This window comes from Gambusia affinis, linkage group LG19 (assembly GCF_019740435.1).
Source record: "Gambusia affinis linkage group LG19, SWU_Gaff_1.0, whole genome shotgun sequence".
Lineage (NCBI taxonomy): Eukaryota > Metazoa > Chordata > Actinopteri > Cyprinodontiformes > Poeciliidae > Gambusia > Gambusia affinis.
In genome coordinates, this window is record NC_057886.1 from 9,466,199 (window position 1) to 9,589,854 (window position 123,656).

The window sequence follows — 123,656 nt, forward strand, 5'->3', positions numbered from 1 at the left end:
TTTATGTACTAATGGGCTGAAAGGAGCAGGCTGAGCCAGCAGCTTCTTTCTGCTGCACCTCTGCCTCACAAACATGCTCCTGAACAGCTGGTAGCATTGGAGCTGCGGCTCACTTTGACTGATTAAAGCCTCACTATCAATTTAGCAGGACAGTCTTGAACCATGGTGACCTTTTTCATGGGTCTGCTGGGATATTGCCTTGTATTTAAAAGAATAACTTAATAACCAATAGGGTTGACCACATACATTTGCTGCAGAAAAAGATGCTTAATATCAGTCGATATCAATATTTCTGTGCATGCAGGGGTTTGTTTACCTTTGCATGCTGAGAAGTTCTTGGCTACAATATAAACCAGATGTTTGTGTAAGATATATGCTGAACTCAAAATGAAAGTGAAAATATTCAGGGAGGTGTGGGCTGTCAGACAAAGCAGGGGTGTGTAAAGGGCAATTTCAGATCCATTTGCGGAGCGGTTCTGTGCCGCCACAGACTGCAGTTCAAGAATAGCACAAATTTGGCCTGCTGGCACAGTAGAGACCTAAATGCACAAAACTGAAAGTTTTCTAAAAAAAAAATTAAAAAAAATGTGACTACAATTCCATACTTAATATTCAAATATTCAAAATATTGAATTTTGTATCAGTAAAAAAAAACTGAATTTATTTGGCCCTAAAGTCCTTAAGAATTGATTTTATTTGGCTCATGTGTTAAAATGTTTGAACACCACTGTTCGAAGAATAGAATAAGGTCTGTTATGACATAATAGATAAATGACTTTTATGGCAATGCCTTTTTTAATCAGTGATTTACAAAAATGTCTTTTTTTTATTTAAAAATAAAAAAAGCTTTTTTTTTTTTTTTTTTTTTTTTTTTTTAGATTTTAAAACATGGTTGTCCAGAAGATGGCGATGTTGGTCTCAGCCTGTAGACCACAGCCTCTGTTAGATGAGCATGAAATGAATATTGGCACAATTTTAAACAAAAGATGCTTTAAATACGTTCAATGCTTACATACATTCAGTCATTCAGCTTAATTTGCTGATTGGTTATTTGATACGTAAGTATGTCATCAATTTTTTCGAGTATTAGATTGGCAAATTATTTAATAACTTATCTTTGAAGCTAATACATTCTTCTGATGAATAAAAGAATGGTTTTCCTTCCTTTGTGTTAAACATTTTACTTCAGAATATCAAAAAGTAAAGTCTGCAAAAGGCTAAGACCACATTCTCATGCTTCGAGCAGGAACTGGTCACATGAAAGAGCTCTGAAACTGATTGCACATTTCTTTCCCATCTGATAAGAGGGGCTACTGACTGTCATGTGCAGCCCCTCTTTCACTTTTCATTCTTAAAAACTGTTGTGAAATCACATGATAGCTTGGGGAATTTCAAAATAGTACAAAGTTCTGTTAGACATTTTATTTTTAATGCTAAAGGTCTGGTAATTTATCATGAAGAAACAAAGGCCTCAATTCTGTTTGTAAGTGTAGACTGTTGTATCCAGTCTACACTTACAAATAGGGTAGAAAAAATTTAAGTCTTACAAAAGCATTCTCGTAGCACAAATTCTTTGTAAGCTAAATAAGCTTCAGAATCACTCAATCAGCAATCAAAGCCTTTAAAATAAGATAATGAGATAAATCCCTGAAGTTTTTTCTGTTCCAATGTGAAGCTAAACTTGTGACCAAGAATAAAAAAATGTCTGCATTTAACATTTGGTGCTCTTCTGTGCAAAAGTATTCCTGTTTGCCTGAGCTTTTAATACCACATATGGTTTTAATGGTGGTTTGTCACCTTTGTAGTCATCTTAAACTGTAATCTTATTGCTTTGACAGAAGATGTGCCAGAATTTAGAAGGGTAGTCATTTACTGACTTATGAAGTTTTATACAAATCTATCTAGTAGGCATGTTGTTGTGTCTTTCCAATTATAAACATATTTATTCTCCAGGTAAATGGTGCTTGGCTAGTCATTCAAATTACATGGAGACTGATCAAATTGTAAAACACATATACATTTTTGAAAAGGCTTCATTTTGTAGGAATTAATCAAGGTACCAATAGGAGTGAAGTGGAACTGGGGATTGAGTTAAAAGAAGAACAATTACACATGTTTAATTTGCCAATAGATATGAAGAACTAAACTAACAAGCGAGAGATGTATGACTTTTAATATGTTTTTACCTTTATTTCTTTTCGTATTGCTTTTTTCACCATCTCAGGATCTAATGCAATTTTCACAAAACATTGTAAATTAAACCTGCTAACTTTAAGACATGACCTTACTCGAAGAAAAGACTTCCTTGAAAGGAACATTAAAAGACACAAGAATACTGTAAAAATGAAATATTCAAAGTTTTGTCAAATGAGAGCATTAGATGACGAAGTGATACACCCGCTGACATCAGAAATACCCATCTTCATTGGAGTGTCACCTTGACGCAAACACGTCTGGGCTCTGTTTCTGGTCCCCGAGACTGAGAAAACCCCTTATTACAGGATATAGCAGTTGGTTTTCCATGTTAAATTATAGAGAGCGGTCGCCGTTTGTTGTTGGTTTTTAGTGAACATTTGGTACTAATAATTAATACGCCAGCTTGTAGTGACGACTGGTTTCAGCTGCAGTCAGTGCACTTGCAGCAGAACATACCACTAAACAGAAAGAACACAAATTAATTCAATTAATGATATCAACAACAGTGGTTATATGAGATTTACTTCAAAAATAATACAAAATTAGAATATTTTACATACGTTTGACCATTAAATATAAATCAACCAGTGAGTATTTCACATTTGTTTGTCGGACACACCCGCCTCAGCTCAGTTGGATCCCTCCGCCATGGCTGGTCATGTGACTTTTTCCGTTTCGCCATTTTCCTCTCCTCCAGTAGAGCCATCGCTGGTCGTCCTCGCTGTTTCGCGGTGTTTTAAGCTGCCCAGAGGTGACGGTGGGACAGGGGAACCCCCCCGCCAAAGAAAGAGAGGATATTGTGCCGTCTAGCTTTGTCGTCCAAAGGGAAGGGTGACAATGTCTTCTGAGGAGAACCCCGAGTACTCATCTTTCTTCGCCGTGATGGGAGCCTCTGCGGCCATGGTCTTCAGCGGTAACTAAACCAGCCTCCTCTTCTTCTTCTTCTTCTTCTCAAATTGACACCTTTTTGTTTCAAGCCAGCTGAAAGGCTGATATTAGAAACGACCGCTGTCTTCACACAAACCGCGTCGCTGGTTTTTGGTGGCGGTCGGGGCTCGCACACCTGTCGGGGATGATGCGAGGTAGAGGCGGGGTAAGGCTGCTGCTGCAGCGGACAGTCGGAACAAGCTGCCTGCTTCCGCTCTGCTGGAGCCACTGACATTAAATTCAGGCTGTAATCGTGTCTGCTGCTGACTGGTGACGCACACAGTCAGTGAGGTGGCAGGTTCTCTTTCTCAGCACATGACATGTAACGAACCATGATTGAATGAATTAAAACAAAAACGGATGTAAGGTTAATGGTTAACCTCGTCGATCCTTTTCTTGGGTTTTGTTGTTGAAGGTGAGTCAGGAAAGGAACATGGAGGCCTAAACATCACAGCGACAATTTAAAGGGATAATCCATTCATTCATTCATTCATTCATCTTGCACAGCCTTCTGTGCATGCGCAGTGAACTATTTCGACTTGAACACGAAGCTGATTGAGTTGAGAAAATGTGAAGGAATATAATCTAATTCAGTGGGTTTGATTCCACCTAATGTAAACACTTATTTCTTTCATCAATTATTAATGAAGACGTGAGGGATTAACAGTTACATTTAATACAAATCTATGAACACACGATAGAGTTTCAACTAGGTATAAATCTCTTTAACAACAGTTTAAAAGATAAAACTGTCAGTACTAATCCGAAGATCATTAGCAGGTCCCATAAGTTTGTTTTACACACAAAGAAGGAATTAACCTGATAATGTCTTTTCCAACTTTTTTTTTTTTTACTAATATTACAGATTTTCTTTTGCAGCCAAAAAAATCTGATTTTTTTTTTTTTTTTTTTTTACTTGCCCAAATCTTATTATTGTTCTCAACACATAAAATTCAATAAAGGACCTATACATTAGAGCCCAGCTGCAATTGACTGGATTACACTATATTTACTCTTCAGACTGGTATAGGAGCAGAGAGGATACTGTAGGCTGTTTTAATTAGCTTTATGCTGTTTGAACTTCAGAGCGCTTCCTGCCTGCGTAATGTTGTTCTTGTAAAGGTTTGCAGTATCGACGCTACAGAGGAACAAACCATCAAGTTATTGTTTTGGCACACACTCCATTACAGCGCTGCCAGTCTAATAAGTCAGACTGGTTGGTTTCCTCATCAGACAGACATAGCGGATCACGGAGAACGAAAACGTCCGTTTTCCTGCTCACCATTAGCAGTCAGGCAGCTGGAGGGAGAGGGTGTCGTTTTTCTCTGCACTAGTGAGGACAAAATGTCTTCAAAAAGCCTTTCTTGTACATTTGTAAATTTCAAAACACAATTACATTCAACCCCTGGTGCTCTTTGTTGGTTTAAATAGTCCTGCTTTTTATGTCTGAGACAATGCTTTTGGAGGAGGATCAAAAAAACACTATAGTGCTACTGTGGTGTTTATGGATTTAGTTTGTTTAGTAGACTGGGCAAGAAGTGTTTTTCTTAAGTTGCAATAAGACACATTTCAGTGGGATACATCCAAAATCTTCCATTTGAGCTTTCAATCATTAGCTAAAGCTTCAAAAACTTGCAGTCAAATTACCAGATCAGGGAAATTTACTGAACATTTATTCCATTTGGACATAACTCGGACATTTAAATGTGTCGTCTAGGCTGAGTTCACATGTCGAACCAGTTCTGCTTCATTTTCTTTTGGTGTGTCTCTGTGGCTTAAAACATTATCTAACAGACTAATTGGTTTGTTTAAAAAATGGTCTCATCTTCAAGCAAATCAGACACAGTTATGCTAAACCAAAAACATTAACTGCTGATTATGTTTCCAATGAATGAATGAGATGGATCACCAACCATGTAATGGATATTTTTTTAAAACTTTTTTGGAAATACTTGAAAGTGAAACCCAAACTAGCAGCTGAAACTGCTTTAGTAGGGACGACACAGCCAGCGTGGTTCACCCTTTACATGACTGATGCACAAACAACAAGAAAACATCTATTGTCATGCATGCAGGCTAAAGTCCTCCCACTTTGAGCGTTAAATAACTTATTTAAACATTAAACTATGTTGAATACAATTTATGTGTTTGGGGAAAATCTATCAGTTATAAATATAACATTCTGCTCCACGTTTGTCCAAATGCCAGAACGAGCAACAGCACAGCTTTTATTCAGCCTTTATTGTGTTGCTGCAAGATTTGTGACACATGTGGATAACAAACCTGACGACGTTTAAAGCATGGTCACAATAAGGTCCTTAGAAAATAAAAATAAAAAACTGTCATCCTCTACTTTAGTATGAAGACTGCCTAAAGGTTTGGACCAGGCAGCATCATCATTTCTGACATGACTGAAGTCCAAACTAAGGTTTTCACATGAACAGTTTTGTAGATGCATCACCTTGATACTTTTTTTTTTATTTATTTTTTTTGCTGCACTTACAATAAATTAATAAGATGTTCTATTTGATATTGCATCCCTCATAGGGGCTGTGCTAAGATTTTAGTTTTTCTCTGTGAGAACCATTTATTTTTCTATAAATCACAATAAACCCAGGTGCCAGAAAGTGCAGTGAATAGTGGGCATCACAAGTAACGTTCGGCTGAAACTAAACGTAAAAAAAATTCCAGATGTTGTCACACATCCTGCTTTTATTTAAACGACATTGTTTCGGTTCACTTTATGAGAACCATTCAGCCAAATGCAGTTCTGTTTGAGATCCAAACTTTTCTTGAGTATTTATTTGGTTTGCAAATCATAATTGCAAACGGAACGTCCTGAATTATTCTGTAATGACAAAAGTTGCATGCAATGATGAGTAGTTTTCTTGACCTGATCTGTGGGATTAGATGAATCTGTGATGTGAGCGGCACAGCGACAGATGTGCAGATGTGAGGAGCAGCGCTTTGATCTGCGATGCTTCATGGCTGAAAATACACGTTTCTGTTCTGATTAAAGGGCCAGGCCTCGGAGGACACACCTTGTACATATGAATTGTTTTAGCTTTCATACGTACTCCGTTAAACGTCAGCATATTGCAGCAGCGTGATGAGACTTTATTAAAACACGGCGTGACAGCGGCTCAGAGGAAAACTGCTGGAAGAGCTCACATGCATGACATCAGTTTAAGCTAAGAGAGGATCTCTTTAAATATTTAATAATTCCTTGGAGAATTGACATTTAACCGGCCTGCATCGCTGCACTGTGGGATTTAGCCGCAAATGAAGCGTCGACTCGTCTGCATGAAGGGAGTTTGGAGTCAAAAGGTGAGTTAATGGGGACTTGCTTGGTGTGTCTCGTTCCAGCTTTAGGAGCAGCATACGGGACCGCGAAGAGCGGCACAGGCATCGCTGCCATGTCTGTGATGCGGCCGGAGCTCATCATGAAGTCCATCATCCCCGTTGTCATGGCGGGTATCATCGCCATCTACGGGCTGGTGGTCGCCGTGCTGATAGCCAACAACATCTCGGAGAAAGTCAGTCTCTACAAGTAAGGAAGACATCTGCTGGCCTCATGGTTCTGGCTTATAAATGATCAGCTCATTTACCAGCGTTAATGCCTTCCTGCCTCAATCCCGAAGCAGGGATCTATCCAGCTCCTGCTAACGTTACCATGTTATCTCCTCTTTGCTTTCTGAAACTTTTGGGGCAGATTGTCCTTCTCTATGTTCTGTCCTTCCATGTCTGTTCTTTTTTTGGCTTTTCTTCTATATCTCTTTTTACCCTTCCATTCTTGTCCTTCCTCCATTTCTGTCCTTCTTTTCTATCTCCTACCTTTCTCCATCCTCCTGTTGTTGTTCTTCATTCTTTTCCTCCACTGTTTCCCTCATATCTTCAGTCCTTTCTTCTTTTTCCTCCACTTGCATTTGTCCCATCCATTCACCCGTCTTTTCTCCCTTCCCTCTGTGTTTTTCTCCTCTTACGTCTTCCCTAACCTCATTCCATCCTGCCCCCTCCTGTCTTCTTTTCCGTTCCTTGTGTCCTGGTGTCTCCCTTTAGACCTGTCTAAGGGTTTAATTATTCCAGCTTTAATAATTAAAGCTGGTAAAAGATGCTGTTCATACGCCTTTCATCAGTTAATGTTGTGTCAAACAAATGTGAAGAGCTGAACCCAAACAAATTGAGTCTGGAAAAGCATAGATTGAAAAAGAGTAACGTTTGAGGATGTTTAAAATTATTTTTGTCAGTTGCCAGAAGGTATGGCTCTGTAGCAGAACAAAGATCTCTATCTCCTATCACCAGAATGGCTGAAACAGCAAAAATTCAAGGAATAATCAGTCCTACTGGCAATCGTTGGATTGGTGTGTTCTCAGCTTGTAGAACTGAGAACTGGTGAATGTAACAGACAAACAAATACAGACCCGCTGCATGTTATTGTTTATACAAGGAAATGTTGCGCATGCGGACAACGCTAGAGGGCAAAAAGACAATTTTTCTACATCCATAGAATAATGGCAGAATAATTCCGTTAACTCAATCAAACTTCGACATCTAGGTATTATTAATTTTGTGCTGTGCTTCACAGCAAAGGAAAAAATCGCTAAAGTAAAACTCAAAACCACTTCTTTCTCGTGGGGTGGAGGGCGGGGGGTGGAGACGGCGACACCACGACACGTTTATAATGATTGTAGCACAAATAATCAGTGGAAGTTGCAGTTTTTAATCAAAATGAAGAAATTGCAGGATTATCCACATTAATGCACATCCCCAACCCTTATCTTGTTTATTATTATTATTATTAGAGAAAGTACATCAAAGTGCATGTTATTGGTTGTTGCATTTATAGACTGAAAATGAAGTAAATCAGACTTTCTAGTACTCAAACAGCCAATGACTGATTAGCTTAGATGAAGGCAAAAATAGTTTACCAGCTCTGGCCAGTTTAGATATAAACTTAATTCACAGGTGTATAAACTAAGACTTTTTTCTTTTCTATATCCTCTGTTTAGGAGTTTCCTGCATCTCGGCGCCGGACTGAGCGTGGGCCTGAGCGGCCTGGCGGCCGGCTTCGCCATCGGCATCGTGGGCGACGCCGGCGTGAGGGGCACCGCTCAGCAGCCCCGGCTTTTTGTGGGGATGATCCTGATCCTGATTTTCGCCGAGGTGCTGGGGCTCTACGGCCTGATCGTGGCCCTCATCCTATCCACAAAATAAGTGTCTCTCTCCATCAAAACCACCATCTCATTCATTCCACATTGAAGCAGCGTGAACAAATAGGAGAGTTTCACCTTCTTCCATGACACCCCGCGGATCTGACAGGATGGGATGGCGGCAGAAACATGCTGGCTGTCGCTTTCGACAGCCTCGTCCTCTTTAGATGTGATCTACTCCATTTTGTTTTAAGCCATCCTGTTGTGTCAGGTCTTGTGCGTACAGAACGGGCATGAACATGTACTGTTTGTTGTGAGATGATGTGTGGACAGTCTGCCTGATTATATCGTCTAATCTTAAACTGTACAGTGATCCAGAGTCCTCCCATCCTCAGTAAATGTAGTAACCAGTCTGTGCTGTGAGTGAGTATCAACGTTTACCCCCCCCCCCCTCCACCCATTCCTCTTTTAATTTTTGTCTTTTGTTGGTGGGTTTTAATCATTATCTGTTTTGTTTGGGGTTTTTTGAGACTGCTGAAAAGTTGTGCACACTAGTATTTTATTGTTTCATGTTCTTTTTCAGGGACCATCTTTGAATCTCAGATTATTTATTTTTTTTGTCACTATTTATGGAAAGCTATGAAGATTTTGAAGCCGTCTAAATGGAATACTGTTCATTGAAATACCCTATATACATAAAATATATAAATTATTTGTGTATAGTTAGATTTATTGCACTGTGGGTAATTGTTCTAAGTGCTTGGAATTCCTCTGGATATAGTGTGATTATTATTGAAGGACGTCCACATGTTCACATGAAGATGACTGTGTGTGTGTGTCTGTGTGAGAGATCTGAGTGCATAATGTGTGGTTTTATGTTTGATATGACATTTTCAGACACTAGTATTGTTTACCTGTAGTGCTGCTGTCTTGATTTTGTTTTTTTTGGGGGGGGGGTTTTGTTCAAAGTGAGAGCTCACTGTTCAGCCATGCCTGTCAGATTTCCAAATAAAACTCAACCTCCTCCATTCATTGTCAAAACGGTTTTTGTTGTGTTCATGAAAACTTTAATGTGAACCTTGTCAATATGTGGACAATACTTTTGAAATCTGAACAAAAAGTGTATATTTACTCTTTACTCATGTCTGTAGCTGAATAACTAATATTGATTAATCTCTAATTTACATCTCTTGTTTTACAGCTGTGCAGTGTAAAAAATATTGTAGTGTTTGATTAAAATGCAAAACTCGGTACAAAATCATAACTGTTGAAGATTTTGACCTCTGTTGCTTGATTTGCTTACTTAACCTCTACAGGGCTTCGGTCAGAAAGCACGCTGGTCATCAGATGTTTTAGAGGGCTTTACTAAAGAACTGTACAGCAATGTAGATATAGTGAAGCAGTTTCTGAAAATACAGAAATGATAAAAGTTCCAAATTACTATTGTAAAAATGTAAATATAACAAAAAAGACCTAAATATCAGCGTTTATTCCCTCTGTCATAAGTGCTGTTTAAATTTAAACAATGTAGAACTTAGACTCGGACTAACTGGTCAAAGCTAACGGCTAAATGCTAGGTAGTTTTAATACAAAATCAACCACATTAAGAGTAAAAAATACATTAAAAACACTATAGAAATATACTAACAACTAACACCTCTCAGTGGTGATGACATCCACTTATTCACTTTTCAGTCACATGACTAATATCACTACTCACATCATCAATGACCGCGACACCAATCTCAATAGTAAACAGAAATAGATCTGCTGACGAATATCAAGTAGAAGAAAATAAACACCAAGCTCCTTCAAAATAAATACATTGACATTGAACAATTCACTGCTGAAATGTTAATTTGAAGGAGCTGCAGTTACCCCATGATTGCCGATAAATAAATAAATAAAAATCAATTTGAAATACATGGAAAAAGTTAGCTCCAGTTCACTGAAGTATATCGTCGGAACAATGTTTTAAAAAGCTAAAAAAAAAACCAAAAAAAAAACATCTAGAACTACGTCAAATGAGGCAGGAGGATAATTCAAAGTTATCTTGCTTCCACATGGCCAGGAGGATGGTGAGAGGAGAAGAGAAGTCGCTATTAAAAGCAATGAAATAAAAATAAACCGTGGCAATATATCGTGGGAACGACTTGGGCACAACTTCATAACTCGTGGAATCAGTGAACAGGAGACTTTAGAAACTGTGTTTTAGCATTGTAGGATGTTTTAGCAATGGCAGTCCGTGTCTGCAATACTTCCAAACTTTAAATTAACATAAACAGCCAACTCGTTCAGCTCGCAATTAGGTAAAATTTTAGACTTTACAGAAAATAAAACAGAACGTATATTTACTGAGATTACTTGATTTATTAGTGAGAAGAGCAGAGAAAACTTCACTTAGATGATGGTGAGACCACACTTTCGTAGTTTATTTACAAACTTGAAATTACCGACAGGTTCAGATGTTTTTTAACCACAGCAAAAAGTTGCCAAAAGTAAATAGTGGAGTAAATACAGTTAAAAATAAACAACTCAGGAAAGTGTTAGGGTTTACATTCCACACTGCTATGGTTTGAGACCTAAACCTGACCAAAGAGGAGAAAACAAGGAAACGATAATAAAAAAAAACAACATCTTTGCATAAACGGAACTGTACAAAAGACTTAATGTTAAATACATCGGCATAGAAAGTCACATTTTTAAAAAGGTTCCGAAACATAAATAATGTGCATAAATGTGTTCGACGTAGAGGATAAAGGAGCTAAAAACTACAGATGGATTTATAAATGCTGCCACGATGCAAGGAGGTTAAGCCTTTAGCGGTGCTAATTACGTGTTTGTTTCAAGAAAGACAAAAGCATAGTTTTGTTAGTAGAGGATAAAAAGAGGCCGAGTGCACCCATATTTCCACTTCTAGAATTAAAAATGATCTAGTTTTACTGAATAATATTCACTGCTTTTCACTTTGACAACAGAATAAAATTATCAGAATCAAAGTGAGTAGATTGCTTCTGTAATGCACCGGGAACATTTAGATTAAGAACACCCCACAAAAAAAAAAAAGAAACATTGTTTTTTTGGTTTTTTTCCAAATAACCAAGATGACCACCAAAATTTGGCCTTACTTGATGTCAGTGTTGCACTGTACATTGCGCATTCCAGCAGTTCACTAATTCCCATACAAGAATGGCAACAACGGTGCTAGATTATACAGTATGGTCATATATTTCTACAGATGACTGAAAATGTTGGGATGCTGACACAAATAGCATGAGGAAAAAGTCACAGTAAAGATGCACGGCTCCCTCCGCTCTGCTCTGTCAGTCCCGGAGGTTTTCCTCCCTGCCATGATTTGCCGCTGCCAGCGCTTTTGGAAGCGGAGCTAGGATCTGAGCTTTCCAGTCACGTCCAGCGGCATCTCTTCCTCTGGCAGGCCTCGGGGTCGGACGCGCAGCCCTCCGAGTCACTCTCGGAGAACGACGGTTCGGCCGGCAGGGTTGCGGGTAAGCGCGGGGTCCGCTCGGGCCCTTCTGTGGTCTCCTCCGGGGCCCCGCTGTTCAGACTGAGCACCCAGCCCAGCTTGTTGTGGAGGACCTGGCGCAGGCCCGGCGGCAGAGGCAGCACATCCAGCGTGTCCAGGCAGTCCGGGAGCAGGCGGCGGAGGCGGGCGCAGCAGAGGTACAGCAGAGAGGTTGGCGTGGAGCAAGACCTGATGACTTTCATGCTGCTCTTGGCCGCGGTGGAGCACGCCATCGGATAAAACCTCTTGTTGTGCAGCTCTGTGGCAGCAACACCTGAAGTAAAAACAAAACAGGAAATGACTGGATTTTATTTTGGGGTATGCAAGTAAAGAGTAAGGTGGGCGACAGGTGCAAATGCATAGCAAACAGTGAAATGTGCTCCAAATTCATGGACGATGCAAACTCCAAAACACACAAATGCAACAGAAGAACACTGTAAAAACTGCAGCAACAAAACAAGCAAAATGCTGCAATCATAAGAAATAGAATGAAAAGAGAAAATGCCACAAATAGCCAAAACAACTGCAAACAGAAGTGCTCCAGGCCACTAGGGGGAGTCTGGAGTAGGTAATGTTACCTAAATGATTTTTCTGTTTCTGATGTTGTAAAAGTCAGCGTGTTTGAAAAAGACATGACGTATAACTCAAATTTTTCTTCCTTCCTTTCACCGTCTGTCTTCTAGACATCTGGTTTTTACCAAATAGATCTAAATATTTCTATGGTTTACCGAGTCTGGTCCCTTATGACTTGTTGGCTGACACCCCCTAGTGTTGTGGAGAACCTCCATTTTGTTGAGCGAGTTTGCAGTATTTCATACTTGCTGTTGCTACTAATTGCAGCATGTTCCCCATTACTCTATTTCCTGTGGTTGCAACATTTTTTTATTTGCCGCATTTTTTGTTGTGCGTTTTCACCTCTCACTATAGGAGAGGTTGAGGAAAAGTTGTTTTTTTTTTTTTTTTTAAAACCCTGTGACAGATCTTCTTCAGCGTTGGAATTAAGCATTACTTTGTGTTGGTCTATTTTATAACATTCTAATAAAATACATTTAGGTTTGTTGTAATGTGGTAAAACGTGGACTAGTTCTATTAACATGAACTTTATTGACCTATGCACTTCCGATTCTTGAAGAAAGTGAGAGTGCCGTGCCACGTGTCCAGATGAACTCCAATGATGGATCCTTGTCCAAAACGGGAGGAGAACTTCAATTTGTCTCCTTTGTGGTGCAGCAATCCTGGAAAACATGATCCAAACATTTATTTTCTCTAAATGTTACAAGCAGACATATTTTCCCTGATAACACTGTTGAGCTTACCGGTGTAGGAGAGCCCCCAGCTGTCTCCATCTTTCCCCAACAAACTGCAGAACGTGTGCCTGTACTTGTCCAAATTGACATCAGATGTTCCAATGCCAACCATCTGTCCAGAAATAACAATTTCAGCAACAAATCAGCTTTTATTTAGCATAATTATTTTTTTTCTCTCTCGTGGCTATCGACAAATCCTGGAGGCTTACCATGTCTGTTCCGTACACCGGAGATGTCATCTTGATTTCCCAGAAGTGCTGCCCGTCCGCCAGCTCCCTGGAGCCGCGGACGGCCGCCGTGCCGCAGCTGTAGTCGGAGTGGAAGCTCACTTTGCGATTGTCGCAGGTCAGCAACGTTGCAGTCGAACGGCTGCTTGCATCCCAAACCCAGTCGAAATCTGCGACATCAGAGGTCACGTTGACAGCAAATCAAATACTGTTGACTGGACTTTTGCTAAATGTCAAATTTGCAAACATACATGTCTTTCCGACTCAAATTTCTAGATTTCTGCAGTTTCTAGAATGTTCTATACATTTAGCAAAGACTACTGTTGCTCTCCTTTTGATAACACAGTTTGACTGAGACGTTAGAGGTTGTTGTTAAAACTGTGCAGCTGCTTTGTACCTTGGTCATCCTCTCCACAGCGGCAGTCTTTGACTTGGTGAAATCCTCGTAGGCGAGGATTGTAGCTGGTTTCTGCCTGGGTGTCGCAGGCGCAGTAAGACTCTCCTGTAACAGGGACAGCACTGGGGACCGGAGGAACCATCACGGCTGAGTAGTCCGCCTCCGAGTCAGAATCACTGTACTTTACGGCGAGATTTTAAAGAACAACTCTTAACGTTCAATACATCAGGGGAATCAAAACACAAATCTGCAGTTTTTAATGAACAGACATTGTCCCTTTTCCGCATCACATGAAGCAGAATGATTTCCGCTTTTGGATGGTTTTACCTCCAGCCGGTCGTAGCGCCACTGTTCAGCTTCAGAGGCCAACACCAGGGCCCGGGCGTCGGCGTCCCTTCGTATCCCACCCCAAACGTAACGCCAAGCCCGGCTGTTCCTGCTTCGTCTCGACATGGTAGCGGAGTTGAACAAGTAGAAGAGCTTTGCCACTCGATCACGGTTTAGTCCAGATGTTTAAGGAGCAGCATTAGTCCAGCGGCTGAAGGAAAACAAACCGACATGCGTCTTCCGTAATTACGTGTCAAACTTGCAACACTGTAATAAATAAACATGTAATAAAATATGTTTGCAAACGTGATAATGAACACAAAATTTTAAATAAATGGATTTTTATGGGAATAAAAATTATTATTAAAAGCTTTTAAATGTGCTACTGATAACACATTAACTACTATTTAAATAAAAATTCTTCCAGTAAAAATTTGCAGCCATTATATTTGAAAGCAATATATAATTACTTCAGTATTTAATTAGTAGGTTCCTGTGTTGTAGTGCAGTGAAATATGATTTAGTTCTTACTACTACTTGTCAACAGACCCTAACATTTGTTTGGTTAACCTGCAAAGTGTGTCAGTTTCAGACTAATTACGTTGATGTTGTTGTTTTTTTTTTTTACTAACTTTAGATTTTGTATATTTATTAAATAAAATATGTATTTAAACTAATTAATTATATATTAAGGTAATAATTTATTTATAGTAAGATTTTTTTTAGAAATTCAATCAAGGCACTTTTGGGCCTTCATATTCAAGCAGGCAACTATAAAACGTAAATAAACGCATTTAATTAAAAATAAATCCAACTAGTTTCTACAAACACAAAAACTCTATTTTGTTAAACACGATAAAACACACATCATATTCTTAGACAATACGGCCACAAAAAAACTAAACAAACCCAGAGTAATTAAGAAGAAATATTTATGTTTTTATTGTTTTTCTCAATGAAATTCATTTTATTTCGCATTGCGTTGTGCATCATATTCGTTGCATTTCCAGCCAAATATCTAAATTATTGTTTCTCTTTCTTACATTGAAATCGGGTGTTTTGTCATACAAAATAGCCTGGACATTACCAAAATATCGAATCTGCGTAAAGCAACAGAAATAAGCCTCGTCACATTCAGACAGCAAAAGCAGACATTATTTAACACAAATAAAAAAAGAACACCCACTATAACATTTACTGTTTTCTTTGCCAGCTTCATGAGCTTCTTAGCCTTGAGCTAACAGAGCAGCTAATGCAAGCCAACTCCTCGGATTGAGCTTCGTCTTCAAAATGTAACAAAAATAAAGTCGCGACTTCGAATGATTTTTTTCGCTACCATTTATGTGTGTGTAAATCACTAAATTGTTGTTTGTCGCGACTTATTGCACAGCCAGAACGAAGAACATTGCTACTGATGTATAAAAAGAGCTAGCCCTGCGCGGCTAGCAGCTGTTAGCACACATCCACCCAGGATGGATAAAAAGTAGAGTCGTTACCTGTTAAACTGGCCTCTAGTGACACATAAACCCGACTAATCCACGGGGGTGGTGTTCCTTTTTATTCCGGGTATTACTAGACAGTTAAGACACAAGAAGCGAAGAGGTGACTCGCCTCGTTTCGTTTTTCCATGACCTACTTTCTGCCAGTGTGACCGTGTAAACAAATACAGGAGGAGCTAATTCACAGGGAGGTTTGAACCTGCGTACCAGCTAACGTGTAATTACAGTCACTTGTAGCTTTGTCTGATAGAACATCCGAATTCAAAGTAAATTGAATTAATAGCAAACATCTAACAAAACAGCATTGCTTATTAATTTAATTGCTCCAATGTTTGCATTTTATGAAGCATTTGTACTGCTAAAAATATTTGCTAACTAATTTGGCCGCTTGGTAAAATGTAAATAGAATCTGTCTGGCAACAAGAAGGCAACTTAAAGATAAAAAAAGAAAATTAATTTAGAAAACACGACGAAAAGAAATTGACCTTAGTCTGAAATTGTTTGCAAAAACAGTCTTAAGGCTTTGAGCCTGCAGTGAACCAAATTAAAAGCCATTTTCTAAATATGGAAAATAGGAAACCAAACCTTATCAGGAGCAGTCAAATCAGAGAGTTTCAAATAAATTGCAAATATATCAGCATTCAAATATGGCAGTGGGTATTCTTCAGGAATTAACAAAAACAAAAAAAAAGTTTCCGATCTTAAGACAAGGTGGCTTTATTTAGCACCATTCATACACAAGGCAGTCCAACACGTCGAAAGAAAGAAGAAATTACATATCCAGCCTAAGCAAAAGGCACTGTTTGATCAAAAGCAGCAGTAAACAAATATATTTTCAGTCCTGAGGGCCCAGACCTCGCGTACGCTATTTTAAGCCCAGAGCGCCACCAGCTCTTTTTCAACTTTTTTTTTCTTTTTTACTTCCCCCGCACCCCCCAATTTCATTTCTCTTGTCTGATGGCCACCATATCACCTCTTCGACATTCGCCTGCAGTTCCATTGGAAAACAAAAATTGTAGTGTTTATAGGGTAGACAATTATCAACCCCTTTTCAATTTTATTTGTGACGTTTAAAATCTGTCAAATAAACTGAAAATGAATGCCTTCCTGCAGAAATTGATGTCGGCATGTAACATTTTACCAGGTTGTTCTAACAATGAGAACGTTTCTTAAATTGAAAAGGGTTTTAGCCAACACCGTTATTTTTGATTGAAGGGATTCAGCAAATGTTCTGTTTCTTTTTTCCACGATCTATACTGGAAATGCATAAAATATATTTTTCTAATTATAGTTTAAGATAATAAAGTCCAGTTAACTTAGCTTACTCTTTTGGCTAAAAGAAGAAGAAAAAAAAACACTCATTGGGATTCTGGAACCAGAATTTCTCTGCTGCGGAACCAAATTGCAATCGCAGTCCTTTCAGGGACTATTTATGAACGGACCATGGGTGCGGAAAATGTGTGCTTCGCTCACTGAGGTCAACTAGGAGTTGATTTCTTTGGTCATTTTCAGGCATTGAAACTAATATATTTTATCATTAGGAGATAATCTGCATTTTCACACCAGGTGGTTACCGTTTACTTACTCTTATAAGCCATTTTAATGTGTTTGTAGCACCAAGATCTGCTACGCTGACACAATTTCCGCCCCAACCAGGTTGATGTAACAATCATTTTCGTCCTCAGGGTATACTGTGACCGGGTGTTTGTCCACTTGCAATCATGGCGAAAAAGAAGCGGCTCCGTCTCATCGCAGAAATGGCTCGGAAGATCCGGGCGTACCGGGAGCTGAAGTCTCGGCCGAAGGAGTCGCAGAAGTACGCCCTGGACTACGAGAATATGAGGCGGCCTCTCACTGGGAAGATGCTGCCCGTGTTGGCCTGGCAGGACGTCCGCAGGGAGAGCCGCCTCTTCTCCCTGCTGGCGGGGATGAGGCTGTTCGGAGTCGGCCGCATGTTCACCCGTAAGTCCTGGTTGGAGGATCACCCAGAGCCCAGCTACTGGCAGATTTCCAAGGTCAAGGTGGACTACACAGCTGAGGTGAGCTGGAGGGCAGCACTGTACACACTCCACCAGTGAAGCTGTCTTGCTTTTATTTGTTTATGCATGATTAATTTCGGTTGATCAGGCTTTCCTCTCCTACCACCACAAACGTAAATGCTGAGTATTCTAATCTGTTTTGGGAATTTAACAGAAACCTCATGCTTTTTATTAGTTGAAGCTAAAATTTAGCTTTTCCGTAACAAACGCATACAATCTATCTACTTTAAAAGAAATGGTTAATATGCAATAGGCATTCTATATACATGTGAAGACTCAAAGCAGGAAATATGCATATGAATAAAATACTTGTGCAGCTTTTAATCTTTGATTCAGAACAAACAGTACATATACTGTTGTGAGGCATTACAGAGCACTTTTTATTGTCCAAAAGCCTCAGCCCAATTGATTTCAATAGTGAAGAGATTCTTCTTCACTAATAAAAATTGTATGTGCTAGTGCTGGGTGTATAGCAGATTAATTAATTGCTCACCATTATGGATCAATGCTAAAAACACTTCCATAAAAGTGATCAAATGTGTCTCAGCTAAGACCGGCCTCTGCTGAATATTCCAATCCTTCGCATCAATGCTGTTGAGTGTTGAGTTTGCAGATATCAACAAATGAAACATAAACATGTTTGTTTTGGGAGAAAACACAAACTTATAAAGCATCTGTTCTCTTTACTTTTATAGAACATGGATCACGGCAAAGCATGGGGAATCCTCACATATAAAGGTAATCTTAGGCTCTGTTGAGTTTTTTTTCTTGTGTACAAGGAACCTGGATGCCATTTGAATATTTACAGCTACACATAAAAAGGTGGCTTTTTAGTATTTAACACTGAAAAATGTTTACATTTGGCTTTAAAAATGACTGCTTCAGTTACTGTGTCTTGCGAAGGTTTTCATACCTCTTGTTACATTAGAACCACAAACTGTATTTGATACAAAATCTTTATTTTATTTCCTACTGTTCTTTAACAAACATCTGAAACACATTCTCCACACTAAAAATAAACCACATGCCAGTCAGACACTGTCAGGTTTTCAGAAAAGTCATTGCACTGGGTTGTATTTAGAGGCATCATAATAGGATGCACAAATTTTCTTTTAGAAAATATCTGTTAAGATGTCTTTGTAAAACATCTTAAAAACCTAGGATATAGTGTTGTAGCGCCATGAGGAAAAAAAAAGCAGTTTGTGGCTGTAAAGTGACAAAATTAATAAAAATAATTATAATGAGTAGAAATTATTCAAATGTCTTTTTGTTGTGATAAAGATGCACCAAGTACCTATTAAAAATCATAACTACTCTATAAAAAAATGTACTTGCTAGGCAAACAGGAAAAAGAGGTGAAGGAGGTGGAGAAGGTGATGTACCACGACTGGCGCCTGATTCCCAAAGACATGGAGCAGCAGTTCAAGGACTTCCAGCCCCTCCCGGAGCCTCCGGTGCGCTACGTCCGCTACCCTCCCCTGCTCCGTGCCATGTTGCTGGCACAGCGTGGGAGAGCTGCAGGCAGGGTGGTGACAGAGGAGCCGGCCTTGCCCTTAGAGAGGAATGTGGTGTTCAACAAAGACTATTTCCGCAGACAGGAAGAAGAGAATCGGAGGAAAGAAGGGACAGCGGTGTGAACCAGAACGGTCTTTTCAAGGATTCCTTTGAGCCGCTGCTGAGTACTGGACTCGAATAAGGTTTCTTTATAATCTCACGGAGAACCGTGTATGTTTGTATGTGCTAAATATTAAAAGCGACTCATTCAGTGTTTTGTTTCCTTCATTAAATTCATTTGCTGTTGTTTGTACTGTTGCCCTGCAGCAAGAAGGTTCCAGGTTTGAATCCTGTGCAAAACATATGAAGACTGTCGCTGTCAGTTGCAGTACATTGCACAAAAATAAACTTTTTAAAAGAACTGTCCAGCTATGTGCAGTTCAGATAAAAGCAGTTCTGATACAGTACAGTTTGACCAGAACATTATTTAAATCTAATCACTACACCATTAATTTCTGCTTTTAATAAAGCAAATGTACATGATCCAATAAATAAGTTTCAAACTTTAAGCATAAATAAAAACTACAGCCATCTTACTTGATCAATAATGAATTCTCAATTATGCTGATAAATATTAAAAATCTTTTTTTTACATGTCCTTTTGACTCATGTTTTGAGAAACATTTGAGCGACAACAACAAAAAATATTTTCTGTTAAGTGCTGTGGATAGATGGCGCCAATGCGCCTTGGGTTCTGTAAAAATGCAACAAAAAAGTAGAAATGCAGTGGCATCTGAAGTGCTTTTCCATAGGGATTTATGTACAGTCTATGAACTAAAAATACACAGATACACTGGTTAAAAAAAACAAAACATAATGATGGAGTTACACTTCACTTATTCTAATCTAATGCTAGATCTGTTCTGTACACACACCTTCACATCTTTTAACAGCTTTTAACTCAGAAGCGTCTGCATTCAGCCAATAGTGAAGGCAGCAGAGGGAAGTTTTAAGTGCAAGTAATTAGATTTATATTGAAGATGTTTAATACTTATAAATGATTATCATGACTGTTGCATGTTTTGATTGAAAGGCACGATTGAATTTTTTAATCAACTAATAAATTAGGAGCCCCTGTTATTATAGTTTGGCAAGCTAGGGATCTAAAGAAAACTAGAAATGGTTTTAATTTGTAGAAGAAAGCTCAAAATGACGGATTTTTGCATTGTAGAGCCTAGTGTACCTATTAAATATTTATGGGTTTACCATACAGGCTCGCGCTTTGGAGCGTTCCTTGACAACGTGACGTAGCTCTCCACCCTCCTTCATTCTCCGAGACCGTAGTGTGCTCCGTCCTGCATCGACAATGATCTGCCTGTTTCTGTCTGTTTTTGCCCACGTCTTCCAGTCAGGTTGGTGTTGCATGTATTTAAGTCGCTGGGTTGTAGTTTACCGAGCCTCGCTCTGAGTATTACCAGGTGATATTTTCAGTTTCCAAGAGATGCTGCTGTGTCAGAGTCGCCTCCTCGGTTAGCCGAAGGCAGCACTTATATACCGGGTACAGCGGAGCTAAGATGCTTTCTAACTTTAACTGGAGCGTTGCATTAGTTCAGACTGCCAAATGTGACTAAAACAACCCGAACTAATTAATTATTACTAACTAACGTGTTCTCTCAGCCGCGGGTCTAACAGCATGCAGCGTGGCTCATGCGTTCCGCTCCTCATTGTCAGAAAAGTTGATTCATCATCCTATTATTAGCTCAGGGGTTCGCGCGCTGCTTATTGGGAAGATTTGTGCTCGTGCGCAGACGGTGGGATCTGATAGGCTGCTGCTGCAGACAGAGTCCCCACAATGAGGCCGACAAAAAGGTCACAGCGAGATCTGCAGGAGCTGGAAGACCTGGTACCCAAACAGGCGCGGATTGATGAAACCGGTGAGGTTCCAGACTTCTTGTTTGGACAGCGGGGAGTGCGGGGTTGTTGCTTGAAATGATGTCGAAGTGCAGATCTTTGAGCACCTGCTGCAGGTACTTTGCTTGAAATCCAGCTGCCATGCAGAATACACTACAGAGCTGCTGTTGCGCATGAAAATACTGGAATACAAACACCTTGCATAAAGCTTATTGAGATGCAAGTTGAATTTCAAAATGTGAATGTCAGCATTTTTTATAGGTGTCCACTAGGGGGCGATGCCAATCAATGGATTAGAATACCAAGGCAGAATCTGTCGGTGCCGACCCCAAATCTGAATATTTTGTTAGTTAAATGTATTGTTTATTTATTTTTATAAATAAAAATTATTAATATGCATGCAACCAGTTGCCTTCAGAAATTCTAGAATTACTTTATATAGTCATATTTTTTAATTTCACCTTTGTATAATAGGTCATTATACCAGATTCAGCGAAGAGGGGTTTTATATAGAGAATTAGTTAACAAAGAGCATAATTAAAATCAAGTAACACAGACAATGACTGTTTAATGATACAGATTTACTTGATAATCCGATTCAGGGTTTATGTAAAATGATGTAAAATATATTATAAGCCTGGTGCCCCACCAGACTTTACTTGTGCCTCCACAAGGCTTTGCAATGCTAATTTATTTTAGTTTTTTTTTTTTTTATGATTGCCTTTTTTAGGACTTTATAGTTGTTGTTTTGGTATTACCTTATCTTCCAGTTTTCCAATAATGCATAGTTATCAAGTCATATTTTAAAATTTTCTATCAATTAAGAAAAACAACATTTTTTTACTTAAAAACATGGCAGGTGGCTAGATGCCTGCCCTAGCGCTCGGAGCACCGGGCTTAGCAAGTTGTCTGGGGGAATCCCTGCAACTGTATTTCCAACTCGAGAATCAACAAAGTATTTTATTCTAATGACATAATCATTTAGTATATTTGCTAGAAATTCAGTGTCAAGTTTGGGATGCTAGTTTGAGTGTGATACGTTTGGTCTCATTTGTTGTTGGCCTCAAGCGCATGCTATGCTCAAGTTAAACTGATCCCTGTGTGCCGTTTCAGGCTGGACGGGGGTGAACGAACGCACCTTCATCGCCGTGAAGCCGGACGGTGTGCAGCGGAAACTGGTGGGAGAAATAGTGCGTCGTTTTGAGAAGAGAGGCTTCAAACTTGTTGCTCTCAAGCTTATAAAGGTATTCACTTGTGGTTCAAATGCTGCGGAGGGTCAGCGCAGTGGATCAGTGAATCAATGAATCAATGAATGTGTTTATCTTGGTTGCACGTGCACACCAGGCGTCTGAGGAGCTGCTAAGCGAACACTACCGGGAGCTGAGGAACAAGCCTTTCTACAGCACCCTAATAAGCTACATGAGTTCTGGACCAGTTGTTGCAATGGTGGGTTTCCTCAACGGGTTTCTCAGCTACGTTTTGATGTGTTGGGTTGTGTTCAAAAGCGTCCCGTTTTTTGTGTAGGTGTGGCAGGGTTTAGATGTTGTGAAGACCGCTCGCAAGATGCTGGGCGAGACCAATCCCACAGACTCACTGCCGGGAACCATCCGGGGAGATTTCTGTGTGGAAGTGGGCAGGTAAGTCATTTCAGCACCTTACTCCGCAAGTTCCAGGTCTGATCTCAGTCTTTTATCCGTGGAAACATGCAAACATGTTTTCTAGTTATACTGGGTGAGAATAAACTGCAGGATAGTTGCCATTGAATTAACAATCTCAGAAAACCTTTAAAGTCATTGTGAGGATATATTGTTGGTTTAAAGAAAAAAAGGACGATTGTGTTACTTTTTTTACATGGTGGCGTTTTCAGAAAGCACTTGTTCATTTTGCATCGGGAGGATAATCAGAGGAGCAACTTTCACACTTTGTTTTCAGGAATGTGATCCACGGCAGCGACTCGGTGGAGAGCGCCCAGAAGGAAATCTTTCTCTGGTTCAGTCAGAGCGAGCTCCACCGCTGGGAGAGCAGCACCAACAACTGGCTCTACTGACATTTACAGACCTTCTGCAGCTTTAAAAGGTCAAACCTCAGTTAACTTCTTCTTTTTAGCTTCAGTAGTTTGTAGCAAAGAAAGGTCATCTCTGCTTTCCTGCATCATTTCCTTGGTTTACATTTTAGATGGGGTAAACTTAAAGGGGCAGTATTATGTAAAATTGACTTTTTTCAGCTTTGCATCATTTTATGAAGATATGAAAACATACCTGGTGTGTTGCTTTGATCCTCTCATATATACTTGAGAAATCCTTTAATCTCTCATGGCAACCATTCAGCTGTGATGGGACTGAGCGCCAGCGATGATGACAAAGCTCCTTATCGGAGCTGCAATTTCCACCCTTCAGAGCACTACAGAGCTTCTCGCTTAGCTCCTTCAAACTGGCCAGCAACAATTAGCAAACACCTGGTGGAACTGCACATCTGCTGAGCTCAATATACCAGCTACTTCTCTGTGCAACGCTGGCAAAGACGTTGTTAAGCATGGAGCATGGTTGTGACTTCTTGAAATGCGGAGTATCTTAAAGAGACAGAGGCCCAATTTCAAAGCATTAAATTGTAACATCAAATTTATCTTAAGTCACATTGATATATAGAATATTTTATAACAACTGAATGTAACATAGTTACTTGATTGTGCTAAAAAAATGGCGCTATGTGCCTGGAAAATACATAACACTGGCCCTTTAACAAAACAAAGATGCACTAAATAGACTGAAATAGTTAGGACCAGTAATGTTTTTAGTTTTTAAGCTATAAGAATAACTTGTTGCAATAAGAAACTGGAATTATGAAGATAATGGATTTGAAACTCACTCATTACATAATTTAAAAAAGAAAATTGATATTTATTAAAACATAAAAATAGCCTCTTTTCATTTGTATCACATTTTCCAGGTCCTCTATGGGTGTAAAGATGATCATGTGGAAGTACTTGAATGTAAAGTTTAAAACTTTTGAACAGCATTGAACTCTGTATTGTTACTGCTTTTGTACTTTTATACCAGGCTCAGTTTGTAGCCTGTCATGCCACTGCAATAAAAATGGAATAAGTTCATTTATTAAACTTGAATAAAAAAAAAACAAGTTGAATCTTTCTGAGACATTTTTTGCTCTGTTCTTGTTGCATTCTCCTTTGATGCAAACAAAACAAACCCAGCACACACACTCAAGATGATTGCGTTCGGCACACAATTATGTTTTAATATTTAATCCACAGATAGAGATCAATGCACGAGTTTCCATACTGAACAAAGAGGATGGGCTTCAGTGCGTCTGGACATTTACAGTTATCCCTGTACATAAAATAACAGCATGCCACTGTTTACCTGCTTCACACCAAAGCATCTGATCCACAGCCAATCAAAGAGGGAAATCTTTTAGGAATCGAAGGATTGAAATATTCAACTACCAGTCTGAAAGGATGTGGAAACGGTCTAACCTTTCACCTGTCTCAGACTGCTGCGGCTGCACCACATATTTCCAGGATTTTTCTCACTGAACATGTCTGTGCCTTGGAAAAATTACTAACTGTTCCACATTTTGTCACGTTACATCCATAAACTTTAATGTAATTGAAATGAGAGTCATATATCAGTATTTAGCACCTTTTACTCTGATAGTCCATGATAAAAATCCTTAAAAACACCATTTAATTAGTAAACAGAATTCATATGCGTGTTTTTAATTTTCTTTACAAAATTACAACTGTTTTGTGGTAAACTAATGCTGCATGTCACCCTGAAAGCACCAGGCCCACAGTGAAACATGGTGGTGGCAGCGTCATGCTGCGAGGATGCTTTTGTTTAGCACAGACAGGGAAGAATCACCTGGAGTTCGACACAAGAAGGATGAGAGGATAAATGAGTTACTAATTATAAAATCCTAAATGCTTGCTGTGGATTTGCATAAACTCTCCTTTAACTCTGAAACCTTTAAATGAATTTGTTGCTTTATCATGTAAAATTCCAATAAATTGCATTTATGGTTGTAACACGACAAGATGTAGAGGGGCTCAAGGAGTAAGAATAGTTTTTCAAGGCGCTGGATGTTTTCATTCGGGACCTAAACAGCCTGTAAAGCATTTCAAGAGGGAAAAGAAATATAATTTCTCAACTTATTCAACATTTACTTTCACTGGGACCAAATGTATTTTACTTTAACTTATATCATTGCATAAGAACGGTAAAATTAACTTCTTCTTTTTTTTTTTTTTTGGAAAATCCAACTTCATCTACCATCACATTGCTGTATATGTTGCTCTCCTTTCTTGCTTTTGTTTTTAGATTTAAGTTTCCATAGATAGCAAACTTAATGGCAAAAATTATTAGGAGCTCTGGGCCCGATGCAACCAAGACTGAATATCAGAGATAAGGTGTGCTTACAGGGTGAGTATTTGGTGGTTACAGAGAAGGGAGGTAGTTACAAGGCTTATGATGATGGTTACAATGCCCTGTGTGGGACAGACACAGGATGGCAAGCAGATAACTAGGCCAAAGGAGGTACTTACAAGGCATTAAAGTTAAAAGGTGGTGGGGTAGCGGGGGGTTTAATAGTTACCAGGAAAGATGCGCAGCTTGAAGGGTTTATTCTTTTTCAGAGCCAGAAGGAAACTTTTACATGAGCAGGGAATAATTACAAAGTTTTAGTGGCTTGAAGCTTCTGTGGGCAGGGGGAGGAGAGAGGGAGATTTCTTCAATGAGATGTTCAGGTGTACTGCTACAGCAGATTTAGGCGTCACTCCGGCACATAGGACACCTGCCAGACGATGATGTGGCTTCGCTCAGCTTTGCTCAAAGCAGGTTTCATCTGCGAAGCCCCGCCGCCGCTCTCAGCTTCCTCCGTCTCATCGTCCTCCCCATCACCTGCAGGGAAAAGTAAAAACGTGGATCAGGACACAATTATTCCTATAATTCATGAAAGTGAAACACTTCTTTGGGCAGTTAATTAGTTTACATATGACAAGTAACATTAGTACACAGAAATGGGTAACACTTTATTTGAAGGGGTGTGTTATGACACCTGACATAACACCTGTTATGAAAATGATGGAGTCTTCATAAATGTTTATGACTGTTGTCATGAATTATCATTTGGTAAATTATGACACTTTTAATGCAAAGTGTCAACTTTGCATTAAAAGGGTAATTATTTACCAAATGACACTCCATGACAACAATCATAAGCATCCATGAAAACTCCTACATGATCATGACAGATGTTACATCATGTTTACGACAGTATTGTGTCAGTCTTCTTCACACTCCCTCAAATAAAGTGTAACCCAAAAATGTAGCTTTTAATAAAAATGTTATTAGAAAAGTGATGTAGTAGCTAACACCATGTATGCGTTTTAATAAGAAAACAGCAAATTGAAAGATTTCTGTCAGAGTGAAGGTTTGTGAGAGTCACTGCCCACCTATGCGGAAGTCGATGTAGCCCTCTCCTCCGCTCAGCACCAGCACGTTCTGAACACTCTGCGCCTCGGTCTCTGTGGGTGCTGCGGTGCTCTGACCTTCGGATGGACTGTCCAGAACGCTGCCGTTTAAGGTGGCCAAAACATTACCTGTGGAAAAAGAAAGAAAGAAAGAAAGAAAGAAGAAAAGGGAACAAGTCGTTAAATATAAAAGAGGAATTTGGAAATTTAAATTGCACATATAGGACAGCCTAGAAAAAAGCCACAATCTGTGTTTTAAATCTAATTAAAACTATCAAAATCGAGTTCTCCTTTGACGGACGGCTTAAAATATGGTAGTATTGAAGATTCCTGTGGAGTCATCTGGGCCCTGCCTTGAGGTTTAAAATACGTTTATGTTTTATTTATATAAAAGCTATCAATTCTGTGCAAATGACATTAAGGCAGGCAAACAAAGCATCTAGACCAGACTTTTAACCTCTCTCGATCTGTCTTAACAATCTAAAAACATAATCATTTAAAAATAAGCTCTCTGTTGTGGAGGGATGCTTTAAAATGCTCAGATTTGTGTCACTGTTCCATCCCTTGAGGCGTACCACAAGGCTCCACTCTGGGCTCTGTTTTGTTTTCAATATGTGTGAAGAGTTATTGGACTTTAAAGTGGCATTCATGCTTGGGTGGAAAGAGAATAATTGTAGAGTCATCAAATTTAGGTGACATAACATTTCCTAACAGTGTTTTGGGGCCTTTAAATTGATACCAAGCTTCATTTTATGCTGTGTTGTCATCTCTTTCATATCTCATGAACAAAAAAGTCACTTGAAGGCAGTACAAAAACGTTTCATTAAACTAAATGTAAAGCCATGATCTATAGTTACCTGGTACGGATACGAAGAACTTGACAGCATCACGGTGTCCATGGAAACACAGCTGCGCTTGGGCCATGGAGCAGTAGGGGATGAAGCTGCCGGTGCTCTTCTCAGAGCTGTCGTCGCCGTACACATGGATCACACCGCCGGAGGACGTAGGAGACACTTTATTGGCTGATGGAGAAAGAGAGAGAGCGCATATTGGTGAGAAGGCAAACAGGAAGGCTTGCACTAAAAATCACACATGCAAATTTAAACACTTTAAACCCCAAAATAAAATGCTAAATCAAAGATCTTGCATGCAGCAAATGTGTTACACAGAAAAAATATATATGGGAGAAAAAAGAAACTATCATGCAAAGCATCTAATCGGTACAATGTGTCAATAAAAATCATTGAAGAACTTTTAGTGTTTCTCAGTAAAGTAATAAAACACAAGACTGCTGAAAGTATAACACCAACAAAGAGCATGTAGAGTACTGGAGGTCTGCAGGGAAATAAGAAGGGTTGACTGGGTGAGAACAGTTAGATCACAACAGGAAGAGGAAGGGAGGGAGCGCTCCCACTTACCCCTCAACCCCAGCAGCTGTCCCCGGTGAAGAACCACCGCTTTGGGGGGAGCGAGAAGAGGAGAGAGGGGCGAGAAAGAGGAAAGCAACAGAAAAAAGTTACGACCTGGACTGGGAGAAGGTGGTCCAACCACTGAGGGAGAGAGGAAAGACGGAGAAGGGAGAAGATGCTTGGAGAAGAGCGGAGAAGGTCGGTGGGAGTTTTTAGATTTTTTAAAAACAAAAATCCAAAGAACCAGTTTAGGGAATGATTTTTTGTTTGTTTGTTTTTCATATTTTCTGTTTTGTAGTGCAATTAAATCCAAACTAACTTTCTAAGCAATTACTAAATAATTTGAAGTAATTTGAAAGTAAAGCCATCAATTTCAAAAACCTAATTTCTTTATAATGAAAAAAAGAAATGGCTACCTAAATGTTTCTACAATATAAACACTATCAGAAAATATCCTTCGCACAAGGGACTATACAGCTTTTTATTTATAGTATATTGTCATACACCTGTGATATATTTCTAATCTTTAATAGAGTAAAAGACTCAAGAACCTTTCATTCTTGAGTCTTTCACAGATTTAACAAGTCTTCTTCCATGATTCTCCCAATTTTTGGTCCATTCATGTTCCCATCCACTGCGACCTGATTCCCTGTCTCTGCTGAAAGAAACAAAATCATCCCCACAGCACCATGGTCCAGATCTTGTATATAGGGCAATGAGCAATGTTAGTCTGCTGCAACAGAATAACGAAGTTTGAAAAACATGTGTACTTCTGTTCCAAGAAGTTCAAAATTATGTCCTGCTTTGTGTTTGTCTGTCACATAAAATTGACATTCAAAAGGGGTATGAATATTTCCCTTCCATTTTGCTGCATGTCACTTTCTGTCACACTTACTCTCTGTCAGCGGGATGGAGATGATCACGCCGTTTCCTGTCCCCACCCAGAGACGGTTTCCACCAATCAGCAGGGCCGTGATCCGCACAAAAGAGAATCCCAGCTTGCCGGTACCTTTAACCCAGAACCGTGGACGGCGTTTTAAAGCTCAACATCAAACAGCTCTGCAATGATAACTAACTGCGTAAAATCTCCATGAACCGGGATTAACCAAGCTCAAACTCACCCAACATTTTGCTGACGTACGGCTCAATGTCCACATCCTGGAGGTGCTGGTGCGTGTGCGCGTGGTACAGACGCAGGGTGGAGTCTAACCGGATCGAGACCCACACGCCGTCACCGATCCAGGCCAGCTGCCGCACCTGGCTCTCCCTCCGGGGGTGGGCGTCGAACGACTTCTACGAACAGCAGAGAACCAGAAACAGAGAGAATCGTTAGAAAAAAGCGTGAGGAAAAACCGAAGCTAAATGTTGGATTCGGTTGTTTAACAGAGGGGATGTCCTGTAACTCACCTCGATCTGCATGCTTTTGGGCTGAATGACATGAATCTTGTTCTTGTAGCCGCACCAGACCTTATCGTGGACGACCGCCATGCAGCGGATGGAGTGATGAGGCCGGCCGAGGTCCATGAGGTGATAGTTGGACAGGTCCCACAGGCCGTCTGGGGACAAAAACACAGTGAAGCGATGCCACCGCAACAGACAAAAGCGTCTGGCGGCAGTCACACCAACATGAAGCAACAGTCAAGACGCAAACACCTTCTGATCGGTGGAATATGGCGAGCGTCCCGTCAGCGAGGGCGACCAGCACACGACCTTTCACGTGCCTGAAAAGAGACAGCAGACAGAAACTGCTGAAAGACCGGAGAGAGAGACTCTGAATTCAGAGCAGAGAGCTGCAACGAAATGACATGTAGCTGCGATAAAAAGGACGTGGAGGGATGTTTGACTTACACCAGACTGAGAACCGAGTCTTTGAGTTTGATGGAGTGGAGACACTTCTTCCAGTTTCCGACGGCAGAGTGGACATAAAGCCTTGGAGGGAAAGAAGATGGTTAGCAACCAGAAAACAGCTTTTCTTCCTTGTTTCTGCTATTTCTGTTTAACTTTTTAAAAACTGCATTTTCAAACCTAATATATTAAAGTCAGTGTAGGCTTTTTTTTGTCTTCATACACTACACACATACACATAATTTTATGACTATTGTTATATTTTCCTTTCATCAAAGCACGTCAGGAAGTGTTGAGTTTACAATCTAACTTCTAGTTTTATTTTCTTGATTTATTTCATATAAAAAACCATGAAGCTTTATTTGAATTGTTGTAAAATAAAACCTCGTAAGAAGTAGATCTGCTCACCAGCCGTTCTGCGCCCCGAGCCACATGGTGGGGGCCACGCTGGTGTAGTTTTTGGTTTCTTCCCCTCCTTCCTCAGTCTCTGCAGGCTGAGACATTTCCTCTTTGGACTGGCCCGCGCTCCTGAGTGGACAAGTGCGTCAGCCAATGCGCTTATTGACACGTTTCCCGCGGATCTGTCTGTGCACGTGCAACTTTTCACTTCCTACCTATCATCTGCCGGACGAGGCTGAGGATCGGTGAAGACGTGCTCGGTGAAGGGCCCCGGGCGTCCGGACCCCATCTCCGGGTGGCTGGCCGTGGATTCGGAAACCTCCGTGGCCTCCGTGGCTTCCTCGGCTGACTGGGCGGCGTGAATCTTTCCGTTCATGGGGGGAGCAGCGGGGGCTGCAGAAAAACACCAGAGAAATGTAGACACACAACTTCATTTCCTCTGCCAGGTACAACGCTGAAATATCCACACCACTTGTCACATTACAAACGCAGCAGCGTCAGGAAAGCTGATGAGAGTTGATGCAAAGATGGATGGAGATGGATAGAATGAAAAACCCGGTGAAGAGACCAGCGTGGTCGTTGACTCTTAACGTGAAGCCTGAGCTAAAATGAAGTATATATCATGTCTAAGAACAGCCCAGTCAAAGTCCAGAGTAATCCAACTGAGAATGTATGACAAAACTTCAAAACAAACTTTTAATGCCTACGTGTGCAAAACGGGTCGGTGCAAACCACAGCAAAAACACAAATTTTCACAACGTATTTTTTGTCTAGTTTCTAGTACAAATTTTTCAGTGCACTTGAAATAAGATAAAACTATCTCACAAGTAACTTTTCATCATGATATGAGCTTACTATTGATGAAACGCACTAGTTCCACTGATAGATTATGTCATATATAACTACTTCATTGACTTACAACCAGCTTCTATATCATGATGTAAGTCAGTTTTGTCTTATTTCTAGTGTACTTTACTCCAGAAGCTGCACCAAAAATACTTGGTAAGAATTTGTGTTTTTGCAGTGCAAGAAGATGGAATATTTTTTCTCCTTTGCAAATATGTTCCACTTTACGTTGATCCATTGAACAAAACCCCAATGAAGTCAGAGGTACAAATGTGACAAGATGAGGAAAAGTGAAAGCAGTTTGGAAACTTTTGCAAGACGCTGTATTGGTGATGACCCCACCTTGTCCTTTATCCACTATGGGTGTGTCTGTACGCGAGGAACAGTTGCTACGGGCAACACTGCAGTTCGTGGCACAGCCAACCAGCGTGATGCCAGCCAACATGCCCTCCACACCTCCCATGTCCTCTCCTCCTCCTGCTCCTCCATCACCTGGATCCAACACGATTTCTCCTGCTGGATAATCACTCTCGCTGGCAGCTGGAGAAACCAGAAATACACGAGCAGCAAAAAAACCCCAACTTACTTTCACGTTTAAATATAAAACAATCAGGAATAAAATGGTGTTTTCCATTTGACCTGGCACACTGGAGATACAGAGCACGTGTGCGTTGCAGACGTTGAACTGGTCGACCAGAGAACCAGGCTGGTTGGCGTCGATGATGACCACTTTGCTGGCAGAGTGGGTGCTGGTGAGGATCCACACTCGACTGTTCATGCTGTCTGTCTCCTGGAGCTCCTTAGACTGAGAGACAGAGGTGGAACGATAAAAATAATGGTGATAAAGTAAGGGGAAAAAAGGGCCAACAATGGTTTATTATGGAGGAAATAAGTCATTAAAACATGAAGGGCTACCTTCCTCTTCTCAGGGGACGCGTTCTTCTTGTCCGCTCGGTCCTCCTCAGTCTGCAGGGGGTCACCACTGCCTGATGGTGCTTTGGGTGGCGCCACCTCCTGGCTGCTGACTCTCCATCCTGTCAGGTCGACTCCTGCTGCACACCACAACTACAAGCACAAATGCAAATGAAGAACGGAGCGCAAAACATCGTTGAATCTCCCGCAGTCTAAAGATCCAATCAGAAAAAGTAAGATATAAAAGAAATGGGCCAGGATCGAATAAGTTTATACTTCTACCCCCTTTCCAAACAAGTAGTCGGATATTATGATATTTGAATTGTGCATGTGAATATGTTTGAAATAAATAACTAAACTAAACTAAGCTAAACTAAACCTGGATCAGATTGACTTTTTTTAAACTTTTGTGACCACCCCCAACAATAGCGTTGAGATGAAGTCAGCTTTTTAAATATTTTAAGAAGTGACACAAAATAACACACTCCGAGTAAATAGTGAGGCTTCCAGATGATCACACACTTCTTATACAACTTTTTCATCTTTCATCTAAGAATAAAAACAGATGAAAAAAGTTAAATAAAGCATTCTGTGAGCATACAGTTGTGTTCGAAATAATAGCAGTGCCTCAACAGCAGCAAGAAAATCACTGGTTTTATTAACATTTCAAACTCTATACCCCAGATAAGTTTCTGGGGGGTAAAATAAAGGTATAGAAAACCAACAAACCCAACAGGACAGCCATGCATACTGTGGATTCTGTGAAATTGAATGATTAACTGTTCAAAAAATAGCAGTGGTGAGTTCAATTAGAGAGGGTATTCTGGGAAAAAAGGGTGTTAACAGGTGATCCGTATTTAAGGATCAAGACAACTGGCATGCTGGCTGTGCATTTCTCCTGAAAAAACAATGAAAATGGGTCGTTCAAGACACTGTTCTGAAGATGAGCGTTTCCTAATAAAAAAATTGATTAAAGAAGGGAAAACATACAAAGAGGTGCAGAAAATCATTGGCTGTTCAGCTAAAATGATCTCAAATGCCCTGAAATGGGAGCAAAAAACTGAAAAACGAGGAAGAAAAAGAAAGACAACCCCTCGAATGGACAGAAGAATAGCCAAACTGGCGAAGACTCAGCCAATGATGGGATCCAAGAGGATCAAGCAAGACCTTCAGTTGACAGTGAGTACTGTGACAATCAGAAGACGTCTTACTGAGGTTAACCTTCCAGCAAGAAGCCCCCGCAAAGTCCCACTGCTGAGAAAAAGACATGTGCAGAAGCGTTTACAATTTGCCAAAGAGCACATTGACTGGCCTGAAAAGAAATGGCATAATATCTTGTGGACAGATGAAAGCATTTCTTTTGGGTCTAAGGGTCACAGGCAGTATGTCAGACGCCCTGCAAACACAGAATTCAAGCCACAGTACTCACTGAAGACCATTAAGCATGGTGGTGCAAGCATCATGATATGGGGATGTTTTTCATACTATGGTGTTGGTCCGATTCACCGCATACAAGGGATCATGGATCAGTTCCAGTACATCAGGATCCTGGAAGAGGTCATGCTGCCATATGCTGAGGAGGAAATGCCTTTGAGGTGGACCTTTCAACAGGATAATGACCCCAAACACACCAGCAAGCGAGCAAAAGCATGGTTCCAGATGATAAAGATTCACTGATGGAGTGACAATCCCGGACCTTAATCCCATTGAAAACTTGTGGGCTGACATAAAAAGTGCAGTGCATGAGGCAAAACCAAGAAACGCTGAGGAATTGTGGAATACAGTGCAATTATCCTGGGCTGCAATACCTGTGGAACGATGCCAGAAGTTGGTTGACTCCATGCACCACAGATGTGAAGCAGTCATCAGAAACCGTGGTTTTGCAACAAAATATTAGTTTAGGATACTCAGCTAGGTTCACTTATCAAGAATTTCTTTGTTTGTACAGTACATTTTTGAGTTTCCAAGGAAAGATGGCAACACTGCTATTCTTTTGAACATGCCATTTCTTACTTTATTTGAAATATTATTATTATTATTTAAGTTTTGATGACTTTGCGCAATTGTTTTGCTTTGGAATAGAATGTACTGTGTCCCCAATGTATCTGTGTTCATTAAAGTACAATTTCTTTGAAGAATTTTGACATTTACTCATTTTTCTAAAGGCACTGCTATTATTTCGAACACAACTGTATGTACCCACTTAGCTCATTTCAGTGAAATCCTCTCACCTTCCTGTTGGGGTCTTTCTCCACCAGAGGGCGACAGTACACCGGAACAGGCACATTCTTCATGCGGTTATCCTCTTTCTCATTGGTCTGCAGGGAAAAGTGAAGAGTCGTCAGGAGACATGTGGGGAGATTATATGTTTTGGTTCGCTCGTAGCATCTCGAAATCCCCTGAGCACTGACAAAAAACTATATATAAAACCCTAAAAAGCACCGTTTGACGTCACAATATACGTGAAACGGTGTATCGTCTTTTTGACTATTCCATCTTTTTGACTATTCCTCTATCTGTAATGGTGTTCATTGCTTCAAAATATTAAAGTCTAAGCCACGTATGTAACAATATTAATATACTGTGCGTCAATATCTTTGAAATTAGATTAAGCCATGGAGGGAAATGAGCAGCAATTGAATGTTTATTCTAGAAGCCAAAATAGCTAAAAATTGATAAATAAAACAAAGCATCACAGTCTCATTACTATAAAGTGTATTAGTTGCTCTTTTTTTTTTAGGTTAAACACTAAGATAAAGCAGAGTTCTTAAGAAGTGTGTAAAGTAGGGCAGGTTGAGACAGACAGAGGTCAAAGGTAAAAAGGCTGCCAGGGGTAAGAAAGTTTTGTAGCAAATATCCAACCACATCATGCCTACAAATAAAACGTTATCGCTAAAATTTCATGCAATTCTGGAAGTCCGCTAGATCACAAGTCCTACGTTTGGGATTTTTTTCTTTTTTAATAAAAAAAAATGTCTTCTTCTATCAGCTACTGAGAGGGTCAGAGATTCAGGTGGGAGGTTAAAAACAGGAGGGGGAAGCCATGAAGGCGCATGCTGGCTCTCTGTCGGTCTCACTTGCCTGTTGTCTCTTCAGCGGGCTGTCCTTAGCGCCGTCCGTCTGACCACCAGTCTGCGGGAGACCAGAGTTAGAGCCACCTGCCTACCAACACACCGCGCCGTCGACCTTTTTCCAGCCAAGAGAATCGACCTCTCTCTGCCAGCAACACTTCAAGATACACTTGAAGCCGGACATTTATGTACACTCTAAGACAAACTGTTTTTTTTCCTGTCTGACATTAAATCAGACTAAATCTTTCAGTTTTAGGTAAGTTAAGATGACTTTTTCCTTCTTTGTTTATGTTGATTAATTCTGATTTCTTCAAAATTTATATATTTGCTTAGGATTCGGCAGATTTACCTGTAGGACTCGTTTCAACCTTTTAGGTTTCTCACAACAATTTTTTTGAGTTTTGGCCCATTCCTCCTGACAGAACTGATGTAACTCAGTCAGAATTATATCAGGCCTCTGTGATGGCAACTCCTAAATGTTGACTTTGTTATATTTAAGCCACTTTGATTCAGATTTGAAGGCATTTGGCTCATTGTTCATCTGAAAAACCTATTCCACACAAAGCTTTAACTTCTTGACAGATACCGTGAGATTCTGCGCTAATATTCCCACATGGTGTTCTTTCTTCGTAATGTGATGTTTTGTTATATTCTGAGTGTTTTATGTTGTTTTTATGACTTCTTCCACACTGAGTGACCTCTCAGCCCATCTCACTACAGGACTTTTTCTGACCTGAAAGAGGAAACGTTTCATCCAGTTTAAATCCAGATGTGAATGTGAATATATTTGACTTCATTGCACACTTGCATGCTTGAAACCAAAGACAAAAAAAGGTAGAAGCGTTCTACTTCTATTATAAGTTCTAACTTCTTATTTCCAAGGACAGGACAATTTCCAAGCTGATAGTAAAGTTACTGTACTGGGATTTTGTGTTCGTTTAAGAAGACCAGAACTTAAAAATTAGGTTACTTTAAAATCCTCATGTATTTAAAAATAATTCCTACACTTCATAAAGTTTACAAAGAAGGTTTAGGTCCCAGTTTCAATCTCTCATGTCTACCTGTTGACGCTGTACAGTAACGTGCAAGACGTCTTATGTTATCTGTTTTCCTTGTGTTTTCTTTCAGGTTGTGATTAAGATTTTACTGTAATCTTTTATTGTGGTTGTTATGCTTTCTTGAGGTCTTTAGCTGCTCTTTCAATTCTTTTCAGTGTAGTTTTGAGCCATTGTTCATTTGGTCCGAGGAGAGCGTTGGTCTTCTCTGAGAACAATTCAGAAACATCTTTCCTCTTAGCACAAAAGCCGAGGTCCTCTTATGCTCACTCTACAGGTTTTCTATAAAAACCAAATCTGAGGACTGAGACGATCAAAACGGTTTTGAGATTTTTCTCTGTGATTTGGTTCATTCTCCTCATTGCCCGTGTGCAGAAACTCGCAAGTAAATCTGACTGATTTATGAAGATCATCATCCGCCTGCCTTACTTTAATGGCATGGGGCAAGTTTTTCCCATTTTGAGGAGAAAACCTGTAGCCTTTTCTCGTTTTTGGATTACACGCTGCTCAACATGCTGTCGTGTAGCCAAACAGGACTGAAAAACAGCCAAACTTCAGAAGATGTGAAGAACCATCGATCACGCAGGATCCGAAATTATTACAAGAAATTCTTTGTGAATTAAGACATAAGGAAATGATTGGACTTTTAAATCTTGGGAGGTCTCGTAGCCATGAAGGCGGGGAGACCCCTGTGTGTGTGTTTCACCTGCTTGAGGCGAGATGGCACGCTCCAGCCGCAGGCCTGCATGATGCCGTCGTCGCGGCGCATGTGCTCTCGCACCTGCCTGTACTGCTCACGCCGCTGCTCTCGGCGCGCCATCAGCGCCGAGTCACTGAGGAGAGACGCAACACCGTTACTGGCCAGTCTGGAAGCAACGGGGTTAGGGGAAGAAAGAGAGGGGAGAGAAGGCGAAGCGTTAGCAGCCTGGCCAGCCAGCAGCGGGAATCAGAGAAGAAGAAAAGATGGAGAAAGGAAGCAGAAGCAAAGCTGCTATTTCCCGTTAGGGAACATTAGTTAGTGGTCTTGTTAGTCCTGAAACTCTGTCTTTTTTAACTTTATGCCAACAACATTGTTGAGCACACTTCTTCTGCTGCAATAATTAGTTGCTTCTTGTCAAAAGGAACCAACTACAGCAGAAGCGCTCTGATCTGCAGGCTGATGGAAGCGAGCGAGCATCCAGGCGTGCTGCAGAGTAAGACCAGAAGGACAGACTGCGTTTAAGTTTGTTTTCGGCTGCTTTCGCTCACTCTTCAGGGAAGAACTCCAGCGTGCGGTTGGAGGTGGAGATCTGGCACATGGTGTGACTGCGCCGCTGGTTGAACGCCGGCGAGGGCGACTTGTAGTGGATGTTGACGCTGGAGTAAGGTCGCTTGACTGGAGGAGGGCTGGACGAGGAGCTGAAGAGGCGTGCAAAGCTTTGGGACAGAGAGAGTCATAAAATTATCTACTTTCGCTGTTTTTCGTTTTTATATTCGGTAAATATTTTAGAACAAAAGCTGAAGCTTACAACTGCCAGATGGTGGACTTCTTCTTCTCCTGGATGGGAGGACTCTCCCTAGAAGCCCTGGGAGGACAGAGGAGAGTAAGTTCATAATATAAATAAATAGTTCAATTGAAAAATGGCATTAGGAGATTTCATAAAGTAACAAAATAAGATGAAATTAGAAAAAAAAGGCAATGGAAGAAACAAATCAGATTTGTTTTTCTTTTAGACAAAAGAAGAAAAAAATTGAGATGCTCTTAATTTTTCGTCAAAAGTTGCATCTGTTCATGAGTACCTGATCATCTCTGTCCATCGCACCGCCTCCTGCAGCTCCATCAGCCTCTCTTTGTACTGGTTCCGCTCCATCAGCACTCGGGCCATCTCCACCCGAGTGAAGCGGCGCCGCTGGGTCATCGACATGTCCCCGTCCTGCATGGGCGACGAATACTGGGCAGAAAGAAGGAGAGTACACTTTTACAAACCAATTTTAACTAAAGGAACTCATTCCCGTCTTTTATTGCACAAACCCTAACGCAGCTAAATACACGTCCTTAATGCACATGAAGTTCTGTTCTCTTTCCCTTGTGTCTGCCAGTGACAGTAGCGGTACTGAACGTGGTTTGTAGGACAGGTTGAGTTCACTCACGTCATCACCAACTTCGTCTTTGGAGTCCCGAGATGCTTCTGCTCTTAACCTGAAGTCACAAAGCGACACACAACAACTCCGTTACATAGGATAAAAATGATTTAATTTAGTTTTTAGAGTGTTAACTTCTGGACTGCAGCCATGCTGTAGATGCAGATGCTTCAAGGAAAACACATTTTTAAAGAGGAAGTCGTGTTCCTTTGGATGATCCACCATATTAGCAGATCAGACACAATTCCCAGCAGAATTGTTATATTATTATAATTTTTTGTTTGTTTTGTTTTTTAAAAATTCAGCACTTTTAACCTTCTCTCAGGTTGTGAAAATTTTTTTGCCTGTATAAAAGCTCAATTTGACCTAAAGGTTGAAATCCATCTTCAGTGTTTCCTCTAAAGAAACTTCCTAGATCATCATCCTAGCTCACAAAAATCAGACATACAGTATGAATCTAGGGCTAGAAATGTGATTATTCTGGAAAATGCAAGGACATATCATTTAAATGTGCAGCGGTGCTTTGACATTTCAATTAGCGTTGAATTTCTGCATCTGGTTAATTTTGTCCAAATCGTGAACTTGGGAGACCGAAACAGTTTTTTTTTTTTTTTGGTGGGTTTGAGAAAAACAAACAGAAACTATGAGCTTCACATTTGAATATTTTTCCTCTTCCCTGTTATATTTGCACCCAGGAAGAGAAACAGGTATTTAACACTATCATGTTACTGCTGCTGAGACAGACCTGCTACTTTACCCTCCCTGGGTTTTAGGTTACAGGTCAACAGGTTCTTGTTGTGAACCAACTGTGGAGCTCTCTCTTCCTGAACCTTATCGCCTCTAAAATCTTGCAAGACAAATAAAAAAAATAAAAAAATAAAAATAAAAAACAAAAAAGGTTCTTTCACCTCTTGATTTCTTCTTCCAGCTCCTTGATTCTGGCGTCCACCTTGTTCTTGGACTGCCTCACCGCCTCCAGCTCCTCCTTCAGCACCTCCTGCTCACTCGACAGCTCGTCCACTTTGGCGATAAGGTCGTTTTTTACAATGTTCAGAGCGTTTCTGTCAAACAGCAGAGAGACAAGAAGGTTATTGAAATATGCTGTCATTTTCTAATGCAGTTGCACCTTCCACATGTAACATCTCAATTAGGTCAGGCTATCATATCACTGAAAATCTTTAACATTTATTTGAATAATCCAATTCCAAAATGAAAGAAATATCAACAGTAAACACAGAAATGTGTTTATTTCTCTCCGTTTTGATGATCATAGAATGAAATCATCTCAAGACAATCTAATCTAATGGTATCCCTGTTGCTTGTGTTTCATTTTCTACTATACTTTCTCATTCCACTCAACTTTCCATATATATTCCATATTGCCTATGAATTGACAGCTTCTGTAACAATGTCCTTTTGCGACTTAATAGTCTTAGATTTTATTGGTGCTACATAATATTAACATTTTATGAGAACTAAATTTGGGTTACAAGTTATATTTTTCAAACAAACAGAATTAAATTCAGGAAACATAATACACAAATTTCACTGTTTGAGTTGAATTACTGATAACTACTGAATTATATTATGTTTAAAATAACTTTTTTATCTTATGTTTGGCAAATAAATTATTTACTTGTAGTCATTAAAATGATCAAAACTAATCTTTCCCACTTTTTTGACATGTTTTCATGTCTTTCCCATTTTGAAAATTAGCGAAAAGTAGTAGTTTATTTGTACCTCGGGGAAACGGGAAGTCAGGGATTAAGAATTAAAAGTGTTAGACCCTGACAAACGTTTAAAAAATGAAGTACTGCATAACAAGACTTTAGACACATTTTTAGGTCATGTCTACACTTACACAATGCCACACATACATCCAATCAGACTGATAGGAATTCATTAGCAGGATCATCCTTACTTGGTCTCTAGAAGCTGTTTGTTCTCCGTCAGAAGATTTTCCACCTCCTTTCCCATCCCTGAAACAGACACAATTATTTCTATATAACTCGTCACAGACACTAAACAAAGCCTGAGACAATAACTGATTCTTAACTAAAACCCCTTAATTCAGTTTCAAACATTTTATTATTCTTTTTAAATGTAATTATTATAATTAGAAGTACAGCATATTTGTAGGATAAGATACCATCTTATGAAACATTCAAAAATATTCCAGTCTACACAACAAAATATTGGCACTACTGTCTTGTTATTATTTTTCCTGAGCAGCTTCAGCAACAATGTAAATATTGTTTGCTTTCTTAACCACACAACTTAGTAATGTCATGCTCTGGCTAACAGCCATACATTAATTTCTTCTATTATTTAGAAAAAAAAAAAACAGCAGAAGAAGTGAAAGCAGCGAGCACAATGTGAGAAAAAGCCAAGCTACAAGCTTTTAAAGCAAAAATCTCAACAGAAACTGAACATCATGAATGAGGGCATGTTGAAAACAAACATTCAGTACAGTCAGTGTTTTAAAGAGCTAGTTTTAATGAAAAAAAATAATCCAAATGACCTATTTGTATGTCCTTGCCCCTGGTAATAAAACGCTAACGTTGAGATGGTATTTAGAGACACTAGTATTTAGCAGGCAGATGCTGCTATGATAATTTTGTTGACAGATATGAAAAACTGTAGAGGTGCAATATGCAAAGGAGGCAACAAAAAGAAGTATACAAAAAGAGACACAAAGCAGATTTTAAAAAGGGAAAAACAGGATGATATGTAAATAAGTCAGGAAGGATTTAACTAGAAAATGTGAGCGTGAGAATCGACACCTTACCGAAGAAATCGTCACGGACTGCAGGCAAAAGAAGAAGAAACGGCAGGAGGAAGAGAAACGATTAGACAAGAAAGAAAAGGAGAGAAGTCGAAGAGAAGCATTTATTGATTTAAAGTGAAGCGGAAGGAGTTTGTTAAACGTGTTGCAGCTCAAATGTATTCATTTGAAAGCAGAGGATTTATTATACTATCATCACATTTCTCTTTGATTCCGTTAAAACACAAAACCGCTAAAGGCCATTGTGATGCACCTGAGTTTGAAAAGCATTCATTCATTGTTCTCCATGCCAGCTTCAGATTCTGGAGGAAAGTTTCAGGATTACTTTTGGATCATAAACTCAACTGTTTTATATTTGTTTTAGATTTCCATGTGTATTCTGATGGGATCTCATGTGATAGACTTCCACAAAGTAGAGGACGAAGTAAATCGATGCGAGGTTTTTCAATGTTTGTTGACAAAAACTGTAATTTTTTTAACTACTTATCAGGCAAATCATTGCACCTTTTGGGCGTTTTGCTCTTTATAAAGTAACACAAATACAATAAGACGATATGAGCTGTACTTATGGTGCACCAAAAACCCAAAAAGGACTTGGATAAGGAAATCATTTTTTTTATTGTCAAATCTTGACATTAAAGAATAAAAAGGTTCTAAATATTAGAATTTAAAAATAACTCACAATGTTAGGTCTGCTGATTTTGAAAATGATTTAGAAAAATTACAAAAGTCGAAGATTTGGATTTTTCCAGCAGCTTGATCAGGCAGTTCATTAAAAATAATTGACATTTAAAACAAAATTACGGACAGAGTAATGTCTCCTCTGTGAAAGATCAGTTTTGAATTTGAAGAGTACACTTGAGAAGATACACACCTGAAAACTCGCCTATGGGAGTCACCAGCAGACGCACATAAAAGGAAGAAACAAAAAAAAGAAATGGGTGAAAGGTTAACACGGGTCAAATTTCTCCCTGCTGCGGAAAATTCAAACAGTTTGAATAAGCCGCAAAGCACGACCACGAAAATCCCAGAAACAGAAACTGAAAGAAACACACATTTAAACTGCACAAATATGGAAGCTGAGAGAAACAATGGGCCTTTAAGATAAACAATGATTGTGATGAAGTCGAGAATGAACCAAACGTCTTATAATTTCATAAACCTTCCACTGCTTCATGATAACAAAGGGTGAAAAACAAGCACTTTGGTATAACAAAGAAATAATGAAAGTAGCACTACATGAATGGACTGCTGGGGTTGACAGTAGCTGTGATCCAGTGTGTGAAATTGCATTTTTTGTTGGATGGCGTTGCAGTGATGCCCTCTCCATGCAAAGAAAACCACATTCCCAGCCTCGCAAGAAGAATATTTCTCTGCTAAATCCAAGACAACTGGTGCAACACGGCCATGCATCGCAGTAGCACCAGAGTAAAGTCTCATTTCGGGCTGTTATGAAACATAAAACCAGAGATAACGCGACAGAAACATGAAATTGTTGGCCGTACCCAGCAGCTCGGCACCGGCGTCGACGTCCCCGATGATGTCCGACTTTGCGTCTTTGATCTCGTGGTACAGTGAGTCCGTGTTGATGCCGAATGCCTCGTTAACAATCCCCTGAGAAGGACTGGGGGAAAATAATCAGTAGAAAAATAATAATTTTCCTTGGCCAAAATCCCTCCTACCACTAACAACCTGTTTTTGTTCTGAATCTGTTCTGAATCTTACGTCAATGATTCAAGCATTTCTTTTGTAAGAGGAAAATCCTGGGCTAAGGCTTATTTACTGTTGGAAGACAAAAACTGTCCTGACGTAAACACACAGTTCTACTTAGTGACATGCAAAAGTTTTCATAGCTGTAGAATGTGTTAAAATGTATTCACTGTAAACAAAATCCCAAATGAAATCAATAAAAATCCTTTTAAGTGTTTTGTGTGATAAACCAACACAATGAGGTGCATAATTATGATCTGGAAGGGGAATGACATCTAAATCTGAAGAATGTGCTGCGTGTTTGTACCCAACTTTGTGGAATAATACTTTGAAAGTCCACACTTTGCAGCAGTTACAGCTTTATTGGGATACGTCTGTTGTCAACTTTCCACATCTACATACTAACAATTTTGCTAATTCTGTTTTGTAAAATAACTCAAGCTCAGTCACCTTGGAAAGAAAAACTCTCTGAAAGTACATTTTCAGTTCATCCATGCATGGTTTCTCAAATTAATTTACGTCTGGACTTTGACTGGGCCACTTTAACACAAGAATACGTTTTGGTTCAGGCTGTTTGCTGATCATTTGATGCTTGGGTGCTGGATTGAACAGTGATTCGTATTTATGCTGTTTCATAACCTAATCCTGCTCTCAACTATTCAACTGTTTTATCTGTCTGGTGTGTTCATAGGTCTTGATGTTGATTATGCTTTATTAGAGTAAAGGGTGCTTAATTTAAATACTCGACACACCTTTCAGATTTTTACTTGCAAAAAAACATCTTAGAACAATAAATGGATTCTTAATGCTTTGGATTTTTACCTGTTTCCACCTCCATAAACCCTGGAATCCATTCCCATCTCCAGCTCTGGGGTGGAGTCGATTATTTCCTGAAATTCGGACCATTCGTCGCTGCTTCCCATACCTGGAGAAGAGTCACACACCAGCCGTTATGACATCTTTCCTGAACCGTAAGCGACAGCAGATGAGACGGAAGCAGAAGTGGCATCCTCTCACCGATGCTGACGTTCCTGGTTTCCTGGGAAACCTGCACCTCCATGTTGCGACTGAGACGCTTGGCGCCTTTCCTGCGGTTCCCGGCGCGCATCATGTCGAAGTCGCAGTGCGGGGGGAAGCCCTCGTTGATGGGGGTGATGGTGGCGGAGGGGACAGAGGAGGTGGGTGTGTTGGACTTGCTTCCTGTGCTGCTGGGTGTGGCTGCAACCGAGTCGGACTCTGATTCGTCCTCCTGGATGAGCGGCAGTAGAGACGATGAACGCATTATGTGAGGATCATTACAAATATTTTAGATTTTCCACTCAGAGCTAAGAATACAAACCTCAATCAGAGTTTCACATTAATTTATTCTAATAAGATGAAAGTCCTCGAGTTAGTCCAGCATCTTAAAATAAAACTTTCTTAGATATAGTTCTCATCTTAAATCTTCATAAAAGCTCATAAATACCTAAGTCATTTCAAAGATGAAGCCTGAAGTAGTTAGCGAAAATCAACAAGTGATGAATTAATATTGGTTTCATTTTGGATTTAGCAACTTATGACCTGCAAAACAATAACTGCTATCAAATTGAAATGGGTGTTTCCAGAGGGAAAAAAACCAGCTGTAAATTTTAAAGCAATGACTCATGAGAGTTATGATTGGCTGCTTTTCTCATTTGCTGCAGCGTCCATCTGTGCTGTATGGCTAAAATGATTGTAAACAGGAATAATAATATTGGGAATTTGTTATGCTACTTTTATGTGTTCTACTTTATATCAGCGCAACAGCTAAGAAATGCTTTTATTGGCAACTCTGCTCAGGAATAAATACAATGTTCTTTGTTATATCTTGGAAAAGCGTTAAATTGCTAGATGCCAATTAAAACACAGCATTGACCGAAGTCCACTTAGAACATTAAGGACTATCTTTAAGGATTTTTAGTTTCTCTTGCAGTCAAACAAACATAACATTCACAAATTTTTTAATTAAAAGCTTAAAAAAAAGACTACATGTGTACAAAAAGTGTAGCACGACGACGCACGGTGGAAACCCCACAGTAAAATAATCACACAGTAAAAAAAAAAAAAAAAAAACTGCACGAAAATGATCCAAATAAACGTGATCCCTGCATGCTTGAGTCAATGTTCATAAACATGCAAATTAGATTTTAAAGGACCGGATTGGATTTGTGGCTGATGTGGTTGAAAACTTTTGTTTCTCTTTGAGCGACACAAGCAGGCCTGGGAGGAGTGGTGAGAGAGCAGCAGTGATGCCAGCCCCTCCGTCCTCCACTTCCCCGGCTGTTGACAGGGAGCTGTGGACGAGGACAGGGCGTCCCCCCCCTCCCTCCCCGTCTGTCCCACCTGAGAGGCGGAGCTGAAGGTGGAATGGCCGAGATTGCTGACCTGCCAGATGTCTTTCCCGGGCATCATCCTAGCCCCCCCGTGACCCCCACGTACCATCCCCTCGCCACCAGGGTACAGGCTCAGCGACGGCGGGCGCTCTGCTTTGCTGCGGGTGGAAGGGGAAGAGAGAGAGAGAGAGAGAGAGAGAGAGAGAGAGAGAGGGAGGGGTGGAGAGTCATGTGAGACTGTGCTGGTTGCCACGGCGTCTAGCAAAAGCATTCTGCCTACTTCAAAGTTCGCCATGTTACAACCACAAACTTCAAGGTGTGTCGTTAAGGTTTCACAAAACAATGCATAAATATAAAGTACAACCTGAAATGTGTGGCTTGCATTTCTATTTACCACATGTCAAACTCATTTTCATTTTCATTTTGGGCCACAACAATGTATTGTTGCCAAAATGTATTGGTAAATCCCGTTAACAAACTGCTAATGTAATAGAGAGCTGGCGTTCTCTAGACTCAATTTGTACTTCTTAAGACAAAATAATATTGAACATCTTTTCACACTGATTTATTTCTATAGAAATAAAGGCTGTTTGGATCTGACTGCTATCTTGAAGTTGTATTTCTGTGACATCCTGAAACATTGCTACAGCAGGCCAGTTTACAGGCTGTAAGTTTGACACATACACTCTTACATAAAAATTTTTAAGATTTGACTCAGATTCTCACTTCAGAAAACTAAGTGTAACTGATTGTCAAGCTTTTCAGTTCTATTGTTTTAACATTTGTCATCAGTTGTGTTTTACCTCACAGTTATTTGGAGCTTTTGTGTTTCAGTTGCATAAGTTTGTGGTTGTAATGAGGCAAGATATATATATATTAAAAAAAAGTTTTAATACTTTCGCAAAGCACTAGATGTTGATCATATTCATGACTGGGAGTCATTTACATGCACTCAGATGGAAGAGACTCAATGATCTGCTAATGCAAACAACAAACAGCCTCTCACACTCATCTCTGTTTAAATTTGGCTCATTTAAAGGAGCAATTCAACATTTTGAGAACGGAATTTGTTTTTCTTTTCAAAGCTTATCTTTGAGAAACTAAACGTAAATATGTCCAGTGTAATCACTGTATCTCCCCTGAGTCTAATTCAATCAATAATCCATCTTAAAAAGGTCTCCACCTTAATTACGTTAAGGAAAAATGTAACCTACTGAATTGACTTGAGACTCAACAGCCAACTTTGTTGATCAAACTCAAATTGTGTCATTTAAGATAAACCACGAGCGACAGCAGACACAGATGGCAGGCAAGACGACAAAATAGGACAAAAACATGAAGGATAAAGAGGAGAAGGTAGATTAGGAAATCTGGAAAAGACGCTGAACAAGATGCTTAATGCATTCCCTATTTTTAAAATTTGGTTTTAGAATAAAAAGTCAGCACATTCATGATTTTAAGTTGTTTTTACAAGCATTAATAACGCAGCAAATGCATAAGGAAAGTTTTTTTTTTTTTTTTTTTTACAAGCGGCATGCAAAGGTCTGAGCACTCCATGTCAATATTGTGTCAGTGTTACTAACAAAACTAGTTTGTTACCATTCTCATGCTCACGTTCTGAGAATAGTAATGAAAGGCGGATAATTAAAAAGTATTTTACAAAAAGGAACACTAATTTAACTACTAAAGAGGAATAATAAAGAGGAAAAAAAATCATGATTTTGGCTGTAGTTTGCAATAAACAGCTAAAAAGCCCCATGACTGGTTGTCAATCAACATAAAGGATATAAATCTAAAGCAGGGTCAAAAAAATGTAAAAAGAAATCACAATTTCTAAAAAACAAAAAAAAAAAACAAAAAGGAGAGAGATAAGATGAAGGTTTATGTCGTGACCTAAAGAATGGCCTTTTGAAAAGCCTCCATCATATGATCATCAGTCAATAAAAATACCAAAATTATAAAACTTTTTAATCGAGACGTAATCTGACTGAATCATTTTCATTTTACAGAGATAGACATTTTGACTTCAGGTGCTCAAACTTCCACATGACACCATTTAATTTCAGCAGAAAAAGGCAAAAAGAATCTCGGTTTTGACTCCCAAGCAGGTCAGTTCACAGGATGCAGCCGAAGGGAAGCGGGGGAGAGGGCAGCTATGGCACCAGGTTGGATTTACCTTTTCCTCCATGTGTGGCGTTGACTGTGCAAACAGCAGCACAGAGAACAAAAGCCAGCAGGACAGACAAGACAGACAGATTAGTGAAAGACAGGAGACGGTGCCATGATGACGCACAGAAACACACAAGTAAATCCTTAGATCACGGTTCCGTTGAAGTTTTCTCTCTTTAGAAGCAGTTTACTCGTGGGGGTTTCCCTGCAGCAGCTTTTTCTCTAGTTCCTAAATAAGGCTGCCTGCAAACCTCAGTGGGGTTCACGGTGCAACGCCGGCCTCCTTCAAGTGTTTTAGAAGATTTTCAGCATCAGGATTTATGACATGATCAGACACTGCTGCTGAGAAATGTTGAGCCGCAGCATTTTCTTTAAGAAGATCATCACACAGGAAAAGACTAACATGCAGCATTTTAACTGAAGCTGCTCCAGGTGTCCTGCTCCTGGTTTTCCCCTCACGCCCTGAGGCGGTGTTGAGCTCAGCGCTGCAAGCTGATAAATGAGCACCGAACATTTCCATCTTCCAATGATTTCCCAAAACGCTGCTATCCATTTTTGGCTCACTGCCTCTGGTCTGCGTCAGTGCGACAGACGAGTTGTTCTCCACAACACACGATGACGACACACAGACAAAAACGACAACAACAACAAAAAAAACCCTGATATGTCCAGAACACAACATAAAACACTTCCAACAAGACAACATGTGAGATTTACGTGTCGAATCAACACATCAGTGAACGGCAGAGAGACAAGCCGAAGCGCGAGACGACGTCCACTCACGTTCGTCCACAGCCGGGGCCTTCTGATTGGCTGTTACTCCCTGCTTGCTGCAGTTTGGACCGCTCTATGTGCTCCACGTACGTCTGGATCATCTGGGGAGCGACACACTTTACTGTCAGAAAGGTAACGAAACCTAAACTTTAGATCCGATGTTAAAAGAGATGTGACCTGGATATTTGTGTTGCAATTTAGCTGATGATCTTTTAAACATGCTCACTAAAAAAGGTTTTCAAGGCTTTTGGAACAGAGACTGGCCCACAGCATGACAGCTCCTACACTGTACAATGTGCAGACCTTGCTTCTTTTTTTTTACCCACATTCATAAACATAAAGTGTTTGTTATGGAAAAGCTCAATTCTTGTCTCATTTTATCAAGCTAGTAGATTTTAAGCAAATTCAACGTTTGCGTGAGTTTTGGGGACCAAATGGTGGCAAGATGGAAATAGGTCACTGTCAAGCTTTGAGCACAGGCTAAAAGAAAGGAGGCTGTATCTAAAAACCAGAAAACAGAGAGTTATAAATTGGTATTTAAAACTGTGATAGACACTCTGATCAACCTAAAAATTAAAGTAAAAAAATAAAAAATAAAAGAAGTTGCATTTGTTTTATATTAATTGCTAAGGTTGCAAGTGAGTGTGACATTTACTGAATATTTGTTGAACAAATTTTGTGTGACTGGGGGACATAAAACTTCCTGGTCTGAAAAAAATTTGCTCTTGAAACGCCGAGTGAAAGAACGAATGTTTTTCTGTTTTTGAGAAGATAAATGTGGTGGACTACCTCGGTGTGGCGCTGGTGAAGAGCGTTGTACTCCTTCTTCATCTCTGCTTCGCGCTCCTCAAGACGAGTGACTGCGAGAAAAAAGAAATGGTGAATTTCTAGTTTTGATGAAATGAAAATGGCTGGTTCTTCATTACTATAGTGCTCGACAAAAACCTAAGGCCAAAAATGATCCAATCGGGTTGCATTAGATTAGCAGGAGAGGCTTTTTCCAGGCTCCATCTTGAAAACTCCCTTCTGGTTTGTTTCTTAAATTACAGAAGGTCCACTCACTCTGGTCGGAGTAGTTCTTCGTCTTCAGCTCCAGCTGCTTCCCCTGAAGCTCCAAAACCTCCACCTGCATCTGCAGCTCCTTTTTGTCTGCCTCCAGACTGTCCTCAAATTCAATGAATTTCTAAAAAGGTAAAGAAATACAATGAAACAAAACACATTAACTCAATGTTAGATTTGCTTTATTTTTGGTAAATTGACATTACCAAAAGGGAAACACCATTTTGCAAACCAATAATTTACCATAAAGGAATAAGTTAATGCTTGTCTACCCTATTAATAGGCTCAGCCGTCTACATGAATGAGAGATATCTACCATCCTTATATGTACATAAATTAATAAATATACAACTCAAGAAAAAGTGAAGGGTTTTATAGTATTATAGTGATCAGATTTGCTACCGAGACACAGCAGACTGTTAGCTGATCTGATTAACACTGAGGTCAGTTTTAAGGCATTCCTTTGTGGTTTTATCATCCTTTGATTTGTCTCACTTGGAGACATTTCACAGTTTGTTTCAGCATGTAGCAGTACGGAGCGAGCCACACAGCTCCACACCTCCACACCTCCATGTCTGTGTTTTTGTTTTTCATAAAGCTGTTTACAATGCCGCCTTTTTCCCCCCCAATGCTGTAAGTACGCAGAGGCTTAATGCTGTAATCCTCTGACTGCAGGGAGACCAGAATTATTTTTGCAGCAGAGATACAGGACTTCACATGAAATAGCTCTGACAAAGATTTAACATAAAATGATTGATTTTATTGATCTATCTTAAAGTAAATACTTCCTTGCAAAAAGTATTTATAACCAATAAACATTCCCACATTTTATCACATTAAAAACATGGATTTCCTTTTTTTTTTTTTTCTAATAAACAAAAACATGAAAAGTGTGCCGAGCAGCATCCAGCACTTCTAAGTAGTTCTAATCGGTAAATAAAGTCCATCTATGTGTAACTTAATGCTATTGCAAATCCAGCTGTTCTGTTTGTCAGAAAAAAATCCGTAAACAAACGCTGTCATGACGACCAAGGCAGATGAACAAAGATAAATTAAAGGAGTTTAAAGTGGAGTCAGGTTAGAAAACATTACCCCAAACTGTGACATCTCACAGAGAAAGGCTCAGTACATCCTCCATAAATAGAAACAGCTTTGCACAGCCGCAAACCTAAACTGGCTGCCCGGGCAGAGAGATATTCACGAGATTCAAGCAGATAGATAGTAACTCTGGAGGAACTGCAGAGATCTACAGCTCAGGTGGAAGAGTGTGACTTCAACAGATCTGTTTTTCTTACATGCACACTGCAATGAGATTCAAAGCTATGCTTCAAGTATAAAGTGTCATCTGAGGTAGAATATAAATGCACAACACATTTTGTATTAGTAAAAAAAAAAAAAATTTTAAACCATGCATCACTTCCTGTATGGTTCACAATTATAAGCTAGTTTGTGTTTGTCTATCAGTCTGTCTGTACCTTATTGTTTGTGCTTTTACATGTAAAAAAACAAAAAAAAAGGTTCAATAGGTCATGGATAACTTTGCAAGGAAATGTATCACAAAATTAAAACAAAATATACTTATTTTCCCTAAAAACAGGTTTTTATTTGTAAAGCTTGGGCCTAAAAGTATTTATTTTTTTATAAGATAAAAGCTGAAAACATTTTTTTTATTTTTGTGTTTGTGCCCAAAACTGTACTCCTTTTGGATATCTGTCTTAATTTTATGAGACATCCACTTCAAAAAACATCATCCCATCACCTTAGACTGGCAAAGGAATAAACATAATCACCTTGAGTAGGATAAAAATAAAATCAACTGTTATTTAGTCAAACTCTTTGGTTCTGTGTACATTCTGTCCAGGATGAATAATTCATCAGGTATCCCTGTGATGATCGAGTGAATCTAATTTACTTCCCTGACAAACCACAGCTAAGTGCATTTAAATGCAGTTTGGTCACATTTTCAGCTATTTATAACGTGTGAAATCCATGAAGAGAGTGAAGTGACAACAGCAGGGTGGATGCTGAGAAATCTGCATAATCGCTGTGAAATCCTGTAGACTTGTTGTCGGGTCATACCTGTTTGTTTAGGATTCAACCTGAGGAAGATTTTTAATTCGAATAAGATCAGAAAACAAAACTGAAACAGAAAGTATACAGCATGTGATGCTCAGTGGTGAAAGCTGACCAGTCCATTAGAGAAAAGAAATGGCAGCTTCTTTTCAAAACAGATAATGGAAGTCTTGATTTACGGACAAGTGGAGGTTCTGTCTTTGTTTTCCATCATCTGAGGCCCCACAACCTCGTAATCTGAGCTGCTTTTTGCTCCGGCCTCCCAACATTTACTCAAGAGAGAGTTTTAATGTGTTTTGAGATTCCCCCCCATGTTTTTTCTCTTATTAGCTTTTTGTCTCTTGACCCGAGTCCAACTGTGGCTCCGTAAGCTCCAGCCTGTTTCTTTCTCTTTGCTTTTATCCCGTTGTCTGCTCAAATCGGGTTACAGTGCCAGCGCTCTGTGCGCTATTGATTTCCTTGACTGCAACCGTGCGGACGTCGTCCCATCCCCCACCGAGCGCCAGACAAAACGACCGGTTTATCCATTGCATTGTGTTCTTCGATCAAAACCACGAAGAAGAAGAAAAAAAATGCTTTATTTGGTCACTCATAAATTGTGGGCTTATCTTACTCAAAGCTTTCCAACATTTGTTGCTGACTTTAACTTCCTCAATAAAAACCATTTGATGTTGCTTTGTGATAGTCGCTCTATTCCACTGGTTAATAACGTGCTGACCAGAATCGCTCTTACAGTGTCTTTTAAAAGAGCGCCAGCGTTTTACTGAGATGTCCACATCCAGCTCTACATGTTTTAAATGTGTCTAGCTTCAGCTGCTCATCCAGATGGGCAGAGCCCTGCTGGTGACAGTTAAGTTAAAGTAAGAAGGGATTCAACAGCGACCCTCGAAGACCGACTTTGGATTCCACTGACCCACTGAACCCTTTGCCAGTGACTAACTTATGGTACTATGTTTTGTTTTTTTTATCTCACCGACTTTGTGAGCAGGCAGAACCGTTTCAAGGTCGCACGAGTATTGAATGTGGGGTACCCTCACTTGACCACCAGCTTGACCCTTTAGTTTCTCTAAGGAAAGGGTCAAAGGTATGAGGAGAAGTTGCAAACTAAAAAAAGTAAACAGCAACGTTTACCATTTCATTTATTTAATCATTTCCGTTGGGTCATTTGCAGTAAGAAAACAGGGGGAGAAAAACAAAGTTCAGTAATGAAACACAAACTCAAAGAGCCTGAGGAGATGCACAGGCTGAAGCAGAGCTTAATTTAACCTTTTATCTGTTATCTTACCTAAGCCGATCCACTGCTCCAAGTGTTTACAGAAAAATAAATAAATTAAAGACAAAAGATATATAAAAATTGCTAGCTTTAATTTGCTGGTTACTTATGAACATTTCCAATACACTAGTAAATAACTTTATTGCCTACTTTCCTTACATTCTTTGGTGTACATTTTTACGTGTAAACAAACAGCATCTTGAAGAGAAAATATGGGTAGTGTGACTTCTAAGCTTTTATATTACTGGGAGCTCTGGAGCCTAGCTTGCCTACGCCTCCGGTTGTCTTTGTTAAATGATATCAAATGATATATATGTCTTTGTAACTGATGTGTAAAAGTGAAAGATGAACTCCAACTCAGCTGTGTATATCCTGGGTTTTTATTATGTTTCCTCAGATTTCTTTGTGAGTTACCATATTTACATCACTGTTAGCAAACCAAAAAAAACCTTCTCTGAATGGTTGGGACCTTTTTAAAATTCCACCTTTTTTCTGCTTGAAGTTGCATTTTTACAATGAAGTGAAGAGATCTGACACTTCTTAGTAATTTGCAAATAAAATACGTTGTATTATGCAGCTGGAAGTGGTTTTATTCAAAATCTTTGTACTGAAAACACTCTAAACTTGTTAAATGAACCCTCCTAGAAGAGCCAGTGAAACGCATTAAAAGTAAAGTTGATGCTTGCATGGATGCCAGTGAAACGCTGAATTACAGTTAAGGCACGTTATGATCTCATGGTTGGGTATTTAAAGAATACCTAGAGGTGGAGTATGTGCTTTAATTTAATAGCTCACGTGTTGAGCTATTAAATTAATAGCTACTGTACTCTTTCTGCTTTTCTCTGCTTTGTTTGAGTGGCGCTGCACTCCAGTTACTGTTGCAAGAATCCACAGGCCGATCGTTTCTTTACTTTTGCGTTTGCATATTGAGAGCTGTTATTTTATATTTGCATATTCTTCAGAGGCCTGGCGACAGCACTCTGTAAGTGAAGCATTTTACTGTATCACTAATATATTGCTTTTCTGATGGCGGAAAGCCCAGAGAATAATAGCAGCCTTCTTGTCAGCCTTTCTATCCCTGTAAAATTACAGTCAGCAGCAGTATGAGGGGGTTTGGGTTTCTGCCCAGGGTGGCATGGTCTATTGGGTGGCATCAAGCAAACCAAAGTATTAAAAAACTTTTTCATGAAGAGGTTTTTTTTATTGCCTGTGGCGATCGATGATCACTTGATGCTGTTTCTGCGTTTTTGAAATCTGATCTGCTTTCTACAATCTCTACTACAAAAATCTTGCAACTACTTGAAATAATGGCCAAAGTATTTTTTCTTCTTTTTTTTTTTTTTTACTAAAATGATCTTGGCCAAAAAAATTTAAAATAAAATAACCTTGTTGTATTTAAGGTACAAAAAAGTCATTATTTTATTAAGATGACAATATTTAGATTGAAACCTCAACTGGATTTATTCGTCCATTCATTTATTCATTTTGCTGAAAATGGGTACAATCTTTATTTTACGTGATAAAAGGTATAAAATAGTTTATTCAATGATACCTTAGCATTGTAACCAGCAGCAGATTGAGAAACATTTAATAAAAAAAAAAAGAAAAATCAACAGGTCAGACAAGAACTGATTTATTTTTACACTGATTCTGAATGTTGACAGTTGTGTCTATAAAATTAACATCTAGTTTTTAATGTTCCTGAAAGCTACAGCATAAAAGCTGTTTTTGTTAGTTGTTTGATTGTGTGTGGTGGTAGGAGGAGGGTTTCATCCATTTATACAAAAACAACCCCTTAAATGTTCTTTTGACCGTAAATAATGGGCTTTAAATTAAGAAGAATTTGAAATTGTTTTAGACAAAAATGTTTCACAAATATGTAAAAAAGGGGGAAAAAAGTAAATTCTTGACTGAGAATATGTTTTTTGTTGTTATTTGTTTGTGAAGTGCTGGTGGAGGTCCCATGCCCTGGGGGGCCCCAAGCAGAAGCAACCAGGTTCGCTTATGCCATGGACCGGCTCTGTCACTGTACAGTAATAACTACGTTCTGCCCATACTGTACAGGCTGCTTCTTGTCATTACATGTGTAAGACTGTAAAAATCGCTACATACATAAAGTATATTGATAAATAATAGACTGACGCCAACTGTCTTAAAATGATCAATCCTTCCCAGAAGGGCCGTGACTGATGAGGTGAGGATGAGGATGAAGGAGTGTGTGTTACTCGCCTCCTCCGCCTGCTTACGCAGCGCTTTCTCCCGCTCGTACTGGGTGATGAGCTGCTCGTTGTCCTCCTTCAGCAGCTCCAGCTCCACTTCGTGCTCCTGGTTCTCGGTGAGCACCGCGTCCAGGTTCTCCAGGACGTTGACCACCAGCGGCATCAGCTCCTTCACCACCTCCTCGTCGTAGCTGTGGATGAGCCGCTCGAACTCCCGGTAGATGCTGTTGGCCAGGCCCGACACCCGCTCCGACATCACGGTGCCGGAGCCGTAGTCGTCCTGGTACACCACCTCGTCTATCTCCATCATCTTGGCAGCTGCACTCTGTTTATCCAAACAAGACTATATAAGCCACACAAAAAAAATGTTCAGGCCTGTAAGGCTGGACTGTCACAGTGTTTTGACCCAGTCAGCACTTAGGGTGGGAAATAGAGGGTATTTTATTAGAGTCTCTCCTCCAACAGGCTGCGGGAAGCGCTTATTCCATGTTCTGCAGATGCGCCGGTTACGCGTGCTGCTGTGTGCGGATAACCTTGAGCTGTAAAAGGGCCATATTGGATAAAATACGCTGATATTCACAGAGCGTTTATCAGTTGTAGTCTTAGCAGGCTGTGGGCCCCAGCCGCGGCCCAGCCTTTGGCCCCTTCCCACGGAGTGATCCAGCCTGGGGTTCGGCCCTTTCCCAGCCCATGCCGAGGAACGAAAAGCCTCCGACGATGATGTTGCACCTGCTTCTCAGCAGCCGCAGCCATGGACCCCTGCCATTACACTGGCGGGGGAAATAAATAAATAAATAAATAGGTGAATAAATAATCCGCGTCTCCCGACTGCCGCTGGGGCCCGATCCGCCACTACAGCCGCGTTCCGCCCATGTTTTTCTCCTCTTCCGGCGGGCCGCCGGTGAAGCTGCGTCGGGCGTTGATGGTGATGTCTCCCTTTGGGAGAGGCTCTCCCTGCCGTTCAGATGGAGGAGCCAGCTGACCGAGTCAGCCCCACGTCACGCCGTCTGCAATCAGTCAAGTCGTGCACACCGACAAGAAAACAGCTGTACGATTTCAAAATAAAAGCTGCTACCACGTGTCAGTGTGGACCTCTGCTGGTCGATTTGGAAACCTTTCTTCTGAAGACATTATTCCGTTTAAGTTCTTAATTATATTCCAGGCATGTTCTTATTTGCTCATTAATTATTGCATTTAGTAGTGGGGCATATTTATTTCTTCAAAACTATTTATACTTTTTGACATTTTCCTATAATGCAATCCCAAACCTGTGTTTTCCCAGGAGATCAACACCCACAAAAACATCATTTTTGAAGTGAATGCGTGTTGCTCAATTTGAATGGAACATTTTTAGCTTTCTTGTTTCGACAACTTCAGCTTTACAAATCACAATTTGAATGATGAGTTCACTGAGTATTTAAAAATTGTGCGCATAGTTCAATTGGGACAGAAAATATAAGCATTTATCACCTGCTACTTCTTTTTGAAACAAAAATATGGTTAGATTTAATTATTATTTTACATTAAATTCCCCCAGTTTGATGATTGACATGATTTCTTTGCCATATTAATACAGTTCTGTATTTTTTTCTTTTCAATGTTCATGCCGACTAAAACAAGTTAACAGTTACATTAAATTGACTAATTTTCTTGAACATAAAAACATTTTTTCAGTACCAATATGATTTATTGCGAAGCATATGACCTGAATATATAGTTAAGAAAACACTTTTTACTAATGTATTTGCATGCACATAATTTTAGAGTTTTCCTCTGTCAGATTAAATCATTTTAACAAATTAAATGAGATGGTATGAACAGTTATAGTAGCCTACTTCAACAGCCTTTTTATAAATCCCTTCTTACATTTACTTGGGATGTTTTATTTGTGTGTGTGTGTGTGTGTGTGTGTGTGTGTGTGTGTGTGTTATTATTTCTTACATCTACTTAAGTAAAAGCACATTAAAGTAATGCTATATTTGAAATAAAATAATGTACAGTGCTAATCTTATTTCCTGAAGAAAAAACAACAACAAAGCAACGCAATTCATTTCAGAAAAATAACAGGAAATTATTCATTTATTAGCATTCGTTGCTATGAACTGAGTAATAAGTATTGTAATTGTATAGTTTCCCATTTAATAAAAAAAATAAACATAATTAGAAAAATATTTATCTAAAAACACCTTCAACATAGAAAAAGGCTGTTGAAGTATTAAAACTTTTGAATCAGATTTACAAATCTATTTTTATTATTCTTATTATTATTATTATGTACACAGGGATTCTACAGAAATAATAGCAGGAAAAGTTTTTTTCTTTTTTTTAACCTCTGCTTATCCCCGTTAGTTTTATGTTGAAAGTATTAAACCGGAAGCTCAGATATTTTTGACGAAGTTTTACTTGACTTGTATCCGCATCAATGACTGATGCCAGAATCTTGGTCATAACGACCACACACTCTTCAAAATGTTCAATAAATCACTTTATATAGTTAACAGGCAGTATTTATATTTAACCACCATTTTAACATTACTTACCCATTTTATAAAATTGATAGATAAATCTTCCTTTTTAAAGATTTGCTATGTAGACAATCCCATTACGTGCTTGTCGGGGTATAGTTATTTAAACACAGAAAACAGGAATATCTCGTGTAATGTGTCGCTGTTAAAGTCTTGTGACTGACAGTGAGTCAGCAGCGTTGTTCCTCTTCAGCTTCATTTTAGAAGCCGACAGACTGAAGCCCAGAGGAGGAAATCAGCGATCACTTCACGGCCATAGGAAGACGCAAGTCGATCCAATTTCGCTTGCAATTATTACTTTGTGTTGGCCTGTCAAAATAAAACCCAAAACAAAACGTTGAGGTTTGTGGTTGTTGAATTTTGAAAAGGGATATAAATACTTTCGCTAGCCACAAGTTCTTTTGTTTTGCTGAGAAAAACATGTCTTGATGGTACCTTCTAAAAGTTGGTAGAACAGACGTCCCTCACAAGTGATGTCAGATTTCCCCCCGCCCTTTTTAAATAAACTTTTTCTACCTGTATGGAGATCTCATGTTTAGTCTATACATGTCTGGGTTTCTCTTGGTATAAACAAGCACAACATGCGTTTCTTGGCTATAGAAGTACTCTGATGCAATGTATGGTCGCTTTTCTCTGCGTCACACTTGTGACAGCATGGTGGGCTGTTAAGGTTTACACCAGCTTTGGCTTCAGCATCTTCACCTCATTGTCCAAGTCTATATAATGCACCCTAACTAGTTGCTTTCTTTAGCTGTGATCAAAAGTTAACATAAGAATTCATCATGTTTATGTCAAACCCAAGCGTAATTGATATGTAGGTGATTTTAATCACTCTTCAGTGAAATCAAGGTCATCAGAGATGCTTCCCTGTTCTTGGAGTGCAAACAAAACAAAGCTCAAATGCAAAACAAAAGTTTTATTTCAATACACAGGACTCCTTTCTTCTGCTGCACTCAATTGCTGCCAGGCACATCAAACAGAGAGGGGACAGGCTGGCATCGGAATAACTCGTCTGTGCTTAATGATGTGGATGAAAAAGGCGACCAGAGGAGCCCACCTGCACTCAGGTGGGCTGCGAGCTTGTTTAGAGTTCACACGTCTTCAGCCGTTTTAATTTAAAACATAAACAGAGGCTGACCCCAAGCAAAAGAAAGGCATGTTCTCAGATAATGCAAGCAACGAGGACAGAGCAGAGAAATATCCACACAATACATTCACATACAATCCAAATGGAATTTACTTTGAGGAAACATTTAAAAGTCAATCTTAGGATTCGTATTTGCTTGATTGTGTGTTTTGTTTTGGTTTTTTTTTTTTGGCACCCATACAGATTGTATTTTAATGTCATTTTTGTCTACATGCTAGGCAAAAGTAAATTAAATGAAGATGACAAATACTAAGCTAATAAGGTGTCTAATTACACATTTAAATGATAAAAACCGTAAAGACCTGGCAGGTCAAAAATATTGAAAGGATGCTAAATTTCTTGAAACATTTTGCACAAAACTTTGGTGTGAAAAAAACAAAAACAATCCGTTTCTCTCTCCTGACTGAAAGGCTACATATTAGGTTTATTAATAAGTATCACCTCCACAATATATATTCAGGTCCATTGAGGTTAAAATTTGTTTTCATCCAATCTACATATCCTCAAAAAACAAACAAGAAAAACCGCACAACTGAATTTGAACACTGTTACAGTCATATCGATTGGGAAATACCTAGCTAGCTGATTGACTTGTGTGTGATTGTATCATTGCAGGATTCAGCGGGGAGGAGGGGTAGGGGTGAAGACTCAAAAAAACAGGACTGAGACATAGAGAGAAAAGTGCAAAAAAAAAAAAAAAAAAGTTGAAAAACAACTAGAAATCTGATGTGGACAACAGCACCAAAAGATCTACAGGCAGCTTATGTGCTGTACAGATGAATTAACCGCTGGAGGTGCAGAACAGGAATGAGAGAAAATCAACAGGGAAGCAGACGATGAACAAACTGGGAGAAGCAATGCGTGCGAGATCATCAGTAGAAAACCACGCTGGACTTTCCTCCGGGGGGATTGAGGACCCTGTTGTGAGAGCGAGGCTTGGGCCCCAGGTGAGGCTCGTGGTTCTTCAGCATTGTCTCGTCAGGAGCCGCTGCGGCAGGTTTTGGATCCGGATTGGCCAAGACGGCTGGAGGCTCTTCCTTAGCTGGAGCTGGAGCTGGAGCAGGAGCAGGAGCAGGAGCTGGAGCAGGAGCAGGAGCAGGGCTAACAACTTCCTTTTTCACTGCCGGCTGGCTCACTTTGGCTTCAGGTGCTTAAAGGAGGAAAAACAACAACAAAAAAAGTTTCTCAAATGATGGTCACAGTAAATGAAAACTTCTTCATGTCCAACACAGAGGAAACTACGGTGCGATCACAAACATCTCCTGCTGTTCTTATGGGAGACATTTCCTTTACTTACTAGGGCGGAAAAAAATCTTTGTTTCTAATACTTCATCACTACTGTATTTAAAGTCTGCCCCAGAAACAGAGGGGGAGTTTCTACAATAAGTAGCAGATTAGTGGTAGAAATAGTTTTGCTAGATTTAGATTCCTGAAAAGAAGAAAGAGTCTTTTCCATGTGACCAAATGCTATACCATATTTATTCTTAATAAACGCAACAGAGCCAATAATGGTATACATAGGGTAACAAAAATATAAAGATTTGGGCTAATATTACCAAAAAGCATTCACTGAATTATGAGTACTGTGTGAACAAATGACCCATTTATGCAAGGTCCAAGCACAGACTTGTAGCCAATTTATTTCCATATCCATGTCTTTTAGCAAAAATATTGCCAGCATTTAAAGAATATATAAATATATATATATATATATATATATATATATATATATATATATAGTTTTGAAAACCGACAACATTAACTCACCTGGTGATTCAAGCTCAGGTCCCACACTTAGATTGTCCTGCAATAAAATGAGATACATTTATTTTATAACATAAGGGAAAAAGATTAATTCAGTTTCATTTTGATAGAAAAAAAAAAATTCTCTGTGAAACCAGGTGTCATGCAACGCAATTCTGTTGTGTTGCGCGACAAAGCAATAATAAAATACAGTTTGTAGTGTCCAGAAGCAAATTAATTATGACCAGAGACTTCAGACATAAATGACATTTTCTGCAAATGTAACAATGTTTGAGGGGGCAACTGATTGTTTTTGTTATTTATGCCTTTCTTTTTGTTAAAATACATTTTATTTTTCATTAATCTGATCCCGGTGACACTGTAGCCTAAGTAGCAATTGGATAAGTGAATATAAGAGAATTTCTGTTTATTGGCGCCAATCACTTCCACTCCATGCAGTGTGAAAACTTTAAATGAAACTAAGAGCTGAATTTTTTTAAAATAAGTAAATCCTCTGATTTACTTAGGAGCAAAGAGGTGAAGAAGGGAAGAGATAGTGCAACGAGTTCAATCTGAGTTTCTCTCCTGGGATCCCCAAGCAAAATGAGAAAAGTTTTACACCAAATCCTGTGACTGGCCACAAATTATCAATGGTTCAGGAGCTCAGGCAACACTACGACACAAACCTAAGACAGTTGCATTAGTTCTGTAGCGTCATATGTGAAACTGATTTTTTCCAAATTCATTTTAAATTATCATCCTTAATCAGCCATGTGTTTCAAGTACTGAAACGTTTTCATTTGGATCAAAAGATGAGAGGTTCAACATTTATTATAGATCTCCACACAACTTCTTTTTTATTATTATTATTTATTGGCTCTCATAAACCCACAAACTATTTTGTAATAACGTGGATAGTAAATTACATTTCATTTGGTGCTTAGTCTCATTCTCAGATCAATTTTAAGGATTGCACTTCAGTAGCCTTTAAAAAAACTGAAACAATATGATCAATTCTGGGGCTGCAGGAGAGTTAAATGAAGAACTCTCCTGCAGCCTCGGGAAGAATCGGAATCTCATCAGAGTAAAAGTTATCAATAGTTAATGATAGCCAAATAGGAGGAATCGAAGCACAAAAAGGTGCTAGGTTTTTAACAAAAACTGAGGTTTTTAATCAAAGAGACCAAAAAGTGGGGTTCTGGTCTACCTTTGGCTTGTTTGGGTGGCTTCGGCTGGAGCTTACAACAGGTGCAGACCCAAATATGTTGCTGGAGGCTCCACCTGGAGGTACCGGTCTCTGTGGCTGAAATGGTGCTTCAGGTTCCCCGAATATCCCGCTGCTCTTCCCACCTGCACAAAGTAACAGCAAGCTGTGGTCACACTTTGCAGCAGTAATAAAGTCTGGATGACGCTGAGCTCTACAGTTAAGATACCAAAAGTGTTCGACAGAAAATGGTTTTATACAACTGCACATTGAAGTGAATCCGAGTTGGATATTTTCTTTCCCCCCCCCATCTTGTCAATTTACCTTTACTGTAAAGTCGCTTCTTTTTGTTTTTATATTTTACCTAATGTGGATCTACATGCTTCATTGTGTCTGCCATCAAGCTGCTGAAAAATCTGAAATTATCCACTGACAGACATTAAAGGATGTTTCCATTCGTTTCTCTTCAGATTACAACAACGTTAAACTGTAATCTGGGTGTAGAAACAAATTCATGTCGCGTTGTGAGCACAATATAATGACAGAAAAACAAAACGTAGACAAGCTTTCGACAGTTAGACTGAGCTCAGATTTGATTTGGTTTTTATCAGACACTTGACAGAACCCAGAGGAGAGTTATGAGCAGACACATAGCAGCTATATTTATACTAACATCATCACATCGGACTCACAACTTTCACACTTTAGACTTGGACAAAGCTGACCTGGAGGATTGGAGCGTCTTGATACGCTTTGGGGCTCCTCTGGTGAGGCAAAAATTTTAGAGGCCATCTTATTAGACCGTCTTGATGGAGCGCTATCCTCTTCGTAGCCACCAAAAAGGTTACTGGAGCCGCCACCAGGAGGCTGCAGCACCCTGCATGGAAAAAATGGAAACAATAACTCTTACATTACAGACTCTTATCTCATTCAGACATACAAATATTCCTTTACTAAGAAAAGAGGACAGATAACCTTTTTATTCTTTTGTTAAAAGTTTATATCTCTAAACTAACAGACTGCTTAGGTATTCAGAGGACTCTAAGGTTAGAATTGAAGACTTCAGCGTTTAGAAATTTAAAAACGTTTTCCATTTCTAGTGCTTAGTGGAATAGTTACATAGAGTGCTACGCAAAAGGATCATTTCAATCTTTACATGCAAATATACTGCAGAAATTACCAGCAGATATAATCAGAGGAAGGAGAATAAAGAACAGGAAAGTTGCTCTGTTTCCATCTTTGTTATTCGTTGGAAGAGTCTAATTTTATCTATCACTAAACATACTGAGGAAATGTTCTGACCTCTAGTGTCTAGTAAATCAACAGGAAATACACATAAGGAATCCCATTTACAGTTAGCAATGCCGACCATCCAACTGCAACAACTATGCCGATGCTAAAAACAGTTTAAATGTCAATTCCGTGTCTTTTCTTCCCTTTCTTAACAATAATTTAATCATGATTAACAGCTGAACAGCTAGAGCTCTCTCACACACAGGACGACATCGCTTCTGTTCCCAATATGAATATTTAATGATCCATCTTGACAAGAAAGGCTCCTGTACAGTTACAATAAATTAATAATGAATTATTTAAACAAACTACAAATTCAAGGCTTTTTTTCTTGTCAAATACAAGATTAGAACTGCTAAAAATATTTTTAACTAGAATTGAAGAAGGATAAGTGTAAATTGCATGTCCTGTAAGTGTTTTTAGTTGAATTTTATTTATATAAACATCAATGCCCCATAATCTGGAGTGTATTACTGTATTAGTAGATGACCAGTGAGATGGTAAAAAAAATAAATAAATAAAAATAAAATAAAATAAATAAAAAAAATCAATGTTTTTTTTTTTAACAATACTATAAATACTTAATTACCAAAGCAATTAACATTTCAGTTTGCCCATAAGCTAAAAACATATTTTGAAGGCTCTCCTTTACAGCTATTAAAATGAACTGACCAGCTACAAATAATATTTATGTGTTGGAGCTTTAAAAAAAGATTTGAGATCAGAAATGGGACACAAAATCTCAAAGCTGAATCTCTGAAAAGTGGTTCTACCGCTCGGCCATACCTCCAGATTTTCCATTTCTTGTGCCAGTGTTGGCAGTGGAAACAAGAACAACTGGTGCTAAGTAAGCACAGGCTCCATGTCATGCTCTAACTGCTGTTTTAAACCTTTTTTGTTGTCAAAATAAAGTACGTGTACTCAAGTTCTGAAAAACCCCAACAATTTACTTTAGAAATTAATTTTTGTCTGTTAGGAAATGGAGAATAGGATCTGAAACACAAAAGCTTTCACATACTTATACAGCTCTGAGGGGGGGGGGGGGGGGAAGACTACAGCAAACTGTATTTTCAAGACGAAACTGGTTGAGCCTAAAAAGTAGTGAGTAGTTATTTTCAGGATGGATTTGGTTAAACTGCCACAAAATAATGTATTTTTTGAAAATAAGTATAGACATAAACAGTATGTAATCTAACTGTATAATGTGGCAGCCAAACATACTGTAAGGGCAGCCAAATTACATGTTATTTGATTATATGTGCTCGGGGATAAAGCTGAATGCATGAAAACATTTTATTTTCGTTTGAATATATCTCTTTAAAACAGGACACAGCTACCTTGCAGTCGACTGTTTAGTGAGGTTGACCGCATAGCTGATGTTTTCGAATGATAGTAAAAGAAAGAAGAAGGAAAAAAAAACACTCTTGAGTAACAAGAGCAATGTGACCACGCCGCTGTTATTGGTGAATACAAAGACGAGCAGTCTGAAGAGCATTTCGCACTTCCGCAGGGACAGACAACGCCTGGTAGGCTAGCTTGGAGGCTATCTTGACTCTTGAGTTTAACTTAAACAATAACACTTATACTTATGTAGTTGGGTAAATGGCCATATTACATTACGTAAAATTACCCTGGTAAAAAAAATATATTTACAGCCTCATGTTATAAGAAATTAGCAAGTGACGTTGCAAGAAAGCGAAAAACGTTACCCGACAACGTTTATCAACAGTCAAAATAAGCCTCCATCTTTCGGCTAAACTAGCCGTTAGACGGTATTATAGTCACCTGGAACTTGGTTTTTCACCAGTATCCAATCCTTGAAATATGTTCGTCGAAGTCATAGTGATTTTGTTTGAACTACGTCAAGTTTAAGAAGGAAACTTCTTCAGTTCGCCACCTAGACGACCAATAACTTCGCCCCCTGTCTGCGCTGCAGCCAACAAAAGTCCCGAAGAATTTAACTCCACCCAGCTGTGACGCAGAGAGTTGTTATTGGTCAGCAGTCAACTGAGCAGCAATAGGGTTTGCGTGGTTCGATCACCCTGAGAAGAAAATGTACGCGACTGGCGGAGTCTAATTTCCTAAGACACAAATGCTTATTGTATTTTTATAAGGTTTACATATACGAAAGGTTGATGCTTCAATAGCTTCCTTACCCTGCAGAAACAACACTTATACGTGTCCACCGTTATTGTGAGTGGCAAGGTCGCTTCGCAAACCAATGTTTTTCAAGGAAATAACGTTACAAAGCTCTTTTCCATATGCACTACAACCTACGTTAAATTGCTTATATATCTTTTTTATATTTACGTAAATATATAGGTGTCTGCCATATTGTGAATGGCAAGTTCTCCTTGGAAAAGCAATTATTTTCTGTCTCAAACAGTCTCAGATGTGTAAACTGAAAAATTGAAACTTACATTAATTTGAGTTTGACACATAATCATAAAACACTTTTTTAAATTAAATTTCTTTAATGTTTTGTTGCATTGTCTTTTAAACTATGTGACTTGTGTCAAACGTTTAGGTATTTTTCCACAAACTTCTCCAATGCTGAAATTTTGGGCCATTTCTCTTGACAGAACCTTGCTTACCTTTTTAGTTCTGCTCACAATTTGTTTGATTGGACTTAGATCAGAGCTTCATTTTGATTAACTAAAACATTGATTTTGTTGACATTAAGCCACTGCACACCTAATTTGATTGTGTGATTAAGGCTGTTGTCCATGGGAAGACCCAATCCCAATAATTTTCATGTATTAACTTTTTGACTGATATCTGGAGATGCTGCTTTAGTACTTGTTGAAAATGTTCTTTCCATCTAAATTTTCATGCCCAACAGTTCCGTCCGCAGCCAAGCACCTACATACCATAATGCTGGTTCCCTCAATAGGGAGCAAGCCTTCTCTATTTTCTTCCAAAAGAAGATGCAACTAAACTAAATATTTTTAGTTTAATTTAGACCACAAGAGATATGTACAAAAAATAGTATTTGTCTCTGAGTGCATTTGTAGATTGAAAATGGGTTTTTTATATTTATTTTCTCTTTGAGAGGCCTTTCAGTCAGTGTTTGCTCAGAAATTATTTTCATTGCATATCATGAAACTCTCTCTCAGGTGAAGCCAGAATCTTCACAAGTTATTTTGCTTTTGTTCTGGGGCTGGTGCACCAGTTTTCACACCAGTAAAATGTAGAAAAATATGTATATATTTTTAGACTTATGAACCTTCAGGCATCTTGAAATTGTACTCTGGGATGAATCAGATTTATAGAGGTATTCTTGACATGTTAGTTATTTTATTTTCTTATTTTTATACAATATCGCTCAAAAACCAGCATGTTTGCTGGGGTTGCCTTAAAATACATTCACAAGTGTGCCTCTGTGACATTCAGAAGTAGCAGACTGACCTCTGAGAAACTTATAAAGTGATGACATTATCATCTGGGTTTCAACAAATTGTTCTAAGCCACAGAGATCTTAGACATGTAAACAGGATTAAATAAAAACTTATCTACAAAATAACCGCCTTAGTATTTATTTTTAAATGATATATTTTTAATTTATTCTCACACTGTAACACCAGACCAAACAATAAAACAATTTTACTTAAAATCTTTTAAACAGGCTAAAATGTGCCACTCACAATATGGCGGCGATGTTTACGTACGATCCGACCTTTACGGAGAATCTACTACGCTTCCGTCTGCGTTTTTTGGGATACGCCGATAAAAAATTCAAACACCTCCTCCAGATTCCACCCGTTGAATTTTTGGTGGTCAAAAGTCAATTTGGGAGGAATTAATTCTGGAAGAAAAAAAACAATTTGCAATTTATTAAATAAAATGTTGGGATACAACATGATTGGAATCAAAAGAGTAAAAACTGCTTTTGATCCTCAAAGTTTCTAGTCGGACAATTCACGGGGCATGACAGGAAGAAAATCACAATTGGTTCTTTGTGAGTCTTTTCTCAACAACGGTTGGCGGATCTTGCTGTCAGTTAGCTTTCAAACTGCCGCCCTCCTAAACAGTGGACCAATCACGGCTTTTGTTTTGAGTTGTAGTAGGCGGGACTCCGCCCCTCCCCGGGAGCTGTCATCGGCACCAGGTTGCAGACGGTTAGCAATGCTGGCCTCCCTCTCGGTTAGGAATACCATTGGGAAGCTTCAACTTCAGGTACTGCTTCAACTCAGCTGCGTATTATTATAAAACTAACAGGGTTGGGATCTACGTTTTAAAACTGTATTTTTTTTAGTTAGGCAGTTTAGCTACATTTTAGTGTGTTCCAACGACTTAGCGTTAACGTTAGCTAACCTAACAGCATTAGCAGCTATGCTAGGTAGCACCTTATGCTTATTCTTGAGAGTTCTTTTCTAAATGTTTTTCCATGCCAATTTAAAAAACAATTCATGCGAACAGCTAATTATTAACTTCTGCGTGTTATTGGCATTTTATTACAAAAGCAAATCTGTTGAGAGAATATAAGAAGCTCAAATTTCATTGAATACTTGCATGTCAGGGATGAAAAATGTTTTTAACTTTGCGGGATAACGTTCGCTTTCTTTGTGTAAGTGTTTTGCTGACTTACGACTACCTTTTAAGAAGACCTAAAAGTAGTGAAACACGCAATTATTGGCGCGCAACTCTGCCTTTGTTGCAACTGTTATAAAATACAGGAAGATATTGTATCATAGGTTCATATAAAAAAGTATAAAAACAGTTTTTGACCCTGTGAGTGACCAGAGTTATGTTTTACACCTGACCAACCATAGAGCGAGCTATAAGGTGGGATACATGGAGGGTTTTAAATATTTTGTGTCACCTTACAAAGAATGTGCTGCCTCTTCATTTTCAGATTAGGCATGTTTCATTTTTTTAGATATGTATATTCACTTTTTTCTATTTATTTTACTGCAATTTGTACTGCACAACTTGGGCAATATAGCACAGTCATATCGCAGGATTACAGAAGGTTACACAGAATGAGAAAACTGATTTTTCTTATCATTACACTGTCATTCAAGGGTCAAATGTTTGGACTTAATGTTTCATTTGTGATCACAAAGATTGATTGGCATCCATTTGAGAAATGTATTAAATATAAGTAGGGCAATACTAAGCAGTAAATTTAAGCATTAAAGCTGAAATATGTGTAATAAATAATTTGTATTGCTGATATAACTTCTGCTGGCGATTGTAACGTATTGTCAAGTCTATATGCAGTCATGTTAGTGTAACTATGTATACTTATCATTTTAAACGGGCGCGGCTGACTGAAGCTTTTGTAAATTGCTCATCCACATCTGAAGATGCATGTATTAAATTTGGAAGCTATCTTTTATTTGCATTTATTATTGCAAGGGAAAAGCTCATTGAGTTATGTTGTTGCTGATAGAAAACAGTTGAACTGCGCAGAGTTCAGCTCAGTCGAAGCAGGAGCAAGAAGAGGGCAGGCAGCAGAGGGATCGCTTTCGGCTTTATTATGCTCAATTTGATCCGTAATTGCCAAGCAAAGCGGTCGGACTCATGGTGAAGAGAAAGAAGACGTGTTCCACCTCCGAAGAGCTCGAAAATGGGTAAAAATGGGGTTGAAATGAACACTTTATTTAGAGGTCGAATGCAGCGAGGGGCTCCTCTCGTCGTCGTTTCTTCAGGGCGCTAAACTGAAAAGCGCTCGCGTTTGAATTTAGTTTGATTTTTTTACGATATCATTGCATGTTTAAGGCGAAGGGTTCTCGGTAAAACACCCGCGCCAGTCGCCAAACAGCTTCCGTTGTTAATTTCGATGTATTTCAGTTTGGTTAATTTATAAATTTGGCGTTGTTTTGACGGGACTGAAGAGGGGATTTGAAACAAACAGCGGCGGCCATGTTGAGAGACAGTGACCGTCGTCTTTAGAAGTTAATTTTGCCCAACGCTTCGCTCCTAATTGAACAATTTCCCTCTGAATGTGTCCCTGGCAGCATGACACTGGGCTCCAGGGAGGGGATCGGTGTCGATGGGAAGCCGAATCCGACCAGAAAGCTCGAAGGCTGCGACGAGGAGGAGAGCGGAGAGCAGGCGAGCGACGAGCGCAGTACAAAGGGAGAGGAGCGAGTGGAAATTCTTAATCCATCAGCCACGGGTCCCAGCTCCGGTCCGGCCCCGGTCCTCCCCGGATCCCCGCCGAACCGGACCGGAGCGGGTTCGAACCAGCAGCCCCAGAGCTCCGCGGAATCCACCCCTCCGTGTCACGACCAGCATCATTTTCTGCGATCGAGCGTCCGACCTCCCAGCAAACGGATACGGAAGGATTCAATCGGATCCACCATCAATGGACACGGCGGGGCAAAATCGAAAGGTACAGCGACTGATCAGCCCAAATAAAAAGTGGGCAGAGGCAGGATTAGCAGGTGGTCTGCTCCCACTTTTAGTCGTGTCGCAGTGTGTGAAGTTTGTTTATCTTTGTTTAAAGCTGAGTGTTTTTGTTGCTTTTTTAACCCCGAGACACTTGCAGGGTTTAACTCTGGGTGCACTTCTGGCAGCTCCAGCTTAAGTTGCAACATCATTCTATTAAAAGGAGGAGAAACCAGAACTTACATTTCTATCAGGTCGTTCCCCGACTGTTTGCAGTCACTCTTACCCAGAAACGGGCAACAATGGCATCGTTAACACACCTCCATGGAGCTGCAGAAACCATTTTTTGTTTTTGTTTTTTGCATTAACATGAAAAGAAAAGTACAGCTAAATAAATTAGACTATTTTATGTCGGTAATTAAATTTTCATCTTAGAGAAACTCTTATTACATTATGCATGTTTACTTAGTAAAAATACAGTTTATCTTAAAAATAGAACATTACATAATCTTTCTTGTGAAGAAATTTTAGCCAACTGAAAAGTGCATCCACTGTTTTTTTTTTTTTTTGTTTGTTTTTTTTTGCATGAATTACTGCATCAATGCAGCGTGGCATGAATTTTATCAACCTGTGGTTCTGCCAAAGAGTTGAGGAAGCCCAGGTTGCTTTAGCAGCGACCTTCAGCTCATCTGCATTGCTGGTTCTGTTGTCTCCCACCTTCCTCCTGAATTTCAATGAGGTGGCCGAATATTCAATCACATGGTTTTTACCTTGTGTGTTGGTACAAATGGCAGTGAAAAAAAAAAAAAAAATATATATATATATATATATATATATATATATTTTTATATTTTTTTTTTTTTTCAACAATTTTAAAAAGATAATTACATTTCCGTGGAAACAGCAGTCCATTATTTCAGATTTTATGTCGCCTGCTGTGTTTGTATTTCACATTTCACACAGGTCAACAAAAAGCAGCAGCAATCAAGTGTGTTTTTAGTGTGGATATGTTTATGGCTTTGTGAAGGATTTAATCAGTCCGACCATCACTGCTGCCAGTAACACTGGTGAGTTTCGGTGCAGTGATGTGGTAATTGCTGGAGCCGAACAACATTTTGGACAATATTACATTTCTTATCATTAATTAACCCACCCAAGTAGACACCCAAACTCGTGTTTTTATTTTCTTTTTTATTGTCACTGTCCCTGAGCATTAGTATCTCCTTCACTTAGGACAATAAAAATCAATCCATCTGGGCAAATTTATTGTTTGGCATGTTGAAATTGAACGCATTATACATGAAATATTGATTGAACACTTTAGCTGATTATTGAACAAAATTGAGTCTTTTTTTTTTATGGACAGCCAAGTTTCGGCTACTTTTTGTAGCAAACTTAAGGGTTACTAATAGCTATTTATCAGGCTTCCTTCCTCATGCTAATTAAAGGCAGATTTTAGCACTTTGATTTGTGCCAATACGGATGATTTTTGTCACCAGTTCAGAGTAAATATGTGCAGGAACATCCAGCTTCTGTGGATTTAAGATTCTGGCACCGAGTTGCTTCTGCTGTATAGGAAATAGTTCCGAAAAACGCAGGTTTGTTTTGGCTCTGGTCATATTTTTCTTTTTAAAAGCAACTCTAAAAGTGTTAAACTGAACTAAATGTTTAGATTGAGAAGAATTGGTTTGCTTTAACAAGTTTGACTGATGGCTTTCCTCCACTTACTGTTGGTTGAGGGGAAAAAAGCGGCTATTTTCTTACACGCATTTGTTTGATATTTCAGCCATAATAACTCTTATTGATCCAGTCGTGCACATCTGTTTTTGAAGAGAGCTAATTTTAGCCGCTGCCTGCTTGCATTCAAACGCATTCGCTTCAGGAAACGAACCCCCTTTTCTGCTGAAATCCAGTTTGCGTAACGTCACAGTACTGAAACCTGAACTGAGATAGTGCGTACTTTAATGACACCTGGCGTTGTGCTCGGGTACAAATTTGGCCAGTGGAGCCCACCACGCGGTTGCTTTTGGACCAGCTCACCACAGGCCTGGCGGAGGGGACTGATTGCTTTTCCTGCCTGCTTGCCAGAGCTCAACCACAGAGATGTGAAGCTCTGCAGGTTGGACGCTGTAATGACAGTCTGTGGCTTAGTGGGCATTCATTTTAACATCCTCCAAATCCCCTTTGTCGTGAAAATAGTTGGTTTTATGCTCTAAAAGTCAGACAGGCGGCTTCACCTAAATATTCTGGTGTTTTTAAATTGATCTGCACTTTTGTGTCTTAATATCAATTTAGTTTCTCTCTGTTTCTGTGCATCACAGGGGCAGAAAATGGCTCCTCTTCCCACGGGGCAGTGGGACAGTCTGTGGCCAGCTCCACAGGAGGCGTTTCCAAGACGCCTAAGGGGGGCCAGGGGCCTGCTGAGAAAGAGGAGCAAGGTGGGAACCAGAAGAGAGCCCGTCGGCAGTGGGAGTCGTGGAGCGCGGAGGACAAAAACAGCTTCTTCGAGGGGCTCTATGAGGTGAGAACTTGCACCAAGAGGACTTTGCGAATCCCACATGTGATTTCCGTTTTATACTCCTCGTCGCTCTTCCTGTCCATCAGCACGGGAAGGATTTCGAGGCAATCCAGAACAACATTGCGATGAAGTACAAAAAGAGGGGGAAGCCGGCCAACATGGTGAAGAACAAAGAGCAGGTCCGCCATTTTTACTACCGCACCTGGCACAAGATCTCCAAACACATCGACTTTGCCAACGGTGAGATTCCCTTTCTCACTTTCATCCACAAACGCTGGATCTGACCGGGAGCCGGTCAAATCTGGAGAAGGTTTGTCATCATATCTGACCTGTTATGGCTGCTGGAGCCATCCAATTAGAGCTGCTTGTCACTTGGACGCGATGTTGTTAGATTCAGCAGGAGAACAGGGGCGAGGTTGAGTTTCCTGGTTTCTTCTTGGGGAGGGGTCCTCAATGTTTATGAATGGGAAACATGCATTTTATTTTAATGAGACCTTTTACAGCACATAAATTAAACATGAATCTACTTAAGATTCATGTTTAATGGCATTTATTGTCTTTGGCAAGACTTCCCTTTAAGCACAAGATAAAGAGGTTTAGCAGATAAGGCTGAAGTCATGTCCTCTCTGTGTTATGGCTGGGTTATCTTTGCGTAGCATACGCAGTCCCAGTCGCATCACAATGTGACATGTGTACCCTTTTTTTCTTTTCAGTCTACTCCCGTGTTTTGAAAAAATCGTCCCAAGAGCTGTACGGCCTCATCTGCTACGCTGAGCTGCGCAAAAAAGTCGGAGGACGTAAGTGGAAACCGTCCTTCGCGTTACAGCGCCTTGCAAAAGTATCTGCAACTCTTCAGCTGTTTCACACTGACTTCAGTCAATTTTGATTGATTATGTAATAGACCAACACAAAGCAGCACCTGAGTGTGAGGTGGAAGGAAAAGGAAACGATAACGTCTGTATCTGTATCTACCGCCGGCCCCCGTACCACGACACTCCTGAATAAAATCTGCTGCAAGCTATCGCTTTTAGCAGGCGGCTAATTAATAAATAGATTTTGCCTAAAGACTCAATCTAGCAGGGTGGAAAGAGTGTGGAAGTACTGAAAACCAAGGACAGTCCTAATCAGAGAAATAAGAAGAAATTCCTTTAACAGACAAAATAAAAAGCATGACTGAGCAACTTAAAAAAAACAATTTTAGGATCAGGATTTAACAATATTAAAGAGTAGAAAGTTCCAGACTGGGGGGGGGGCAACAGTGGTAAAAATCTCCTTTTATCTTACCTCAGTAGTTTTGACAGCCAGCAGGCCCTGGCTAGCGACATAAAGAGCTAATGCTACTTTTTTTTTTTTTTTTTTTTTTTTTTGCATGTCTGTTCATACTACTACTGAATGATGCGAACGCAATCAGACTTCTATGTTTACAGATTATGACTCCAAAACAACTCGCATGCACAAAAAAAGAAGGTTACGCAGCAGCACACTGTTTACAGAAATAAAAGTACAGAAGAGGCTGTCTATGGATCGATTTTATTCAGAGCTGACTGTTTGCTCCCAAAATCATAAGAAGACAAAGGAAGCTAATAGAAAGGAACCACAACTGATAGCGAATGCCTTTTGTGGAGCATTGACTGCAACTTCTGTAGAGAAGTCTGGTTGGATTTGTAGTCAAACTGGTGGGATTGACAAGTGACACTGACTTCTTTCATTATTTAATTTTAGGCAATATTTTACATCCAGCTTTATTGTGTCTGGCTTCTTCTGTGTCAGTGAGGCAAAAGTTGAATCAAGCCTTTGAAAACAATCGCATACTTTTCTGATTGAAAACCACATGTGGAAGTATTACCAATAGGATTTTTGGGGGGAGGGGCGAAAAAATATACAAATTGGGTCGATTTTGGGTCGCACATTCCTGATGTGTAAAACGTACGGTAGCCTAAAAGTTCTTTGACAGAAGCTCTTGTTTGCCCGTGCACTGTGCTGGGGAGCCAGTGTTACTGGAAAAGCAACAGAGTCACCAATGTCTTTAGGACTTAGTCAGGAAACACCCTCAAGTTTTCTGAACAATCAAGGATAATTACATAAAATGATTATCTACATTGTGTTGGTCTATAAAATCCCAATAAAATCAGAGGATGTGTTTGTTAGATTCATTAGGCTGGGACACGAGGGACGGGATTAAATCTGGACTACCAGACCTCTGGGACGATGACATAACTAGCTCTCTGGTTTGTTGTTTTGCATTTGACAGTGATGGATGAGAAGAACGTGGCAAAGCTGAATGAACTCATCCAGCAGGGGTAAGGATTCATCAAGACAACTGACATGTAGTTAAATTAACTTTTACACACACACAAAAAAAACAACAACTATTTCTGTTGATGTAGAGCCACCACCGTGCGCTCCAAGGGGAGAAACCTCCGAATCAAAGCCCCTATGTGTCGCGCACTGAAGAAACTCTGCGATCCAGACGGTGAGCACGCAAACGCCAAACATGCGCCCCGCAAAAATGGTTAGACTCATCAAAAGGTGGTTTATAAGAATAGTTAGAACAATTACTTCAAAATGAAAAATACAAACAGAACTCCCACTACAATCTTTGTCAATATTACACCAGATGGATGAATTACTAGTGACTGTCTGTCCGCTCTCATTCTCCATGTGTATAAAAAGTTGTGTTTGTTTCTGCAGGGGTGAGCGATGAAGAAGATCAGAAGCCGGTTCGTCTCCCTCTGAAGGTGGCAGTGGAGCTCCAACCTCGCAGCAACCACTCCTGGGCCCGTGTTCAGAGCTTAGCCTACAATCCCCGCCTCAGGTAGGAGATGTTAAAAAAAAAAACATATTATCCTAAAGCCACTATAAATCAATATGTTACACCTAGAGTCTCGCTGCCCCGCTACTATTTAAGTCTCATTTCTGTAATTCGTGATGAGAAAAAGGTAACATGACTGGTGTCGTTTACTCAAACGTTTCTGTTCAAATTTTCCAGCTGCGAAGCTCAGTGATTCATCACCTTTTTTTTTTTTTTTTTGAAAAGGAAGCGGTTTGATTTCCTGTTTGAATATTTTCATCTAGTTTTTCAGATGTTCCCTGTCTGCAGCTGTGGCACGCTTCTGAGGTTACAGTAACAGTCGGCTCCATTTAGATATTTGTGTGCAGTAATCATAGGCCCCATTGTTTAATGACTTGATAGAACAATTTTTCTATAATTATTCCAACCCATTCAACACATTTCAATATTATTGAAAAACATATCTGTTTTTGGCACTTTATGATTCACGTAAGACACTTTATATAGATTAGTTGCACACAGATGGATATTTTCTTTTATTTCTGTTAATTGTGATGTGATATTCCAATTTTAAATGTCACGTTTTCATTAAATATGTGAATATTCTACTTACTACTAATCAAAGGCGACTCTAAACAAGTTGGTTTTTAGCCTTGATTTAAGGAAACTCAGTGTTTCAGGGTCTTTGCAAGGTTATCCAAATTTGTGGGTCGTTGAAACTGAATGCCACTTCCTCATGTTTGGTAAAATTATTAATAACTTGTTATTAATAATAATAGCTATTATTATTGAATTTAAATACAATTGATAGACACCCTTGTTTTATTTCCGATCAAAAAGAAACTTGTTGGTTGAATGAAAATAATTTGAAACGTAAATCTGCCAGAGGTCTGAATGACTTTGGGATCTACAGTGTCATGCATGTAAAACTCTATTATGTAAAAGAGGCATTCTTTACATAATAGACCGGCAGCTAAAGGTTTTGTTTTGTCTTTTCCAACGCAGGATGGTGGTGGAGCTCCACAGGAAAGTCTCCTGCCTCATCGAGTATCTGAAACAGAAGTGGGCGTACCAAGACCAGCGAATTGTATCCTAGAAAACACGTCGCGTGTCACTGTTTGAACTCCATTTTGGAGGCCGTTCATGAAAAGCCTGCTTCCACCTTGGCGGCTTTGCCTCAACGCGCTAAAGATCCCAGAGTGGGTTTCTAATCTGCGGTGCTGTTTGTTGTCCTTAACGCCTCTTCTCCAGCTGAAGAGTCTCATGGAGAGGGAGGCTCTAGAGGCCAGCAGCAGCAGCCTGGACTCCCCCAGTAAAGCTCATCAGCAGGAGCTCACTCTGTTCCCCGCTGAGAGCAGCACCCTGACAACGCTGCCTGGCGTGGCTCGGGTGGTCCACTCCAAGGCCTCTTGCACCGTCCATTGGTTAGAGAGCGGCAAGAGCCGGCCCAATGCCAAGGAGCTGCCGGCGGTCCAGATCCTGGGCATCCAAAGTGCCCCGCCTCCGCGGGGTGGCAGCAAATCAGGTCGGGGAGGTTCCACTGCTGCCGCTGCCAACCCTTCAGTGGCCATCCAAGCTGACGGCCGCCGGACCGAGCCCCCCAACCCCGAACCATCTCCGGACGGTTCCGGAAAGGTAGAGGAGAAGAAACCCCCGCCTGTTTCCGTTTCCTGTCAGCAGACAGAAGAGGGCAATGGGACGGGTCCTACAGAGACTGGTCTGGAGGTCAACGGGGGTGCAGAAACCCAATCAGAGCAGTGCAAAGAGGAGCAGCAGTCGGGCGGCTCTTCTTCAGATTTAACCCAGGCTTCGTCAGTGAAACCCGCGGCGACCAGCTCAGAGGAGAACGCGTCGCAGGGCGCCACACCGCCGGCTAAAGAGCGCAGCGTGGAGCAGATCAGAGAGGAGGGCTGGAGCGCCCGCGACGCCGAGAACGTCACCCTGGCTGAGCTCTATCTGATGTTCGGGAAGCCGGGGAAGCTGCAGCTGGAGTACGAGTGGCAGCCTGCCGCAGTTCCTTCCAGCAACCAGGAGAACGGGCAAGCTCCAGAGACGCCCAAACCCAACAGGACACACAGGGTTCTACGCTGCCTGCTGAAGCTGGTTTCCACCGAGATCAACCCTAAACCTCTGGTAAGGACCCAAACATGCAACAACCTTTATACATTATAGTTCCTGTTTGTATTTAAGGTTAAAGATAATCAGATGTTTTCTAGACAGAGGTGTGTGTGGCCTTACTAACAGCAAAGAGTTGAGGTGCTGGAGATGAAGGGATAAAAGGTTGGATGTAGAATGATTTAAAGGAGGAAATTGGATCAACCTTAAAAACAATGTTTAGGGTAACAGTACTGAGCACAACTATGTCGATCTCAATCTTAATTAATTTGATTTCTTTAATTTCATCACAAAGTATTCATTTAGGCTTCAGGATTTCAAGACCACCAACACAAGAGTTAGTGCTATTGTGGAGCACTAACTCTTAAAATTTTAAAGGTTTAACACAAACCAGAAAAGTCAATAATCTAATAATCAGGCAGCCAGGTCTTTAAAAACACTAATATCATCACCGCATTGTTTAAAAAATATATTGTACACACAGGATTGGTTTCAGAAGTTTTCAACCACATGAATCTGCACATATCTGCCCCTGAGCGCTGCTTTAACCATGCCAAACCCATAGGGGGCAGTGTAGCGCAATAATCACCAATCAGATTGCTTCAAAACAACCACAACTTCCTGCTAGGAATTAAAGAGAGCCATTTCTATGGAAAGGTATATATGTTGAACTACTTTTGAATAGAGTATTAGAATGTAACATTAATAAAACACAAGTAAGTATGTGGATAAATTGACACATTGTTTGTCGCAGGCACCCTAAATTTTCCCTTGGACACACAAACCCAAATAAAGAGTTTTCTCAAGTCTCCACTTCAGTCAGAGTTTTTATAAATAATAATTTTTAGTGACATTAAACTGAGTTTCCATGTGGATGAAAGGCCAAAGTGAATAAAAATGCCTTAGTTTTCCCAGATATCTGGCTACGTGTGTGGAGTAGAACACCTAAATTGGTAATAACATTTAGTATTGATTTGCATTTTCGACCCGCAGGCTCCAGAGGTGTGCTCCACCGCCACGTCTCCTCTTAAGGCTGGTCCGGATGAGCAGAACCAGACGCTAACGCCTCCAGGGAAGAGTCCAGTCGCAGGCGTCCGCAGCCCCAGCTTCGGCCGGCAGCAGGCGTCCGTCCGGGGCGCCCGGACCCACCCGGCGAATGCAGCTGCTGCCGCTGGTATTTCTGACTTTTGTGGCACCAATATGACAACCATGTCTGGAGCCGACTAGAAACTTAACAGTTGTCGGAGACGGGAAGCACACTTGCTCACAATGTTTTGTTTCCTCACCTCCCCAGGTGGGCGCAACCTGCCTCGGTCTCTGCTGGGATCGCCTGGCGACGGCGAGGGCAGCGTGTTCGCCGTTCCCACCACGCTGCCCCCCAACAGCTCGCGGCACAGCCGGATGTTCTCCCCCAACAAGGAGGCCCAGCTAGCCTTCAGGCAGCAGCTGGACTCCATCAGCGTAAGAGCGAGCAACGCATCACTTCGACGTCCCGTTATATGATGTCTTTATTCGTTCTCTACGCCCAATACTGACCCGGGTGCTCTTTTCTTTCAGATGCAGTCAGATCTTTTTCTTTCCAGACAGAGAAAACCTCGGAATAGACAGTTTCGGAAACCTCTGGTAGTTCAGGTATTGATGGAAAGACCAGCTCGATATTTCTGCGTAGTAAAAATGAGCCTGATTGGCCACTTAAAATCTTGATTTTGTGCATTTTTTGTTGTTCACAGCGAACCCTTCTGCCCAGGACGACAGGAGACACTCCTCAGCACGTCTGCTCCTTCTCCATTCTCTCCAACTCCTCCGCCACGGGTACTTCAGACACGTTTTTCCTCATAGTGATCTATATTTGCAATTATATTTCCAGTTCTTGGACGTTGATGGGTAAAACTGCTTTTTTTTTTTTTTTTACGTCGCAGTTAAATAAATGGCTCGATTTCCTCTTGTACAACAACAACTTTTAAGTGCTTGCTCGCTCACTTCCTGTTTCCTCCCCCAGGAACCGGATCCTTCCGGCCAATCAACACTCGCCTGGCTCCGTCCTCCCGCCCTCCCGTGACCAAAACGTCACCTCCTGCGTCCAGCTCAGCAGCACCCAGCCAGCTCTCCAGTACGAATTTTCATTCACCAATTTATTTCACAGCATGACTTGCCCATGACTTGAGTTGCCCAGTCTTGACACTACTTTCAGTTCCCACTCATATGCTCATTCTGATGCTGAAATGTGGTGCACTCTGTGTTCCTGATAGACGCTCTCTCAGGTGCCATCGACCTGGCAGCGAAGTCCGCAGGCATCATCCCAGGCAGCCCCTGCCGGGACTTGGATTCTCTGGCTGTCAACGCTGCCGTCCTCGCAGCAACACCCATTGTTGATGCTGCACCAGACGCCCAGCTCCTCCAGCAAAATGTCCCAGAGGTACGCAGCGAGCACACACACACACAGATATTCCCCAACACCCTCCGGTTGATCTCATTAAAGAACTGATGCAATAAATGTGCAAACAGGTGTAAAGGTGTTTACAGGTTAATGTCAAGTCATGATAAATACTTTTCAGGGTTAAAATTATGGAACTGAGCAATTTTGCACATGTGAAGAATCTTTAGTACTTTTTATGTTGTTTTTATATGTAGAAGGTTGTTTTTCTTCCCTTGTATCCTATCTCACTTCCTTCTTTCCTACATCCTGGCATTCTTTCATTTCTCCCTTCTCTTTGTGTCCTATGTCCTGACCTTTGTTTATTGTTTATTTATCATTTCATACAGGTTCTGGATTTAAATGAGACCCGTTATAGAAATATCATATCTTTTAATTAATTGTGAACTTGAGTATTTTTTGCTCATCCTACATATACTGTATGTGGTTAGGATAATACGTCCATCTCTCAGTCCGTCCAACCCGAAGACTAGAAATTGCTTCCGTAGCCGTTTCACTTCTGAGTTTTAAAAATAATGAAAAATGTGTCACAGTCTTGACTGGGGTTTGAAACACTCACTCATACAGTTCAGCTGTTGATCTGTTGAGACCCTCCATAGAAACTCCTGCTCCACGCTGCTTCATCCTGTGTGTTTTATCACGGGGCTGAATGATGACGCTCATCGTTTCCACAGAACGGTCTGCCGCCTCCGTCTCCTGGCGGGGCAGGCGGCGGGGACTCCCTCCTCTCCCCACCCAGCGTCGCCTCGCTCCTCGACATCTCTCTGCCCGGCCCCCCTGAAGAGGCCCTCACCCCCGGCGAGCCCCAAACACACATCAGCGACTCCATAATCGAGCTCGCCATTAACTCAACAAGCTACGGTGCGTTTCATTCAGACTCCCACATGCCGACTCGTTAAAAATAATTTACAGCACCAGAGAGAACCTTCAGAGTTCTGTGATAAAATCTGAGGAATCTTTCCTGCTGTTTGTTTCTCCCCCCTTTTATTTGCCTTTGTATTGATGCGGTAATAAAAGCATATCGTGTTTTCTTGCAGGTGAAGAGGCTGCTCTCTCTCCAGCCAAGCTGGGTAACGGTGACCCCTCCAAGCTGTTGGCCTCGTCTCCCTCGGTCAGCCCGTCCAGGGGCTGGATCCCGTCGCCCAGCCACGACCCCCAGTGGTACCCCAGCGACTCCTCAGACTCTACGCTGGGCTGCCTCCTATGTAAGCCTTTTTTGCCTGCTCATAGTTTATAGTTCATATATAAATGATTCCTTTTTAAAAAAGAAAAACATTTTTGTTCCTCATATTTGCTGCTCTGAATATTCGCTGTACTTTTCTTCTTTTTTTTCCCCTTCCAGCCAGCATGGTTTCCCCTGATAAGAGCAGGCGGACCACCCTCACCCCCTCTGGCCCCTCAAGCGGAACCGCTTTGCTCGGTCCTAGTCTCCTGGACTGCAACTCCCATGACTCCTTTCAGTCCCGTGGCCTTCCTGACGTGGCAGAGGTAAAAAAATAAAAATAAAAATCTGCCTCATCTCATTTCCACAGAGAATGAGGAATCATCCTCAAGCCGCCTCCTCACAACTCCGTGTGAACAAAGGTGGTGACAAACCAGCAGAAGTATCGTAAACTGTTAGTGAATGTAACTCATCACTTATGATTTAATCAGTGCTTTAGCCACTTTTTACCACCTAAATATTAATCTAAAAACATTAAAAAATCTATGGATTATTGTTTATTTGTGCTTTTTATGTATTTCTAGGATCGCGGTTAGATGAAAAATCTGCAGAATGTGCAGACTTTTTTAATCCAATAGTCGATTGCTAATGTAATCGTAATTTGTGGAAGTAGAACTCAAAATGATTTTCCATGACATTTTTTTTTTTTTTTTTTTTTGTGGTTGGGATTGCAGATGGACACTCAGCTTGCCTGCATGATGAGCGAGAGCAGCGTGGACTACATCGCTCGCTTCAATGACCTGGCTCAGGAGCTGGCCGTCACCGAGCCCTCCATCCCTAATCCTCCGTGATGAACAGAGCCATCTGGAGGACGCACGACTGTCCCTCTGCCTCGGATCGCCGTGGAGACAGCCTGACAGCCCTCTCAAAGCCATCCCTGCCCTGGAGTATAAGTGCAATAATAACAGAGAAACCTGAGCTCTGGTTTCCTCTGGACTGTTCTTTACGGTAAAAAGAAAGGAAAAAAAAAAACACCCTTTAAAATCATAAACACTTTAGATGAATCACCGTGTTTATAAAACACAGCCTCATCTTCTAGAAGAATACTATGCCATATCCGAACAAAACTATTTCCACCAGTTTGTCTCATCCGCCTCTGTATGTCTCGTGTGTTTTTCTACTCTTACATCGACCCCGGAAAATGTGGAAATCCATCAAAATGTGCAGGAGCCCAACCTGACGTGTGGTTTATTTCTTTCTTTCTAACTTCTAGCAGTGAGTCGTAGGTTGAACACGATGAGCTACTCGCTCTAATTACGTTGTAGACGTGCAGCACAAACCAGCAACGGCGTCCATCTTGGTGCTCCGCATTTCGCACGTTCTTCATATCAGTTCGAGTTTTCTCGCTCTGTTTGAACCTGGCTTCATTTCTTACAGCCGCTCACCGAATGGCAGCTTGTTAATTAGGTGATATTTTTGTAGCTTGCAGGCTTGGAATCAGCTGAGATGAGCTGCTCTGTCAGTATTTTGCAGATCACAAAAAAAAAAAAAAAACCTAAATGTTCAAATAGCTGTGTCAGTTGTCAGATGGCTTGCTGTTGGCATGAAGCTGAAAAGACAAATTTCAGCTTTTTTTCACTTTTTTTTTTTTTTTTTTTTTTTACATTTCATTAGCTGGCGCTTTATTCTATACGAATTGTGCAGGTTTTGAATGCTTTTCCCGATATGGACGCACCTGGATTATTGAGATTATTAACCTCGTATCTACTTCTGTGGTGCTTTTCCCCCCCGTCAGCCATGTTTCTCTCTAGTTTACACTTAGCTGAAAAAGCGTAAAAGCAAACAGTCCGAAGAATGTAACTGGATCAAACACTAAAGCCATAGTAGATTCTGAACTTAAGTTTTTTCCCCCCCTTTTTTCATCATTAAAACAACTCCCCGAAGGTTAATCTCCCTTGGGCTGTTACTAAATTGTACTAAAACACTATTGCTAAAATCAACATGATTGGCTTCTGGACTTGTCTGTATTTTGGCATCATGTCACTCTGAGTAAGATAACAGGTTCCTCTTTATCCATGCAGTGTTTTGTAACATGCATCCTGCTGTTAGCCCACAGTTGGTGCATTCAGGGTTCATATTTGCGAACATCTTCTGCGCGACATCAAACTTTAGAGTCCAAACTGCAGGACAGCTTTTTATCATCATTCCACTAAAGTAATTTGAAGACGTTGTGTTTCTTTTAGCGCCTCAGTGGCTTTGACTTCACATTGCAGATGCTCTGCGATGTGGAGGACATCAAAAATTAGCTTCATTTTGTGACACTCTATATATGTATAAGGAATAAATGGCAGGTTTTTGTATTTTAATCTGGAATGTTTTGTCTTTTTCTGTTGAAGGATTTGTACAAATGTTAATTCCAATATTCTCTGCGCCTGTGTAACATAATGTAAAAAAAGGATATTTGGACTATTTATTAACATTTCTTAAAGTGTTTTTCTCTGTTTAACTTAATATTAAGGTGTCATCTTAAAAGGATAAACCTGTTTTAAGTTTTGTAAGAGCTGTTTTTATTCAGTGTATAAAGATAGATGCAACATCTGCCTGTCGTTTCTTGTGCTAATTGTCCCAGACATGGGATGTTGACGACAGTTTCAAGTGTTTCGACTTTTTCACTGATCCATAGATCTGCCATAAATACTAAAACACCTTTGATTTAGGTGAACCTTAAGATGTGAAAACGTTAATTTACCTACAAGCCTTTCACACCTCACCAATTCAGATTTGCAGTAATGAATAGTTGTATGACTAACATGCTTTCCCCACAGATCTGTGCGCACACACCTCCAAATTGTACACACATTGGAAGATAACAGTAAATCAACAGAAATGTACTAAATGCAGGAGGATGAAAAATGCATTATTGTGGCTAAACAGGAAATGGAGATAAACAGTGTTTCCCTTAAGGAGAAAATGTCTGAAAAACACAGAGTATGACTTTTGTTTAAAACAAATCCCTGAAAACTAAGCTGATGGTTTCAGAACCAAAACATGGAGGATTTTTATCCATCGTGATCAGATTATTTAGTCATTTAACAAAACTGCCAGCAGTTGATATCACATCAGCTCCTGTTTCATTTGGTCTCTAATACTTCTGTTTATGATAAATAAAGATGTGGCGTTTACAAATGACACTGAAACAGATTTCTGGTCATACGTAGACGTCATTTCTAGCAGGAAGCAGCCGGGATCATGTTCTGGAACATGATCAGTTCCAGAACATTTTAAAAGTAGTCCCACATTATGCAAAAAACACGCTGGTTTCTGCGAGACCCGGAACCGGGTCCAGCAGCGTGAAGAATTACCAAAGAGCTCACTCTGTCCACTTAAAATCCGTTTGACCTCAAGAGTCCAGAGTCCCAGTTTGGCCCGACTCACTCGTACGTAATCCCCTTTAGCTGCCGCGTCACTCGTCTTTGCGTTTCTCCTCTTTGCGAGCCCGCGACGCCATGAGTTTGAAGAAGAGCGCGGGCCACAGCGTACGGAGATAGATGGCCACCGTGGGCAGGGGTCCGGCCAAAACCACGTCTTTGCTCTTCAGATGGACGGCCTTCAGAACCGCGTGTGCCACATCTCTGGGGTCCCAACCCGACGCCGTGGTTTTATCCATAACTGGATGAGTTGTAAAGCATGTTAATACAGAAAAACAGTTCAAATACTTTCATTAAGTCATTTGACAGCTGCTCTATACTAATCTATTCCTCCGGTCAATAAGGCAGTGATTACTCTTTGAATGCCTCACCTCCATACGTGGATCCATCTCCAGTTACAGCGTTGACCGACAGGTTGGTTCTGACGTACCCGGGGCTGACCACCGTTACTGGGATACCCAGGTGTCCTATCTCTGCCCGGAGGCAGTCAAAGTAGGCCTGAATGGCATGCTTAGATGCTGCATCTGGTCATATAATTTAAGAAAAAGACAAACATTGGTGATTATTGTACATAACATTGTCCTGAAGGAGGAAAACTAAAAATGCTTACAAGCAGATCTGTAAGGAATGCTTATCTTTCCCTGGATGCTGCTGATGACAACGATGTGGCCGCTGCGCCTCTGAACCATGGAGGGCAGGAGAGCTGCAAAGACAACAATAGTGCTTCACGTGGACACAGTTTTCTTCAGCTTCTTACTCTGAAAGAGTTTGCTTTCAAACTGGGCTTAGGTTCTACAAAGTATCGACTGAGCAAAGGATAAATATGAATACAAGCCACACTTTTCCAATTTTTTGTTCTACAGAAATTTTTTTTTTTTTAAATCACAAAAAATTTCTCTTCCATTTCACAATTACATCCTACTTTGTGTTCATCTAGCAAATAAACGTCCCCCAAATAATTAGTCTGTTAAAAGTTAGTGGTATGAAACCTTTTACAGAAAAAAAATTATCTAATTGCTCCCATATTCATATCAAAATGCAAGCTGTAAAAATTAAATGGATTTTAGATGATCCACTCAAACTCATTACCAACCTTGCGTGAGAGAAATGGGACCAAAGTAATTGGTTTCCATAACATCTCTTTGAACAGACATGTGGGTGTCCAGTATGTTGCCACGGTAACTGATTCCTGCATTATTAATGAGGACGTCTACATGTCCGTAGCATTTTAGGATCTCCTCGGCAGCTTTTCCCACAGAGTCTGCTTTGGCCAGGTCGAAGACAACAGTGCTGGGAGCGAAAGTCTGCAGGATGAACAAAACAAAGATGGCAAATCAAACTGTTCCCCTCTAGCTTAGAGAGTTCAGCCCTCTCTCTCTCTAAAACAACAGTACAAACTTTAAAAATAATTACACCAGTTTGCCTTTTTATGTGACAAGACATAACTTGATGAGAAAAACATCACGGCTCGTGTGGACGTCTGCCTACCTGGCGCTGACCGTCTCCTGAGTTTCCACTAAGCTCCTGCACCACCTCTTGCAGGCGAGCCGTGTCTCTTCCACACAGCACAAGCCGAGCGCCTGCAGCGTGGAAGACTCGTGCACACTCTACACCATAAAAAAAAAAAAAAAAAAGTTAGCTATTGTTAGGAGACTTTGTCCTGATCACCTAAAGTGAAAATGAATGAAAGGCTGACCTCTTCCAATCCCAGAACTGGCTCCTGTGATGACCACGACCGCACCCTGGACGGATGCTCCCCGTCTGAGGCGGAGGAGTATCTGGAACAGCAGCAACACTCCCACACTTCCTATGACCAGAGGAAGCACTGCTCCTCCCATGGTGCACTTTGAGTCTGACGGTAACCCTTCCTGTTGGTAAATTAATGCATTTAATCTATTTGAACTGAAAGTGCAGTAACCAGCAAAGAAATGCTTCAAAGTCCTAAAGTGCTGTACAGAAGTCGATAAATTTCTAATAAAACATACATACATACATATTTTCACTGGTTAAAAAGAACTTCAACCCAATCCTCTACAATATAATCTGAGTACCTTATTGGGCATAAGCATAAAGTTGCTATTCAGGGGAAAAACTCTGCCCTGAAGCATTACTCCATTCATCTTTAAAACCTCTGCCTAATGCTTTTAGGCATCCAGAAACATTCTTTTCTGTGATGCAAAGCAGTAATTACAACACTCACAGCCTTGGAAGAAACCATGCTTTGTGGGAGAAGAACGATTTCAGCCACCACCCGCTTTTTAAGGAAACCATTCTCTACTTCTAATTTAATCAAGTTAAAAAAAACAAACCATAAAGATATATGCTGCTCTGTCCTCATGAACTCTCCCCTCCCTCCTCCCAACTCTGAGCCATTTAAAGGACAATTAAAAATGATGCAAATACAGTACTTTGTTTCAAGGCTAAAACAAAGTGAAGATGAGAGTCACTTTGCAACTCAAGGCAAATTGTCTCAAGAAAAACTGAAGCCGTAAAGTTTACGCAAAATAAGATTTCTGACTTAGCGCCTCGGGAGGTTGATTTGACTAATAATAATAATGATAAACACTATTTTATATAAAGTACTTCACGTTTGAGACACACAGTTTTGCAAGATATTAACAGGTGGACATGACAAAGAAAACTATTTCTAAACATGAATCAGAAAATGTTTTCCCTCTAAAAGGTGTCTGACTCATCAATGGAAAAGGAAGAGCAAAAGACCTTTGGTCTATCAAAGGCTAAAGGTCTTTGATAGACCTTTAGCCTTTGATAGACTATACGTCTATCAAAGGCCTTTAGTCTTTGACAGGCCTTTGATAGACCTTAACAAAAACTATCATTTTTAGTCTTTTAACATTAAAAATGTTTTAAACATGTTTTTATTGTTAATTATGTTAACATGCTGAAATGTATAGCAGGTTTTTCAGTATATGGTGACAGTGGCGTGTACTATACTGTAATGAACCCACACATGTCAATTTATCTCTACAGAGTAAAACAGTAACGCTAGCTTTAGCTTTAATCAATGCTGCAAATAAGCTTGACAACCGTTAATAGCTTGTCAGCTTAGATTTAGTCAGAGACTCACCTGGATTGATTTCGAGGGCTACAGAAAGCGAGGTGTGTACAAGTAAAACAGATCACTTCCTGTTTGGTTGAAAACAATCCGCATGTTTCTCCTCGGGCTTGATTGGTCTGCGCACAGCTGCCGCGCAGGATTGTGGGAAGCGTAGTTTCACGACACTGGCATTTACGTCATCGATACAAGCGAGCTTTTTATTGTTGTTGTTGTTGTTGTTGTTGTTGTTGTTGTAGTTTGTTTTTTCATCTTATTCATTTGTTGGTGGATTAGCTGCCCACAAAGATTAATTAATGTTTTTCATGGCTGGGACATGCTGTGCTCACCTGTAATATCAGATCAACTGTCTCCATAAATGGTTGGTGGACTCCAACATTTTCCTGCAGATAGTTTTGGTTGCAAGACGTCTAAGATATAATTTTTTTTTCTTTTAAATTTGAATTGTAATGCTCTCGCCAACAGGGAGCTAAAGATGGGGTGGCAGAAAAAAAACTATGGGGCACAAAACAGAAAACGGAAGAGGGGGAAAGATAAAGATGTTGGAGAGACGAAGAAAAGCTTTTCAAAATGGTTGAAAGACAATTAAGTAATGTCAGTGTATCAACAAAAGAGTTGTAAATATTCAGGTTAGCTTAAGCTAGCCTAAAATGGCAGGTGATTGTTGTTGTCTCCGCCCTTATTGAACCAATACGGGCCGCGATTTATTCCGCATTGCTATAAATACAAAATAAAATAGACACACTTATCACACACATCTCAATAATAAGTGTGATAATAATGGCCAAAACAAAAAACGGGATATATTAAGGTCAGCTAAATTGTCGTTGCGGGACCTAAATAGGACCCCCGCCACCCCCACGAACTGACGCTCTTGTCACGGTTGCTTAGAGACGGACAGTACGCAGCCGCCGTGAGCCTCTATCAACCCGCGTCTTTTTAAAATGTCCACCCGATACTACACCGTCCTTAGAAGTAAAACTTCTGGCAAAAATACAGATGGTAGTGGGAAGACAAACACTTTAGGCTAAACAATTACAGTGAAGTTTAATAGGGGCATTAAATTAAATGTGACATTCAGTGGCACCCAGTGGGTTTGATATCTGACAGAATGGATCAGGAGAGGAACCGCAGACCCGTCAGAACCTAAAGAATCAGACATCAGTCTCTTCATCCCTCAATCATTTTCTGAGACCGAAAAATAATATAAATGACAATTTAAAGAACAAATCATACAAATAGATCAATAAATGTTGTGAAGAGAAACCGTTTATTTTTTCGAACATTAAAAACGTTTAGGATTGTGTAGAAACATTTTTTATCTTTTATAAATACAGTGTTTTGTGGTCAATATTATTTCACCATTTCATTAATTTAGGTTGCCAGTTTGGATCTGGCTTCCTATCAATGACATGTTCGCATACACCTCAGAAAGTATGTAGTTGCGCCCCTGAGTGTAGCAAACTGGAAAGACAAGTCTGATTGATTAATGGATTGAAAACAATTAATTCGCTGCACTATAGAATGTAACCCAAATAGAAATGCAAACACATCACTGGCAAGAGAAAAATATTTAAAATGAATTGTGTTTTTGGTGCAACAGGTTCACTCTTTACATTGACATTAATATAATCTATTTAATGCCGTTTCTGATTCTTTAGAAGCCTGTGGGATAGTTCATACAGGAACCACTTTCAAACAAGAAATGTGTGCACATGTTTAATGCTTTAGAGGCCGCTTTCCTTCATTATTATATTTACCTTGTGCAAAAAGAGAGCCTAGTCATGATGCTGCCACCACCATGCTTGACAGCTGGTTATTAGGTTTGAAAGCCTCACCTTGAATCCTCCTAACACACTTCTCATCTTTGTGGCCAAAAAGCCCAATATTTGTCTCATGTGACCATCAAACTGTATACCAGAACTCATTTAGCACAGGTGCAACTGTAGTTGCGCTTTAAGGTGTAGCTTTTGAAGGAGGGGGTTATTTTTGGTGGCCGCCCTCTGTCCACAATGACGTTAAACTGCGTTTTTAGGAACATCCGACTTCTATTTCTGAAGGTTTGGGGTCAGATGGTTTAGAGCTAGCTTTTTCAACAGGACAATTATGAACATAACATTAAAAGTGGTTCTGGAATAATAAAAGAAAGAAATCGGTGCTATGATTAAAAGTGTGTGCGGTGTCCGTATAGTTTTGATCATATTTGGATTAAGGAAGCTCAAAAACATATGTAAATGAGTGCACTCAGTTTAATGAGTTATTTCAGCTGTTTATAGGAACTATATCTCACATATGACTCTTGTTTCTAGAGAAAAGTCAACACATTTATGTCTGAATTCTTTTATTCCGTTTAGTTCCTCTGAGCTAAATGCATCCTTTAGTTTTCTGTTTACAGCTTTTCAGGTCAGTGTAACGTCTACAGCGTTCAACAGTGTCTGCATTGTGTCTCCCCTTAATGTTACTGTTATGTACAGCTGTATCAGCTTCTCGTGTGATCTTAATTTGATTCATTAAAACCAGTTCACTGTAGCAGGACAGTCAGTGAATCAGCTTCTCACTCTTTTCCAGACATCAGAGGGAATCGATTTAAAAGGGGGGGGAAAAAAAATACTGAAAAGTATGTTTGAAATATCCTAATGTTTAATGAAACTGTGGTGTAATGATCAGCGACAAAGGAGTACAGCAAAACTTTGAGGGAAAGGAAAAAAGAGCCTGGTACATAAAGCACATCGTCCCATTTCAAATCCAAAGCGATTCAGTCCAGAGGAACTGCAGCCATTCCCTTTTGCTTGAACCCGTTCGTTGTGTGTCGGGGGGCAAAGGTGGAGAGGAGAAGGGAGGTGGCACAAAATGACTATGTGTTGTCGTCACTTAGAAGTAAAGGAAACACGTGGGAAAAGAACTTCTCTAGTTTTAACTATATCCCTCTGATCAGAGTTTACATGGAAGTGCCCGCCACATGTGGCGCTAACGGCTGAGCCTCCCACTTGCAGGTTCTGTTGTTATGGTTGATTTTTTTTTTTCCTGTGTTTTCATGGTTTTTTTTTTTTTTTTGTACTTCTCTTCAGAGCGCGCTCATACCGCATAGAGTTCATAGATCTTCTTGACGCAGTACGCCAGAGCAGCCAGCGCTATCGTGTTATGGAGTCTCTTTCTGTGGACGTCATCCCTGCGTACCAAAACCACGGGAGTCGACGAGGTCAGCGTATGCAGGGGCAGCCGTGAGAGTTTTTGGCTGTCGTATTCCACCTGGTACTTGCAGCAGGGGTCGAACTGCCATGAGATGCCGTAGAGCGCGGCACAGGCCACGCTGAGGGCGCCGGCGGGCAGCGCCACGTAGCGCGAGTACTCGATGGGCAGCGAGAGTGGCGTCAGGAGGCACACCGTGCCCGACAGCACAGCCGTCTTGTGCAGGCAGTTCCCCACCGTGATCCAACGGGCCGTCTCGTCGCCGATCCGCGTGGGCTCAATGACGATGTATTTGCACTGGGCCTCCAGCGCCTGTTCCAGCTCGTACTCAAACTGGTCCTGTGCATTCTCTCCGTTGTAGATCTCGTGCACGATGTAGCAGTTCGAGTCGGCCATCACTGCCCTGCGCACAGAAACAGATTGTGGTGTTGGAGAGGGGGAAATGTGAGTCGCCGGGAAAACGCAGGAATTATAGAAATTGCTTGAAGGTGGCTTGCAGGTAGCTTTCCCTCAACAATTTAATTGTTTAGATTTAGGATCAGAGAATTTTGCCTTTACAAAAATTCCCACGCATAAAATATATACACCTTTGACCAGACCCCACCTGTTGCTAAATATTAGCAACAGGTTAGTTATTGATATGAATATTGCACACATTGATATTGTGGTAACAATATCATGTACAGCTTCTGCTTATTGTGTCACGTCTATCTGGTCGTCTACATTAACAACACAATTTCCTCAGTCCTCAGTTAAATCCACTCTTTTCTTCCATGTTTAGAAAATATTTATTTGAAATGTTTATGGTTGTTTTTTAATAAATAAACAGGGCAAAGTTTTTCAACCACTGCCGCCTTGAAAGATATAAACTAGTACTTCTTTTTTTATTTATATGAAGAAGTTAGTCACAGCTGTGGTAAAAAATTTATCTGTTTCTGATGATTTGCATTTCATTTAATCATTTACTTACAGAACAAGCAGACCCAAACACGTCAAAGCAGTGTATGAGACAGCGACACTTTGAGAAAATATATTATTAGCTTATTGCAATCAAGAGTTAATCCAAACACTGGAAATAATTAGTGGGGATTACTGCTTGACGAACTTGGAACAGTAAAGTCGGGTTTGATGTGATTCTCAGATCCAAGTTTGGACTTCAGAGGGTAAACAAGCACAGCATAAACAAACATTACTTGGTCTTGGTTTTCTGTCATCCGGTTTAGCTCATACTGGGAGTTCTGGAAAGTAAGAAGTAGCTGAGGAACATCAATGTGCTTGCACAACTCTATATTTTCGGGAATCTTATTAGCCCCACTTGTTTCTGTTTCTATTTACCTTAAAAGTAAAATGTTTTAAGTAATAAAGCAGACAGCACAAATACAGTCAGTAGTTTACATGAATCTATAATCTTTGCAACCTAGAATTTGGTAATTTGCAAATTGATTGTAGATTATTGCAAAAAACAATTGATTTATGTTCCATGCTGTCCAATTCACTAACAATTATTCTAACCCATAAAAACGAAACAATCCAAGATCAGTTACTTAATGTTTGACATTTGGGAAGTTAGCCATGTTTTTGTGATTTTAGATTACAACTTTTTACAGCATTCAATGTAAATTAATTTGAGAATTCCAGCTTTTTAGGACCAACATGAATTATGTGGCTGGCTGAATTTCAAACAGAATATTGACATTATGTAAGCTGCAGGAGGACAGCCCATTGAATATTGCAATAAATGGTTCTTTCTAAAGCAATACTGCAAATAGTAAAACTACAAGGAGGATTTTGACATGATAAATGGAGCAGCTCTTGTCATTTAAATGTTTTGGGGTTCTTTTCAGGTAAAATTGCATACCTCATTTCAAAATTGAAGCTCATGCATTATTTTTGATTCATTAAAGCGTTACATAATAAATATGAATATATGGAAGGAACCAAAATTATTTTTCTAGTAAAATGTATACGGCATAGCAAGGCTATTAAAATATATTTTAATAAGTAAATATAATACAACGGATCGTCAAGACCATAACTCATTTGAACATTTTATCAACAAACCTACTGCAACTTCATGTGAAGTGGTGACAAATACATTTGCTCTGTTGCATTTTGATTTTACACCGAGGTCCTCCAGATCCCGCCGAGGAAATGTCAAACACTCAACATCAAACGATTTAAACTCTTCTAAGTGTAATGGCAAAAGGTTATTAATCCTACGTGACAGTCTACATATTCCCCGACGATTTTAACCAGGAACATAATGTCCCTGAGCGGCGGCTAGATAAGCACCTCGGTCGCCTGTATGCTTAAAAGTTTGGAGGACTGTCCAGTTAAGTTCAGGACCGTATTACTTTCCCAGCCGCGGACTCTCGCAGCCCAGCCAGAACTCGAACCAAGCGTCCCCCCGGTACAACATAATTGTTTCCGAACAGACTCATGCTGAAATGCAACTTCTCTCCACATTTTCAACAGTTTGCCTGGAATACTCCAAATATCACATGAGCAGCTAGTTTGTTTTTCTGCTAACCACGGTAGCTAACGACAGCTAACCATGGCTAAAAAAAATAAAATTTCTCTCGTTGGCGCAAAACTTTTGAACCCCAAATAAAGTGCGTGTTCGAGAACTGAATATGGCATTAACAAAACTGTATATCCTGTGTAGATAAATTGACATTAAAGCCAGAATTTGGAGTAACTGACCTCTCCCTGCTTACTGGGACACCGCGCCTCCTTCCCAGCGACGCCATGTTGGAAGATACGACTGTGATTTCGGTTGACGTACAGTCGCGCTCAGCATTTTGGGTGTTGTAGTGAATAGAATTGCGGAATGTGTGGGTATAGCTTATTTGCTGAACTACAGTTTCCATGATGCATTGAGGTTATGTGTACATTCTGTACGTATTTTGTAACATGTTTGAGAGGTCAGGCGAGATTCTTTATTAAACCTGTCGAAAATAATTAAGGTAAATCTACTTAATTTTTTTTAAAAAATAGAGTTTACTGCATTACATAAGCTAAAATATTAATAATTTTAGATTTTAAATCTGTAATCATGCAAACATAACAGGGACATATTGTCTCTTGGAACAGCCTGTAACATATCGTACATACCCCTGTCTTCTATTGGTTTGTGGCTTTATGAGTATATTTCTGGAAAACTCACCCATATTGCGCTGTGTGGATGTGTGCGTGTGTGAGGCTTCTGTCCGCCTGTCGTAACCCGACGCTCTGTGGATGTAACAAAGATAAATGCTACGTTCAGGAATGTGAGATCGCTTTGAACCACATGCTGGGCAGCGAACAATAATGTGACAGCTTCAAGTTCCAGCCAGCATGACGCACGCGTCACGTATCAATACAAATAAAACTTCTGGGGATATTTAATAATGCTATATATAGCTGCAAGGCTAAAGTGTCTAATTTCATGCCAATTGGATTTATTTTTGTTTGTATTTCCGAGTTAATATTCTTATTCTCAAACTCTTTTGAAGATGCAGTTATAAATACCTTAATACTTTTCTAAATACTCCAGACATACATAAAAGAATATACATTAATTCCAGCCTCAATATTAGATCAAATCTGACATTTATCAACTACTTTATGTTGGTAGATCACAAAAAATCCAAATGAAATCCATAGACGTTCGTGGTTGTAAAATGACAAAATCTGGAAGGACTCAAATGGCATGAATACTTTTGTTTGGCGCAACGAGATTTTCATCAAATTTTAATTTCTATAACCTTTAGGTCGAGGGTGTCAAACTCCAGTCCTGGAGGGCCACTGTCCTGCAGGTTTTAGATGTACCACAGGTACAAAACTCTGGAATGAAATGGCTTAATTACCACCTTATTGTGTGAATCAGTTCTCCAGAGACTTGCTAATGACCTAATAATTCTATTCAGGTGTGGTGCAACAGAGGCACATCTAAAAGTTGTAAGGGCAGCAGCCATCCAGGACTGGAGTTTGAGACCTGTGCTTTAGATGCACACTTTTCAACAAATCCACAAACTTACCAGTGATGAGTAGATGAGTCATTTATTCAGAACAAGGAGAGAAAACAATATCAAGTATAAAACAGCGTAACAAGAACATTTGGACATATCTGTTAGACTGAGCCACCTGCTCTGAACACATATCAGGCATTGTTTTAACAATACAAAACAAATATTACAAAAATACCCAAAGAAACCCACATAAAAAAAGACAAAAAAATAATGCCTTGGCCAGTTACACCACCAAATGAAAGTTATACAAAAAGGGATTTTTATTGCAGTTATCAGTAGAAAGTGTTTCGGAGTGTGTTGAGTTAGCCTGAGGTATTTGTCTCCTCAACATTGACGATTGTCTACAGCAAAACCTCAAATTCTCAGGGTTTTGTTTTTTTTTTTTCTGTGGTGAGAAGAGAAAGCTAATTTTCCTGAATTAGAGAATAAGAATTAACACTTACTTTAAAAAATAGAAATGCCCTGAATCTAAAGAGTGCTGCTACCGATGCTGGTTTGAGCTGAAGTAAATATCCTTCCTGAAGTGTTAATTAGTAGCAGTATCTCGAACCTCTAGTTCATCTTGTATCACAGTCAGAATGGATAAGCTCAGTTTCCACTCCTATACTCAAACTGAGTGTTTAAAAAAATAAATAAAATAAAGAGAAAGGGGAGTAAAGTAATTAAAAATTCTTAACATATCAACCCCTACCGCATCTTCTTCTGTCAAAGAAATCATAGCCGGGATTTAGAAATGTTTTTTTCATCCAAGACTCTTCAGTAGTAGCACTACTTTAATGTACCAAGAGAAAAATGAGTAATATTGGAAAATATTAAAAGTAACATGATTTTAAAACATTATTAGTGTAACGGTGACAGTTTCCCTTCATCGGAGTATTGGAAAAAGACACAAAGTCAGTTTGATCTTGTAGTTAAAAGGAGGACATCAATTTGCTGTAACCAAAGTTTGCTTCAAGTCAGTGGCGGGGCGACATCCTGGAAGAACAAGCCACCACCTTTGGGCTGCTTTGTCTCTGCAAGTCTAGATCGCACGATTTACTCCAGCAGTCAGCGTCCTCCCGACGCTACGGCTCTGGTTTGAGATCACCAGCGTTCACTTGGTTTTGCGTTTAGCAATGCTTCGGAGGTTTCTCTTGTTGCATCCTGGAAACCTCCTGCCTGAAACTTACTGCACACAATCTCTGTGTTCAAGTCTTTTCGCTTGTCCTGTTGGGTCATTGATGGATGTGTTCAAAGTACTGAGGCTGAGGGTTCTCTTTGACGTATTTCTGGATGTACCAGCAGGTCAAGTGAGCTTTCAGGTCCTCCTCCACCACAAAATCCATGGCTGCCTGAAATTAAACAATGACAGAGGTTGCTAAATGCTACAAGGACCTAAACTGAAACCATGTCAGGTAAGAATAAGCTTGAGTTTATAGGCATGAAACAAAGGACAAATATGTAGGATAGCCTATATCCCGGAACTTATCTGAAGAGGCATGGCATCATTTATTCTTTGAAATATGAGGGGAAAGTGGTTAGAAATCAACAGATAAGTGGTTGGCCAAACACAATCAACCTTCTCCAGTAGTCATCTCAGACCTAAACCAACCCGAAAACCTGTGGAGTGAGTGTCAGTGTTAGAAAACTCAACTCTAGACAAGATATTACAAAGAGGAATGTTCAAAGATCCCTCTTGCTGAATGCTCCATCTAGGCTCAGAAAAACTAATAGTAATGCATCACGGCCCGTCCCCAACTTGTTGCTACAATTTTCTATTGCTTACAGAAGATGCAATATGTTTGCCTGGAAAAACGTTTGGTTGGAAATCCCAACAAAACCTTAATGAAAGTGAAAATAGCAAATCTACAAATTTTAACCTTGGCCAGGTGTTTGGCAATTCCTCTCCCTCTGTAAGCATCTGGAACCTCTGTGTGTTGTAAATCCACCGTCTTCTTCCCAACGTATTCGTATAGGAGGACCGCTCGATCGTGGGATCCTGAGAACACACACATTTTTTGTGCGGTGATTGTTTTGAGGACTACAGCCACTGAATCAGATTAGACAAACTGCATGAGGTAAAAGAATGATAAAAAATATCTTTTTTTTTAAGGCTAAAACATAGTGAGACAAAATGTGAGTAATTAGTGCCGGTTCTTGAGAGCCTGTCCTTCTGCCGCCAATCAGCCAGTTAAAAAGCAGGATCTTAACGGAGATTCTGGCCTCGGATAAAATAATATTCAGCTTAACACATGGCATCCTAACCCATTATCAGCATCAAGCAAAGGGTTCCAGGTCCCTATTGACTGCGCATGAATAAAAGCAATAGAACTTTTTAGGAAGTAAGTGACATGTTTATATGGTGCTAAAGCACCCCCGTTCCCAATGCTGCCCTGGACAACTTCCCAAATGGCCCTTACAAAAATAAAAATCACAGGTGTGCTGAGCAGATATAATTTTAGGCTTCTGGACAATAGTGCTGCTGCTGCTTAACAAAATGAGGGAACTAAAGATCATCATTCACAACTATGGATTAAGCAACCTCTTAAATCCTCCACTACTAAATTAAACTAAGCACCACATATAGCTGAATGCAAAGACAATTCAGAAAAACTCTGAAAAAGAAAAAAAAGACAGACATGTTACAGACAGTGCATTGATACCCAAGAGAGTTAAAAATCTTACAGACCCTTTGATTTTAAGAAGAAATAGGTCTGATTGGGTTATTGATTGGGTTTATTATTCAAGAAGCCACCCGAAAAGACCAGCTTTTGCGAAGCTTCACTGTCATGAGCTAAAGAAAGCAGCTGTGCCTGAAATGGCAGCTGGAGTCCTTCACGAGGGGGAACGACAACAATGTTAGCAGAGCAGGAAGCTACCGTCACAAAGCTAACACCTTGTGCCAGCCCCGAAACTCAGAGCCTACCGTTCAGTCTTATGACAAACTGCCGACGCTTTTTATCGTGCTCCACCTGAATCTGAGAGCTGTTTGCCTCAAACGAGTTGGCCTGTGCCATTTTGGCAGAGCTGTCGGTCTGTTGGTCTTTCTCTGCTAAACAGAAATGGCTACATGAGACGACGATGATGAACAGGTCAGAGGAAAACACTGCATCCAACCGAATCAGCTGTGAGGTCCCGTGATGATCAGCCAATCAGGAGCGGAGATGTCACAGAGGAGAACACAGCGGTGGGATTTAGGATAATGATCCGAACATTTTGGCTCTGCTCATTAAGGTTTTCTTCTTTTTATTATTTCGGTTGGCAAAGAACATCGAGGTAATATTGGAATAGTACTGCATTTATGTGTCACTACATAAATGCATTAGTGCTTAATGTATTGATTTACTCTCAGTATTCACTTATAAAATAGTCTGCACCTTTATTGTCGGGACAATGCACATGTTTTTGTTTGTTTGTTTCGGGTTTTTTAAACATGATGCTGGGGTTTATGAGCATTTACAGTGTGTGTTAACAGCGAACAACATGAATCTAAAAAGCTTTATTTGAAATTCCTGTATATAAATATGTTCATTACTGTATCATATTGTTACTTTTATCATGCGTTTTCACTTAAACGTTGAATAAAATACATAGTTCCAATTGGACCACAAACCCAACAGGTCTCAATCGAATTGCCACTATAAATCAAGACTGTATAGTAAAAAAAAAAAATAACATAAAAACTTTGAAAGTTGATGCGTTGATGCGAAAGTTGAAGTTGATTAATTATTTAAAAAAAGAAAAGCGCTGTTCTGGTGGTGTGTTCTTGATATTTGTTAATCTACACTCTTCTAGCTAAAGCCACAGTTTGCAGAAGGATTACAGTAAAGCCAAAAAGAAATAATAAGAATCATATGCATACTGTATGTACATATTCTGTGGCACAATGAAGACAGACATCTCTTAGATTCTTAATATGACTGGATGATGAATAATGTTGCAAAATTAATAAAAGAAAAAACAAACAAACAAAAAGAATGAATCCTTTCTAAAACTTCTCCAACCCTTGATGAAGAATATACTATGATTTGTTGAACGTACATACATACATACATACATACATACATACATACATACATACATTCATACATACATACATACATACATACATACATACATACATACATACATACATACATACATACATACATACATACATACATACATACATACATACATACATACATACATACATACATACATACATACATACATACATACATACATACATACATACATACATACATACATACATACATACATACATACATACATACATACATACATACAGACATACATACATACATACATACATACAGACATTCATACATACTGCAACAACACGTGGCGGTGTCAGCATCATGCTCTGAGGTCTTCACTTTTAAAGGTTATTAAATCATGGACAGCAATCAGTTCTCGACCAAAACCTCCAGGTCTGTTTCAGTGCTGTGTGGTGAAGAAAGCGTTTACTTTAAACCAGATCCAAAAAATAATTCCTTCTTGTGAGGAAAGTTAAAGTTTTAAAACCCTATATCTCCCAGAAATACGCAAAAGTGGGCTGTGGACAAGAGATTTATTAATAATCTGATATATTTGGAGAACTTTGTAAGGTAGCGAAAGGTTGGTGCATCAAGTTCTCTTAAATCACAGCATGGTAATCCTGTTGGGCTGTAGGACTAATCCTGCAAAACTCTAATGGAGTGTGTCAAGTTTGCATAGGATTAAGTGTGGGTGAGTCTTTGTGTGGGTGTCTTTGGGACTGTTCACCTGTCTGCGATTTACTCACCAGTTTCTGCCAGACAGGCTGACCCCTTTTTTTGCACTGGATGACCATATAAGCATGAAAACTTTTCAATTTTTGTTTCCATGAGTTTTTCCTTTACTTTGTAGCTGAAGATGGCATCCAAAAAGCAAAGGTAGGTCAATGTGATCCAATGTAACTGTGAGTAAATGTTGCATGTTGTATAAAACATTTTTAAGGCAGACATTGTTCTAGATGTGTTTCATTAAACATTTGTACAACTGGTCATAACTTTTACCAGTTCCAAGAATATTTTTGGTTACATAGAAGGAGCATTTTTGTTTGTTTGTTTGTTTTTAAGTGAGAACATCTTGGAAATATCTTCATAGATTGCGCAGAGAGATTCACTTTTCTCAACATTAAGTCAAAGACATCCCAGGCAATTGATATAAACAAGTCTACACTGACATTTGTATATATGCGAAGGTTTCCATGATGATTTATCTTCTGTCTGTGCCTACAGCAGATCGAATGAGGCACTGGTAACCACAAAGATAAACAAACCTGTGCAAAAAGACAAAGAAAATGTAAGTATTACCATGTAAAAATCCAGCTTGTGTTTCCAGTAGAAACACTAAATGGTTTTCTTAAATAAAATTAGAAAATAATCTATTTATACAAACATAGGTCATCCAGCAATTGGGAATACATTGTATTTGTCAATATGGATCTCAAGTTAATAAAACAATACAATTTGTACCAGGGACAAACCGTTCAGTTTTGGCCTTCTACCATTAACAATATTCCCTGTGGACATGAAAGTGTAATGTGAGCACAACTACTTCAGATTTATAATGTGATATCTGCATGTGTTTTGTCCAATTTATGCTGCCATAAATGGCTAAAGATCAGCTCGGTGTATTTACAGTCCGCAAAAATCGCGAAGTCAGGCCTTCTCAGCCTTTCTGCTATTGATTTCTCCGCCTTGTGCTCCAGCCACAGATTCATTGCCTCTGCAGTTGTTGAGGTTGCATCTACAGACACTGGAGTGCACTGCCTATATGTGGTGGCTCTCATTTGATCAAGTGTGATTAAGTTTAAAGTATGTGTGTGTGTGTGTGTGTGTGTGTGTGTGTGTGTGTGTGTGTGTGGGTGTGTGTGTGTGTGTGTGTGTGTGTGTGTGTGTGTGTGTGTGTTTGTTTCTGTCTGTGGCCTCGTTGTGGGTCAGATGGTACTTAAGTAAATTAAGAGCTCTTGTCAGGATTAAAAGCCTCTTCCACTGGGTTTATTGGATTGCATGTGTCAAAACACCCAAGCTTTCTTGGGATGAGCATGTGGTGTGGTGTTTGATATTTCAACTAAGGAGCTAGAATTATATCTGACATTTTTTATTTTTTTTATTTTTTTTTTAGAAAACTCTGTCTTTTTCTCTTAAAGGAGCTCAGAGGATGTATTGGAGGCAAGCAGAACTCCAGCAGCGCTCCTAGGACTGCTGGTGGGAAAAGCAGCCAAGGAAGAGACTCGACAGCAACTGGGAGTAAAGCTGCTGGTAGAAGAGGCAGCGGCAGCCACCAGACAACCAGACCAACATCAGAACCAGCAAAACCAGCACTCCGCCTGCGGAGCAGCCGCAGCTTTTCCTCCCTGCAAGCCTCTTCTCTGACCATCGCTCCGTTCATGAGGAGCAGCCGCTCACTCAGCAGACTTGATGAACGATCCACCGGTAACTGCTCTGTTTGCTAGTTTCTACTAATTATTTGAGTTTTCTTAAATATGTGAGATCCATTGTGCAGGGGTTATGATCATTTTCAGCAAAATAATATTTGAGATACTTTTATATTTAGGAGGTTTTCTGATTCCACAGAAGATACATATTATACCAGTGCAAGTTCACAAGTAAGAAAAGGACAAAGTACTGGGAAGAAAACACTGGATTCTGGGAGGCAATCTTCTTCGGTGGAGAGATTTACGTACGTTTTATTTTGTTTATGAATATTTAGATTTTGTGAGTCTTTCTTTAGTTTTTTTCCTCCCTGAAATGCATCCTTTTTGTGTCCTTACCATTTTTAACATTACGCAGAAGCTCCGCTCCATCCTCCTCCTCTGTGGTCTCGACTGCCATATGTCATCACCAGACCACCAAAGAAAAGAAGCAGGTGCAATTTATACTTTCATTTTACTGCTCGTCTGTCGTTTAAAACTGCGCACATGTATTCACCGGAAAGTTAAAGAAAAAGAAGGCTTGAATTTTTTAGCATCACAGTGAGTCAAAATAAATCGAGACAAAAAGATTTAAAGAAAATATGATGAAGGTTCAGCCAGAATCCAGAACTCTGGAAGAAAATCTGTGCATTGACCTTAAAAGGAATGTCCTTGCAATCAAACAGATTTGGGGAACCTTTGCCAGGATTAGCAGAGCAATTAAGATGCAGAATTCAGACTCCTGTGCTGAATGTGAAAGAAAGATGAGCTTAAACCAAGCATGAGTTTAAGAATATGGACTGAGTTATTTAAATTGTATTTTATTCAGAGAGTTTTGTTTGTTTTAAAGCATGACTCCTGATGGAAAAATGTGTTACTTTGCAATTTGAAAAACGGTATTAAATGATTAATCATGGTCTCATTTGGTTAAAATGTAAAATGTTCATTTTACCTGGTGTGTAAACCTTTAAGATACACTGCAGATGAGGCTGGACAAGCTGCTCTAAATTAATATGTATTTCTGTTATCGCAGATCAAAGATGGGGTGTACACACTGTGTGCAATGACCGCTGGCATGAAGCACAACTGGGTGCAAGCAGTTTTTAAGAACGTGCAGCCCAATCGTACACAAGGAGACCAAAGGTAGGCTTTCTGTTATTCTCTAAGGAACCTCGTTAAAGTTGACACAATTTTCCAGTGCACCACATTCTTTTCATTTCAGATTTCATGAGGCTTAGGAATGAATTTTGGAACAAAATGTGATAATTGCAATTTGAGTCGACATTTAACCCTTTGTGTAAAGGAGGGCAATTCTTTCCCGCAGCTCCGTTGCGGAGAATGAAGAAGATGAGCTGGAAGACTGCGAAGAGTCACATGAACAAGAGCTGACGTCTCAGCAGCAGCTAGAGGGAACGCAAAGCCCGGCCGATTTAGACCCGTCATCCCCTCGTCCCCCTGTTTCACCCTCTTCTTCACCTGCTGCAGCACCTGCAAATCCTCCACAGCAGGTGGAGGAGACTGAAGAAGCCCAGTGCCACCCTCCTGTGGAAACCAATGAGACTGGTGCGTTATGTCACCAGCCCAGATGTTTGTGATGCTCCATTAAGAAAATAGTGATGTGTGAGATCTATGCTAATATTGATTGGTAATGTGTAGAATATGTATTCTCAACATTTTTCTCAGTGAATATATATATATATGTATTTTTTTATGAAACGTAAAACATTTGATGAGATTAACAAGTGGTGTCGCGACAGACACGTCTATATCTGTTGAGGGATTCCAGAGCGACGACTCCTCTTCTACAGTGGTGCTGTCCGATGGCGAGGATTTCCGGAAACATGCAGATACAGAGACAGCAGCTGAGCAACCGGGTTCACAGGGATGTGAAACTGAGGCACGGAGGGAAGAGCAGCAGGTGTCGATAAACCCCACATGTGCAAAGGACCGTGCATCTCTGCTGAGTCAGCAGCAAACTGGGCAACTTGTCAAAGAGGTGAGATTTTATCTTCAACAAAACTACTTATAAAAATAATGTTCAATGGGACAAACAAAATATGGATTATCTTGTTTTCATAGAAGGCTAGCATGTTTTTTTTGTTTGTTTCTTTCTTTCTTTTTAAATGTTTGCTTCTGTTTCTCCACAGCTGCAACAAACACAAAGAGAGCTGTCACGAGTCCAGCAGCTAAACAAGAGTTTGCAGGACGAGCTCCAACAAGAACGAGAGATTATTTCAGAGAAACTTCTTTGTGTGCAGGTAAAATTAAGACTTTCAGATATTCGTATGATTAACCTTGTGTCAAATTTATCTGCATCCCTGGTATACTTTCAATTACAGCTCAGCTGGGCTTTTAACCAAAGCTGTGTGCTTTGCTCTGCTGAGATTAATACTGAACTTTTCCGAAACCCACAGTCCTGGTGGAGTTAGGGTGAAACAAAGGATGGGTACGAGGAAAAACATCTCACACCTACTGATTAGACATGATGGAGGATCTGTGATGTGGTGGACTTGTGTCTTTTACAAAGAGGAGTCATAATTACGTTAAAGTTCTCTATTGTGCAAGTTGTAAGACGGAAATCTTTGTTCTCCTGATATGCTCCGCAGAATGACACCAGTTCTTCTTCAGAGCAAACCTTAACCTTCCAGCGACTGCAGAGGATGAACCACAACCTCCGCATGGAGCTCGACGAGCTGAAGAGGAACCAGGAAGAGGCCAAGGAGGCCGAGCTGCGGCGAAGAGTCGACCTCTTGGCCCAGCAAGCCCAGCTGCTGGTGACCGGGGACGCCACGGCGCTCGCTCAAATGCACCTTGAGCAGGACCGCCAGCAGTTCCAGGAGCAGCAGAGGAAGTGGGAGCACAGCGTGACCTCCCTGAAGGCTCAGCTGAACGCCAGCGAAGAGAAGAGGAGGGAGACAGAGTCCCAGGTGGCCCAGCTGCAGCAGGAGCTGCAGAGTCAACAGAGCCTCCAGCAGGAGGCCGAACAGCTGCAGAAACACCTCCAAGAGATGTCAGGCCAGCTTCGCGCTTACGAGGACGCTCAGGCCGAGAAAGAGGCCCGCCTGCAGAAGCACCTCTTGCTCCTCCAGGCGAGTCAGGAGAGGGAACGAAGGAGCCTGAGCGCCAGCCTGGCTCAGGCTGAGCGACACTCCCAGGACCTGAGAGACAAACTGGAGAGGGCCGAGCAGCAGCTGGAGAGCCTCGGCAAGACGCAGACGTGGACCAGACAAATCGAAGAGGCGCAGCAGCAACTGCAGGAGGAGTTGGCCCATACAGTGTCAGCCGTGCAGCGGCTGCAGGAGGAACGGGAGCGGCTGGACCGTCGCTGTGAGGAGCTGCAGAGCCAGCTGTCAGAGGCAGACAGAGAGGTGGGCAGGCTGCAGGATCGCCTGAACACAGAGGAAACACACTACTACAACCTGGAGCACTCATACGAGAGAGCCTGTGAGGATCTGCAGGTCGCTTTGGGGAAGGTGCAGCAAAGGGAGTCTGAAATACATGAGATCCGGGAAGGCTATGAAAGGCTGCTGGACAGCAAGGAGCAGGAGCTGAGCGAGGTCCTGCTGAAGATGGAGGTGTTGGGTAACAGCTTAGAGGAGACAGAAGTGAAACTGAGCGAAGTGATGAGAGTTTGCACCTGCTCTTTTCCTCAAGACAGACAGAAGGGTCAAGACAGACAAACTCTCGAGGCTCCAAACTCTCAGTTGATGAAGGTCTCTCAAGGAAGCAACAGCAAATCTCTGGAGCAGGCGAGATCCCGCTCCCGCTCAGTGGATGCATCGTGCCAGTACCTCATCGCCGCGGGAGACGACTCGGAAAAATTCATGTCCGTAATCCAGCTGCTTGAAATCAAGCTGTTCATCACCGAGGAGAAACTGAGAGACATCACTCAGAGACTGGAGGAGCAGCAGGGTCACGTCAGCTGCCAGGACCCCCAACTCTGCTCCCAGCTGACCCAGAGCCGAGCCACGGCCCAGCACCTCAGCCTGCTGCTCCACAGCCAGGCCAAGCAGAGCCAGCGTTTCGCCCAGGAGACGGAGGCCCGCTGCAGGATGCTGGTCGGCAGGTTTCAGGTGGCTCTCAATGTCGTCCAGGCCTGCGGGGAGAGGCTTCAGGCAACTCCCGTCAACGCCCCCGACATAGAGAGGCAGCTGGCCGGGGTCGCTTGCTGCCTTCAGCAAGGGGAGAAGGATGCTGAGAGACTCCAGCAGGAGGCACGCAACTTGAGCAAAGAAGAGGGCAGGATCCTCGGCGACGAGAAACTAGCTGGAGCTGAACAAGAGATTGTTTCTAGATTCGCCAACACCCAGCCTTCACATGGCATGTCGGACGTTGGGAAGTATTTGATCAAGGAGCTGTTTGTTGTGGAGAAAATGGTTTCTGTCTTGCAGAGTCAAAACGGGATTTGCGAGCTATCTGCAGCAAAAAAGGAGGATAAGGTCGATTTGGTTCGCAGTTACAAAAACTTGATCTCCAAAATCTTGAGCCTAAAAGGTGAAGAAAGGATGGAGTCCAGAGGAACCGGATGTGACGGCGGTCAGCTTCTAGAGAGCCTGATTGGAAGGTTCTGTGCTGAAGCCGAGCTCATTTACGCTGCTTTGAAACTTCAGCAACAGAGCGTGAGTCAAATAAACAGTCATGATCAGCGGGAAGGCCTGGCAGACATCAGCCCCTCTGAGTTGTCTCCTTACGATGAGCAAACTAAAGATTCAGATGAAGCTGCAAAGCAATGCATAAAGAAGCGATTTGAGGAAAAAAAGGTAGCGGAGGAGAGAGAAAGAGGTTTGTTGGAGCAAATCTTGTCTCGGCTGCAAAAGCGGGCAAAGTTCTTATGTCAGGTCTGCCAGGAGCTTCCTGTCAACCACACCCAAGTCCAAGAAGGTATGAACCATTACGGGGACGATGTTTCTGAAGCCGATCTGACTTTTTTCCAGGAGCAGGTCAAGTTGATGTATTTGTCTGACAGGCTTTATTTAGACATAAGACAAGAGCTTCAGCAAAGCAAGGCGTCACAGAACAGTTTGCGAGATCTTCGCAAGGAGCAGGAGCTTGGCAGCGTGATGGAAGAGCAGGAGGCTTTAAACGAGGCCTTCAACCAGCTTCAGGACGACAACTGCGTGCTGAGAGAGGAGCTGGAGCGGGCCGAGCAGAAGGTAACGTCGGTGGAGACCGGGAACCAGAAACTCCTGGAAGACATGCAGAAAATCGAGGGTTGTCACAAGGAACAGATACAGAAGCTGGAGGCGGAGTTTCAAGAGAAGATAAAGGAACTGCAGCAGATCCACGAGGAGGAGATGAAGCAGTTGCACGGCCACTACTCCAAATCGTGTGTTTCTAAAGAAAGGCAGCACAGACTGTGCACAGAGGAGATTCCCATCTGCTCTCTGTCTGACCAGGCTGTGGCTGAGCTTAAAGCACAGGAGGACGAAACCAAAGCTGACGGAGCCACTCTGAGAGAAGCTTCTCTGAAAGATCTGGAAAAGCTGCAGGTAGTGCAAATATTTTCTCACTAGATTTCTGCTGATTTAAAAAAAATATATATATTTTCCTGCTCGTTTTCTCTGCTGGTGAAAATAGAATATCTCTAAGGACATTTCAAGCAATTTCTTAGGAACTGTGCATTCATTATGTCTTTGATGGATGAGCAGAGTACAAGTGGTTGTTATTAAACTAAGTCTCAACTGGCTTTGCAAACAATGAACTTTTTTTTCCACCTGTTTTAAATGTGGACTTTGACTAGGTCATTATATTGTCTTACTGTAAAGCAAACTTCCACTCCAGTATTAAGTCATTTTCAGCCTCCACCAGATCTTCCTCTGGGTTTCGCCTTCCTGTGGAAGAAAGGCTTCCCCACAGCATGATGCCACCACCTCTGTGTTTTACTATCTTTCTGACTCATTAACCTCCAAAACAGGAAAGTAGGGAAATTTGAAACGTTGTTCCAGATATTGGATGATTTTGAAATTTAAAAAATAAAGAATAATTTTTATTGTAAACAAACCTGTCCAAGTTGAACCCCGCCTCTCGCCAGAACGTTAGCTGGAGATAGACACCAGCAACCCTCCTGACCCCACTAGGGACAAGGGCGTTAGAAAATGGATGGATGGAGGAAAAACTGGAAAGCTTTGGCTTGCAGAGTAGCATCTGGACAACTCCCTGGTCCTTTGCAGCAAAGCAGAGCCGAAATGAGCTGCTGTTTGAGGCCCTCCAACCTTCAGGGGCCTCTCACATAAATGCTTGAATTTTAACACAGACTATCGCTCTAAAATGTTAATGTTTGTTTATTGAAAATGAGAATGCTATTAAGTTTGATTTGAGTGGGTTAAGTGTAAGAAGGAATTGGCAAATTTACTTTGTGAAAGTACAAAGAACTGTTGAATAAATAATGACATAGCCAGCTGATGCTACAAGTTTAATCTTTGAGCTAGGTTTGTTCACAATTTCTTCTCATCGAATACAGAAATAATCTAATTGGAGATTTTAGCCGCATCTGGCACAAAAACAGAGGCATCAGCAGAAACAGGTATCACCCGTTGTCCAGCAAAGAGGAGGCGGGAAGATTTGAGTGTTTGATGTTCTTCTCCTGAGGTTAGAGGTGCAATAATGACCAAATTAATCATTTCTATTTTTAATATTATTTTCTGCTTTAGCAGTAACAGAACTGTCCGCTTAAATCACCTTTGTTGCAGCCAAAACTGGTTTCCCCATTTCGCTACAGGCTTCGTGTGATCTTGGGCTCACTGCCATGGAGGAGATGCACAGGAAGATCATAAAGGACCTTCAGCAGGAGCATCAGAAGCAGGTAGCCGAACTTCTGAGGGAGAAAGACCAGCTCCTGCAGGAGGAAACTGCTGCTACTCTGTCCGGTAGATACAGTTTTATCATTTTGTCTCTCTGGTTCTTCTTCTTGGGAATTGTGCTAAGCACATATTAATAAAAGAGAAAAAATAACCGTAAACCTCCAGCAGCAGGGATATGAATATGACTTCTATCTTTTTGCAGCCATCATAGCGATGCGGCGAGCTCATAAAACGGAGCTGGAGAGAAGCAGACTGACTCAGCGGATCAGGGAGAGTGCAGACGTCTCTGAACTCCACGTGGAGTACGAGTGAGTTACCAGAAATGCACGTTTTGGACCTAAAATGTTCCCAATATATATGTTTTTTTTTGAAAAGAAGAAATCGAAATAATTGATTCTCTGTTTCTCTTTATTTGTCCAGTAATGTCGTTTTCTCATTACGGCTCTCTTACTTTCCGTTTTTGGTTTATAAATCAAATAACTGCCACCACCTAATGCAATTTCCTCCCAAACTCACTTAGTTCTCCAACATCCTCCATGCCTCTGCTTTTTTCTTTTGCAGGAAGGAGATCCAATTATTGCAGAGGGAGCTGGAGGTGTTGTCGGATCAGCACACGAAGAAATGCCTGGAAAACTCTCAGCTGAGCCAGGAGCTGCAGACCGAGAGGGAATCAGTGATGCAGTACCAGCAGGAAAACCAGGAGCTCAAACACAAGCAGGTGGAAACATTTTCTTTTCACTTAGAGTTTGTAGGCTCAATATTAGTCTTATAAAAATGTTTTCTTTCTATTTCCTGTCAAGAGAGAGCCAGAAGAAGTGACTCAGCATCCAGGAAACCAAGCACAGTCTGATGTTTGCCAGATGGAAGTAGGTGCCCATAAAGTTTTTAGAGGGGTCTAAAAAGCAACATTAAAAAAAGAAAGAACTCATAATACCATTACTGTTATATAGTACGTACTCTGAAAACAAGCACTAGTTTGCAGAAACAAACTAGTGTTTTATTGAGATTTTATGTGATTGTCCAAATCCAGAACAAGGAACAGATTCATCAGGAAAATCATTTAACTTGGAGTAAAAGGCAGTAGTTCCTCTCTACTGTGGCCACATGCTTGCTCAAGATAAGGAACTACTTCAAAGCTAATGACTCAATGTAATGAATCACACTTTATTTCATTGATAAACTTACCTAGTCAAAGTCCAGACCTAAATTCAGCTGGTAATCTGTAGCAAAACTTAAAATTAGGTGTTTTCACAGATGCTTTCCATCCAATCTGATTTTCCAAACAAACTCCAACAGACTTGTAGCTTAAATTACTACTGAATGTGGCTCTGCAATGTTTCAACTCAAGTGGGATAAATAGAAATTTCCAGATTTTAATAGTAAAAAACACAAAAAAAACATATTAGTTAAATCAACCTAACGTTGATATCTCACATGAAATCCCCAAATAAAAGTTGTGTGAAACATGATGAAATGTTGAAAAACGCAATAGTTATGGTATATGTGTGACACTGTATGATGTTTCTGCTGTAATAGATGATCCTGAGGGCAAAGGAGGCAGAGATGCAGCATCTCAAACAGGAAGCGATCTCACTCAGAGAGGACTTAGAGATTGCGCGAATGGTAGAAAATATTTTCAAATTTTATCAACAGGGATTATCTCGGTTACTAAGAGAAGTTGTTTTGTGAATTCTACATAAAACACACAATACATAATGTATTATTATGTACAATCCCATGTATTATAGGACAAAGTTTATGCGGAAAATAAACTGAAGGCGCTTCATACAAACAACTACAATGAAGCCAAGTTTGCCACTTGGTCTCCGAGCAGAGACGCTTCAGGACATCGTGTCGGTGAGTAAATCCTCACTCTGTCGTCATTTCAAAAGATGCAAAGTGTAGTTTTATTTATTAAATAACTATTAAACCGGCTTCACACGGCCTTTTATGCCACTTTGTCTTCATTTATAGATGACTCTGTGAAAAACAACCCTGCGATCAAAAAGAAAGAGAAAACTTCCTTCCTGCGTCAAATACGAGGATTCAGATCAAGGGTAAAAATCAACACAAATCTTTTCCTCATTTATTGTTTTTGATATAAGTAATTTACATTTGGTTCATTTTTATTCCATTTATTAAATGAAAAATGGGATTATGATACTTTCTTCACATGACTGAGTAATGTATCTATAACTGGTTATGAATGGACCAATTTAAAGATTTATTTAGCTGCACCAACCTTAAGAAGGGGCTGATATAAACTTATTTTAGTTGTTAGAAACAATTTTATGTGTCATGAATCTCTTATTAGTATCTAAAGTAACGCACGGCTCAACAGATCTAAACTCTTATTCCTGTTTTCCTCTGTTTATGACGATTTTCCAGCTTTTCGTTTCTCCTTTTTATGTTTTTCAGAGTTTAAAAGACGGCCTTTCTACCCAAGAAAGGATGAAGTTGTTCGAGTCATCCTGATTTAAAGGAAGTGAACTGACGTCGCAGGAAATCGTCATAAATCTGTTTAAAGGGACGCTTGTGTTATTGTTCCGCGGACATCATGTCGTGTGCTGCTCTTTTCTGTGAGGTAGTTGTGTGAAGTATGACTTGAAGGTATGACCACTAGAGGGCGCAAGAAACGGGCTTTATTCTTCTGGCACACAGAAGCTCTGTCGGTTTTAAATTGTACTGTACAAATGTTGGGCGGCAGCTTCTTATATTTCACATGGATTTTGCAAAATACTAGATTTAACATTGATGTTTTCATTAAAATGGTTTATTGTACCTTTTGTTTGGAGTTCTTGACAAAAGCCAGAGTCACAAGAATAAGAGTAATCATCAACTAAATAAATTAAAATCATCTAAATAAACTATAAATGATGACTTTTAATAACCAATTCCCGCTATGATTAAAAAAAAAATCAAAATCTGATCAATCAAGATTCATTATTTTTCATTTTAAACTGGCTCAGTTGTTTTTGTTTTCTAGAAACTCCAACTATGTTATGACAGAAATTGGCTGCCTTCGTAAAAAACATTAATACTTTAAAAATAAAAACAGTTCCTTAAACACCATATATTCTGAAACCACTTTCGCATTCTGTCAGCCTGTTATACAGAACGCAGATTAGTTAGATACTTGTATTTTTAATTTCCCTTTGACATCAATAAAATGTATTTTACTTGAATTTAATTGATTGGGGGTAAATATTAAATGAGATTATTATTATTTTTCCAAAATTTTTGTTAAAATAGTTACTTTATTGTTTAAAAAAAAAAAAACATGTTGCAAGTCAAATGTGTGCATGAAAATCTTTATAAAAATCCACGAGAGTGAAATTTAAAAATTTCCAGTTAAACAAACAAAGAAGCATGATGAAATACAAAGAGAGTAGTATAACAAAGAGAAGAGTTTCAGATTAGCTGCATTAGCAATGTGTGAAGTGAGAAATAAAATTAAATAAAAGTTTAGGACTTAAAGCAGTACCTCTGATGCCAAAGAAAGTCCAGTCATGGTAAAAGGAAAATGCTCCCATTGTCTGTTCTTGGATGTAAAGTGTACAAAAATCACAAAGTACATATTCTACTATTTATTAAACAAACATGGAGGAGAAACTGAAAAGCTTTTGGAAAACCAAGAAGAAACCCAGGTATCTGGACATGTACAAGACAGAAACCCTGTATAAAAATGTTCTTGTGAAGAATATATATTTTTTCAATATGATAACATTAGGTAATTCTGTGTTCATGTTTAATCAGAGTAGAGACCTTCCACAGATGCAAAAATAATCTGAAAATTGATGCTGGAACCACTGAATAAAGACAAAAAAATAGATAAATTAAATAAAATAAAGTATATAATTTGTCTCCAGACAAACACAAAGAACAGGTCATGACTTTAACTGCCTTTAATTGCCTCCATTGACACTCTTTTTTTTTCTGTATCTCTGCGAGTTGCTGGCTGGTCTCACAGCCGACACGCTCCACAGGTTCGAACTCTTCTGGATGACGTTTTGCACACATCATGTTGTCTCCATGACTGATGATTATATTTAGGGACAGCTGACGCTCTTCCTCATGAAAAACAACGCAAATTTGATACCACAGGGGGTTCAGTTGAGCTTTCAGTTTGGACGTCAGATTTCTTGTCTTTATTCTTTTGAAACAATGGGATGTAAATGATTTTTTTCAGACACGATTTCAGTGAATCGTGTGTCAGAGGCTGTTCAGGAGACGCGTCTCTGTTCCTTAGAGTCATGTTGCTTCAGAGGAACATCGCAGCTCATTAAAACCCAACACTCACCCTCCTTTCTTCGAGACCCCCACTGGGGGAAAAACTCAAGTCATGTGAGCTGACACTGAGAATGAACCCACTCTTGAGGCTGTTTTTTTTTTTTTTTTTTTTTTTTTAAATGGATGCTCCACACTTCTGCACCTGCAAGCAGAATGGTGATCTGTTGGGGTTTGGAGTGTGGAAGCTTAAAACGCCACAAACAGCACCACCTCTGAACCTTCCTATCAAACATTTCTACACTTTGGCAGCTTAAAGACACAAACCAGGATTGAGGAGAAAATACAGTCACTAGTTTTTATTAAAGGATTGAAAGTTGTCCACAGGTGTAAGATGAAGGCAGATGTAGGACTGCAGAAATTAATTTATTCAAATATTTTTTTAGTTAGAAAACATGGCAAAACATTCTTTTCTCTAATTTAAGAATTCAACATATATCTAAAGATTTACATACAGTGGATGGCAAAGAATTTTTAATTTCTTTTGTGTACTCCAACACAAAGCAGTGCTTGACTGCAAAGTGGAATGAAAACATGTTTTTTTCACAGATAAAAATTCTGTGACATGCACATCTATTCAGCCTCCATTAGCCAGAGAAGCAGCCTGCAGGCTTATAGTTACTCTGGAGGAGCTGCAGAGATCCATCTTTGCCGTCCAGCCATCTTGGGGAAACTTCAAACATATGGAAGAAGGCGCTTTGGCCAGATGAAACCAAAGCTGAGCAAGAAACCAACACCCTGTACACACCGTCTCCACTCTGAAACACGGCAGTGGCAGCGTTATGGTGTGGGAATGCTCATCATCGGGTGGGACAGGGTTCATAGACTTTCTCCATTCAGTCTAACTGAGTTTGATTGAGCTAATGTGCAAAAAAGAATGAGCTAGAATTTGTAGCTAAAATTGGAACAAAAGTAACCAAACAAATAGCACACTATTAAAATCTTTATATGACAAAAAAATTAAATAAAATAAAATCCCCACCACAATTATGTGCTATATTTTCTTCGTCAAACACATAAAACCCTGGTTGGAAAAGGAAATATGAATATTTAGGGACACTGTGACTGAATGGTTTCATGTTGCAGTCACATTATTTCTTCACCAAAGTCGTCCTTCTAATAATAATATGTTGATGCTTATGTTATGACTTCAACTAAATGTAAACAGCACAAACTTACAACAAATTTAATCTCCAGTGAAAAACATTTAATCAAATCACTTGCATACAATCATGTTGTATAGATAGATTTATATTCAACAGTCTTAGTAAATAAATGAATGCTGAATGGAATAACAAGCCCGTCGTATCACACACGAATTTGCATCAGCTTGATTCTGCATTCCTACATGTGGGATGGATTGTGTGTGAGTGTGTGTGTGTGTGTGTGTGTGTGTGTTTTATGAGCACCTGCAGGGTTTCTTCTAGCTCAAGCTGCCCCACCAAACCAGGTCTTCATGACTGATCAGCGGCTCAGGTATAAACACCGGTACGCAGGTGCATCTGCTCGGGCTGTAAAAATAAGTGGCCCATTTAGCCAAGCAGAGATCAATTACAGCAACCAGTGTAGAGGCTGTGCTCAGCTCTGTGAGTACAGCCTGTTTCCAGAACCAAACCTCTACTGCTGTGTTTACTCTGCAGCTGAAAGGACCTCCCGGATGGCAATCTTCGCGTATGGCGCTGTGGATAAAACATTCAGTGAAATGAAGTTTATTTTTGTTCGTTTATTTTATTATGACACTGTTAAAAACAACAACAAAAAGAGGAAATATCTAAATAAATCAGGTCCAGAGGAGTGTGACCTACATGCAACTTGTTTGCTCAAACTTAGATTTTTCAGCGTTTCCATGACAATGGATAAATCCCACGTTGTTCACTTAGGACAAATATAAATTTGGCACCTGGCTGGAAACAGCAGCTTCTGCCTGGAGGATGATGCTCCTGATTGATGTTTGAAGAACTCGCTGTAATACTTTTCTTATTCTTGTAAACTGTCTCAGGAACAGACATTTGCTTTTGTTTTTTTGTTTGTTTGTTATTGTATTTTTACAGATTTTCTTTGTTTAAATCGTTCTTTAACCCTTGAGCATAAATGTCATTCAACACATAGTTTATAAAGTTGAAGATCAGAACCTTACTTCTCTTGAGAGATCTTTTTTATAAATTATTTATGATTATTAAAAATAAAATTACACCGAATTAATCACAGCAAGATAAGACTTTTAAATTAAAATTAAAATCTACCAACTAACAAGGGAAGGTGTCATTTGAAAATCTTTCTCTTCCATCTTACATTTGAAGGCGTAAAACCTCCCAGCTCTGAAATGGATAAAAATAGCCCAGACGTGTGGTGGTCATCTGAAAGGTGATCAAGTGTGACCCACCATTGAAACTGGCTGAACCTGGCCCAGTTTGTGCTGCCGCAGTGAGGAGGCCTTTAAATAACTCACTTGGTACACAACGACGAGGCTCTGGGTTTACTCCGTCCCGATGGCACACTTTACATCATCATCCCCATCTGGTCTCCACACTGAACCTGTAACCCATTTACAGTTCTGACAGTAGCTTTGTACAGTGGACATCTGCACAGGAAGCAGCAATAGTTTTCAAGTTGTTTAAAAATGCTTCTGTGCTTTTCTCAAAATTACTCTCATTTCTGGCCACTTCAGACTAAATCTGAGGTAGCTCGAGTGTTTTTCAGTGTTATATTTAGAGGAGGTTTCCTACAAGCAAGCTGAACTCGCAAAGACAAAATAAATGAAATTCAAGTGATGTGTTTTCCACTTTGTTTTTTATCCTTAAAAGAACAAAATGGCATAATTTAGTTCTGTGTGATGGACACGTCATCAGAAATGTTTTCTTCTTTGGTGTCTGGTAGAGTCAAACTTTATACATAAATCCTGCAGTAAAATGGAGCTTTGAGACTCACCAGAGTTCTGCATTTAGGTTCTTGTGAAGTTGGTCTCCTTGGCAGAAGCGACTTTGTTCTTGTTGTTTTTGCAAGAAAAAGAACAAACTCATGTGTTCATTTGGACATATGGAGAATACAGAAGATTGTTTTCTTATTTAGAACAGAATCAGTACCAACCTAATAATTGCAGCAGCTCCTTCAGTGATGCTCATAATCTCTTAAAAGGCATCCCAGAAGTGTTTTTTATTTTTAAATCAATTTTGGAGAAACGTGCAATTTTTGTAAGCTTTATAGTGTTGCTGTTGCTTATCAAGTTTATAATCATTAATTGTAGATTAAAAGAGACTGGGTGCTGTGGGCAGACTTGCCACCAGGTTGTTGATTTTTTTTTTTTTTTTTGCAGATTCTTCTTGAATAGACTTGTCTAATATATTTTAAAACCCTTCCATTTTAACACCGGAGTCCATCTTTAAGAACTAAATAACGAATATATTATGGAAAAAATTAAACTTAAAACTAAGAAAACAGCTATTTGCAAGTTCAACAGGAACATTTCCAATAACCAAATGATCCTAAATGGAAACCAAAGCGATCACTCTGAAAATCTTTTCTCTGTCTTGAAACACCTCATAGTGAAACCAGTTTCATAAGAACAGTCTTCATGTTTGGGTCATGCTTGCATGCGTTAAACCTGATGGAACAAGTTGGTCCTTTCATCAGCAGTTCTCATCAGCCGACCATCAACACTTCACCGAGGAAGAGCGTGTAGTCATTTCCAAATGCCAAGTATCTACAGTGACACCGTGAGAGGGAGGGGGAGGACCAGAGATGAGCCGTGAGCAATAGTTCACTAGATGTGGGATACGGAGTGGGATATGCAGCAGAACAAGATCAGATGGCAGATATACTAAGAAAGTGAGAGACACGTGGAAGAGGAGAGACTGTCGGCCACCGCTGCTGTGAGGATAAACTGTGACGAGTCGAATCGTTGATTGGACCGGACCAGCAGCCCATAAATTCATTTAATTAGTCCTCTGTTCTATTTTGAGATTAAAAATGATGATTTCAGAGCTTGGCTGAAGTATTTCTGTAATTTATCTTTTCTTTCTTTTTTTTTTCTTTTTTTGTCTGTTTTTGGACCCCTGGACATCAAGCAGACACACTGGGATCCTCTCCAGCTCTGGTGGAGAAATAGATTGTTTTAAATCAGGCAGAAACATGAAAATATTAACTGATTATTTGCTTTGCTTTCTCGGGACGATAGAGTGGTTTTACCCTTAACAGAAGAGAAGAAGAGAAAGGAGCTTAAAGAAAGTCATGCAACAATTTGGCTAGTGAAAAACAAAAACCTGGAAGCTTTGGAAAAGAAGGAAAAATAAAGATCCGCTTTTATCAAGAACGCATGAACAAAAGGTAAGTTTTTCTTTTGATAACACATCACAGTGAGGATGGATTTAAGTGTTGGATTATTGCTCATCTCACAGCTCAAAATATATTTCCAGTAAGAACAATTCACAGCAGGAAAAACGCTTGCCGTCTCCTTAGCATTAATATAACAGCACAGCAGGCAGAGTGTGATTTGTGAGAAAGCAGACGAGCTTTGGCACGAAGAAATTAGAAAATAACATCCCTCTGAAACTCACATTCTGCTTCCTAGCAACTAGATGATCAGAAAACAGCAACTATTGTTTAAAAACATGCAAAATAAAATAAAACAAAATAAAAATAGGTTGTTATAATTGACACTTATCCCAGTGCTGTGAATTTGTCCCTGCCCTACTTTTTTTTATTACATGCACCTGTTAAATGAAGGGTAGAAACGGGGAGTTATCCAAGCTCCATGGTGAAGACACTGGCAGGACAGACTACAGGGCTCCACCAAGAAGCTTTGTTAAAACAAATTCAAAAAACACACATACGTTGCAAACACAATGCATTTATTTGATGATTCCTTCATCATTAAACTGAGAAAAATGAGAGAAAGCAAAAAGACGGAATCATATTTTCCTATTTTGCTAGAATGACCCAGATATTAGTGTTCATTTTTTTGCTATGCAAACCAGTTTCTTTTTTTTCTTTCTAACCGCTTTAAGAAATTAAATTAGTCTCTCCATTTACAACTCAAACATACAGTATGTTTAAACATAAAGGGCAGCTTTTAGTGAACATTTGCATTTTGTTACTAAATGCCATTATTCGAATGGATACTTAGCCATTTCTCCACCAAGATGACCCCTTAAACTTTCTGCCTCCACCCTGTCTGGGGGCCAGCAGATGTCCAGATATTTTCTCGACTTCCTATGTTGATACAAGGAAAACTTTTAGGATGAAACATGTATCTACATTTAGTCATCTAGACTAAATGTAGACCAGTTTGTTAAACCCATTAAACCATCCTTACACTTCGATCCACATTCTTTTCAAGAACACTGTGTCGAAAGTGTAGGGAAATATGTATAGTATTGGTAAACAGCATTACCAATGTCAATCAATACTGGACATCAATATTGGCCCAAATTTTGATATTAGTGCAACCCTAAAAACAACATACAAATTACACGTAATACTAACAATAAAATAAGAATTTAATGGGGAAAACCCCCCAGAAAATTCGGTCAAATAAAATTACTTAAAAGTAAATGTTGAGTAGTGAAGGCTGAACACGTTTTAGTGTTCACATATTAGCTATTTTTCACATTAAATGTAAAAGGTCCAGTGTTAATTGTTTTATTATATGGAAACTATTTTAAAATGAGAGACACGATTATCCAAATTATATTAGCATCTTCCTGAATTGAAGCCTCTGCAGTCTCTCAAAGTTGAACAGATTATACTTTTCTGAATTTTATAAGTATGCCACTTTGTTGGCTTGTTATGTAAAATTTTAAATGCTTCTTTGTACAAGGACATCACAGACTTTACAACTATTTGCAAAAGTTGATCCCAGTTATGCGATAAAAGACAGGAGATTTGTGTTTATGCAATGGTTCTAAAAAGCATTTACTCGATTAGATATTACACTCATCAGGTCCTACCACAAATTCTCTATTGAACTTAGGTCTGGGCTTTGACTAGGCCATTCCAGAACATCCACCTTGGAATCGTCAAACAATTTCTGTGCACCTCTAGCTGGAAGATTCAGGTTGTTGTCTTGCTGGAAAATAAATCAGGGTCACATCGCTTTGACAGTTCCTTGAGCGCAGACGGGGGAAGCTGGTGAGAGTTGAAGAAACGCAAGGGGAAGGGCATTACTTTAGGAAAACTTGTTAGAGGCTACAAAAGAGTTGTAATATGAGAAAAAAGATAAAATAGTATAGATAAGGGAGACGAATACTTTTAGCTCAATACAGAGTGTATGAATAAAATAAAAGTCTGATGAAGAGATTAGAAACTCCCACTGGAAAGTAATAGTCAGCCACTGCAATGTCAAAAAGTTAAACACACCTGTCTTCAATTACACTATACCACAGACTAACATGGATCCAGAGCCTTCGGGTTATTTCTTACAAGGTGAAATAACCTAGTTTCGAACATATGAAGGAATATCTGCAAGAATGGCATTATTTTAGCTTCAAAATGGATAATCTGACAACTTTTTTTTAAATCTCAATTACTACTAAGTCATTCAATAGTAATTAGATGCCTGAAACTTTAAGCAAGTTAATCATTTTACTGCGGTGTTTTAAACCATTTTTATTTTCTTACTAGATGTCTTTGGTGATCACTTTGAATGTTGCCATCGAACCACTTGTGTCTGAGCTGACCTCTGTTTCAATACCCAGTTTTCTGCCTCATCTTTTTTTAGCCCCTATTACGTTCCACTTCAACATCGCAAGGGAATCACACAGCCTCATCGCGGTACTCCAGTGCCTCTAATAGTTGTGCCAGCTGGAGGAAAAACAAGATACGTCACATAAAGTGGCAGGGCATTGAATTAGCTGGCTATTTCTGTACCTTGATGAGCTTTGAAATGTTTATAGTATGAACCAGAGTATTTCCGATCAGAAACGAGAAAGTCAGACACAAATCAATGCCTTGATGGTTGTCAAAAGGATGTTTTGGAAGGCGAAGGAAAAAGTCAAAGTTTGAAGCTGAAAACAGTGAAATATGTCTTTCACAGTTATTCAGAGAATGAAGACTGAATATTACATTTGAAACATTTGGACTAAAAAGACAAATCAAAATAAGCGCCTTCAACTGGTTAAATGTTTTTCATCACACTCTCAGTTTTGGTCTAGTTTGTCTGTTCTATCTTTGTACTTGGTGACAATAACATTCTGCCTGTCCTTTCCTTCCCAGAAGTTGACAACTGATACCAAGTTGTCACCAAACAGAGCTGTGCACCTCTGTGCGAGGGCTCAGCTGTGCATGAGGCAGGCTTGTTGCGTGAAGCCCCCCTGGCTGCGTTTCACTGCGGCATGAGCGTAGGAAGGGCCCACCACCACCGCAGCTTTCTGTCCTGTGAAGAAGAAGGAGTCAGACTCAGCACCATGCTGGCCGTGGGCAGCTTTGGCAATGGCAAGATCCACACAAGACGCAAAGGCCACAGCCGGTTTGTCAACAAGACTGGCCAGTGCAACATCCACTTCTCGAACATGGACGAGAAATCCCAGAGATATATGTCAGACATTTTCACTACTTGCGTGGACATCCGCTGGCGGTATATGTTCCTGCTGTTCAGCCTGGTGTTTGTGATGTCCTGGCTGACGTTCGGCTTGGCCTTCTGGGTCATCGGCCTCCTGCATGGTGACATGGAGAAAAACAGAGGGGATTTTGTTCCCTGTGTCACACAGGTAAACACCTTCGTGACGGCCTTCTTGTTCTCCATTGAGACCCAGACGACGATCGGTTACGGAGCTCGCTGCGTGACGGAGGAATGCCCAGCGGCTGTCTTCATGGTGGTCTTTCAGTCCATCATGGGCTGCATCATCGACGCCTTCATGATTGGCGCCATCATGGCCAAGATGGCGCGGCCAAAGAAGCGTGCTGAGACTCTGCTGTTCAGCCACAATGCGGTGATCGCCATGCGGGATGGGAAGCTGTGCCTCATGTTCAGGGTTGCCAACCTGAGGAAGAGCCACATTGTAGAGGCTCATGTTCGGGCTCAGATGGTGAAGCCCCGCTACACAGAGGAGGGCGAGTACATCCCCCTGGATCAAATCGACATGAACGTTGGCTATGATAAAGGCACCGACCGCCTGTTTTTGGTCGCTCCCCTCACTGTCATCCATGAGATCGACGAAGAGAGTCCTCTGTTTGGCATCAGCAAGCAAGATCTGGAAATGTCCGACTTCGAGATTGTGATCATCCTGGAAGGACTGGTGGAGGCAACGGCCATGACGACGCAAGCGCGAAGCTCTTACCTGCCATCTGAAATCCTGTGGGGCCACCGCTTCGAGCCAATCATCTTCGAGGAGAGGAGCCAGTACAGGATCGATTACGCCTACTTTCACAAAACCTTTGAGGTGCCGTCCACGCCCAGGTGCAGCGCCAAAGACATGGAGGAGAGGAAATTCCCAACGTCTGGCGCCAACTCCTTCTGCTACGAGAATGAGCTGGCCTTCATCAGCAGGGATGAGGATGTAGATGGAGACGCTGAGACGGAAAAAGACAAAAGTTGTCCATCGGAGCTAACCCCAACTGACAGCATTCAACCATCTTCTCCAAGAGAATCCGCACTTTAACCTTTGTCTGCTGACAGAAGGGCTGTCATGGCTGAAGAGGGTCGACTTGTGAATGTCATTCTGCAGACACTGTAACACAGATGAAGACATCTTTGTTACAGTTTGAAGACCAGTGGTACGCTATGCCTGCCACACAAGGAATAAATTCAAAACGTCAAAGGATGCACAACTTTTTCTTCCTTTTGAGATGGTTCATGAGCTTTATTAGACGCAACTGAAAACTGTCCTACTGATGAGGAACTTAAATATGAAGTGCATATATATATATATATATATATGAAAGCAACATGGTTTATATATATATATATATATATATATATATATATATATATATATATATATATATATATATATATATATATATATATATATATATATATATATATATGTATTTTGAGAAAGACTTCACAGCTTCAACTGGACTACATGCAGCTGCAAAATGACGTGACTTTGCAGTGAAGCTGATTATTTACCAAGCCAAATTTGTAGACTATTTAAACAGATTTTCATCTCAGCATCATACCGTACAACTGCAAGACTCAAAGTCATGCCAGTAAGTCGATAAAAGGGACAAACACCTAAATGATAAATTAACTAGAAAAATTCCTTGCTATAAGTTAATACACATCTTAAAATCACCCGCAGTCACAGCAAAATGAAAGACTGTGCCAATAACGTTGACCTCTAACATAGAAACTTCCAGCTTTCAGAAGAATTACACATGGGGCCCTTCTGCCGAGGAATCACAACACAGTTTGCTGCTGAAGACGGTTTCACAGTATGGGAGTCAGGAAAATATAGAATAAGGTTTTTGATTGTTTGTTTGTTTTACCTCTCTTCATCTTTGATTATAGAGGTGAGGTGGCATCTCGTTCAGCTAATGCCCAAAGTGCAAAAATACATAAAAACTACTCAAAAACAAGAAAAAATGTTATGAAACACAAAATGATAAATTATAGGAATAAGAAAAGAAATATCAAACATGCACATTTTTAATAAAACATCCTGATCCTTGAATATTTTCCAACAAAACACAGGGTCCACTTTTTGATAAAAATGTGTGCTGTCGTTAAATTGACTTGACAGCGTCATCGTGTCAGGGGGTATTTTATGTTGTCCTGTTATATAAAATGTGCAACATTGCAGGATTTGAGCAGTTCTCATCACAATCTGTTCACATTGGAAACATGCAAAAAAAAAGAAAGAAAGAAAAAAAACCCAAAACAAAATCTGAAACCTTTGATTTTGTTGTATACAAATAAAGTTTGATTTAATTTTTTGATTTGATTTGTAATCAAAGTGAATTGAAGGTGGGGAGGCTATTAACTATGTGTTTCATACTTACTGCAAGTAAGACTCCTGATTTGAAATGACCTGCTAATGTAACTCCAGATCATTTGCTGAATTACATTTGGCCCCTCCACAGAAACAGATGGTTTAAACCCAGGCCCTAAACCTCATAAAAGACGCCTAAAATACTGTTGTAAGACACTTTAAACTGTTCATCTTCACTGTTTGTATTTCTTATAGTAGATAAGTAATAAAGCCTGTAGTTTGGACTCCTGATTCTCTCCCTGGCTGAGACGAATGACTTTCTCCTCACCGTTAGTCAAACCAAAAGCTCTATGTGGGTTAGCTTTGTGCACCTGATGCCCATTTCAGCAGATTTGGTTTTTTTTTTTCAATATATGTTTCGCTGACTTGTGCTGAAAGCAGCAGAACTGGCTGTCTCTGGAAACCCAAGGGTGGTTCCTTTGCACTGAGGTCAGATCTTCCTTAAGAAACAAAAGTTTAAATCTGTACAGCTGTCTGGAAAACATTTTGTAAATAGTTTATTTGTTCCCCCCACCTTCTGACTTAAAAGTGAAGAAGAAAAAGTAAAGGGAAAAAAACACAACATTTTCTCCATATATTTTTGCTTAAAAGATTGAAAAAAAAAAATGTGCAAAGATGATTTATTTGTTCTTGATGTCTTCCACTGAATGTATCCCAATGGATTTTATTCTGATTTTTGCCTGGTTTCGTTTGACTTTGTTGTGAGAAACAACAACCTGGAAATGCACAGAGTACAAAAAAAATTTCTCCAGATTACTATAATAAAATACCACAAAGCCAACCTCCGTGCCTTTTCTTCCTTGCAGCCAGACACCACAGCGATAACAAGCACCTGCTCTGTACGCCGTCGTGTGTTGAGTTTTAACATAAGATCAGCCGGTGGGGAGGAGCGAACAAGTTGCTCGAAAAACAGGAGCAGGTTATAATTTACCGTGGTGATTTGCTGAACTCTCGCTGGCTGGAGGGGGTCAAAGGTTTCCGCTTTCACTCTTATGCAACCCAGCAGGCACGCCTTTCCATGTACATGGAGAAGACTTGGCTGTTCTTCATTCAGTTTGAGCTCAGAGAGCACATCACAGAAACACACACTCAAGATCAGGCAGCAATCTGATTTCTTTGCACATCCAGGCCGAAATTTCTGCCCCTCTGTTCTTCTTGGCTAAATGAGCTCAAGTTTTGTCTGATTGGGCAGAGGGAACCTCTGAGTTGGATATTTTCAGCTGTTCTCACTTGGATGTAGGTCTGGACTTTGACAAGGCTGTTCTAACACAAAGATCGTTTGTGACCCTTGAAATGATTTTGTCCTGCGCCTAATCCCAATCCCTCAAATCTGATCTGACAGCATACTTTTTTTTTTTGATGCAAAAGGAGATATTTCAAACATGTTTCTAGGGTGGAATTTCCACTGTCCAATTAGAATCTCATTAAAATGGAAATTGATAGATTAAAAAGTAAAATGTGTTTATGTTTTACTAACCACGTTCCCCCCACCCCCTTTCTTTCTAATTTGACAATAAGTAGGAACACAAACATCCGGCATCTTTTACTCAGTGGTAGACTTTGACAGCCACTCACTGATTTTGACTAGTTGCATATTTTTTAAAATCTTTTTTTATGTACTGTCATTTCCAGATCAATTTTCCTACAGAGCTTTGATGACTTTGTTCCTTTTATTAAAATATTGCATGCTAAGCTATTGGTAAGTGGCTAAAAGAAAAACAGTGAAATAATTTTTGCATTTTTCTACATATATGAAAAGAAATCATATATGAAAAGAAATCCCACAGTTACAAATGGCCTCTTGGCTGCATCAGTTTGGTGGACGGACGTGATTTGTGTGCAGTTGTTAACTGGTGTCTGAAATTTTATTTAGTGGAAGCTGAGAAAATGGGGGTGGCATACAGATAACAAGCACATAGAAGGGTCGTAACATGAGAAAATGTGTTGAGGTCCTAGAGGCATGAGATAGACTTTCAGACTGCAAACGACTTCCCCCCCCCCTCCCCCCTATCCTTCCAGGAAGGAAATACTAGACACACATTCACGTCCCGGTCCTGCCTTCAGACATCGGATCGGTTTTACGTCACCCGTCATATGTGACACCAAAGAGGCATCAAGCTGCAGATAAAATCTACCTTTTCTTGCCACTGAATGAGAACATTACTGGTCACTTCCGTGGAGCGGCATCCTTCGAGATGAGCTGTGCGATGGAGGAGATGTTTTTCCACCCACTCGGCAGTGTCGAAGAACGGGAAGTCATGCGGGGTCGGTCTTTGAGCCCGCAGAGTGGGCTGCTGAAAGCCGCACTCAGCCCTAATTGTGGCAGCTATCTGTGCTTTCCTTCAGCCAGACAGAGAGAGGCGGAGGGCAGAGGAACACGACGCTCCGCTGACAGCTGCAGCTCCTGCGCCTCGACGACAAAGTCCTGACGCTTCAGCACAACATCATTTATTTGCTGCTAATGAGCTGCCGTCAAATTAGTGATTACTGTCAGAATTTAATGAGTCTTAATGAGTTAATAGTCTTAGGGAAAAAAGTATGTTAACAAAATTAGTTCCTTTGAGTGATTTGTTGTCCTGCGCGGCGGTTTTAAACCACCTTTAATTTCTTAATGATTTTCTTCCATGCAGAAGAACTTCCTCTTTGATCTGAAAATGTTCTGCAAATCTTTAGGGGCTCTGCAGACCATTACAAG

At 40.1% G+C, this 123,656-nt stretch overlaps 12 protein-coding genes across 39 annotated transcripts; 6 read left to right on the forward strand and 6 right to left on the reverse strand.

The window, feature by feature from the left end:
* Positions 1-2,427: 2,427 nt before the first annotated feature.
* atp6v0ca (ATPase H+ transporting V0 subunit ca) lies at positions 2,428-9,301 on the forward strand. Of its 2 annotated transcripts, XM_044100923.1 has the most exons (4): positions 2,428-2,783; positions 2,894-3,109; positions 6,490-6,673; positions 8,133-9,301. In XM_044100923.1, exons 2-4 carry the CDS (start codon positions 3,034-3,036, stop codon positions 8,335-8,337), a joined length of 465 nt encoding a protein of 154 aa, XP_043956858.1. In that variant the 5' UTR covers positions 2,428-2,783; positions 2,894-3,033; the 3' UTR covers positions 8,338-9,301. The 2 variants fall into 2 exon arrangements, with proteins under 2 accessions (XP_043956858.1, XP_043956859.1); XM_044100924.1 differs by lacking the exon at positions 2,428-2,783 and having other exon boundaries at positions 2,883-3,109.
* A 1,318-nt stretch (positions 9,302-10,619) lies between these two features.
* On the reverse strand, positions 10,620-15,758 carry spsb3a (splA/ryanodine receptor domain and SOCS box containing 3a). Its single transcript, XM_044100922.1, has 7 exons — positions 15,551-15,758; positions 14,055-14,265; positions 13,728-13,908; positions 13,313-13,500; positions 13,113-13,215; positions 12,906-13,031; positions 10,620-12,070 (listed from the first exon to the last, which is right to left on the reverse strand). Exons 2-7 carry the CDS (start codon positions 14,178-14,180, stop codon positions 11,679-11,681), a joined length of 1,116 nt encoding a protein of 371 aa, XP_043956857.1. The 5' UTR covers positions 14,181-14,265; positions 15,551-15,758; the 3' UTR covers positions 10,620-11,678.
* A 1,183-nt stretch (positions 15,759-16,941) lies between these two features.
* mrps34 (mitochondrial ribosomal protein S34) lies at positions 16,942-19,360 on the forward strand. The gene is made up of 4 exons (XM_044100926.1): positions 16,942-17,119; positions 17,239-17,592; positions 18,288-18,330; positions 18,931-19,360. Exons 2-4 carry the CDS (start codon positions 17,275-17,277, stop codon positions 19,227-19,229), a joined length of 660 nt encoding a protein of 219 aa, XP_043956861.1. The 5' UTR covers positions 16,942-17,119; positions 17,239-17,274; the 3' UTR covers positions 19,230-19,360.
* A 1,034-nt stretch (positions 19,361-20,394) lies between these two features.
* nme3 (NME/NM23 nucleoside diphosphate kinase 3) lies at positions 20,395-24,106 on the forward strand. Of its 3 annotated transcripts, XM_044100946.1 has the most exons (7): positions 20,395-20,498; positions 20,895-21,020; positions 22,111-22,241; positions 22,342-22,443; positions 22,522-22,634; positions 22,930-23,073; positions 23,944-24,102. In XM_044100946.1, the coding sequence occupies exons 2-6, from the start codon at positions 20,939-20,941 to the stop codon at positions 23,042-23,044; spliced, it is 543 nt and encodes a 180-aa protein (XP_043956881.1). In that variant the 5' UTR covers positions 20,395-20,498; positions 20,895-20,938; the 3' UTR covers positions 23,045-23,073; positions 23,944-24,102. The 3 variants fall into 3 exon arrangements, with proteins under 3 accessions (XP_043956881.1, XP_043956880.1, XP_043956882.1); XM_044100945.1 differs by having other exon boundaries at positions 22,930-24,106; XM_044100947.1 differs by lacking the exon at positions 20,895-21,020 and having other exon boundaries at positions 20,401-20,498; positions 22,930-24,104.
* Positions 24,107-24,223: 117 nt separating this feature from the next.
* On the reverse strand, positions 24,224-55,561 carry mapk8ip3 (mitogen-activated protein kinase 8 interacting protein 3). Of its 17 annotated transcripts, none has more exons than XM_044100939.1 (34): positions 54,564-55,560; positions 48,992-49,112; positions 48,719-48,789; positions 47,939-48,030; positions 47,163-47,186; positions 45,093-45,144; positions 43,653-43,884; positions 43,458-43,560; positions 42,431-42,549; positions 41,800-41,811; positions 40,929-40,946; positions 40,062-40,119; positions 39,049-39,201; positions 38,150-38,198; positions 37,799-37,950; positions 37,528-37,584; positions 37,268-37,435; positions 36,726-36,852; positions 34,975-35,025; positions 34,125-34,211; positions 31,897-32,046; positions 31,621-31,786; positions 31,324-31,521; positions 30,351-30,528; positions 30,145-30,264; positions 29,740-29,820; positions 29,545-29,612; positions 29,299-29,447; positions 29,013-29,184; positions 28,787-28,900; positions 27,901-27,939; positions 27,340-27,504; positions 26,465-26,611; positions 24,224-25,910 (listed from the first exon to the last, which is right to left on the reverse strand). In XM_044100939.1, the coding sequence occupies exons 1-34, from the start codon at positions 54,861-54,863 to the stop codon at positions 25,783-25,785; spliced, it is 3,921 nt and encodes a 1,306-aa protein (XP_043956874.1). In that variant the 5' UTR covers positions 54,864-55,560; the 3' UTR covers positions 24,224-25,782. The 17 variants fall into 17 exon arrangements, with proteins under 17 accessions (XP_043956874.1, XP_043956873.1, XP_043956872.1 ...); XM_044100938.1 differs by having other exon boundaries at positions 36,726-36,885; positions 45,039-45,144; XM_044100937.1 differs by having other exon boundaries at positions 31,324-31,786; positions 54,564-55,561.
* Positions 55,562-57,979: 2,418 nt separating this feature from the next.
* On the reverse strand, positions 57,980-64,432 carry jpt2 (Jupiter microtubule associated homolog 2). The gene is made up of 5 exons (XM_044100956.1): positions 64,251-64,432; positions 61,898-62,049; positions 61,176-61,318; positions 59,993-60,029; positions 57,980-59,375 (listed from the first exon to the last, which is right to left on the reverse strand). The coding sequence occupies exons 1-5, from the start codon at positions 64,304-64,306 to the stop codon at positions 59,098-59,100; spliced, it is 666 nt and encodes a 221-aa protein (XP_043956891.1). The 5' UTR covers positions 64,307-64,432; the 3' UTR covers positions 57,980-59,097.
* A 1,824-nt stretch (positions 64,433-66,256) lies between these two features.
* On the forward strand, positions 66,257-82,420 carry cramp1 (cramped chromatin regulator homolog 1). Of its 6 annotated transcripts, none has more exons than XM_044100952.1 (21): positions 66,257-66,423; positions 66,524-66,641; positions 68,429-68,805; positions 71,123-71,322; positions 71,406-71,559; positions 72,033-72,116; positions 73,571-73,619; positions 73,707-73,792; positions 74,011-74,134; positions 75,116-75,197; positions 75,362-76,243; positions 77,219-77,399; positions 77,520-77,686; positions 77,783-77,857; positions 77,956-78,037; positions 78,225-78,335; positions 78,475-78,641; positions 79,334-79,520; positions 79,697-79,864; positions 80,002-80,147; positions 80,556-82,420. In XM_044100952.1, the coding sequence occupies exons 3-21, from the start codon at positions 68,430-68,432 to the stop codon at positions 80,670-80,672; spliced, it is 3,438 nt and encodes a 1,145-aa protein (XP_043956887.1). In that variant the 5' UTR covers positions 66,257-66,423; positions 66,524-66,641; position 68,429; the 3' UTR covers positions 80,673-82,420. The 6 variants fall into 6 exon arrangements, with proteins under 6 accessions (XP_043956887.1, XP_043956886.1, XP_043956888.1 ...); XM_044100951.1 differs by having other exon boundaries at positions 66,530-66,641; XM_044100953.1 differs by having other exon boundaries at positions 66,533-66,641.
* Positions 82,421-83,022: 602 nt separating this feature from the next.
* On the reverse strand, positions 83,023-86,431 carry dhrs7b (dehydrogenase/reductase (SDR family) member 7B). Its single transcript, XM_044100955.1, has 7 exons — positions 86,338-86,431; positions 84,946-85,117; positions 84,738-84,856; positions 84,343-84,553; positions 83,860-83,952; positions 83,621-83,773; positions 83,023-83,490 (listed from the first exon to the last, which is right to left on the reverse strand). Exons 2-7 carry the CDS (start codon positions 85,085-85,087, stop codon positions 83,285-83,287), a joined length of 924 nt encoding a protein of 307 aa, XP_043956890.1. The 5' UTR covers positions 85,088-85,117; positions 86,338-86,431; the 3' UTR covers positions 83,023-83,284.
* A 2,512-nt stretch (positions 86,432-88,943) lies between these two features.
* On the reverse strand, positions 88,944-92,854 carry tmem11 (transmembrane protein 11). Of its 2 annotated transcripts, none has more exons than XM_044100961.1 (2): positions 92,681-92,854; positions 88,944-89,917 (listed from the first exon to the last, which is right to left on the reverse strand). In XM_044100961.1, exon 2 carries the CDS (start codon positions 89,908-89,910, stop codon positions 89,401-89,403), a length of 510 nt encoding a protein of 169 aa, XP_043956896.1. In that variant the 5' UTR covers positions 89,911-89,917; positions 92,681-92,854; the 3' UTR covers positions 88,944-89,400. The 2 variants fall into 2 exon arrangements, with proteins under 2 accessions (XP_043956896.1, XP_043956895.1); XM_044100960.1 differs by lacking the exon at positions 92,681-92,854 and adding an exon at positions 92,218-92,352.
* Positions 92,855-93,539: 685 nt separating this feature from the next.
* On the reverse strand, positions 93,540-96,651 carry natd1. Its single transcript, XM_044100962.1, has 3 exons — positions 96,430-96,651; positions 95,384-95,502; positions 93,540-94,855 (listed from the first exon to the last, which is right to left on the reverse strand). Exons 1-3 carry the CDS (start codon positions 96,518-96,520, stop codon positions 94,739-94,741), a joined length of 327 nt encoding a protein of 108 aa, XP_043956897.1. The 5' UTR covers positions 96,521-96,651; the 3' UTR covers positions 93,540-94,738.
* Positions 96,652-98,283: 1,632 nt separating this feature from the next.
* Positions 98,284-109,523, forward strand: LOC122822348 (trichohyalin-like). 3 transcript variants are annotated; one of them, XM_044100957.1, is made up of 18 exons: positions 98,284-98,419; positions 98,768-98,831; positions 99,682-99,967; positions 100,109-100,214; positions 100,325-100,400; positions 100,979-101,088; positions 101,249-101,508; positions 101,703-101,941; positions 102,093-102,203; positions 102,552-105,434; positions 106,664-106,811; positions 106,948-107,053; positions 107,307-107,463; positions 107,546-107,611; positions 108,282-108,368; positions 108,494-108,602; positions 108,720-108,802; positions 109,164-109,523. In XM_044100957.1, exons 1-18 carry the CDS (start codon positions 98,400-98,402, stop codon positions 109,218-109,220), a joined length of 4,968 nt encoding a protein of 1,655 aa, XP_043956892.1. In that variant the 5' UTR covers positions 98,284-98,399; the 3' UTR covers positions 109,221-109,523. The 3 variants fall into 3 exon arrangements, with proteins under 3 accessions (XP_043956892.1, XP_043956894.1, XP_043956893.1); XM_044100959.1 differs by having other exon boundaries at positions 101,270-101,508; positions 109,164-109,459; XM_044100958.1 differs by having other exon boundaries at positions 100,328-100,400; positions 109,164-109,459.
* An 8,837-nt stretch (positions 109,524-118,360) lies between these two features.
* kcnj12b (potassium inwardly rectifying channel subfamily J member 12b) lies at positions 118,361-119,626 on the forward strand. Its single transcript, XM_044100963.1, has one exon. It carries the CDS (start codon positions 118,361-118,363, stop codon positions 119,624-119,626), a length of 1,266 nt encoding a protein of 421 aa, XP_043956898.1.
* Positions 119,627-123,656: the final 4,030 nt, after the last annotated feature.

Bases quoted from the DNA above. Each gene is read 5' to 3' on its own strand.
- nme3 (XM_044100945.1), top strand. From the start codon at position 20,939: ATGAGGCCGACAAAAAGGTCACAGCGAGATCTGCAGGAGCTGGAAGAC. The intron at 21,021-22,110 runs GTGAGGTTCCAG...GTGCCGTTTCAG, and splicing joins GGCGCGGATTGATGAAACCG to GCTGGACGGGGGTGAACGAA. The intron at 22,444-22,521 runs GTGGGTTTCCTC...TTTTTTGTGTAG, and splicing joins CTGGACCAGTTGTTGCAATG to GTGTGGCAGGGTTTAGATGT.
- mrps34 (XM_044100926.1), top strand. From the start codon at position 17,275: ATGGCGAAAAAGAAGCGGCTCCGTCTCATCGCAGAAATGGCTCGGAAG. The intron at 17,593-18,287 runs GTGAGCTGGAGG...TTACTTTTATAG, and splicing joins AGGTGGACTACACAGCTGAG to AACATGGATCACGGCAAAGC. The intron at 18,331-18,930 runs GTAATCTTAGGC...TGTACTTGCTAG, and splicing joins GGGAATCCTCACATATAAAG to GCAAACAGGAAAAAGAGGTG.
- natd1 (XM_044100962.1), bottom strand. From the start codon at position 96,520: ATGGCACAGGCCAACTCGTTTGAGGCAAACAGCTCTCAGATTCAGGTG. The intron at 95,503-96,429 runs GTAGGCTCTGAG...GTGTGTTCTCAG, and splicing joins GTTTGTCATAAGACTGAACG to GATCCCACGATCGAGCGGTC. The intron at 94,856-95,383 runs GTTAAAATTTGT...GTTTAATTTCAG, and splicing joins TTGCCAAACACCTGGCCAAG to GCAGCCATGGATTTTGTGGT.
- cramp1 (XM_044100948.1), top strand. From the start codon at position 67,992: ATGGTGAAGAGAAAGAAGACGTGTTCCACCTCCGAAGAGCTCGAAAAT. The intron at 68,042-68,428 runs GTAAAAATGGGG...TGTCCCTGGCAG, and splicing joins TCCGAAGAGCTCGAAAATGG to CATGACACTGGGCTCCAGGG. The intron at 76,244-77,218 runs GTAAGGACCCAA...TTCGACCCGCAG, and splicing joins AGATCAACCCTAAACCTCTG to GCTCCAGAGGTGTGCTCCAC.
- kcnj12b (XM_044100963.1), top strand. From the start codon at position 118,361: ATGAGCGTAGGAAGGGCCCACCACCACCGCAGCTTTCTGTCCTGTGAA.
- jpt2 (XM_044100956.1), bottom strand. From the start codon at position 64,306: ATGACTTCGACGAACATATTTCAAGGATTGGATACTGGTGAAAAACCA. The intron at 62,050-64,250 runs GTGACTATAATA...TTTTCCATGCAG, and splicing joins GGTGAAAAACCAAGTTCCAG to GGTGCTGCAGCCTCCTGGTG. The intron at 61,319-61,897 runs GTCAGCTTTGTC...TACTTTGTGCAG, and splicing joins AAGACGCTCCAATCCTCCAG to GTGGGAAGAGCAGCGGGATA.
- tmem11 (XM_044100960.1), bottom strand. From the start codon at position 92,264: ATGGCGTCGCTGGGAAGGAGGCGCGGTGTCCCAGTAAGCAGGGAGAG. The intron at 89,918-92,217 runs GTCAGTTACTCC...TTCTGTGCGCAG, and splicing joins GTCCCAGTAAGCAGGGAGAG to GGCAGTGATGGCCGACTCGA.
- dhrs7b (XM_044100955.1), bottom strand. From the start codon at position 85,087: ATGGGAGGAGCAGTGCTTCCTCTGGTCATAGGAAGTGTGGGAGTGTTG. The intron at 84,857-84,945 runs GTCAGCCTTTCA...TTTATGGTGTAG, and splicing joins CAGTTCTGGGATTGGAAGAG to AGTGTGCACGAGTCTTCCAC. The intron at 83,774-83,859 runs GTAAGCATTTTT...TTATATGACCAG, and splicing joins CATTCCTTACAGATCTGCTT to ATGCAGCATCTAAGCATGCC.
- LOC122822348 (XM_044100957.1), top strand. From the start codon at position 98,400: ATGGCATCCAAAAAGCAAAG. The intron at 108,369-108,493 runs GTAGAAAATATT...CATGTATTATAG, and splicing joins ACTTAGAGATTGCGCGAATG to GACAAAGTTTATGCGGAAAA. The intron at 108,803-109,163 runs GTAAAAATCAAC...TATGTTTTTCAG, and splicing joins TACGAGGATTCAGATCAAGG to AGTTTAAAAGACGGCCTTTC.
- atp6v0ca (XM_044100923.1), top strand. From the start codon at position 3,034: ATGTCTTCTGAGGAGAACCCCGAGTACTCATCTTTCTTCGCCGTGATG. The intron at 3,110-6,489 runs GTAACTAAACCA...GTCTCGTTCCAG, and splicing joins TGCGGCCATGGTCTTCAGCG to CTTTAGGAGCAGCATACGGG. The intron at 6,674-8,132 runs GTAAGGAAGACA...TCCTCTGTTTAG, and splicing joins GAGAAAGTCAGTCTCTACAA to GAGTTTCCTGCATCTCGGCG.
- spsb3a (XM_044100922.1), bottom strand. From the start codon at position 14,180: ATGTCGAGACGAAGCAGGAACAGCCGGGCTTGGCGTTACGTTTGGGGT. The intron at 13,501-13,727 runs GTACAAAGCAGC...CTGATGTCGCAG, and splicing joins CTGTGGAGAGGATGACCAAG to ATTTCGACTGGGTTTGGGAT. The intron at 13,216-13,312 runs GTAAGCCTCCAG...ATTTCTGGACAG, and splicing joins CGGTGTACGGAACAGACATG to ATGGTTGGCATTGGAACATC.
- mapk8ip3 (XM_044100927.1), bottom strand. From the start codon at position 54,863: ATGATGGAGATAGACGAGGTGGTGTACCAGGACGACTACGGCTCCGGC. The intron at 32,047-34,124 runs GTGAGAGGATTT...TTGTGCTTGTAG, and splicing joins AGAAAGACCCCAACAGGAAG to TTGTGGTGTGCAGCAGGAGT. The intron at 31,787-31,896 runs GTAGCCCTTCAT...TCTGTCTCTCAG, and splicing joins CGTCCCCTGAGAAGAGGAAG to TCTAAGGAGCTCCAGGAGAC.